The 144,179-nt window shown below is 36.9% G+C and overlaps 6 protein-coding genes across 25 annotated transcripts; 2 read left to right on the top strand and 4 right to left on the bottom strand.

Annotated features, from left to right (window-relative positions):
* Nucleotides 1-32,875: 32,875 nt before the first annotated feature.
* LOC139963900 (DNA replication licensing factor mcm4-A-like) lies at nucleotides 32,876-52,777 on the bottom strand. The gene is made up of 17 exons (XM_071965113.1): nucleotides 52,629-52,777; nucleotides 51,306-51,584; nucleotides 50,850-50,999; nucleotides 50,100-50,184; nucleotides 48,976-49,057; nucleotides 48,291-48,500; nucleotides 47,107-47,341; nucleotides 46,508-46,750; nucleotides 45,374-45,605; nucleotides 44,631-44,725; nucleotides 44,079-44,358; nucleotides 42,586-42,679; nucleotides 41,327-41,481; nucleotides 40,288-40,405; nucleotides 39,554-39,795; nucleotides 36,526-36,736; nucleotides 32,876-35,678 (listed from the first exon to the last, which is right to left on the bottom strand). Exons 2-17 carry the CDS (start codon nucleotides 51,571-51,573, stop codon nucleotides 35,583-35,585), a joined length of 2,796 nt encoding a protein of 931 aa, XP_071821214.1. The 5' UTR covers nucleotides 51,574-51,584; nucleotides 52,629-52,777; the 3' UTR covers nucleotides 32,876-35,582.
* Nucleotides 52,778-52,882: 105 nt separating this feature from the next.
* On the top strand, nucleotides 52,883-66,574 carry LOC139963950 (N(6)-adenosine-methyltransferase subunit METTL3-like). Its single transcript, XM_071965212.1, has 16 exons — nucleotides 52,883-53,132; nucleotides 54,317-54,408; nucleotides 54,975-55,055; nucleotides 55,417-55,490; nucleotides 56,553-56,616; nucleotides 58,076-58,143; nucleotides 58,600-58,726; nucleotides 59,931-60,021; nucleotides 60,828-60,898; nucleotides 61,134-61,170; nucleotides 61,505-61,560; nucleotides 62,164-62,274; nucleotides 62,886-63,073; nucleotides 63,819-63,966; nucleotides 64,207-64,385; nucleotides 65,383-66,574. The coding sequence occupies exons 1-16, from the start codon at nucleotides 53,033-53,035 to the stop codon at nucleotides 65,504-65,506; spliced, it is 1,611 nt and encodes a 536-aa protein (XP_071821313.1). The 5' UTR covers nucleotides 52,883-53,032; the 3' UTR covers nucleotides 65,507-66,574.
* Nucleotides 66,575-66,744: 170 nt separating this feature from the next.
* On the bottom strand, nucleotides 66,745-73,695 carry LOC139963957 (NADH dehydrogenase [ubiquinone] flavoprotein 2, mitochondrial-like). The gene is made up of 7 exons (XM_071965220.1): nucleotides 73,554-73,695; nucleotides 71,444-71,503; nucleotides 70,651-70,713; nucleotides 69,854-70,041; nucleotides 68,605-68,702; nucleotides 67,910-68,096; nucleotides 66,745-67,437 (listed from the first exon to the last, which is right to left on the bottom strand). Exons 1-7 carry the CDS (start codon nucleotides 73,590-73,592, stop codon nucleotides 67,344-67,346), a joined length of 729 nt encoding a protein of 242 aa, XP_071821321.1. The 5' UTR covers nucleotides 73,593-73,695; the 3' UTR covers nucleotides 66,745-67,343.
* Nucleotides 73,696-73,773: 78 nt separating this feature from the next.
* On the top strand, nucleotides 73,774-91,998 carry LOC139963905 (VPS9 domain-containing protein 1-like). Of its 10 annotated transcripts, XM_071965201.1 has the most exons (16): nucleotides 73,808-73,945; nucleotides 74,787-74,957; nucleotides 75,480-75,552; nucleotides 76,005-76,115; nucleotides 77,449-77,686; nucleotides 79,319-79,430; nucleotides 80,161-80,223; nucleotides 80,376-80,516; nucleotides 81,382-81,607; nucleotides 82,399-83,118; nucleotides 83,464-83,593; nucleotides 84,924-85,138; nucleotides 88,382-88,457; nucleotides 88,768-88,872; nucleotides 89,609-89,705; nucleotides 90,906-91,998. In XM_071965201.1, the coding sequence occupies exons 2-15, from the start codon at nucleotides 74,868-74,870 to the stop codon at nucleotides 89,688-89,690; spliced, it is 2,382 nt and encodes a 793-aa protein (XP_071821302.1). In that variant the 5' UTR covers nucleotides 73,808-73,945; nucleotides 74,787-74,867; the 3' UTR covers nucleotides 89,691-89,705; nucleotides 90,906-91,998. The 10 variants fall into 10 exon arrangements, with proteins under 10 accessions (XP_071821283.1, XP_071821251.1, XP_071821302.1 ...); XM_071965182.1 differs by having other exon boundaries at nucleotides 73,774-73,908; nucleotides 74,801-74,957; nucleotides 89,609-91,998; XM_071965150.1 differs by having other exon boundaries at nucleotides 73,774-73,908; nucleotides 89,609-91,998.
* A 3,988-nt stretch (nucleotides 91,999-95,986) lies between these two features.
* Nucleotides 95,987-103,736, bottom strand: LOC139963965 (ER membrane protein complex subunit 4-like). 3 transcript variants are annotated; one of them, XM_071965239.1, is made up of 6 exons: nucleotides 103,553-103,736; nucleotides 102,566-102,642; nucleotides 101,943-102,057; nucleotides 101,518-101,671; nucleotides 100,808-100,968; nucleotides 95,987-100,161 (listed from the first exon to the last, which is right to left on the bottom strand). In XM_071965239.1, exons 2-6 carry the CDS (start codon nucleotides 102,625-102,627, stop codon nucleotides 100,126-100,128), a joined length of 528 nt encoding a protein of 175 aa, XP_071821340.1. In that variant the 5' UTR covers nucleotides 102,628-102,642; nucleotides 103,553-103,736; the 3' UTR covers nucleotides 95,987-100,125. The 3 variants fall into 3 exon arrangements, with proteins under 3 accessions (XP_071821340.1, XP_071821332.1, XP_071821348.1); XM_071965231.1 differs by having other exon boundaries at nucleotides 102,566-102,647; nucleotides 103,553-103,735; XM_071965247.1 differs by having other exon boundaries at nucleotides 103,575-103,731.
* Nucleotides 103,737-108,852: 5,116 nt separating this feature from the next.
* LOC139963845 (uncharacterized) lies at nucleotides 108,853-133,772 on the bottom strand. 9 transcript variants are annotated; one of them, XM_071965045.1, is made up of 11 exons: nucleotides 133,495-133,772; nucleotides 132,052-132,129; nucleotides 131,141-131,215; nucleotides 130,402-130,473; nucleotides 125,765-125,863; nucleotides 124,931-125,011; nucleotides 120,443-120,580; nucleotides 116,345-116,491; nucleotides 114,841-115,233; nucleotides 113,744-113,983; nucleotides 108,853-112,408 (listed from the first exon to the last, which is right to left on the bottom strand). In XM_071965045.1, exons 1-11 carry the CDS (start codon nucleotides 133,565-133,567, stop codon nucleotides 111,894-111,896), a joined length of 1,911 nt encoding a protein of 636 aa, XP_071821146.1. In that variant the 5' UTR covers nucleotides 133,568-133,772; the 3' UTR covers nucleotides 108,853-111,893. The 9 variants fall into 9 exon arrangements, with proteins under 9 accessions (XP_071821146.1, XP_071821155.1, XP_071821165.1 ...); XM_071965054.1 differs by lacking the exon at nucleotides 130,402-130,473; XM_071965064.1 differs by lacking the exon at nucleotides 131,141-131,215.
* Nucleotides 133,773-144,179: the final 10,407 nt, after the last annotated feature.

Below are 144,179 nucleotides of genomic sequence, written 5' to 3'. Positions count from 1 at the left end.
CAATGATGACGATAGTTTTTTTTTGTTCGGCGCAAGATTCAAAATAGGCAACATTGCTGCACTACATGCATTATACAGGACCAGTTCACATCATGTATTAAATTTTTAGTAAGAAGAAAATGAGAAGACAAAATAAAGGGAAAGCTAGCATATCCTTTTTCGATGAGCAAGATTGACCGTGGATGACCTCAGAACAAGAAAAGTTACACAACACTAATATTGGTTTATTTTCTAACAGCCTTTACAGTGCATTAATTAGTAGAGAGAGAGAGAGATAGATAAAAATAACTTTAAATGAACATTATTCATATAAATCTAGAGATTTACATTTCACTCCTACTCATGTTTAATACTTTTCCTCTGTATCTTATATTTTCATAAGATATGTAAATCATGAATTCAACTTGATCACTGAAAATGATAGATACTAAATGATCATCATAAAATTCTGTAAACTGCTCATTTTCAAATAATTTTTCTTCTGCATTTAATGTTTTCATAAGAAATGTAAATCAGGGGGGGAGGTTGATCATCTTGATCACTGGATGATATTGATGTAAATTCTGTAAATCATGGTTATGGGCATGGATTAAAATAGAGAAACCGGCGCTGCCAGGCTACAGTATCGATATGTCACATGACGTCAATGGGGCTGTAAGATCAGTGAGCTGTGGTTGATATAAAGCGGTATGTAATAGATTGAAGGGGTATGTAGGACTGATAACTGTCTTAATAAATTGTAATAATTGGCAGACAGTTCAGTGCTTTTCTTTTATCTTTTCTTTTTTGCGTGTCTATTGAACAAATTTAGCAATGCGTCGTTAAAGATGCTGTTTTGTTTTTCTCCTGTTGGCCGGGAGAGGGAGCTAGTAAAGGAACGAGGATATACTGCTATATAGAGTCAATTAGGTGGACAACACCCTTTTGTCTCTATCTCCATTACCAAGGTGTCAACAGAGTTGTAAAGATCGGGGCAAGGGGACAGGGTAATCAGCAGTATAAACAAGACAATTGGATGGACAAGTATGAAAATAATTGTTTTGTTGCATATTGGCAGAAAGTGCAAAGTTATATAACAACAAGTTTAACAATACATCATTTTAGTTGGAAGACTGGGATCAAACATGAGGGTATTTAGGAGGCACTGGAACCACCCCTACCCCCCTCCCCTCCTCCTTCCTCTCCTCCTCCTCCTCCTCCTGCTCCTCCTCTATATTTCGTACTCCATAGTCAACTTGTCCACTACGGCAGGGAAGATCATGAACAAGTTTTCCTCTTTATAACTAACACTAGTCTGCAGTAAAATCAAGATATTGAATGGAGGCCTGCAGTAAGAAAACTTGTTTTTGCATATTGTCAGAAATTAGCTAGTGTGCAGACTCTTGATGTGTATCAACAAGTTTACCGATTTATCATTCAAAGTGCAATTTATTTTTATGTTGAAAGACAGGGACAAGGAATGTGGGAATTCTTGGGGTTAGTAGAGGAGATCAGTGGCACAACATTAGCTACCCATCTGCACCATGATAATTTGAACTTAGTAGCAGCTATGAAGATTTATGACACTTGCAGGGTTAATGTGGTTTTTTATATAACATAGATCACATCAAAAACTACCATTGCAGAAATTGTGACTACAAGCTCATGGAACTGGAACTGTTATGAATGTTTGGAATTCATGAGTTCAAATGATTTTAAGGCTACCTATGCAATACCTACAATCGCCGACAAAAATAGATGGGACACCCCACTCCCGTATCAATGTTGCAGTTTCTGAGCGCTTTTGGCTACAACATTGAACTGGGGGAAGGGGGTGCGCTTAAACCAATATCGCTCGTTGCCGCTCATACTGTCCCATCATTTTTGTCGAGGATTGTCTGAATGGCTGTACAACTGTTCATTGGGGTATATATCAAGGTCTAAGCTGCCCCAAGCGTTGCGCGATAGCAATAGTTGTTAATATTTCCTCTTAAAATTATTATAAGTCGCAATTGCTGATTCATTCGAGGAATTAGGTCGAACCTAATATTCAATAGGCACGCATCTTTCAGCGAATAATTTCACCAGAAAAACATAATATTTTCGATCCGTTTCTTTCATTTATTTCGTATGTATCTTATACTGGTTTCTTACTGATGTATCACATTATATGTCCTAATACAGGGTTGTCTAACCTACGGCCCGCGGGCCACAGTCCGGCCTGCCGCAGGGTTGCGTCCGGCCCGCCAGAGATGCTCTACGGTGCGAAATTTTAGTGAGCAGATTTATTGATAACAATCTGAAGCTATATAATCAATCATTCGAACATTCTGGGTCCAAAAAACTGCATACAGGTCAGTTTGTGTGACACTCTCTCAGCGGAGGAGGGGGGGGGGGGCGGCTGAACTTTATTCATCTGTTTTATCAGGAAGGAAAATAAATCAGTGCGCTCCGCGCGCAGTGCTCACATTTTGTTGCCTTGGGCTTCGGGCCAAAAAATCGAAAAATCGAGCGTAGGGTTCATGCGGCCCCCTCCTTCATCAAAATCATTCCATGTGGCCCTCCTCTGCAAAAGGTTGGACAACCCTGTCCTAATATATATACATTTTACACTTAATTCTGTGTGAGAGGAAAATAGTAAATAAATGATAGCATGATTTTAACAGAAATTCTTGAGTTTTTCTTTATAAACTCTCAGGATAAGAAAGAAGATTAATGTTAATTAGTGTCCGGTGTAAATTTTATTGTGGGGAGTGGGCTGGGTGGGTTGGGGGGCGCTTCAGGCAAGAAGGGGTTCACAATTTCAATGTGCTGCAATACAATAGCCCCAGAAAATTATGTCAGAAAGTTTAGTTGTATATATAGGTTTCCAGGGCAACCCTGGGCAGCAAGCAACTTGTGAATGTACAATGACGGATTTCTAAATTGAGCTGTCAATACTATTGTGATACTATTATGATCTGCCACATGAGGGCGGTAATCTCCCGAACTGCTGGTGAACATTGTACGATTTACCAACGATGGACCCCATATTTTCCCCAAATTTCAGCTCCAGAATACCAATATTCCGATGTTGGAGCACACTCAGTTACAGTTCAAGTTTCTTTAAATCATCACGTTCGTGAAAATTGGACAAACATATACATAATCGCCGATATACGAACGGTTAACCATTTATTGACGATAAAAGGCTTTGGTGAACTTGATGCTTTTATACTATTTCAACGGTTGACCATCCATCCACATTGAAATACTGTGTAGGTCAATGGTATACCGTGCTCTGGTCAAGTGTGTATCGTGGCGGTCTTTCACAAGGATGTCAGTCGACGACGTAGTTTGAATAATAGTGTAACCAAATATGGAGGGTTGGATTAAGTTAGAATAAACTTGGCAAAACATGGTCCACATGTGGGGACATCAACCTGTTCGTTGGCTTGGATTTGTGAGCGGAAGGTAAAATATCGCCATCGAACCGTCATCATCTCCGTTTCTCTTTCTTCAATTTGGCCCCCCTTTATGTATATCAGTGGATTCTTGCCAGTTGCGAACACTGGTGTTGAACCACTAAGGACAAAATCTTCGTAGAAGTGTGTTTTTGGAGCGGGTAGATGTACCATTTGACCTTCTAATAGAAGCAGGAGATCATGCCACGGCATGATCTGCGGACTCCATCTGAAGTCATTTAGGAAAATGACTTCAGCTTTCTCAGCTTCCCCCTCCCCCTCCCCCTCCCCTCCCCCTCCCCTTCCTATCCCCACCCCTTTCCCTCTCCCCACCCCTCCCTCAACTCATTCCCCTCCCACACCTCCCACTCCCTGTCACTACCACACCCCTCCCATCGCTACTCTACCACGATCCTAACCCACAACTTTATCACGCACGACCCCCCACCACCAGACCATGGCATGGTGAATGATTTATACCGTATATTCAAAATGTTAGGACAATGTATTTATGAATTATTGGAAAATGGATTGGCGTACCTCGATCGCTTCCGCGACACACTTTTGTCCCCGATTCACCACAAATTCAGCCAAGTCGGTTTTCCCCTTTCGTTTCTGCATTTCAGCCAAAGCCAGCAGTTCTGTCCGGGTCTTTATGTTCCGCTTAACTACCATCTGGGACACATCGAACGCGCTAAGCCGTTTGCGCTTTTTTAGTGGCGCACATGCTGATTGTTCCCCCGATGCCTGGAGGACCCTAGAGGTACTGGCCGAGGTTGTGGCTGGTGGGGTGGCCTCCAGGTCCGGGTGACCTGGGCTTTGCAGGACGCCAGCGTCCTCTTTGACGACATACTGCCATGCCGTGTAATAATTAGCATGAGTTGAGGAGAAATGCACCACAATTCCATGATCTAAATTACCAAGTAACCATGAAGGAATCATATTTCATTTATATGCTATATTGAGAACAATGTGTATTATTCTTACACTGTTATATATATATATATATATATATATATATATATATATATATATAATATATATAATATATATATATATATATGTATGTATGTATGTATGTATATATATATATATAATATACACTGAACATAGGCGAAAATATATTATGTTGGGCCTTTTCCGACACTATATAACAATGTAAATGTCCATTTCATTTCTATGATATATTTAAAACCATGTGTACTATTCCTACAATGTCTAATGCCCAGTAGTAAATCCTTATGGTCCTATACTTATACACAGGCTTTCAGACAATCGTCGACAAAAATAGATGGGACACCCCACTCCCCATATCAATGTTGCAGTTTCTGAGTGCTTTTGGCTACAACATTGAACGGGGGGATAGGGGGTGCGCTTAAACCAATATCGCTCGTTGCTGCTCATACTGTCCCATCATTTTTGTCGAGGATTGTAGGTAGCCTACTGAATAGGTATTGTGCATCATAATATACAAAAATTAATATGAGTCATAGCATATTTGGCAGGAGAGAGAAAGATTCGATATAAACAATTTGGCAACCAAAAGAAAAAAACTTGTGTTTACGGATCGTTTAAAATACAACTAACCCCTTTCGACATTGTTTGCCAGCAATATTACAATTTAAATATTAAAGCACAAAGAGATATCCTCTTTTCAGTTGAACCCTGCAATATGTAACTTAAGCCGTGATACATTACAATGCACAATTTATACTGTGGGTGAAAGACAGCCCATATATAGTATAAATATATGGCTGTAAATAAATATATCGTGAGATTATAATTATGCATACCAAGATCTTGGATCTAATGCATACAGTGACCTAACATTTCCATTTTTTAGTACATCAGTACACTAACTTCATGACAGGAAAGCGGCCATTTTGACAAGCAAATGAATTGAGCACTGAACAGATGGTGTTGTAGGTACTTTTGTTGATCAAACCCATAAATACTATTAGATTTTATTATGTAAATGACTTTCGTTTTAGTTATTATGCAAATTACTACAAATGTGTGAAATATAGGCAAAAATACAAGAGGGGAATCATCATCTGTACATATAGGGCTAGCCCTGAGACCCCTGGTCAAAATGGGGTCGCAGGAAAATATGGGTTAAAGAATGATGTACTCGAATGTCAGAAGGGGAGGGGGGGGAGGACCTGCATGGTAAAGATAACTGTCGCAGAGGTCTGACCTGACTCTTGATGCCACTCAGGATATACAGATATTATTTTGAAGTAAAAAAGCAACATTGAAGAAGTTATAATTTACACACAAAAATAGCAGAAAAAAATAAACAAGAATATGAACATCTGTTTGGTTTATATAAACAATACATTTTGAGTGTTTGAAGTAATTTCTACCCCCAATTCCTTCTTCCTCATCTTCCTAAATTTCTCCTCAGATTATGGCAAGAGACTACCATGCATTTGAGGCCGCTGTTCAAGGGTGTGAAGACTCGTGCAAAAACAAACGTCTAATGCCGGTAACTTGACCTAGTTTCAAATGAGGTGTAACAGAAGTGTTAAACACCACCATCGATCCCAGAAAATACACACACAGCTTGCTACCGTCTGTAATTATAGACACTAGTGTACAGTCAGTACATACAGCTGCGGTCAATACCCACAGCACAGTATACAAACAATACAGCGATGGACATCTCAGGTCCAGCTAAAGATAACAATTAAGGCATCACGTTTCATTACTGTCTGCATTTTGTAGCGACACGAATAAAACGTCACTTGCAAGCAACAGAAAGTTAACTATTTCAGATGGCGGCACGCAGTTTGGGGCGAGTCTTCAATGCCTTTAATGTTCACCATTAGGGTTAGGTGTACCTCTATCAGTATCAGTAGTACTTCACAGAATTCGGAGGAAAGAATTCAAACTTCCTTCTTTTATATTTTACATGTCAATTTCAGGGAAAAAGCTTATTAACCGATCTCGATAATCGAAACTACTGGATCTTATCAAGGCTGCTGAAATGTCCTTGTTTCTTATTAATTAATTAATATGATATTCTGAGCTTTAAAGAGCAAAGAGGTTTAATTCTTTTATCAAAAATCAGTTGCAACTGAAACCCTCTCATTTTAGTGGACAATGGAAAATGATGTTGGGGAGCCATGAAAAACAAAACTTTTTCTTCTCATTTATATTTAAAAGTAAAACACATTTTTGAAACATACATAAGGAATTCTATGCCATGGTCTTGTGAAAAACACAAAAAAGGTCAACTTTACGAGCACCTTGATGAAAATATCCTGACGGAATTTTACTTTTTTTATATCTTACTTTTACCCAAACCGACTTGCTATGAAACGGAATGAGAGTGAATATCAAAACCTCTGAGCAAGTACATAAATTGTAGCCTGCAGCAATTTACAAGAAACATTGCTTCCATATAAACTCAAGCAGCTGATTTTTTCAAAATAAAAAAAATGACCTCTTAGAAAGAAGTGCTAGTTTTCCTAAGGTGACGCATTCCAACAATATGAATCTTGGCTAATCGTTTCATAACATGCAACTTCCAAAAATGTCTGTCTTTCCCTAAATACTATTAAAGATTTGTAATATAGACAAAGTCAAATGGGAGAGTTGGAGGGCAAAAAGGGGGGGGGGGGAGGAGATGGATCGAGGGTTAGTAGAAGTTGCACGGTAAATGCTTGACCCGGGTGACACCACCGTAATGGGATTAATGATTAAAACAAAACTTCTAAAACCCAGATTTTCTGACCTTCTGATTCCCTATATCAAGTTAAAAGACAACTTTACACAACTCATAATTAAACGACACAGGCCTAGAATTAAGATGACGTGTAGATACTGTATATGCTGTCCTCACATAAGCACAGGTCACTAAAGGTGAATGGACTTTTCAAATGATGTCATCAATAAAAGATCAATGATATTGTTTTCATTTTGCAACCGCCTGGTTTCAGAGATGTGAGTTCGACCATGTAGCATCCTGTGCCATACATGATGTTTTTTTGAAAAAATCTGACCACGCATAATTATCTAGAACGATTGTGGATTTTGTGACGTTGGTCAGAAACTGTTAACTCCATTTGCAGTATTGCACTTCTGCCGGTATAGATGACCGGAAAGGCTGGACAGTAGACAGGAACATGACATGTACACATTTACAGTACATTTTAAAATCTCTACAGTGTCAAAACTTCTTGGTCAGCAGTATGCATGCTTAAAATGAACCAGCATGCACTATGAGAGTTTAAGCGCTTTGAAACGCTGTATTAAGCGCTATATAAATGTAATTTATTGTAATTACTATTATTAGAGTTCAGACAAGAATATGAAACACATTTATTATTTTTAGACTCGCTTTAACTGTGTAATTGACTGTGTTTTAACTTGTATTAGCATAGATACTACGTTTGGAACTATTTACTTAATTCTTAACATTTTTTTTTTATTTATTTTTTAAAATTTTTTTTACTACGTTTAGGGTTCTATTTATTATTGTTTAGTATTGGGTGTTTATTACTATCTGTTTTAGGCTTAATTGTCTTACTGTACTATAGTTTCTCATACTTATTTATATATTGACCATGATTTAATCTATTTTACTATTTACATACTTCTGAATTTGTTTTGGACTATATGCGTTTTGGGCTTTTTTTTTCTTTTTTCTTTTTTTTTGTATTATTGTTATTACGGGTGTTTTTTATATTGTTGCTTTAGACTTTTACATTTTATGCCTTATTGGTTCTATACATTTATTTAGGTTTTTGTTACTATTTGTTTTTAGGTTTTACATTTGTAAAGCGCTTTGAGCAGCTTTGCTGATTATGCACTTAATAAATATTACTTATTATTATTATTTACAGCTTTTACAGCAGTTTTTTTTGGTCTTTGAGTTTGTCCAATTTCTATACTTTTTGGAAACTCTAAAATTCCTGACCACTTGTGCAGGTTAATGGCTGAACTATAGTGACTAGGTAAAAATCTTTTGCCATAATTCAAGGAAAAAGCACAAAACGTTTTTAGAGAAATTGCTGAATTGCTTCATGCATGAACAACAAGCAAAGTAGGAAAGCTAAAAAAAAAAGCATAAACACTGCACAGTTGAAAAGTTCAGTCAGAGATTGGGATGCTACTATTTTGTGTGCGAGGAATTAACTCCAACAATAGATAGGGATTTTGTATTTTCTTTCTTGATTGTGCATGTGTTTACCAATGAAATGTAAAGTGCATGTTGACAATTAAACCATAAATGTCAGTAGAATGATATTTAAACATCTTTATAAATAATAGCAATCATAGCAGTTATGCAAACTAAAGTTTCCTATGATGGAAAGCATTTTAAAGGCATTGAAGACTCGCCCCAACCCGCATGCGGCCATCTCAAAAAGTTAACTTTCCGTTGCTTGCAAGTAACGTTTTGTTTGTGTCGCTACAAAATGCAGACAGTACAGTAATGAAACGTAATACCTTGTTATCTTTAGCTGGACCTGAGATGTCCATCGCTGTGCTGTTTGTACACTTGTGTTGTGGGTATTGACCGCAGCTGTATGTACTGACTGTACACTAGTGTCTAATTACCGATGGTAGCAAGCTGTGTGTGTGTATTTTCTGGGATCGATGGTGGTGCCTAACACTTCTGTTACACCTCATTCGAAACTAAGTCAGATAATACCGGCATTAGACGTTTCTTTTTGCGCGAGTCTTCACACCCTTTAAATGAAGATGAAAAGCATTAACAAATATCAAATAGATATGATGTCACTTTGAAACTTGCTCTAACTTGATTTGGGTCCCGGGATTGGTTGTAGACCTCTGGCCCACTCCCATTTTATTAACAGGCCTGTTCATGATCCCCACATCTTGTTGCACAATGACACATGGATGACTATAAGAAGTTTTGATTTACTTAAGAACTTCAAAGAAGTCATGTAGGGGAAGCCTTTAATTACTGCTTTTCAAAGCTGTGTATGCATGGTGGCCACTTAAATTATAAGGAGGACCACACACCTTGAGTAGATGAGACAATGAACAACAACATGACATGGTCTGCTTGAGTCATGAAAAATGTGTCATTAATGCTTGTGCGAAACACTGGTTTCATGTTTCATGATGTTAATACTCATAAATTTACACAATACACAAGTGTATTCGGTTATGCCCTATCAAGGAGAGTACAGTGCAATTTGCCAGTCCATCCAGCCTAATTGTCACATATGTACTAAACAGCATGCATAGGATTTCAATGTTGGGAGACTACAATTCTAACTCCTGACTGGTTAAGGTTGGACGATGGAATTTTATGGAAGGGCAACAATGGCCCAGAGAATTAATTTGTCTGATGGTTCCCAGACTGTGCATACTGTTTGCAAAAATTGTCCATGATTTTTTTTATGGGGGGGGGGGGAGGAGGCAATCATCTCCCCAATTTTACCCTCTCCTATTTGCATACACCCCAAGCTCGGCTGCGTGTACTTGTTTACTATGATTGTTGATGTACTATATTTGCTTATATATACCATCAAATCTTGATGTATAGAAAGTGTTCCATTGTCCAAATGATTTCTGTCCGTGGACAAATTTATCATAAATTACATCAACATCACACTCAAATCACAAAGACATAAGAAAACTAACTCAATTAGTTCTGTCCACCAACTTTGGGTGACATTTTCTTTTAAAGGTTTGTCAAAGACTTGACATAAATGCTTAAGTTATGTTGTCATCATCATCATCATCATCATCATCATGTCCTAGACACAAACAACCCTTTCTCTGTACTAAGGATGTTTTTTTTTTCTTTTTTTTTTTTCTTTCTTGGTCTTTAGACAGGTTTGATGTATTATACACTTACAATATTGATCAACATTATCTAAGCTTCTGCTCCCAATTTCATTAAAAATTGCATAAAATTCTCGACACATCCGTTGGAACTCCACCAGTTGTTTGCTCAGCAAAGGGCAAAACCACTTTAGTGAGGTTCAAAGCTTGAAAATTGGCGAGTCTATGCGAAAAACATATTTTTTCTTAAAAGGGCGTGATTTATCATCAGGAGAGACATGTCGCCAGTTGCGTTATTGATCTCTGACAAATTTTTGTTTTACATCCATTTAATTTTGACTATAGATGGGGGGGGGGGAAACGAAAACAGAAGAAAGAAAAAGAAAGGGGGGAACAAAAAAACACACACATACATACGTACGTACACACGCACATCGTACACACAAGAGGGGAGTAATGGGCTTGTTAAATTTAAACTAACTTAATACAAAACTTGGTTCAGGCATATAGCACTTTCATGGCGAGGAATTTTAATTGATTGCATGAACGACAGCCATTCATTATGGATATAGTTGACGGAGAGAGAGAAATGGTGTGATTCATAGCCCGGCTGATATTACGGCATGTATCCTAGACAAATAAATAAGGCCATTTGACTGCAATTAAACTCTCATTACAAGACATTATAACAGCAAAGGGGTTTATATCTATCACTCAGTTTCCCACTCGTCCATATATCATTTTAAATGCCATAATTAGGCGATACTCTCGCCCCCCCCCCCACCATCCCATCCCATCCCGTCTCATACTAATGAGTTACTAGAAACCTGAATATACAAGAATGCTTTTATAAACATTCAATAAATGAATGAATCTAGAGAAGTGTTTCTTTACTGTCCTGTTTTCTTCCCTAAAAACATATATATGGTTAAAACCAAACTCTTCAATTTAGATATGAAATGAAAAATTAATCTCTTCAAAATACTGTTAATTATATGGTTAAGTATAAAGAGCCAGTTAGCTAGCTAGGTGCCTAAATCTTACATTCCACTGTTGTGGTTTGTAAAAATGTGCATCCTGAAATATTCAAACTAATTCACTGTAAACAGGGGCGTATCCAGGATTTTCCAATAGGGGGGGCGTCAGGCATGAATGATCGCCGTCTTGGGGGATGGGTCTAAGGGGAGGGGTGGACAATTTTTGCTTTCGAAGAAGGGCTGAAATGCAAAATGGTGCCATATGCATGGGCGGCGATCAATACTTCCGAGTGGGGGGGGATATGACCTTGTTGACTACCTAAGCGTAGCGCCACCATGAGTTGGCGCAAAGCGTACAAGAAAATTTTGGGATTAACAAACCCTCTAGATGGCCGGAAACGGCACTTCCCGAGGTTTCCAAGCAGCATATACCCAACTTTAAAATAGGGATGTCATGTCCGAAATATCTCATAATCGGGATCCAAAATACTTTTTTTTTTAAATTTCGGGTGTTATTTTGGGAAAATTGCCCCTGTCAATCTTGTTTCAGGCGCAACGTTAGAATGTTCGAGAGCTCTTTTATATTATTCGATGAAGAAAATGGCCTCATGCAGGCTATTATAGGCCTATACACATGCAATACACAATTACACATAGTTACATTCCTAGGTACCGATTGCTAGGGCATCCAGGTGAAACGTGTATTAAGCATTACCCTGGTAAAATGAGATTCTCAGCTGTTCGAGGGAACCTGTACGTGTGTAGGCCTACTATAGGGCCTATATGAATACTATGAGGGTGGGTATACGTACTATATCAATACCGTGGGCGCAATAATACATTTTGTTGTTATAGGGCCAATGAAGCCTACAGTCAACTATTCTTGTTTTATAAAGACGCTTTATTTGAAAAGATCGCACTGCGTTTATGGTAGGCGAGAAATGAAGCTAAAAAAGAGCCGTACATTAACGATGATGCATAAATGTAGGCATGAAAATATTCTTATCCCTGGCATTTGGTGGGGGGATATTTTGTATTACATCCCCTCCACCCATTTTCATGGGGGGATATATCCCCCCTTCCCCCCAGGATCGCCGCCCATGGCCATATGTGATCCATTTTTTGACCTTAATAATAAGCAACATTTCCAGTAAATATGGACACAAAATGCACAATTTAGTATGGCTGGCATGTCACTTAGTGTTTATAGTGATAATACAAACACAATTACCATCTATGTTTCTAAAACTATTATGCCGCCGAACTTAGCCAGTGTTTGGCAAACAAAAAATAAAGCATACGGGAGGGGGGGGGGGGGGTTGAGCGATCACCGACATCTCACATAAAAGTCGTCATCAATTTTTTTTTTTTTTTTGGCTAATCTTTTTTTTTTTTTGGTGACGGCCAATAGGGGGGCGAGCGCCTGTTGCGCCCCCCCTGGATACGCCCCTGGTAAAATATATGTTAATCAAAATAAATGAAGTGATGTAACCATTGGTGGGATAATTAATAATATGTGAGGCAAGAAATATACAAGAACCCTTTCATAGTTGCCACTTTTTTGGTAAGTAATTTTGGAAGGAATAAACAGTTTAACTCGCATGAGAAGACTGCGATCGGTCGAATGATCAAACATATATATATAGCCCATCCAGATTTCTTAACCAAATGAACGTTATAACTAACGAGTTCATGTATAACGAGCGGTTGTATTCCGATATAACAATACTGTAGCCTACCATACAGACATATGAGCTACTTTTCCTTTCCTTTTTCACTTTAGTAGTAAACATCTATATGCAACAAGTAAATTTGGAAAGCTTTAATAGTTTCCTCTTTATTTTGAAATTCATTTTGAATAGTCAAAATAAATAACGAATTGACAGTATCTTGTTGTCAGCTTCTGAAATCAGATATTATAACTAGTAATCACAAATAGGTGCTTTAACTAATGATCACTTACATAATTTTCATATGACATTAACGCAATTTACCTGTTTGGTATATTAAAAAAAAATGGAAAACATTTTTCTTTGAAAGTCCATTTATATATTTCCTTCTTTTATAGTTCATGTTCTCTCTCGGGGATTTCTTTCTTGACTTCACTGACAATAAATAAATATATAATAGCCTCTACGAAGATAATTAATGAAGAAAGCATAGAAATTAAACTAGAGTGTTATAACATTCTCTGTATTGTTTCACTTACAAGAATTACCTTGAGGATTTTGGAGAAAATTTGATGACATTCAGCAATTCATATGAAACAGGGGTTACAAGTGCCCCACATATTAAAATAGATTTGTATAGAATTTATATTTCTTTAAAAATCACACAAATAATAAAACACCCCCTGGAACCAACACTGGGTGCCTCATTTTGATATAAATATAAATATTCTGTTATTCATATTTCGGGCTGATCTATTTCATCACATAAACTCCAAGAACAGAAATCTGGCAACTTAACATCTCGATCTTTCTTTACTGATCTGTCAAACCGTTTAAGCCTCTCACTGACGGCCCAAATACACAAAATTTCACAAAGCATGAGAACCTAACACCGTCCACTCATTCCATAAAGTTATTAAAACTGAAAAACGTATGCATATATCAACCAAAGGAAAAAGTTAATAACGGATGGGTAAGAGCGGAAAATGATTCAAGTATCTCGCCTTTGATTGACGTGTTTTTGAAAGCCCTTGCTCAGGTAAGCTTTCTCGGATGAGCATCTCACGAATTATTGCGACATCTATCTGAATATTTCCATTTTTTATCCAAAAACCTTATACCTAGTCGGATACAACAAATACAACCCAAAGAGGCGTCTGGGGAGTCGAAAAAACTCGGTTGATTGACAGCCTAAACTCTCTCAGGCGCAGAGGCTCCGTAGCAAAGTTGGACAATTTAAAAAAAAATGAACTTCATCAGGTTTTTAGCATCAATTCTCAAATTTCCAGGTGTAACACACCTTGAATGATTGACGCTTCGGGTCAAAATCGAAAAACATCTGCATAGAGCTATTTTGAAGAGGGGTGTTCTGTTTCCTTGGGGCCACATTTCATTTTCATTTTGGTTGTCCCACATTCAGGGCTTATGCACACACAGACGCATTATGTATACATTAGGCTTTTGATGAAAATTTCCTTTCATGAGCTTTTAAAAAGGAAGAGAGGAAGAGAGAGAGAGAGAGATATGCCGAACCTTTCTACGTTAAAAAGAAAAAATTAAAATTGATACAGAAGCCTCTTTTCTCTTAAGGCAACTTGGCTTGCCTCTCTGATAAACCAGGGCAATTAAACTCTGCACAGGAACTAATTTCCTGTCCTTATGGATTTCCAAATTCTGAAGCAGTAAATGAATTTCTTTTCAGTTTTCTACAATTTTTTTTTTTCCTTTTCTTCTCTTTCTTCTTCTTCTCTTTTTCTCTTTTTTTCTTTCATCTTCTTTATAATCTTTTTTTCCTTCTTCTTTTCCAGAAAGTGATATATCAAAGGCCTCTTTTTATTTTCAGGTGTGCTCAATTATATATTCATATTTTTACCCAATCGAGCCAAAACAATTGTGTGTATGCGGGAAATGCGACATGAGGCCCCCAAGGGGCTCTGATTGAGTTATCTATCCAGGCTAATCAAGTTTTGATTGCATTGTGGCAAGAAATTTTGCATGCAGGTGAGTAGAAGATTATGTTTGTGTGCTGAAGTGGAAAGATATACTACGTCTGTTTGCATATTTTGCTGCTATATTGTGCCATCTTTTGGCTCTGGGATGGAAATCAGGTAGAAGGGTTTTAGCAGGTGGAGCAACAGGGGTGAAGAAAATAGTTACCTGATTGCTACAAAAGATACACAGGGCGGATTGCAGCACAGCTATTAAGGTGTGAAAATCAATGCACGTAAACACTGCGACGAAAACCAAGACAAGACAACCTGTCAGAAAGTCAGGTGCAGATTTACAGCAAATATATACTCCTTTTTACATCATCGGTACTACTTTTAATCTCCCCCACTTCTTTTGTATTTCTGTTTTGTGTTTATTTGGCAAAAGTGCAAGTTTAGGAAATTCATCGACGCTAAAGCTATGGACAGAACTTCAACTTTTATGATTAAAGGGAGGCACACATTACCAAACCAACATCTTTTTAGTTTCTATTCTAAAAGATCTTTCTATAAGAGAAAACTGGAGGAGGTAAACGATTGCAGTTTCACTTTTTCTGATATAATGGGGTGGGTGGGGTGGGGTGGGAGAGAGAGAGATAAATTGAAAAAAACATCTCACTATCAGGTTCCCAAAAACTGATGTAAAACAAGCAAAAACTACTGATAATCCACTGCCTCCCATTCCTCATATTCTCTTGATACTGAATTCCTGGTTAGTATATGATTGCCAATGAGCCCCATCAACGTTTGCTTTGACTCAATTAAGTTTTCAGTTAACCTACATGGAATGCCATTATCGTCCAATTATGTACCTCCCATCACATAATATGCTGTTGTTAGCTACCTAGTGGCCACAGAAGAATCTAGTTTCTCATACAATGCATGTGTGTGTATATGTATATATATATGCTTTGATAAATTAACATGTAAAAACAGATACATGTGTCCTATTCTATTCATTATGTGATCCACAGCCTGGTCTCTAGTTCAATCTTTATTGCAATATAAAGTTTTAATTCAGTTACTAAATAAAACTCTTGTCTTTCATGTGCTTTTACCCATCGATGATAAGAAGCGTCAAAAATGTTTTGGTTGTTTTAAGTATTAGAATATATAGGAGAAGAAGGGGCACAAAAATTAATCATTTGCCAATGACAACATTGAGAAGAGATCAAGAGAGGCAGGATCTTGGAGAAAAAGATTTGTGAAATGATGTAAAGAAAATGGCATCAGTTGGGAGCATGTGATGTACCATACATGTAATGATGGTCATAAACTTGATCACATCCACGCCTCAGTTGTTTCATAAACAGACAGATAGACGAACAGTTGGATTGGTCTACAAATATGCAGACATTTGTAGAATAGGCCTTTATACTTAAATGAGCAAAATAGGCCAAAGGTCAATCTTTCATAACAATGCCAGGAATAAATTACAAGTGTATTAATACAATTAAACACGCTTCCTCAAACAAGATGCTATGCAAAGTGGTCGATTTGCGTACAGTATTTGACCACAGAAACCAATTTATGTGTTCAGTATAAAGAGCATAAAGTAATAAGCCTTTAGCAATAATGAAAACACAAAATTAGTGTTTCCACCCGTTACTTGTAGCTTTCCAAAAGAATGAGATCTCAAGTTAAATAAAATCGATTTGTTAAAATGTTTCAGCAAATACTGTACATAGAGAGAGCATTAGTGTTACATGATCTATCTTCAATTATTCTTCAAAGCCTCAGACGAAAAATATTGCAAAGCACTTCCAATTAATTTGAGTCCTATCTTGTACCCTGCGTGATATTGAAGATCAAATCCCCACAACCTGTTGCTTTCATCTTTTTACCATCAATCAAGATGTTTAAAATGCAGTTTATAAAGGATGCCTCAATGTTACACTGTTTACCTCAATGAATCAAATACCTAACATCTGAATGGATTGTCCTTCCTCGCAGGTCATTGTAACGGCCTACATACCTCTGTCTGGCGAACTACTTTGTACAAACTTGTACTCTGGTGTGATGTATCACGAAGCACCATCCCTGCAGGCAAATATATTGCTTAAACCAAACAATTTTGGTTTTTTAAAGTCTATCCAGTTATAATTCTGATCCTCCTCGCTCTCTGTTAATAGCTCATGAAACGTAAGTGGTAAAGAGCTTGAAAATGACATATCAGTGATGGTTCAATCACAATGACTAACATGGATATCCTTACAGGCCGAAAAATGAAAAAAAAAGTACACGGCAAAAATGTGCTCTACATTTTCAACGAGACAAAATCTAAAGAAACGTTCGACAAATTATAAGTTAGGTGGTTTTGATATTAATGAAACAGAAGAAGGGAAAACATACAAAATTTGAAAAAAAAAAAAAAATTGATCTTTATTTTAACATGTCGGTGTACAGTATCACATTAATCAAACTTGAATTTGATTTTGTTTAGGACTGTTATTGGTGATATTATCAGTGTTACTATTTACAGTATATATATATTACTATTTTTGGTTAAAGCTAATTTGATGATGATGATGTCAGTGTCTCTGTGAGGGACTAGATTTCATGTTCAACAACATTTGTCCTTGACAAATTTGTACTGTAATACAAAGTCAACATGTTATTTTAAGACCATAATCAATGTTGTATGTTTATTTTTATTGAGGTTTCTGTTTCATATGAGGAACTGACCTAATGAACTGAGCTAGAGCTAACTGATGATCGACATTCAGAAGTTTCAAAGTTAAATTTTTCAAAAATTTTAAATTGTTATAGAAATTGAAACTGGAATTTCATAGCAATGTCTTTCAAGAGTCTACAACATCAGAAATTTTTGTTTTTGGCCTTATTTAGTAATCTTTTAGCAAATGAGTGAGTATTGCAAAAGTGGAGAAGTCTGATTCAACCAGGTTATGAGCATTCAATTCGTCATGATTGAGTTGTAATGGCATCACACATAGTGTACAGCAATGCCATAAAAAAAAAAATGCAAGCAAAAAAAAACCACAGCAATGGATGCACATTCAAAAGACTTCCAAGAGGGTCAAATAACTATCCCAAGATGAAAAGGGCTAAATCTATAAAGCTTATAAAACTCTTTTCAGTGGTTACATAATCTTTAAGACACAGCAAACAATTACGCAAGTCATAACTGGGAAACCAATTTACAAAAGTTTTTTTTTTTTATATTTTTATCAGGACTGTCCAAAGGGAAGACAAACAACATGCAGATGATAAAAAAATAAGAAAAAACCACCCATGGCTGTGCCCCAGAGATAAGCTCTTCGAACAACGACCATTCACGGACTATTTGCTTTGGTTTATTGTGTACAGTCTCTTGTTAGCTAAGTCACTGTAGTTTTTTTTTTTATGATCCTTTATGTACACGACAGATTTACCAACCTCTTAGATGCATTGATAATGTTGCTGGATTGTTCAAAGATGAAGGAAGCCATAAATTCTAACAGACGTGACAAGTCCTCCATTTCTTTTCATAGAGTCATTAGTTTTCATCTCTTTTCCGATTCCCTCTGCCCCTCGAGTTTTTCCAGCCTCGTTATTCGACAATCCTCAGTCCGAAGTGCAGAAGAGGAGATCTAGTTAGTCTCTGTGATATATACATATACATATAAACATATATATATATATATATATATATATATATATATATATATGTAACCTAAAAACAAAAATAAATCTACTTTATGTGAAATTCTATTTCTTCGAGATGTAACAAATGAGCTTGCATATTTACAGAGTCACTTGTGAATGTAGGGCATTTTGCCACATGACTTGAAAATGCATCATATTTGTCTCACTTAATATACTTGAGAGATAACTCAGTCGGACGAAACAGATAAGAAACTTGAATTTTCCACAAAGTATCAGAAAATTTGTAAATGCCTCTTATGATGTCATGCTGATGTCATGGGGATTGATGGGCAAAACCATACATTGGTTTATGGTGCAGCAAACATTTTAAAAGTATTTATACATCTTTGAGCAAATCCAGATCCTCTCAGACAAGCCTGGAAATTAAAATTGATGGCCTTGCATGAAAATGAAGCAGAGTTTGCATTAGGGGCTATATTTTAAGTGTTCTGTAAACTTACTGCAGGTAACAGGATATGTATCAATTTACCAGCTACTTTAGTCATATTTTAAAATAAAAGGTTAAACTTAAAAGAAAGAGCTCACTTATGAGAGCAAAAAACCTGTCATGTCAGGGCTTTCTTCTTCCTTGAAGGTCGGAAACTTGCCCAAATTTTGAGGTAAACGTATGAAAGTATATATTTATGGCCACAGACGAGAGATTTTAATGTAGTACGAGATATCGACATGGCAATTTTCTTTTTAATTACTGTTTATTATTTTTAACGCAGTCGGTTAATGCACTGTATGACTTTATGTATATATATGTTGTTTAAGTTCCTCTGGATTTATAAAGTATGAGTTGTGTTCAATTAGGTTTTGGAATATGTTACAAGGTTTGGTTTATGGGTGGTCAATGTCTTTCATAATAACATTTGACAAAAAATACATCACAATTTGCATTTTCTTTGCATTTTTTTTTTGGCTTGCAAGAATATCCGATTACTGTTTATCCCGGCGTGGTGCAAGGGGGCAAGTAGGGGTAATTAAATGACAGTTCTGAGTAATAGAAAGAGCAAACTACACAACTGGTTTTTAATTACCCCGTGCAAGATTTGAATTAACCGTGTTCGTTAAAGGTTAATGAAGATAATACAGTATACATGGATTTATAAATATTTTCCTCTATGTGAGTGTGTCTTTGTGGGACAAAAATATTCATAGGCAGAGAGTTCTTTATAACCAATTGTGTTACTTGGGAGTCTTTCAATTTACTGTGGTAAAGGTGTGAGGGTGGGTGGGTGGGTGAGAGGGTGGGATGGCATAGGAAATCTGTACTGATGACCGAGTCCTTCCCCCACTATCATTGGTTTAAACATGTCACTGTATGCAGACCTGATTAAACAAAATTTGAGATTCCCAATTACTTTGACAATTTACAAAATAACTTGAGACAGAAAACTAATTCCATCAAAGTAGAATTCGAACCATTGATACAGCACACATTGGACGAACTTCATACCGACCTCTCGGGTCGATATTAAAGACAAGAATAATTTAACCTCGAGCAAATATAACAATTGATGGCTTCAAACTTATAACATATATATGTTTTCAACCCACCAAAAAATGAGAGAGGAATCTGACCATACAATCTAGAATATCATAAAGCAAGGATGCAATAAGCACCATCTGACCAAAAGGTGACTGTCAGCTCCAACTTTATGAAATGGATACTACTATTTAGTTCCTGGGTTACAAAGGCAGACATTGAGTCTGCTTGGACTGAAGCTTAAACGCTCATTTCATGTCTCTTGAAGTGCCGCCCTCTAGTTATAATTCATCTTTTTCTGCATTTTGAAGTGGGAAGTATGATTGTCGCTTAACTGTGGTATGTATACTGTACACAGTCATGATGGACTCAATTTATATAAAGTTTTTGAAATTATCAATTTTCGTTATTACCAAATTGATGGAGATTTATCTGCGAAACTGGGTGTGCAAATTGACGATGAGTCAACCCCACATGTATACATGTATTTGATCCACACATTGTGTGAGTGGACCGGACAAATCATCTAACCCATGTGGGTCACCTGTTGGTCACCAATGGGGTCACCTGAAGGTCAGGGGTTAATCTTGACAGTCCACTGTCAACTGTGATACAGGTAGGTAGTGAAAAGAAGACATATATCCCTTAGCAGCATGATTTTCGGTTCATCAAGTTCTACATACTTATTTGTAGAAGAGTGGAGGGGAAGACAGGAGAGAATGGGAGAGGAGAGAAGGGAAAAGGGAGGGGAGGAAGGGAGGTAAGTAGAAGGGACCGAGGAGATGGGAGAGAGAGAGAGAAGAACAGAGGGAAAGGGGGAGAGAAGATTAGGGAAGGGAAAAGATAGGAAGGGGAACAAGAACCAGGAAAGGTGGGAATGAGAGAATGAGCGGGAGGGAAGTGGAAGGGAGAGGTGGGGAAAAAGCCTGAAGAGGGGTGGGTGGGAAGGGAAGGGAGGAGAAAGAGAAAGTAGAAGGGAGGGAAGGGAGGGAAGGGAGGGAAGGAAGGGAGCCGGGAAGGGAAGGTAGGCAAGTAGTAGAGGGGAGTGAGGAGATGGGAGAGAGAGAGAGAAAGAAGAGGAGAGAGAAGGAGATTTGGTAAGGGAAGGTAGGGAAGGGGAAGGGGAAAGCAAGGTAGGGAAAGGGATCGAGGAAAGATGGGGAAGAGAGAAGGGGAGGGAGAGAAGTGGAAGGATGGAAGGAGTGGGGAGAAAGAGAAGAGGGGTGGAGATAAAGTAGGATGTGGAGTAGGAAAGTACATATGTAACATTACCCTTTACTTGAAGAGAAAAACAAATTCAGACTTATTAAATACTAGCAAACCTTCAAATGAAGTATTCTCCTAAAAAAACTAATACTTTTTATGTTTGCATAATTGTCAAAATGTAGTGCAGAATGCTCCTTTAATGAAGTCGAGAAAAAGAAGAAAGAAAAAAGAAGATTCTGACAATTGAGCAACTCTATTTATATTTAAATAGTAATATAGCTTTTTGTTGAGATATATGGTCTCTAACCTTGCTAATTGCTATCAATATCTACCTGTAACCTAAAACCTGTTACAAAACATTTCATTCTTGTCAGAAAACTGAGGAGAGCTGTCTACGATCTGGGAGAGGACTGAGAATTGAGTTTTCTCCAAAAAACTAAACCAAACAATTGGCAACCAAAACTCTTGGTGCTAATTATACACCCCCAGACAGAAAGGAAAGGCTGATGACCCAGGTCGTTTAACGACCTTCCAAGATTCAACAGCTCTCCTAGCACACCTCATATTTCCAAACAATTTTGCAAGGCATCTATCTCCATTTTCATGAGAAGAATGAAAGCGACTCCTCGGATTCAGGAATATGATAGCAGGGAGCTGAAATGTCGTCACAGCAACCAAAAAAAAAAGGGAGGCAAGAGAGCAAAAAAAGAGAAAGGAATAAAGAAAAAAAATGGCTGCATATAATAAACTAATCCCAACAAAATAGAGACATACCTATATGTATTTCTACAGACGGGCATCTGTATTTGCTCGCTGAGGCGTGTAACAGTTTGGAGGAGAGCATATTTGACTGTTGGATCATATTTCTGGAATGAAGATGGAAAATAATCAAACCGAGAGATTGGAAAAAAGAAAAAAAAAGATAGCAATGAAAAGAAAGGAAAAGCAGGATTTCATGTGGGTTCAAAAGAGGTGGCAAAATGATTGGCTACAATCCAAGAGAAATATGTCTCCAGAAGTGTTTGCTAGGGGTAAATACCCGAGTCATAATATTCTGAAAAGGGTTTCAAGATTTTTAATGGGGGCACTGAGGCGTACAGACCTAGATATTAAATTGATTTTGACAGCATAATGCCTCAGTGATTTTCATTTTCTACCATATGCCTAACAAAAAAAAAACAAAAAAAGAGAGAGAGAAAAAAGAGAAACACTTTTCAATTGTGGAAAAGCTGATATAAAAATTAAGTCAATATGTACTAACAAGGGAGGTATTAGCCATAATTAATGGAGCAAACACTGGCCCTTTGTAAATTTGTAGGCCAAGTTTACTCACAATTTTTTTCTCTCCCCCAAAAAAGGTCTACAGACAATCAGTTTCTGGTGGAAAAAATATTTCTTAACAAATTGTTTTGAATGTCATGGCAGAAGGGGGAATCGACCATGTTTTGATTTTTCGCAAATTCACCAACAGACCAGCAAACTGTCGTTTATATCCTATGTACGGTATATAAGTGGCTGACATAAGTAGAACAGTATATGCCACGTAGATGCTGTTAAACTCGTTTCAGATACATGGGGTTTGCTAACTTTTTGTTGGATCAGATTCGTATCAGTTGTCAGGTATTTTTCTGGCAAAAGCATAAAAATCCTATAAATTCAACTAATATTCAAGCATGTTCAATTTCAAATGTCATATATTACAGTACAAAACAACCCTCAAACATATGTAACCAAATTGAGATATATAGTATATGCCATTAAAGTTAGTGTTCCTCAATATTTGGCGTGTCAGAGCCCTTCAGGAAAGTAGGCATATATACTCTTGAAGTGTTATGCAATGTTGGTACATAAGGAAGTTTGAGGCTGTTGTATGCTTGATTATATACAATACAAACTGTGTTTTTTTATATTTATATTTTTTATTTTTTATATATCTTATTTTAACGATGGTGAATGTGTACATAATACTCCCAGAACAACCTGCTTGTTGACTGTGAAATTCTCATGAAAGTGTATATGATCTATGTACAACAGTCAATTGCAATTTGGAAGAGCTCTGCATGGTTGTACTTGTGAACACTTTTCCGGCGGCAGAAGTGGACTGCTGAAGGAACTCATGATTGCTGAAACAATTCTGCATCACCAGATTAAGTTCATACATTCTCATAGCATTTGGATCGGCAAAGCTATGATTTCTTTTTCTTAAAATTTGGTGATATTTCTTTAATTTGAATGGGGCAACAGCATTGAAGTAAATGATGTCGTCACAGCAATTAAGCTGAGAAATGTCTGGGTTTTTTTCTTTCTTTTAACATATCATTTCTTCAGAAAGGAAACTAACTATATATATACTGCAACTTTGCATTTTGGTGAAATTCTATGTCATACATGAGAATCATAGAAAACAAACATTCTTAATGTATATATCACATTTTCACAGAAAGTCAGGCAATTTAATTGGAACACTGAAAACAGGTTTTTGCAGTTATTTTTTATTCTTTGAAGCTTAAAGGGATACTCTGGTGACAAAAAAACATGTCTGTGTGAGAGATAAAAATGATTCTACACTGTGTATTGGAGACCTCATCTCGGTTGCTAAATTGTCTGTAACTGGGAATAGAGTGGATTGAATGTAACCTATTTTGACGACTGGCTGCATCCTTGATTCGCCCCCTGTAGGTGGTCTGTGATGTCATGTACCCAGCAAATGTTATTAAAAACAAAACAGCAATATATACTTCCTATTATAAACTTCTTGTTTATTTATCCTAGAAAACTGATACATTAGTATTGTATGCTTAGCTGTCAAGGTTCTCTGTATGTAGGGTTTCATCAAAAATGCAACTTTTTTGTAAAAATATTATTTTGCCACTCCGAACAATTGAGTTAAAGATTACTCAAAGGAAAATAAAAACCATTTTTTCAGCTTAAATTGCTGTGAAGACATCATATACTCTGTTGTTGCTAGGTGCATGTATACACAAAATATGATAGCAATTGATAAAATTAGATGACCTATCTAATGTTTCTTTCTTTCTTTCTATCAATAGTTCTTTTTACTTATACCCAATGCTAAGCACCCATAACTAAACCAAATTGGAAAACTTAAAACTTTGTACCTTAAGTCAAGGTATTGGACAACGTTGTTATTTACGTGATTTTGTATCGAGATATCTTTGAAAATTACATTGATACTTCAGAAATACATTTGTTTGTGAAAGTGAACAGTCTGTGCAAAGTACCTATAAAACATGTACCAATTTATATAATGCACACGTTCATGCAAGCAATGGAAACTTAACCAGACGTTTACATTTAATATACGATATAAAAATGATCCATGAATTTGAAGAGATATATATCACATGTTCTCATTTTTTTTTTTTTTTACATTTTGTACCTTTGCTGACCTCAAAAGACCTAAACTTTACCAAAACTTTTTCTTGCATTTAATATGGGCTATCTTACATGTAGTTAGCTGTACCAAATACAATAATAATAATAAGAGTCCCACTGTTTAAGTGGTATTTCAGATACAGCGAATTCAGCGACACAATTATTATCCACATGTACCACCCACGTGCCTTGTTGTGTTTGGTACCTAGCCAAAAATCATATTAATACTATTACTTAAATATATATAGTCTCAGTGTCTTTTTACCAACAAAAACTGATGATTATTCTCACATTACAATATGAAAATTCTATACATGCTTACAACTTGATTAGAATCTCAAATGAATAAAAGGACAACAACAAATTTGCCTGAGGGCCACTGAGTTATAATGATAACAACAACAAAAACAATAAAAACACTGAACAGTTTGGTGAACTAGATCCAATCTGTAAATCACAAATATTTTGCCATTTTTTAGTTGAAATTTTGTGTACATGTATCCAGATTTTATCATTCATTTCAGTTTAACATGTTAATTCAGTTCCCACATCTCTTGCACAATTGATTCCAAATTTGGGTTTCTCCTCACATTTACAGTACACAGGGGGTGTTGGTAACAGTGTGACTCTTTTTAGGGTCAATATAATTTGAAACAGAGGGCACTATATCAGAACCCCATTCAAAACTAAATCCCAAAACGTTACGAGTCCACTGCCTTTATGAGTCACCTTTTCAGAGATTCCATTCATGAGAACTGAGCCCATGATATTTACATGTAAGTAGGTTAATGAGATGACCATCAATGTAAACTGATACATCCACCAAGACAATCCTCGAAGCTAAATGCTTAATTTTAAATTTCCAAGTTCTAACGTGACAGATCAACAAAACAGCAGGTTTCATCAAAACTGGAGAATTAAGCTGCCTTCAACTTTCGGAAAATGGTGCACAGATTTTGGCAATTTTTGGATGCGGTTCTAACTACCGTAACCGTTCGAGTCTCAGACCGGAATTTTTATCGAAGATCTTTACGGAAAGAAAGTAGGAGGTCAACATCACCAGGAGAGAGAACAGATTAGTTTAAAGTATATTATAGAGTTAGTCAGCGAATTTCCACAGATATTTTATTTGTTGTTTTTTTTCTTTTTTCTTTAAATAAATTGAACATAATAAACTAAGATGGCCTTTCATTTCAAATAGCTGGTCTTACTCCTGAGGAAATCAGAGGAAATAAATTAAACTTTTTGATTTCATGCTAGCCCTACTGAAAAAAGGCTAAGCATGACAAATTATAGTTTCAATGTTTTGCCTATGGAGTATTATTTAAAGTGTAATTTTGGTGTTCACTAATTGATGATTGATGGGACGTTACACTGTATTGTATTTGCTAGAGGGATTATGGTATTCAACAAACTACAGTTTCTATCCTTATTCTGAAAGAGTCAATTGGAGAATGGTCTGGGTAGTGGTGGCATCCAGCCAAGGTAGTCTCAGGAGGGGGCCAACTAGGGGGAAATTAAGGCATATATATATTTTTTTTGGGGGGGGGGGCTAAATATATAACACTGACATAGGGGAGGGATCTAAGGGGAGGGGTTTCCTCTCCCTCTGAAAATGGGGAAATCTGGGGGAAATTGATCTCTCATGCCCCCACCCCTGTAGTGCTACCCATGGGTCTGGGGGTTGGAGGATATCCAACCACGAAAATTGTCAAAATTGAAATTTGCTTAAAAACAGATATATTGGTATATATACTGTACCTGTACAAATATATTGCCAAACAGCACCCAACTGACAGTTTATCTCACAGGTCCCCATTTATACACCTGGGTGAAGAGAGGCAATGAAGATAAAGTGCCTTGCCCAAGGACACAACATCATGATCTGGCCAGGACTAGAACCTGCAAGCCCTTAGATCACAAGTCCACTGCCTTAACCACTTGACCACAATGCCCTCATTACATGCATGAATAGAAATAAAAAACCTCATATTTTGAAATAAAAGAATGAAAGGTGTGGTCAAAATTGTTAGAAGTACATCACCCTGTCAGCAACCCATGCTTGACTATGGCACCATATATACTAATTGAACACTGACCACACATTAGTAATTCATTGTTATGCTGCTAAAATAGCCTGTCTGATTATTCCCCCCTATTGGTATACATAGTTGTACATTACAAGCCTTCTGTTGATTCAACACTTTGATAAATTCGTTCTCTACTGTTGTTGGGTTTCATGTTGAACACAGGTTCTTTTGAGAGCTTTGTATTTCAATCACATAAACAGGGTCTTCAAATAACAGTTTAAACCTATATCTTACACAATTGGGTAATCAGGCCTGCACAAAATATCCAGTAGTCCAATACATATATACTATACCAAATTTGTACAGTATACATGTGAAAAACACAAACTATGAGCGTTGATTTCGGACAAGAATCAAAGGAACCAACATTCTGCCACCCCAACCGCCCTTCCCCCAAATTTCATGTCACCTCAGAAGTAAACATGGTTGCACAAATCAAAGAGTGTTTGTCCTGGAGTACAAGTATTCAATGTAATATGTGTGGGCAGTGACTGTGGGTGCATGCATTGAGATTATTTGTAGAAACTTCCTCTTTAACTTGTCATTTATCTTGAAATTGATATTAAAAAATACAGATGTTAATGCAGATTAGACGTCTGAGTTGCTACGCAGGTAAATTTCCATTGTTAAATTTATTTGTAAATTTGTACTATAGTCATGGTAATAAAACAAAGCTACAATGTAAACAACGAATTCTTTTAAAACTATATAAACTTATTCAACAGTTGTAGCAAAACATTTTGGGCTGTTACCTAGATGGTGGCAGCATACAAGAATGCATAACATAACCTGGCACCGTATTATCAATGAAACAGTCTGATATACTATAGTCTGGAAAGTTTTTGAATGATGGCAAAGATATGCCAATGGTATTGTTATGTAGTTTTACAAATGAAAAATGAGAACTAGTTTATAATCACATAGCATGCATATTAAAAGGAAATTTATTCTACTGTAGCAAATGATGGTATAACCAGAGAATGTGTTGTTTCTTTGTGTGTGTATATCTATATCTATATATATATATATATATCCATACTAATTATGTAAGTCTAGTGTATCCTTTTAGTGCTGCAGGCTTACTTCTAATATTGCAATGTAACTACCACTGTTTCAGAAAGAGAAAAACTTGCAAACGTTTCTTATTATTTAGTTTTTCATTTAATTACAGAATTATGAGGAAACTGAAGCTGAAACTGCAAGGACCTCTATTAAGGGGGTAAAGGCCATTGCCATACCACAAAATTTCAACATAAAAATGTTTTCATCAGACTTTCTTTTCATAGAGCTTCTCTCTCTCAATTGTTTTCCTTTCCAACAAGATATTATGGTGTTAATTCACATTAACCAATAAAATCTCGGTAGTTGATGCAAAGTGCTTTAAGGGAGCCAGTAAACTCTTCTAGACTTCAAAATTTGGAGCAAGACTAAGAACATTCTCTATCACACTTGTGTGTGTTGGAGTCAACTGGTGAGTGGGGATGCATGGAGGGGGGGGGGATGGGGATTGGCAGTACCGATGATCACCTTTACAAACGGAATTTCAAGACCTAAGATTTCAAGTTCAATACTTTTAAGAGTGAACAGCAAAGTCAGGCATGGAGTACTTTGAGGACATCAATGAGCCATAGGAAAGGGACTATTACGAAACAAAACAAAGTCCTTGAAGTGTAGTTTGGGCACATACCATATATGTTTGCTCACTGTAGGCCCTATGGATGTAAAAGGGAAAACACTGGTTGCCTCGAGATTGATAAGTTAATCAGGCTCCAGGCCGGTGTGAGTTGGTGCAACCAAAAACATATAGATGCATTCATATAGAAAAGAGAGCATCTTGGATGGGATAGCTAGACCAGCTTGGGTGAAATAGTTGTGAACTAAAGGTATAATATCCCTTGTCATACCTTCTTAATTACGTATATAAAGATGGATAAGTAAGTATTGAACTGTCCCTCTGAATTTCCAAGAATGCCTTCCATCGATCGGTAATTCTGTTGTCTTAAACATAGGCTACAGTAATTAAGAACAATGCATGACATGCGAGGGCACCATCAGAAATGGTTTTTGGGGTGATGCAAATTTCACCTAATATGTGTGCATAACCTGCACCACATCATCATAGCTTAAGGCCAGATGACCCTTGGTATAAAATAATATACACTGCATGAACAAGCAATTCAGCAAAAAAATGTTACAATCAGTGTTGTAATACTTGCAAATATGAAGTTTACAACTACCTATTTACAACCTTGGTAAATTACAAGAACTGCTCAACATTAACAGATTGGTCACAGGTCACAAACACATGGTCAATGCTCATGGATATTGGTTCACAGCATAATGTAAACATGCACTAAGGGCTATTGATTATGCCTCCTTTTTAAAATGTTTAAATTATGTAGTACTACTTGCAAGGTCCCCGGCATTGCAGTCTTCGCAATCCTCTAAGCACCCCCCCCCCCACCCCCTCCCACTCCTCCCTTTTCCCCAACCATCATAGATGCTCCCAGCATTATATTATCTAATATGTTATTGATCCCAAAAATTTTGGGGTACCACAAATTAAGTTGTGCACATGATGATCATCATTGATGTTTGGTGGCCAGGTTCACGAAAGCATTGCCAATTACATTTTCTGGACCAACCGGCCGTATAGAATATGTTATGAACATTCACAAAATCTCATTGTCAGACTTTCTTGATAAATCACGTACATCATTAGATCTGAGGACATCGATTTGCAAGCTTTCTGAAATTGGTACTTCATGCGGGTTTACTATTCTCTTTACGGAACGAAAATGGTGGTAGGCACTACTGTAAATTAGGCTAGGTAAACAATCACACGATAGGACTAAATTTTGGACTACTTAGTATAGCCGCTAACGTTGAGCCTAGCCTGAAGGGAAATCTATGGAGCTGCATATTTGTCCAGAAACAAAGATTGACGCATGTTAAAAACTATTATGAGATAATAACAACTTCTACTGTACTCACAGTATGTGAGAACGCTGTTTCCGTGCCCAGATTTATGGAAAATTCGCTCCGTTTCCTGTGAAGCATTCCTTGGACTTACTTAAAAGTTTGTGATGTCGTCTGCTACAGTATGCGTCGCGGGATCGGGTTACCATAATATAATGAAACCTTTCGGCGAGAGGTTTTACGTTATCTGTCACCACCACCAAAACACTTATTGCCACTCCGGGCCCTGATATTTAAAGTTTGGCTTCGAAAATGTATTTGTAATGTCCCTTCTGCACCACCGGAAGTCCTAATAGGGCCCTTCCGGCAGTGCAGTCCTATTGGCAGTAAACGTTTCGAGGAAAGAATGATTCAATTTAAAATATATTCTGGTCCACAGATGCCTATACTGTGTCGCTGGGTTATTTCTATCTGCGAAGACTTCCGTTTCCCTTTTAGGCCACGTTTACATTACGGATCAACCCTGCTCTCACAAAAATTGTAAAAGAAAATATAAGCCCAACGCACGGCGATTAGACCGAATTATAGACCTAATTCATAGTCTCAATATGCCTCAGAATGTACCATCAGTTTGAGGTCCTCCAGTCGGGGAATTCACCCAGATCCCCATGGCAATCGGATTCCTCGATCCCACCGCCAAGCAGAGGAGTACAGCCTACACGGTGTCATGAAAAGTCATATAAAAGTGTTCATTTAACTTAATAGCTCTGAATATTCAAACGGGAACAAACCCCCCCCCCCCCACCACCACTAATACAAAGGCTGGCTACATGTCAGGGTGTGGTGGTGGGTCTTTGGAGCGGACTCCAATGCAGGGGTATGGGGGGTCTTTCCCTGAATATAAAATAGACGTACATTATGAGGCATTTTTATGCTATAAATTTCATCTGTAAGTCTACACGGAATGTTGTTTTATTTTTTTTATTATTGCCAGTCTTTAATGAGGGGACTCCTGCTCAGTGCAGATCAGCACTGCTTTCCAGTAATACTTTTATTTAACGTGGAGTGTAGGCCCACACCTCTCCTCCTCCCCGCCCTCCCGATCCACGACCTTTTTTCTTCATATTTCCATGGTGAAACGGTAAACGATGTTCTCACTGAAAACAATGCCATCACGGTATTGTTCACAACACGAACATTTTCGCCTTACCCAGAAAGCGATGGAATAGTCAAACTCTCAGATATGTAACGTTGTTTTATCGCGCTGGTGGAATCTAACCCCTTTCATCTGAACTGTGGATGTCGGGATCACGGTGACGTGTGGTTCCAATCACGATACTCTACAAGAGAATGCATGCACATACCACGTCATTGTCTTAACCACATCAATTGATATTTCGTTAATGGAAAAAATTCTTATATTGAAATCTTGGAGAATGTAATTATTTGCCAAAATAGTCTATACCGAAGCGGCTGAAAATGATGATCGAGTTTGCTCTCTTAATTTTCAGCTGTATTTTACATTGAATTGTAACTATAGCTTTATCATTGTAACCAAGGGGAGAACCACTCATTCTTCTGAAGGGGGAGGAGTTTACCCCCTCCCACTGGCAGACAATATTTAAATAATAATTCCTAATGTACAGTACATACATATTTTACTTGAATATATGCTGATACAACCCAAACAATCGAAAATTCTTCAAATTGTTTCAAAAGTTGCAAACTATAGCACGATTTGGCATATAATCACTCTCAATGATACTAAAATGTCTCAAAGGATAGGGGAAGGGGGGGGGGGAGGCACAACCCGGAAGTATACCGTGTAAAAGTTGTTATTGCGATCATTAGAAACTGAACTGGTATTCAAACTGAAGTCGCTGATTTCAGGCAACGCAAAAAGATCATTCTGAGTAGGCCAATATCTAAAAGGAACTTTGTAAAATCCTTCGTCCGCCCTTAGCCCTATCATACAGGAAATTCACGAGATAGGAAACCCACCTTTAAAGTCCTGTTCATATCTGTGGGATAACTGTATAGGCATACCGAATTAGCATTGGTATGTTATTTGCTACAGTATCAAATAAGAACACGCAGATAGCTCAGGTAGCATATAGGGGTTCCTTTTTGCGAAATAGTTTGACCCTTTATGAGTTTTACTTTTTGAGAAATTACCCAATAAATATCAGATTTAAAATAAATTTGGTTGTTTGTAAACTGTTAAGAATTAATGATATCATGCTATTTCTCTTAACCGATTTGATGTTTATAGAAATAACCCTTTAGAATTATCAGCCGCATTAATTGAAATGGATGGATGACTTAGTCTAGCACACAGTTGCAAGACAAAACTATGTGAGTAAACATATTTTTGGAGCATCAAATAACACGTTTACAATACATTTAAACCTTCGCAAGAATTTATCCACGGATGCTCTAAAAGACCATTGCTCATTATTTGATTTTCCACAGATAATAAGTATGTATATGTGGAGGGAAGCCTTCTAAAGAGCCAATACAGGCTTAACAAGGTAAAGGACTCCCAAGAAAGAAAAAAAAAGAGATTATGAAGTTAAAAGCACATTTGGTAGATTTGTTAGAATTTATAAAAAGAAGTATGAACCTAAACTTTCAGGACTGCATTGTAGGATCGATATCAATTTTAACCTTAATTTAAAGAGGCATTCCATCTTGTAACTAAATTCTATCTCAAGTCATCCTTAAGCTTGCATACGCCTATTAAATGCCCCATGGACTGACACACTAAATCATCATTAGCTAAACAGTACCCATCACTGGATTGCTGACAAGTTTGCCAATCATGGCACCATCAATTTTCCGTATCGTGAGCCTGAAGATTTCTTTGCTATGAGAGCCTGAAGTTGTTGTCACTTGTAAACAAATCTCTTTACACAGTAGTAAACAACTTTCGTACACTGCTTCTGGGATGCCCAAAGTCTAAAATTGCTACCATTACCCTAATTTTTGCACCACATGTACTTCCATTCATTCTCTTCAACATGCAAACCACAAGAAACCAGATTTTGCTTGATTACATATAAAATAAAATAAAAATGTTCTCCTACTGCTTTCGGCACTTTTATTGATATAGGAGAATACTTGGGAGGATTAATATAGCCTCTAATAGGAGTACGCCACCTTAATGTAATCACTAGAACTAAATACTCCCTATAACTTGCTTCTGTATTATGGTACTCTTCTTTGGAGAGGTAGGCTGGGGTGTAGTTGGGGATCGATTCACTGTAACGATAAGACTTACTGATAAAGAAAAGACAAGACATAAATTATCACTACTTTAGTGCAATTTATTTCATCCTTGGAGGATTACATAATCTCAATTATCTCAAAAATTATATTTGCAAGTGTGTTTGACGGCCAAAAAGATGAATGGGGAAAACAAAAAACAGATATAAATTTTTCATTCATTTGAGAGATGAAGCAACCATATGTAAGAATCATCTTTGTGCCCTTTTAATATAAGCATCTGAACACAAAACTACAGAATATTATATATCTGATTAAGAATAGTTCAATGTTTCTCCAACTGTGAAGACTTCTGTGACAGAAGAGGTGATAAGAAATTTCCATACACATTTCACAGTCTTATCCTCTTTGAACCTTTCAAATACTATAAATCCTCAAAAGAGCCCCATTTTCTCTTAAAGGTAAACATGGAAATATTTACAGTAAACATTATTTACACATTGTTTCTTTATGATGAAACTGGCAGGGACTGACGTAGTTCCAGTACAAATTGTCTGGATATCGTCAGAAAAGTTAGGAGAGAGAAGAAATGGACGTAGAAAACGAGAAGAACTAACAAACACATACCACTCAACGTACCACATATCACTGCACCTTAAAGTGGCATGGTAATGATTTTTAAAGGGAAAAAAAGACATAATAAAATGACAGAGATAATTGTGATTTTTCTGACTAATATACAAGACAAAGCTCAAGCAGAATTTTGCCCCAAAGAGTGAACTCTTGACTTTATAGAGAATCTGTTGTTGCCTGGACTATATATGGATATACAAAGTGTCTTTATCAAAAAAAGCAAAAAAAAAGCAAAAAAAGTAATGATTTATAAACTGCATGTTTGCATTGTGTTGTATACATTCAATATTCACACATAAAAGGGTACACCAATCAATTTAACTATGAGACCTATGAACATGTATCCATTGGAGTTCTCCCGAGTAGAGAATTGTTTATTCCTACTCTGATCACCCATGGTATTTACATAATGTACTAAAGTAACATATGTGTATTTTACCTCTTAAGCTACATAAAAAGGAATAATTTATCCATTATCCTCTTATTTATTATTATTATTATTTTATTGTTTTACACAGGAATGGAAGTACTTTACCAATAGTACTGAATTAACTCAGTCTACAACACAGAACATCTCACACCATTGTCATTTTCAAGATATACTTAAAGGCATTGAAGACTCTCCCCAAACCGTGTGCCGCCCTCTGAAAAAGTTAACTTTCCGTTGCTTGCAAGTGAAGTTTTTTTTCTTGTCGTACAAACTGCAGACAGTAATGAAACGTGATACCTTGTTATCTTTTATCTGGACCTGAGATGTCCATCGCTGCTATGTACACTGTGTTGTGGGTATTGACTGCAGCTGTATGCATTGACTGTATACTAGTGTCTATTTACCGACGGTAGCAAGCTGTGTGTGTATTTTCTGGGATTGATGGTGGTTCTGTTACACCTCATTTGAAACTAGGTCAGATTACCAGCATCAGACGTTTGTTTGTGCGAGTCTTCACTCCCTTAAAATCTCAGGGCTTTGTTGATGTTTCTCTCTTTGTATTGTTTGTGTTCTCTTTTGTGTACAGTGACTTGCAAATCTTGTTGGTTGATAAGTGCTTATTATAATTCCTTATTATTATTAATATTATTTACAAGAGACAAATTCAGAGCCTTCTAAACTGACACACAAACTTTAAAGACTAAATGATTCCCTAACACGATCTTGGTTCATCGGTCGAATGAGGTAACCACAGGATTGTGGCAAATTCACACCACGACACGGCTGTTAAGGGAGAATGTGTCATTCTTAATCAAATCTTGTCAGTAGAAATTAAAATCGATTTAATTCATCCTCATTGAAACTTACCATCTTGAAATATCTTGCAACATTAATGGCTATCCATGAATCCTCTTCCAAGTTCTGAATAATGGCTCTTCAAACTTTCAAAATTTGGTTCTTCAAAATTTACCAAAAATTGTTTGCAGTCATCATAACCTTATATATGATATTTAAGCTCGAGCTAGAAAGTCTGTTTTAGATGATATTTTCTAGCTAGAATGGAAATTTGTGTCAGCTTTACTACTCAGACTATAGAAAAATTACATCATATCGTGGACGCTATTACAAATTATTTCCATACGTAAGCTCTCGAAAATAACACATCAAAATGTACCAAAGTCTTAAGAATGGTAATATACACAATAGAACATTTAACTACAATTTATAATATTCACAAAGCTATGGATGTGAGAAACATGGCTGTTCTTTGATTTTCATAAAGAACAGATTTTTACTTCATAGAGAAGAAACCAGCTTTTAAATGGTACGCATGATCAAGTCCCAGGTTTAAGGGAGAAAACTGCTCTTCCAAGTCTCAAAGAATAAAATAAATGGGACCCCAGACTGACACAAATATAACTGATGGTATCGTGCTTCCTCCAATGAAATGCCAGGCTGAAACCAAGATGGCTGCAATTCCAATCGTCCCTGAGATTGGCGAGGAACCATTTGCTGTTTCCATTTTTAATTTGAACCATATCTCACGTTTAAACAACAGGTGTAGCGCTTGTTTAATGATCCACGGATAAATGTCAAGACTTCTAAGAGAGGTGAACTCCTTTTTCACTGCTCCGTGTAGTAAAGACTAAATCGAAGACTAGAACGCACCAAGGAAAGTGAAGTCTCATTACTCTGATCTCATCGATTATTTCAAATCAGTTCCCTTATTGAAGTAGACGGATGGTCTTGTCGCTTCTGTAAATGAAATCGGAATCTTGGAGTTCTCTTAGGGCTCCATCGTAAATGTCACGAGTCAGATGCTGAAAAGAGAGAGAGAGGGAGGGAGAGAGGTCAATCTCTATCAAGTACTGCTTTAGATATGAAAAATGTGCTACAAAAATGGTCACCTCCTGAATGCCAAACTAAACCCATAATAGCTATTTCTTTCTTTTTTTGTTGTTCCTGTAATCAGAATAGGGGATTTCAGTCTAAATGACAGGTAATTTTTCCTACATTACTGTTCAGATCTAATGTATCAAGAAACACTGCTGTCTTCACTTTACTTTTGCAGTCTTTTTATCCTGGACTTATTAAGATTAAAATTAAAATTAAGAGAGTTCAATTTTCAATCCCTCACCCTCTCTTCCCCTCCAATTATAAGCATTACAACAACATATGTGCAATGCCTGGAATTAACTTTCTTCTATTTTTCTCTTATTAGCATATTTTTCTCCTATTTGCATAACCTTTGTCACCTGAATATAAAACATGTGTCTATTTGACACTGAGGTCTTCATGAATCTAAACAGCATGTTTCATCATGTTTAACCGTATTATACTTGTTTAATTTGCTGCATCTGGGCCAAAATACAACCCTTTGCATCACCAGTGGATGAGCTAGCTAAGATAACTCAGTCAATTTATTTTAAACCAAATTTCACTGTTCAAATCAGGTAACTACATAAACGTCTGTCACTACCAAAACTCTGTCACTATGGAAACTATCAATCGATCACTCCTGCAATGTTCCGTACAAACAAACCTATGATCCACGTTACGATTTTGTCGGTTTTATAATTCATCATTGAAACAAGAATGTTCGGCAAAACAAAACTTGTTGAGTAGCAGTGTTGTGATAAAGAAAACCTCAAAAAGGGTGTCACCTACCAGATCTGAACTCTGTTTCATCTCTTCAAAGAGCTGATGATACTTGATGGTGGTGATCTTGCCCTTTGCCTCCAAGTGTTTCTTGATTACTGCGGCGAGTTCCTTCTGTTGTCTACGAGCACTACTGCTGACACCTGTTGCTAGGATATCCACATTGATTGTTCCGTCTCGAGGGTCAAATGCAGACTGCTTCAAAGCCTCATAGTGCAATCTGTAGAGTAAAAATTATAGAGTAAAAAGTATGGAGTAAAATCCACACCTTACCCACATGAGTAATTAGAAACTCCTCACTAGACCCACTCATGTTAGGGCTTTAACCAAATTTTTCCAAAATGTCTCAGAAGTTTCTAGATGTCACACATAGATCACATCAACTGTTCATGTGCAGAAATGAACCTCTACACCGGTGCTGTGGCCGAGTGGATAAAGGCGGTGGCATTTAAAGCAATGAGACTTAGCACTCGGGAGGTTCCTGGTTCGAGACCCAGCCTGGTCATAGTAAGGGAAGGCTCGCAAATTTAACCGGCGATGATCGAAGGCCCAACCGTTGCTATCCAGTGTAATGAGCACAGCAACCAGCTGGTAATGAGTCATGCTTGAACGCACACATTTCCTGCCTTCCAAGAGTCGGTGGACAGTTGTATGCACTTGACTATGAGACCACAAATTAAGCCTCTTATGCACAAAAAAAGACCAGACAATGAACTGGTCACTTTGGTCCAGGATGTACACAAAAGGGTTATAGAATTTTCTCTGCAGGTTGGAGAATTGTTTATCAATAAAGCTACTACATTTAGGCTACTGTAACTGCATTGAGTTACTTCACAGTTGTGTGTACTTTGCTGACGGTTTGTGCTCGTAACATGAATTTTACGTGGCGCTTTCATCGCTATTTTTTATTTCGTGTTTTGCAATTGAACTAACGGAGACACTCTGTTTGGTCTTGAATCCCTTAATACACAAAAACCTACATCATCAATGCTCTAGACAATCTCTCAAACCTGTGGGGACCTTTCTTTCGTTCGTACTGTAAACAGTTTATTGAAATGACAGTAAATATATAGCCTAACCATTCAAACTCTCGTACATATCTATATGCAGAATCACCTCCACGTGAGTGATGCAGTCAGACAGTAGGCTAAGACATGTGCGTGATCTTACTTTCACGTTGCGCAGCTGCTTTCGGGTTGTAAAAAACCTGAACAGTTCGCGACTTGTGCAAGAAAAGTTGTTATTGCATGGCGCTTTACGAAATGGAATGGCTAATAAAGAAACCGAATAATTCTTATTCATAGTAGACTTAATTGGCTTTAGTTGTAACGAAGTCACGAATGATATAATTTTAATTTAGTTTGAGAAATTACGTTTGATCAGATCGTTTAGCATAAAGCATAAATTCGGTTTAGACTACAACGGTATGACTAGTTGTAATTGTACTATACACTGAACCAATGTTTGAAAACTTGCGCTTGAAGCCTTCATGAATGGGTAATATGACTTTTTGTATCACATTGCGTGACATTTATTTCTTGGCAACTTGCCAACGTTACTTGAGATAGTAGTATTTCATCAGAGCCAGACAAAACTGTCTAACACCTGTTTGATAACATTTTTGGCACGTTTCCAAAAAACTTTACATGGAGTAAACTATTTTGACGCCACCCTAGAATTAATTAGGTCAGTCAGTAAAGGATCGGTAAAGTTATATGCGAAATATTATCTTAGACGTTCAAGAAAATTTACATCCCCGTAACAAAGTAAAACCATGGATGTATATAAAACACACCTCAAGCTAACCGACTCATCCGCATGAACAAAACAATCTGTTCCCAATGATACACGAGGCACAGTCTATACCATACATACATAGCACGATATCAAGGCCCCAATAGCTACAGTATGGCCATCTTTATCAAAGTAAACCTTGCAATCCCATGTTTTAGTCCACTTGGCATGATTAACTAAATGCTCAATATCTTTTTCCATGTCCTTGTAGAAAACGTCAACTTCGCAAAATACAATAAGTTGTGTTTTTGTTGTTACGTGAGATCCGTAACCGACGAAGTGGTTAGGCTATATACTATACTCTTAACTATGGTAGGATAATTATTTTTCCTTTTTTGTGTGGAAATTCTAGAAAGTACTTTCTTTTTCCCCCGCTTAACAGCAGATGTGGTCGTATGGTTTATTCATAAATGGGTGTACTAGAGCCTTGTTTACATGACATTTGTTGCATTTAGCACGTTAAGCCAGTTTCGCGTGAATTTTTCGAAAGTATTTTGCTCGATCTTTCGTAAAATTTGAAAGGTGTACCAACTTACTGTTCAAGAGAAAAGAGAGATGGATCAGTGTTAGTGAATGAAAATACTTTGTACAGGAAAAGAAGTCTGAAAGTATTTTGAAACATTTGATACGAAAATAGTTCATGAAGATTTCAACTCGTTCTTGAAATAAATCTCCTTCTAATGTGGTCACAGTGCCATTGTTACGTAAAAACCACAGACCAGGAAAAGGCAAGTACCGCTTTTGTTTACAAACAATAGCAGCGCTTCTGTGTTGGGAGCTCAATGCTCATTACTTTCACAGAGTTACCGTGGGTGTGTGCACTCAAGCGTGAGCGATATGCAGGCTGCATAATGAGCAGTGGTGTGCTGCTGGCTGGGCCTTCGATCATCGCCGGTTAAATTTGCGAGCCTTCCCTAAGGTGGGTTTTTCATCCAAGACCAATCTACGGTTTTCCCATCTGAAATTGGAAGCCACCTGATGTGTAAGTTGTAATCCATAAGCCCTTGCGGGTTCCTCCCACATTTGTGGTCGCTTAAGCGTTGTAAAAATAATTGCTCATTATTATTGATTATTATAGACAAGATAAAAGAGTCAATTTGAGTAATACTGCCATTGAAAAGACACCCTAGATAAATATAGCTGTTTGGGATAACACCTATCACACTGACAGTTAATCATATTGCACTTGACGGGTATAAATATTCAGTTTGTTCGTGGCACCGGATGACCAATCACAACTTACCTCCTGGCTTCGTCCACGTCAACTGTTTCCACAGTTTTGGAAAAGCGCATCCTAGCGTGAGCTTCAGCAAGACGTATCAGGGACTCCAGTTGCCTTGGATACGCTGAAACCATACCCTTTGCACTCCCAATCTTTCTCATCTCTACGTACGACTGGATCAACAACTGACATGCTTCTTCGTTCAGAGTCGGATTTACGTAAGTCCTAGCGTAAGCAATGTAGTCCTGCAGCAGATCAATATCCTGCAAAGAGAGTCCATAAAATGTCACTTTGAAACGCAAAATGTCGCAATTTCCCCATGGTAAAATAGATTACAAAAGATTGCAAAAACATATGCTAGTGGCTAAAGTTGATTGCGTAAATGTTGAACTTCGTGAAGTACAGTAAACACAAGACAAACGATACCAGTACGTGATGTTAAAACTTTAAGAAAACATTTCACTAACACATTTCTTTTCGACATTTTTTACTTCAGTGAAGTTAACGTGGGTAATAAAAAGAGAGTCATGAAGACAGTAACATTTCTTGAATTTATTCTCCTTATTTTTTACCCTTTACTGCGAACGAACTAGACTTGGACCGCTGTTGGTAAAGCTTAAAAAATACGCAGCTTAGAGATCGCGACACCTCCGTCAGAGATTTGGATGTTTTCAATGAAATTTGGGAGGGAAAAAAAAAACGGTTTTGGGTTTTCACGAAACCGTGCAAGCTTACGTTCTCTTCATGTGTCTTACCATGTTCTCTTCCTCGACCTCATCCTTACTCTGGTGGTACAGGGAGACCAAATGGTTGGCTAGTCGACGGTCAAATATCTCATCTTGAGGATCCAACATGAGGAAAATCAAATCAAACCTACGAGAAGAAGAAGAATACAAAGAAAAATTGAAAACCCAGTTAAATCCTTATATGGCCTGATCGTTTGGAGCTGTCAAATGTACAACGCCAAAAATGCTGTAAAGACAACGACAAACTTCAGTACTTAACATAACCAACATGATTATTGACAAATCAGGATTATGGATCATGGAATGATGTCGTGTCTTTTGTCATGCAAATACAAAAGCACAAAACAATCAGAGGCTTTAGGGTCAATACCAATGGGTTCAATTCTTCTTGCAGTTTTAGTTAAAAATATTTACAAGCCTACACCAAGGGGACACACCTGGACCAATCTCAACTCCTTTACAAGATTGCTTTTACAAGATTGCTTGGACTGATCTCAAATATCACAGTCAGCTGGAATATGGTATACATTTTCTTGATCAGAACTAAGACATCACAGCTATTGTACAGAACTAAGACCTATTATTTGTTGGCAAGTTTACCATATTCTATACAAGCCATTTAATGTCCATACAATTTGATATGATTAACTAAGATGAAAATAACAGGGTCATTATTAGTTCAACCTAACATAGAAACTTCTGCATCCCACAAATTTAGTGCAACATTTGTTCATTTTCATCATTTGTTTTTTTTTGGAGGGTGGGAATGGGGAGGGGGGGGGGGAGGGTTATAATAACACACTTACAATCAGATTCCTTATCCTGCTTTAATAATTGAGGGTTGCTTCACCAGAAAAGGAGCAAAATTCACAGCAATATGTAGCTTTAATAAATGAATATGATATCACAACATGCAGTCTAGATTATAACCATGATGACCTTTGACATGTACACCAAAGAAAGAAGCACATTGTAGTTTGACTTAACCTCTCTCCCCGTGAGTCTCATAACAAAACTAACACACAGTTCGAATGCATTCAAAACTTACCTGGACAGAAGTGTATGAGGCAACTGAATATTGTCGATAATTGTCTTCCTGGGGTTCCATTTGGAGTCCACAGGATTTGCCGCAGCCAAAACAGAAGTGCGGGCGTTCAGGGAACAGATGATCCCAGCCTTAGCGATGGAGAGTGTTTGCTGTTCCTGAAATCACAGTTAAAGATATCGTTTTTTTTATGATATTAACGGCCAACTCAAAGTAGTCATTCTTTCTACTTGAAAGACTTAGCATTCACTGCCCATCCTCTTCCATTCAAAAACAAGCAAAACACTTTCCATGTGTCCCTAATATATATTCCGGAGCGATGTTATGAAAGGGAATTTTGCAATTGTCACGTACCCTTTGTGCACATTTACCCATCCCCATTCTGAATTTATCAGCTGACTCCAGTAGTAGACATACTCATAGGCGTAGGAGGCAGGGTGGGGGGCTTGGGGGCTGCAGACCCCCAACCAAATAATTTTGTGAAAATTCGGGCAATATACTGAGAATTTTTAGGCACCTACTGAAAGAAAAAACAACTGTTTGAGGGGATGTCGGTGAATGAAATGCCTGGTGATTTGAATTGCACCAGCACCTACATATTTAGTAATTCACCAGTGTGTTTTGCAATGGTCAAACTTATATTATTATCATTATTATCATTATTATTGTAACAACTTCCCCAAAATTATTACCAATATGGAAGGGTAATAACGCCGCAAATGATTGTATGTAATTGGCATGCGATGTAATAACCGACACATGCCTATATGGTATGTACATTAACATGTTGAGCGTGCGAAAAAGTTTGGTTATAGTTTTTGGGCAAGTCGTTTCAGCCCCCCCCCCCCCAAATCAAATTGGGCACCTACGCCTATGGATATACTTAGTACAGTATAGTGGATGGAGGAGATATGTAAGGAAGGACCTTGTAAATATACATTCTTGTACATATGTCTCCAATAGATAGTTATGTTCACTTAGTCTGAAGGACAACTACAGAACTTTGCAAAAAGTTACCAAAACTATGATAATAAGAATTTGACCATGTAGTCTTATAAAATCTTCCAGATGAACAACAATAACATTTTCTTGCAACACATTGCATCATATTCCTGGTAACATATTTGATCACAAACAACTGTTTTCATTTGCTAGTAAAAAATTAGATAACTGTATGCAGCTTTTTCTATTTTGTAACACAGGAAATTACTTCCATCACTGCAAACCCTCTAGTTTTAATCATCGACGGTTCAAAAACTTACCATGACTTCGTGCAGAACCGATCTGGTGCTGTCGTTCATTTTGTCGAATTCGTCGATGCAGCATATGCCGTTGTCACTGAGCACTAATGCACCCCTGAAATTTAGACAAATGAACAAGAAATTGATTATATAATTAATTTCCAAGCCAATTATTGGGTGCATAATCATAAAAGTGTATAAAACAATGGCCACAAATATAATCCTGTCAGTTATCAATAAAACATGTGGAGATTTAGCCATAAAATGAGCTGTGCATCCAACCTTGTCTATCTGCCATGGTAATTCTCAAGACACTGGTTATCTCCTATTTGAATTTAACTGAGTTTGCTCAAAGTGACATGCTTCGTGCAACCTGCATTCCTGCTGTGTTCTTTACAACATTAATATCTTTAATTATTTCTTTACCCACCAGTACTTCCCTCCTAGGACCCCATTTCAAGAATCCAAGATCCGCCACTGTAATGCACAGGAGTGATTTGGTCGCCCTAAAAATGCCCCCTATAACCCCCTTTTAAAGGAGGTTAGGTGGGAGCATGCCTTTACAAAAAAGCAAATGCATTTTTAACAACATATCTGAAATGGAACAAAATTCTATCAAAAATTTTCTAATATTTTTGAGCGGTTTTATTTTGGCTGACTGTGTGTCACTTTGCAAGCGCGACAAAACTACTTTTTAAGGGTGTTGCCAGTCTGTAATCTGTGCAAATTGCCGATATCTACGCAGTATGACAACTCTATAGCAGGTCACATGTTAACTATGTCATACTGGCTTTCCAGATATACGATACCAATGCCAGCCAACCATTGTAATTTATACCACTCCTGAATAATTAAGTTTAATTTCGTCACAGTTATCACCGGTTTCATATGAAACTGGAACGGAAAAAAATTGGTCGTCGTTATGGAGCCATGCCATCGAATCGATGCTATTATCGCAAGTTGTGAATGTTCTTGGATTTAAATCAATAATGTTAAAGAGGAAAGAATAAAAATCTAGTTCAAGAATGGCTGGTAGCTTCTTGCAAAATTGGAACTAATTAACCTCAATGGAGCAAACTTGGCAGGTTACCTAACAAAGAAGAGTTCATACAGACCAAAACTAGATCCTAAAATGCCAATAGGGACAACACACAGTCAGTTGCAACATAGTACGGCTCCAACAAAACAAGCAAAAATTATGACTGTATTCAAAGAACGTAATTGCCTACCGATAAAATAAAATAATTAAAAGCTGAAAGTCACAGAGGGTCAATTTGGAACATTCTTAAATGTAGGTCACATTTCAAAGTTTGGTAGAAGACTAAACTGTATTTTGCGGTTAAGTTAAACAGACATTTCATGATATGTCTTAAGAAAAAGGGGAAAAAAAAACAAAATTCAACTGCTTGCTTCAGTCTGAACTTTCTGATATAGGAGGATTACTGTCATTAACCTAAGATACCTTGGAAGAGAACTTGGCACAATATGAATCAACGGAGGAACGTCGTACTTACGTTTGTAAAACCAGTTGTCGGGTTTCAGGATCTTTGGTGACGTACGCAGTAAGACCGACGGCACTCGAACCTTTCCCCGACGTGTACTGCCCCCGTGGGACCAGATTGTGAACGTATTGCAAGAGTTGCGACTTACTGGTACCTGGGTCACCGCATAGCAAGATGTTGATTTCTGACCTGAAGTTACTCCTTCCGGCCTCGCTGAAGTCCTTACGAGTGGATCCGAATAACTGGCACAGAATTCCTTTCTTAATGTCTTCATTTTCATAAATACTTGGAGCTAGTAATACAGAAGACAAAAAATAATAACGTTACTCAATATAGTCGTTTTATGTAGTCCAAAAGCCACAGTCACAACAAATTGCTTTTCCCTTCAATTGTAAAAATCGAGTCAATGAATGACTTTGAAAAAAAAAAAAATCCTGTGATTTGAGAAAGCTACTTATAATTGAAAGAACTTCAAGAGGGTCACATTTTCTGAAAAAAGTTTGGATCACCGTGGCATACAGTACGATCAATCCATGGCTTAAATCTCATGTTGCGTGAACTCACCCAAAGCTGCCGCAAGCTTCTCGTAAATCTTTTCATCTTTGGACAGCGCGATGAGTTCGTCTTTGCGATCTTCTGTGAAAGTCCTCCTTTCTTCTCTGAGAAGGGAAGCAGGTTCATTACACTGTTAAGTGTTGAAATTAAAAATTTCAAACAAGGTTTACCTGTGGTATTTACAAATGCAGCAATGGGGCACTAAGGAATTCTTTCCTATACCACGGCAATCCAAATCATCCAAGATTGAGTTTGAGATTTCAGTATTATCCCCCAAAGTCTGCTAATTCCAATTTCAATTCCAATTTGTTCTTCATAAGTTCAGATTAACACAGGTGTTGTTTGATCGCTAAGTTGTAAAAGATGTTGCTGCTTAATCTTGAGAGAGTACCTTTCACCGACCTTAATAGCCAAAGTAAGAAAATAACCGATGGTGTTGATGCTAAAATGAGCCGAAACTGTCGATACCGACATATTACAGCAACAATACAGGCCTTGTACATGTTTCGGATACAAAATTGGTAAAATAGCAACACTCGCATATATAACAGTCTTATTGATGGAATAGCCACATGACGATGTAGTCCAACTTGCCATGTACGTCAAACAAACTATAATCGCCTTCACGTGTTAATATCCCATAATGAAACAGCAAACTAGTCATACTACCAGAGAATTCATACAGTCCTGATGCTCAAGGACATGGATTAATAATCTCTTTCTTTAAGCCAAATAAATGGCATAAAACTTACCCGTCTTCTCCAATTTCGTGCATGTGGTTGGAATCGGCCTTGCAGAACTGAATGACATCAATGTACGTCTTATAAACGGCCTTGACATTCCTCTGGCGAGGATTCACCCTCAACGGTGTGGCACGGTATATCCCTGTCACGTTTAATCTGTCACCAGGCTGTACAAAGTCTACAAGATCATTGTGGGCGTACAGGACCACTGTATGCGGAGTTTGACCGGCGGGCATATCCTCTGGCAAAGGAAGGAGTGGAAGGAAAGCAAAATGAACAGAGCAGATGAGTAGATCTGATTTGGCAGGGACAGTATGTTAGCGACATTTTTCCCGTCCATGCAGGTGTTATTCACACATCTTATCAATTGATCTTGACCTTGACTAACAACTAGTTTAACTCACCCAATATATTATATTTAGTGAAATAAATAACTAATAATCAGTTTTCCTCACTCTATATATAATATTTAGTGAAATAAATAAATAACTAGTGTTCCTCAACCTATATATAATAGTGAAATAAATAGATAACTAATAATCAGTGTTCCTCACCCTATATATAATAATAAGTGAAATAAATATATACAATGACATGCAAACTTTGAGAGTTTATACAAGCTGTTCAAAACTAATTGCCTATCAACTAAAATCAAAGGAAGGTAAAAAGGAAGTTATATAAAGTGACTCAATGGGGTAAACAAAAGAGTTTCATGGCTCCAAATGACATGTTTATAATGCTTTACAAGTCGCTCACGAACTGTGTTTCGATTTAGCCTTAAATGGAGCATGCCACAGACTTTTGCATTTACACATTAAATTTGAAAACATTTGAACATGTTGTTATACCTCTTACATGATGGATTGATCACCAGTTATATAGCACACCTCAACTTGTCCAAAACTGTTCAGACACTCACCAACCAACTTGTTATTTTCTTGAACATTGCTCAACATATTTATCAAGGAAATGCAAAATTATTTGAAGGATTGGGATAGTCTCCATTCAATTATTGTCTGATATGGTGGAAGAGGCTTGTAAATATTACCTTTGTTTAATCTATTCTCATATCACCTGCATCCTTTCCCCTAGCAACCACCCTAATCCCCATAGGACAAACACTTTACTAAAAGTATTCCTTACCTGGTGATTCTTGGAGCTTAATCATTTGCTTGTCATTAAACTGGCATCTGTTGTGAACCAGTCCCATGCTGTATTTCGTCTGGCAGTTTTGGCAGATGCTGGGTTCGGGTATACGGCCGCGATCGATCTCCACCGCAGTGTCATAGGAACATACATAGCAACGGAAGAAAGCTTCCCTCATTTCTGGCATCAATTGTGAGGTTCTGATGACCATTCCACTGATAGTTATCAATTTATCAATATCTGGAGAGACAAAATGATCATTGCACTGCAGGTTTAATTCAGGGTTAAAGAGCTACCACAGATCAAAATATCTCAAGGGAAAATGATTGTTGAACAGCGGATAATGCAGAGTTCGGGCTTCAGAAAGTAACCGTGGATCGAAACACCATTGTGCTTTCAAATTCAATGGTGAGTTAAAATCACTTTAACCACAACAAAACTAAGCAAGTTCATACTTATATAAGACTATTTATCAACCAAAATCACCATGACTATGAACTAACCTTCATAATCTTCAGTCAATAATATATTCACTAATTTTTCAATGACATATCAAGCAAGACAAAAATCTCGAAAAAATGCGATGAAGTTTTCACCTTCCGGGTTCAAAGATCTCATATTCTGCGTTTTTTCTGTATTGTACGTCCTGACTTGAATCTGGTGCTCCAATGAGGCTTCTTGGAACTTCTCAAAAAACATCTCATTAACTGCCATGTCAAAGGTCGGAATGACCTCCTGAGGGTAGTCCACAAGTTGACGATAGAGGCCACTGTCAAACGTCTTCAGATGATTACAGTTAACATTTAGGAAGGGGAGCTCCAGTGCTAGGATCTAAACGTAATCAGAAATGGAAGGTGAAAAACAGTAAAATCTTTTATTTTCAAATGTTATGATTTTCCTTTTGTGTCGCTGTTTGCTTCTAGTTGTCATCATTTTGATAGTTTCTGTCAACTCTACAGAGCAGTCTTCAAAGATAAGATTGCAATCGATCAAACTAGGACACTGACAGATTCTTTTTTTTTTGTCAAAAGAACTTCTTTCGGCAACTAATGAATCCATTCTGATGCCAACATGTAAACATGCAGATCCTCTCCGAAATTTCTAAAATATATCGATGTTGAATGAAGTTGTTACAGGATTATTAAGTATTGAATGGAATTAGAAACCAAAAATAATTGCAAAAAGATGTTCCCTGAGAGCAGCATCAGCTTCCAACATGAAATAGGAACCAGCATGTTAGACAGGTACTCCACAAGAAAGTACTTTGTAAAGACTAACTTTGATTCTTAATTCACATCAATAATGCCAAGACAGGACAGTTCTTGTATCAACTGTACACATAAACAACTTTGTAAAGACTACAGTCACTTCGTTTCTAAATTTGCATCAATAATTCCAAAAGAGCCCAGTTTATTGTCATCAACTGTACACATAAACAAAGTTCCAGTCATGTGATGTAAACAAAATGATGTATCACATTTTGAATATATATGACCCATTCAGGAAAAATTGAATAGAGATCGATTCTGGTTTCATAATCAGTAAACGCAAGCAACTTCTCAAATTCTTACTTCAATACTTTAATTATTAAAGATGCGAGTCGACCATGCCACACTTAACTTAAAGAGAGAGTCATTCTTAGCGATTGTAATTTCGCTTTGGCCGATCGGTCTGGTCGAAATCATAGAACAAACTTTTCTACTTTACGTATACCCAGACGAAACATCACAGAAACGTTTCGCATTAAACACACAGACTGGTATTAATTACTGTTACCTACCTCTTCAAGTTTTTGCATGTACAAGGGTCTGTTTGGGTCTATGCCCTCAGCTTCGTCTGCGTCTGGGTCGATGAAACCAAGCACAAACTTCTGGAATTTATCTTTGGCTTCGTCCACGACGACGTCCGTGCCCCAAATGACGAACTTGCGACTATCGCCGGCCTGTTCGCTGGCCACGGCCCCGGTAGGTTCCGAGGGATCCACGCCCCCCTGCAATCAGAAACCGCATGTTAATTGATGATGTCCAGCAGTATATGGGAACTCCAGAAACATATTGTCAACATTACTTCTGTTATAAACTTTGCTCTGACTTAAGTTGAAATCAGACAGCAGAAGCAGAAGTCAATAGCACATTCAGGTTCCAATAGAGTAAATAAAAATTCCTGAGAAGACATTACCCCCTACTTCACTACTTTGTTCATTTAGGTAACGATGGTAACGATGGCAAAATACAAAATACAAGTTTAATTTCTGAAACATGATGAAAAAGTAAAAACTGGATATTTACTAACTCGGACTTCTATAATATACAGAATACTGCGCGGCTAATCAGACTGAACTGAGCAAATTCTTCTAAGTATAACTTTTAACTGCCCTTGACTGAAAAACAAAAAGATTAATTTCTGATATCAGTAAACAAAATCAACATATATTTTGCACAAAGTTTGACTAAGCGTTGACTTACCGATGGCGGATCAGAGGACATGTTGACCTGTCTCATCTTACGATCAGTCTTCAAATCTGTACGCTGCCTGATTGGAGTACCGCTGTTGTTAAATGTATGTTAAGGACTCAAAACTCCTAAATAGAACATTAATGGCTGCTGCCACAAAAAGCTTTGATTAGCCACCAACAATTAAAGGGGATGAGAGACAGCTCTGTCTTAACCTCACCCACTTAATAAACGCACAACTGATGATGTCTTTAATAGCACAACCTAGTAAACACGTTACCAATTGTAAACACATTGCCAATAGTAAACACATTACCAATAGTAAACACATGATAGTAAACACATGACAATGACCGATAACCTCGCCACCTAGTTAACACTTGACTGATGCGCCATTTTCACACCTCACCACCTACTAAACATAAGACTTACGCTCTGTCTTTTAACCTCACCCTGTAACATGACCGATAGTCTGTCTTAACCTCACCACCTACAGTAGTTAACACTTGGACTGATCCACCATCTTAACTTCACCATGCACCTAGTAAACACATGACTGATGCTCTGTCTTTAATCTCACCAACCAGGATACACATGGCAGACAGAGTTAAAGTAATGTTCTTTATCCTATTTATAAATTTTCTGTAAATTTATACTGGAATAAAGAATGTATGAATGAATGTTTTCAATTTTGTTGTTATGATAACTTCAGTGAGATATTCATCCCTAAAGCACTGAATGAGAATTAAGGAAAAGAGAACACCACCAAGGATTTGATGGTGTTCTTAAGAATCATTTTGAAGTATAGCCCTTTGCATTCTTATGACATTATTCCAAAATCTATCAGTTGATTCAAATATATGTCCAGAAATCATCTAATCATCTCAATTACTTACCGAGGATATCACTGTTTGAAGTTAGGAAATAGGACAGATTATGACTACACAATCTGAGCCAAAATGTTCTTTTCTCTGATAAGAGTTTTGCACAACCAAGACAAGAACAAGTATCAATCCTCTACCAAAAAGGACCTCAGCATTCCTTCTGCAAAACATTTTAGATCATGCCTCTAACATCTGTCAGCAAGCTCAAAAAAAAATAACAAAGCAAAATATGATTTGCACTTTCAAGGATACCCAACACGTCCAGGAGTACCTCCTGCTCGAGAACTGCTTGGCGTTCCGTAGTTTAATGGTGAGCTCAGGTCAATCTCACTTGTACCTGTGATGAAATCAGAAAGAGGAAGACAAATTAACATAACAAAGGACAAACAGCTGTAACCATTCACTGGGGTATCATATTCTCTATGGCCTAAATGAGCAACGGTCATCAACAGAAACGGTTCTTTAGAGTGTACGGTGCAGTTGTACGACTCGGGCTCTAAACAACTATGGAAAACTAGGACATGACTGTGGAGTTGCTATTTTTAGTTAGGCAGTGGGCGGCTGGCTTTCTAAAAAACAAAAAAAACAAAGAGGGATAGACCCAAAAAAAACTGCAATTTATGAAAGCTTAGATATCTACTGGATTTCTCAAGCAATTAATTAGCATATGTAGTAATTTATTCCAGTAGTATTTATTAATATCTTTAGTTACTGAATACATTTGATTTCAGAATTCAGCAAAAACACTGTAAATGTCATATATCAGTACTTGTCCTATACAATATAAGCCAAATAGCAATTTTTAAATACTTTCCAAGGACAATTCAAAAGTCAAACTTGTCAAATGATCTGTGGCAGCCATGATCTACGGGTCAAACTGGGTCAGCCAAAATTCATCAAAACTATGGAAATTGCCCCTATCATGGGATCTGAAATATCAAATTTATATGAAAATTAACCACCAAATTCAAGGAAAATCATTGCTTTCAGGGCCGTCCCTACCTTTAGGTAAGCCAGGGCTTGAAAATAGTGATGCATCATGAGCTGGTTGGGACCCACCAGACGGTGGTGAGGATGGCATCGGTGGTAACGGTCCACTGGGAGATGAATCCATTGGTCGATCCTCTTGGCTTGATTTCCTACCTCTTGGAGCTTATTGAAAAAATTGAAAATGATAGGTTAAAAATTGCAGCAAAACTGAAAAATGTTTACCTATTCCATGACTTTAAGAGTAAGGTTTGACAATACAATCTATCCAAATAGAAACAAGGAGTAGAACACCAACTTCCTGTTCTTATTACCTGGAATTTTGAAAATAAACTTGCATGATACCTCGTCTTTAATCCCACATCTAGATCCCCCACCCCCTCTCTCTTCACCCTTCCCTCCCCTTAATGAAAACCAAATAATTTCACTTCATAATAAACAAATTAATAAAAGTTTAATCAAGTTGCTCACATTTTCCAGTCGGTGTAGAGGCCTTTCCTTTAGCTGGTGTTCCCTTCTTTGATGGGGTACTAGCATTACTCTCCCTGCCTCTTTTGCTAGGGGTTCCATTCTGGGTGGGCTGGCCTCGCCGTGATGGTGTTCCAACAGTGCTACCGTTCAATTCGGAGGTCCCATTTTGTTCGGTGCGGCCTCTTTTACTTGGGGTACCTTCAACACTTGGTGGATCATCTCCTCTGTTCCGTTTACTTCGCCTTGGTGTTCCCGCAGGAGAAGACATCTTAGATTAGACTATATATAAAATGTACAAACCAAAATATTTATATTTTTTGAAGTTTTGAGTCAGCAATACCAGCCAAGCTTACTTACTTAGGCTACTTATGTAACAATAGCACGTTGACTAGCTTATCCATACTCCTATAGTCTTGAGTTTGTTTCTAGCCAAAAAGCAATTTTACTTCCCTGTAACTGAGAATTTTAGTTTACATGTGATATTGAAAATTTGTGAATAATTTTAGACTCTATAGGTATCTGATCATCCATCAGAAGCTTTTAGCCTTTAGATTCTCTAAAAATCTAATTGATTCATAATTTACTGAGTCAAATTGTGATCAAAATTCAGCAGCTGTTGCCAGTGTTGGCTTCTTCCATTTTTTCTCAAGCATTTGTACATATGTCTTCTAAATATTCAGAATTTTTTAATTGCTAGAGTCCTATCAACTATGCAAAAATATAAATAAATAAAATGATAAATCAATACAAAATAAATAGGCTTAAATAAAAATATAAAAAGTGCTGGATAGGCCCAGTGACGCTTTGGAACTAATGATACTGTACATTCAGTTTGCAAACTTGCATCTTCCTTGGGCTTCACTTTGTGAAAACGCATGAAGCAACTTTCTACTTCAAGTTCTAGGTTAGCACAATTGCAGCTGGCTTACGAAACAACATTTACTGTAGTGCACTGTTACTGTTAGTTACTGGAAGTCCTTACTAAGCCTCTGATAAACTCATGGCTTTCGATCACTACTTTATAATTACATGCTTAGCCTTAGAGCCTGTTTAAAGATTTCTGTCGCTTGTCTCAACCTAGTTGTAGTAAAGTATCGTAAGTAACATCAATCATATTAATTAAGACTTAAGTTTGGCATAGGCTTGGTGTAACTAAGTAACTTAGGCCTAGCCTAATTTGCATCAATAAGACATTTAAAATTTAAAGGGCTCCAGGGCGGGCTTAGGTTTGACTCATTTATTGAGCACAATATCATCACTTTCATTATTATACAGATTTAATGTAAAATAAACTTGTATTTCGATTTAGCTTAGTTGACTTACCAGAAAAATAGTTTTTCAAGACGAAATAGATTAGGTCCTGTGACAGAGACGTCTCGGCTATTCACACTGTATACACGGTTCCAATTCGCAAAGTAGTTTATTGTGCTATTGTGTGGGCAAATCCCGCGAACTTGTGTTTACCGGGAAAATAGCACGTGTTGAAATACCCCGGGAAAAATTGGGCTTGCTCAAAGTCGTTTTAAATGTATGTGATAGTCTCCGTTAATGTAGCACAATTTTAGAGTATTTTCTGGTTACGGAATTCGGCTATACACCAAATCCTTGTTTTAAGCGTTGGACCCATTCCACGACATTGTATTGTAGTTGCTTGAGTAAAAGAAAATATTGTAGTTGTGACTTGTGCCTACGTTTCTACAAATTTTAGTCCTACCAAGTTCACGGAGATGTCGAGCACAGGTGACATCGAAGCGATAAAGCAAAGGAGAGAGAATTTGAGAGATAAAATAAAGAGGCGAAAACAAGAATTACAAACTTTAGGTGTTGGTAAGGAAAGATTTGGTAACTAACTTACCCCATCCAGTACCTTAGTCCTCAGGCTGTTAGCCATGAACAATGTTTCAAAGCTTGTGGGAAGTCCCACAGTTTACATTTCAAGCTGTAATATGGCTTTTGGCTACAGTAAATGTAAACAGGAATAGGAAGTAAAATATTCAATAATTCAATATGTACATTTAATGTGAAGCTGGCATAGAATTATGTACTTCTGTGCACAGTAGTGAATACATTGACCGATGCAAACATGACGTAGGAACTAGGATATGTTCATAATTTCGTCTACGGAAGCCAATACGGTGCAGTTGCTTTCAAACGTGTATCACTGTAGGATTTTGTAAACACTGCATGTTAATGGATTAGTTCTGCTTCAAATCCTTTCCTTAAAAATGCCGGACATACAGAACATGCTTCCGGCAAGAGGTCATGCCAGATCGAAGACAGTGTAGTGAACTGCCGGACTGTACGGTCTAACTCCGGACATCTGACTACCCTATGATTTCCACAATAGTTACAGTAGTCACTAGCCATAAGCCTAGGTATAGACAAACAGGCCACAGGAATCAACAGTCATGCTTGTTGCCCTATTAATTGTATTGTGATAGTGGTGAAAGCAATTTGCTAGTTGGTCTACATACTATTTACTTGGTTGGACCACAATGCATTGTTCTAGGCCTAACTCAAATTGGCAGCAAAAATAGAACCGAAGCTCATTGGACATCTGGTCAACAAGAGTTTGTTGTTTTTAATTTAGTGAAAGAAAGCTAAACAAATTGTATTAATGGATGTATCAAGGTAGTTGGTTGAACATACCTACCTGGTCTGTACAATACATTAAGAAACTATACTTGACTAAAGTTTTTGCTTATACAATATGTTCACATCGACTCCATCTTAAACAATGTTGTTGCAGGTTATCTGTCGCTGGTAAGACATAGAGAAGAGTAAATTGTGAAGGTTAATGAAAGAGATTTTACTCTGTATGCAACTTAGAATCAGTTTTACTAGTTGTTGGCGCGATCAAACTTTACCGATTCAGATTCTTAAACCAACAACACAAAGAATACTGACTGACTCTGACTCTTAACAATTCTATCGAAACACTAGTAAAGTATATGTGCAGTGTTCTGCTGGTCTGTATACAGCGTAAAATTTGATCGTTCTTTTTTCGCCAGAATCATCTCCTAACCCTGCATCTGCTAATACAAGTTCCTCAGCAGTCTCAAAGACAGACAAGAATCAGTCAGACAGTCCACTTTCAAAAGAAGTAAGTTTTTTTTTGCATAGATTTAAAGTCACAATATGTAATGTTCAATCATATTCTATGCTCACTTCAAATCTGTTTGAAACTGTGTAAAACATTTATGTGAAGAAATGTCTTCAGTTCTTTGATTGGACTTTTGTTAATTAAAGCCAAGTAGTTCAGCCAACTAATAAACTACGATGTTTTATGGGATTCCTAATTAGCATGACAAACAAAAGAAAAGCTGCTTTAAATCATTGCATGACTTTGTTGATTTGTACGGCATGTAGTGTAAGACTTATACTACATGCTTATTGGTGTTATTGTTATGTTCACTTACCCTTTATTGTTATGTTAATGTTTGTGTGGGGTATACCTTGCAGCTGGTGTACTGCACTGCTGTATGCAGTTCAGTGTTGGAGGAAATACAGTTCAGTTCTGCACTCACTACCAAGCTGTCAACATCTCTTCTATTGTGCCTTGTCCATCCATAGCTTTAAGTTGTAGTGTAACTTTGGTTCATATCTGTTAATAAATATTTATTAATATATTAATATATATTTTTGTAATACCTTTTTTTGTTTTTCCAGACTGAAAACAAAATTTTTCAACAAATTGCAACTCTTGAACTTCCAGCACAAATTTCATCATTGCATAGTGCAATAAATGAGGTAATAATTTATAATACTTTATTATAAAATTATTGAAGCTTGAGATTAAAGTAAACAGGTGAGAGAAGAAAACTTTAAAGTGTGCAACTTTCATTTTTATGGAACAAGTGTTCTTATTCCTTGCTACTTCTAGGGAGTCGCATTTCAGTATATAACCATATCAGATATGCATGTTTAATTTCCAGTCAAGGGGTTGCAACTGATTGAAGTCAATGCATCAAATTGCTAGACATCTGGCCATCCTAGGCCTCCCTGCCTGAAAGAAAGCCATAACCCAACACAAAATACAGCCTTATGCTCTCACTGACTATATATACTTGCTTTAAGTCAACATTATTGTTTCTTGCCTTGCCTTCTGAAGGTCACAGATGAAGAAATTTCTTTGGAGAGGGCAGAAAAGATAGTTCTTAAATTTGAGGAGGATGGATATTTCAGGTAAGGGAATGTTATAATTTATTTTTAAATATCAAATTGCTGTAATAAAATTTGCTGTCTGTCTGGAATGATCACTTGAAATCAGTTGAAATTCCCCATCTTGGGATCAGCTAGGATGCTGTACGTGTTTAATGTTACTGTACACTGTTGAGAATTAATTTCTTATTTTACCCTTCATCCATTGAGAGAGTCATACTGGCAGTCACATTAACTCACAGGGTTGTAAAGGCTTTGAAGACTCGTCCCAAACCGCGTGCCGTACTCTGAAAAAGTTAACTTTCCGTTGCTTGCAACTGAAGTTTTTTTGTTGTCGTAACAAAATGCAGAGAGTAATGAAACGTGATACCTTGTTATCTTTTATCTAGCCCTGAGATTTCCATCGCTGCTTTGTACACTGTGCTGTGGGTATTGACCGTAGCTATATGTATTGACTGTACACTAGTGTCTAATTACTGACGGTAGCAAGCTGTGTGTGTATTTTCTGGGATCGATGGTGGTGTCTAACACTTCTGTTACACCTCATTCGAAACTAGGTCAGTTTACCGGCATGAGATGTTTCTTTGTGCGCGAGTCTTCACACCCTTTAAAGGATATTTTGGTCCCAGGCAGTGTGACACTTTGACATGTAGCTGAAGTAGCAGCTTCCAAAGGAGACAAGTTATTGCCCATTGCAAGGTGAAAACCCCATCTGAATATCTGCTGCCTCCTAACTGTAGATATGGATAGAAGCAGTTGGCATATGTACTTTATAAACTTTCTTACTTCATTGTACGTGATTTTTGGATGCCTTTTTTTGCACATGTTTTTCAATAGGCTGCACAAAATAATTGCTGTTTACTCATGCTGGAAATGTGATACAGTTGTCCTTGAAATGCCCATGATATTGGAGGAGAATTTCAAGCTGGAATCATTGGGATCCCCAAAGGCCCAAGTTGCACCAGCTCTGGAGTTTCAAATGATGTGAAAATTGTTACCATATTTTAATATTTTGTTAATATGTTTCTATTTCAGTTGAATTTTAGATGCAATGCATCAATCTCTTTGATTTCTTTTGTCCTACAGGACTGATAAATTTGGAAAAGATGCAACATCTAACCTGACTCTAATCTCTGTCGATAAACAGAAGGTAAAAGTAATACTTGGATATGAAATAGGTGGCCTACAGTAATCGGTTACAACATTGGAAGGTTTGATTTAATGAAATGGGTTAAATTAGTTATAGACCATGTAGCCATCTAAAAGTCTTGGATAATCTTTCAGTACTTAAAGGCATTGAAGACTAGCCCCAAAACCGCGTGCCGCCTCTGAAAAAAGTTAACTTTCCGTTGCTTGCAAGTGAAGTTTTTTTCTTGTCGCTACAAAATGCAGACAGTAATGAAACGTGATACCTTGTTATCTTTTATCTGGACCTGAGATGTCCATCGCTGCTATGTACACTGTGGTGTGTATTGACCGTAGCTGCATTTATTGACTGAACACTAGTGTCTAATTACCTACGGTAGCAAGCTGTGTGTGTATTTTCTGGGATCGATGGTGGTGTCTAACACTTCTGTTACACCTAATTCGAAACTAGCTCAGGATTACCGGCATCAGACGTTACTTTGTGGTCGAGTACCTTCACTCCCTTTAAGTTGTGGCAAAATTGCTATTTTTGAATAAGCCTTGCGAGAAGATCACTTATTTTTTTGCAAGTATGTACTATGAACCTTTCCATATCCCGAATAATTTTAAAGATGATTCGTTAAATTCAGGATTTGTTTCCAGATGCCCTTCAACTTCAGGATGAAATTTTTAACGCCTCTGTCATAATTAGCCAAAAAATTAATAAATTTGGGGTCCAGATACAGCTGCCATTATGAAGATATTATGAGCAGTTCACCAGAGACCCCTACATCAACAATGCATCATGTTTCCTTCCAGGGGAGTGAGTCATATCTCTCTGGACTCATTTATGATGTACAAGTTCTTGTAAATTATGAAATGTATGTGATTGTTAAAGGAGTTTTTCAGTGATGGATGATCATGTGACACGTACAGGGGAAACAACATCATCCTCAAAGTTCACATTCAGACTAAACATTTTCACAATCTTGAGGTTGTGTTCACATCGACTCTTAATGGTTCAGAATTGATGTTTAATGGTCTGAACCCCAGGTATTGTTCTTTTGGAGCTAACTTACTCTTGAGGGATAAATCGTTTATATCTCCAATACAAACAGATGAGAGTAGGTAGCCTGTGATGTCATCATGGCCTATGTTCTTCAAATTCTTTCACTTTTCTGTATAATTTTATTGTTTAATTTTTCTTGAAATCTGAGACAGAATGATTTTTCTTAGCTGTAAGTGCACCCTGAATTCAAAGGGGTTTCATCAAAATGTGAATTTCCAATTTAAGGATATGATTTTCTTCGGTAGATAAGTCATATCTATAAAATGAAAGAGAGTTTCTTACTACAAGGGTTGAGTCATCTAGTCCACTGCCTTATCTATAGATGTAAAATCTTTCTTATGATGAATTTTATTTATTATTTGACAATGACTGACACAGAGTTGCATTTGCTTTTGTCTTTTCTGGAATACTTCAGATATCTGGACTGACAGGTCCGTCAAAGACCGGACAGAGTTCTCATTCTCTCAAGAGAAAGCGGGAGGAGTAAGTTTTTGTAAATAACATTCATTGATTGGTTTGTTGGTTGGTTTGTTGGTTTGTTTGCTTATTTATTTATAATATTTATTTATTTATATGGATGATTGCTATGCCGAATGATTGAGACGCACTAATAGACCTGTTATCTCAGGATAGTACTAGAAACATCAGTCTATATTGAAATCAAAAGTGTGCCAAACATGGGTATCGGAACTGAAGCGTAAGCAATACTTTCCCACATCCATCAAATGTCCAAATCCATGTAATGTCCATATCCATGTAAATGTCTTTTTTTTTCATAGTTTTGCAAGAAAATGGAAGGTTTTCAAGACTTTGTCATTACCGGTGATGATAATGGAAGAGTCATTTTGACATAGTTATTATTGATATTAAGTAGTTTTTACTTTAAGGATGTCCTACTTACTGTCATCTATTCCAACTAACTTCTCTTCTTGTTCTTAGCTCCCCTGGCAGAGATGAGAATGTCCCTCTGGCTAAGGCACAGATGACCTCATCTAAGGTGAAGCCCAAGGCAGAAGAGGACAGTGTTGAGAGCCTGCTTCTATCAACAACATTTAAAGAACAAGAGGTAACTATGAACAAAATGCATTCTTTGAAGGATAGGAGCATCCACAGGACATATTTCCCTTTCTTGGGTCCGTGAATGTGTCTCCAATCAACAATGAATCAATTTATTGCTGCCATTGAAAAATATTGTAATGTTCAAGAGCTCTTTAGTCTTAACTTAATGTTATGTAAAGAGACCATGATATAAAATTAACATATCAATTTAAATATAAAATTTAGTTTAAAAACATCAATATTTTTATGCAAGGAATTTGGTAAGTGAATACCATGGTCTTGTAGACATAACTGCATATTATCATTTTATTAATAATGAATTTTATGGATACCTTATTTTAATGACACAGCAGATGTAAAGGTACAGTTCCATCAACATAATTGTATGACATGCTACCACTCCAGCCTGACAAGAGGGTGGTAAGGGTGGGCACAGTACCAGGGCCTGGGGTCAATTAGGGTGCCTGGGATATATGGGATCAAGTATAACGTATTCTCATTTCACTGTATCATAAATTTATGAGGCTTAATAAAGGTGGCTTAGTGACATAATTGTCCTTGAAGCCAGACCTGGCTGTGATATTTACCAAATACAATAATGTAACAAATACATTCCATGCTCAAGACAGGTCTTTTTGTGTCTGTCATTACACTCCTTGTAAAATGAAATATATCCATTATTTGAATTGTGAAGAAAACAAAAGTAAACCCCCCCCAAACCCCCATCCCTCTCCCCCCCCAATAAAAACTATATATATTCATATTTCAAAATGATCAAGTCATTGGTTAGTGCGAAGTATGTGTGCGTGATTTTGGAGATTTGAATTGTGAAGAAAACAAAAGTAAACCCCCCCAAACCCCCATCCCTCTCCCCCCCAAAAAACTATATATTCATATTTCAAAATGATCAAGTCATTGGTTAGTGCGAAGTTTGTGTGTGTGATTTTGGTTCGCATAGTACAGTTAGTACAGCATGCAATGTTAACATCATACCAAAAAAAAAGTTTAATTTATCATTTTTAATAATTTTACAAACTTTGTGCTAAAGACAATTACAGACCAATCCTGTCTGACCAGTGGAAGAATCTCACACTTTCAAAGAATATTTCATTATTTCTGGAAATTGTTAATCATAACAGCAATCATATGCAATGTTGCTGTTTGTTCATGTGTACAAAATAATCTATTTCTATCTCTCTCTCCTCTTCCAGAGTAAAGAAATGGGCAAGGAGCTGTTTGACCTGCTGAGCGTACCAACGGTCAAGGAACAGTCGTTGGCCGAGAAATTTAAGTCAAAGGAAGGTGAGAAATTATATGTCACCTATGAAGTGGATTAATAGCAGCTTTATGAATTAATAAGGGGTTAATCAACGGTCTAGCGTGCGTTACTCACAGGATTAATGCACGATCGGGGGATAATGCAAGCGATGCATGAGGGCGGAGCCCGAGTGCATCCAGCGATAGCATTAACACCCGGAGTGCATTAATCATGTGAGTAACGCACGCTAGACCGTTGATTAACCCCGTTCATTCATACACTACCATTTTTGTGGGGGAAAAATCATAAAACAAAACATTTTTGGTTACATATAACCAAAGATTTATTAAAGTGATGCCCCGTAATTTTACCGTTCGTTACTCACAGGATTAACCACGGTCAGCTGACCTGAATGGACCAATAGGATTTATGAATCTTTACTAAGTATGAATGAAATGCTGATTAATTTTTTATTTTATGCTAACACATGATATTGAAAGTCTGTTAACAATGCATTGATACTCAATTTTCATTCAAAGAATGACTGAAGCAAAAGTTGATGTATTTTTCAATTTGTAATTTGCATGTGATGTGTAATGATACTAGTCTGAAAAATGACTGCATGGGCAATAAAAAAATAAAAAATATCGAAGTGGAATCAAAAGTCAAATAGTCACTCAGTTGGTGGGAGAAATCTAGGGGGGGGGTGTCTTAGTTTGATTTTTATAAACGTATTAACCATAATACAGTTTCTTTTCATGTGGAACAGTGGGTTATGAGACCCATTTTATATCTGCTTTCAAATTGTTAAACTTTTCAATTTTGTTTCCGTTCTTTTATTATTTTGAAGGATCTGTGAGGGAATTTTGTTCCAGAGGAACAAGAGAAGAATGTAGTAAAGTTAAGCCCTCCTGTGATAAGGTAAGGAAAAGTTGCTACTTTAATTTAGCCCTTTTATAATGTCCCCCCCCCCCATCCCTCCTCACCCTGTCTCTTCCCTGCAAGTCATACTTTACAGTTGAAGTGAAAAGTATCAATTGTTTGAAATTTTTTTTTAAAAAAAGGAAACTTTTGTCATTGCTGAGTAAGAATCAAAAGTGAAGGGTGTAGTGATAAGTTGATCAGTTTTGTTTCTTTGTTTTTTTTTTTGTTTCAGCTCCATTTTAAGAGAATTATCAAAGATCACACAGATGGTAAGTGCATACAAACTAACTACAATAATATTTAAGTGGATTTTGTTTTTAACTTGCACTGGCATGTGTCCATCTATGATGACATGATCTTTAAACAATAAACAAGGAGATTTTTTTTTTGGAGAATTTTAATTTCTGGAATGTTTCTAATAAACCAACATTTAATTAAATTGAAATTAAAATCTATCATCTAGAGGTAGTTGGTCTGACCACCATTTGTAGTCATTTTGTTGGGAAGATTAGATGACATACAATAATCTCTTATGTCACATATAGGTTAATTGTAGAAGATCTTTTCAAATTGATTGCTTTATTTATCCTTTCTTCATTTCAGAATCATTGGGTGACTGCTCCTTCCTGAACACTTGCTTTCATATGGACACCTGTAAGGTAATGATTACTACATTATGTAAAAGCATTATCAGACGTTGCAGCTGTCCACCATTAGAATTCTTCCAAATAGTGAAAGAATTCATATGACCAATGAACTCTTCTTGGGTTGGTTCTGAGTAACAAAGCATTTATCTGCTTCATTTGTTTAATAAGTTATTGAACTGTCATTGCCAAACCTCAGAGATAAAAAACAACCTCCCAGCTTGAATACTCTGGTTTCATATGTCCTTACACATGTGTCCTGACCTCAGTCTAGAAATACTTAGGTTGGGAGAAGCGTTTTGCTTCAGTAGCACTTTGGATCTCACATAGACACAATTTCATGCTTGAACAGACCAATATAATTTTTAGAACTGTTGAAGGCTAGGGATGTAGAACAATCCATTCTGAGACTTTTTTTTATTTATTTATTTATAATAGATCATAAGCTGCACATAAATATTGGGAGTAAGTAAACAATATTTCAGATCATGGGGTGCTCTACTTGATGGTACGCAACGTCTGCAAGATACTGTGGACACTAGCCACACACAAGAGAAGAAATCACTTTTAATGATAGCTACAGTAAATCATCGCCTTTCCCTTGTTTTTCTCTTTCAGTATGTCCATTATGAAGTTGAGAACTCTACCACTCCAGTGGAGAAGATAGTTGCATCTCCAGCTAAAACGACCGAAAGGAGAGATAGCAAGTTAACCATGCTACCAGCACAGGTAACTGAATGGTTACCAATCCCTACACCCATTTGTCAAATTCAGTAATAAAATACTTTTAACCAGGAAATGATAGATATTGACATGATAAAGTAAAGCTTAGTCAGCATTTGACACTATTTCACACTGAAATCCACAAAAAAAAAGAACATTTCTTGAGACTGACTAGTCAAGTTTTAGTTCAGAATAAAGAAGGAAGTGTCTGGGCGAGAAAATGTTTAATATCCATCAGACTCATTAGTTACTCTCTTCAAGTAACAATTATTCGGTGAATATATCTATGAGGGGTATCATTATATTGGGCTAATGGTAATCTTCAATAATTTATCTTAATGTAATTCTCGACAAAGTTAGCTCAATTACTGAAAATGATCATACCACACTAAAGAAGCTCCTTTCTAAGGACGCTATGTCCACAGAGATCTTTACATAACATTTCAAGTTCAACATTACCATATAGGCCAGTAAGTGTTCCAGCCCCCCCCCCCCCCCCCAAAAAAAAAAGAGTAAAGTAAAGTAGTTTGGTTATACTGAAATTAACTAACTCCCTCAAATTTACTAAAAATATCTGTCTGAAGTTTTATTTCTTTTCATATTCATTAAACTTTTAGTGGATCCAGTGTGATATCAGGTACCTGGATAAATCAGTGCTAGGTAAATATGCTGTGATCATGGCAGATCCACCCTGGGATATTCACATGGAGTTACCCTACGGTACCATGCAGGACGACGAGATGAGGAAACTAGGCATACCGAGCATACAAGACGATGGCTTTCTCTTTCTCTGGGTCACTGGCAGGTAAAACATTATATTTTAGACAATTATATAGCTGTTCTAGTAGCCTTGAATCATATATTATGGAGTCACAATGTAGAGGGCAAGGAAAATGAGCAATTTGAATGTCAATGGTATTGGAATTTCATCCTCTACCCATCCTCTACTCATCCTCTGCCCTCTTATTTTGCGTTCCTGGAGGAGTCTCTGGAACAACCCTTCCTGAAGGATTCTCTGGAACAATCATTCCAATTCTACCAAACTGTTTTTGAGAGTAGCTTGAAGTAGGAAGTGGTTATTGCATCATTAAATTAAATTTAAACCTAGTTTGCCGTTAGTGTTCAAATATTAGACAGAAAACAGACACACTTAGTCCGTGGCAGACTACCACACATCATATGGTAATGGAACTCTTGTACCATGCTGTACCTCATTACCCCCGAAGCAGTGGTCCTCAATTGATGTTCCTACGTAGACCAGAGAAAAAGATCGAATGGGGTAAATTGCGGGACAGAATAAAAAATCTCACTATAGCTAGATTGGGCAATATAAAGTGTACGCTGGTAGGATGTCCAAGCCTAAGGCCCCCAGGAGTCCGCATACCCAAGTAGTCCAAGGTTGTGGGACAATATATAGTATAGTGAGGTGCATCGAAGTGTTTCATGGGCTGGATTCTGCATGTGGGTCGCCTTTTCAGAATCCCTCCTCTAATGGATCTGGTATGCAAGTATTTTGTTAAATACTTGTCCTTCCATTTGTTTTTTTCCAGAGCCATGGAACTTGGGAGAGAGTGTTTGAGGTTGTGGGGATACAAACAAGTAGAGGAACTCATCTGGGTCAAGACAAACCAACTTCAAAGATTGATCCGAACCGGAAGGACAGGACATTGGCTGAACCACGGCAAGGAGCACTGCCTGGTAATGATTAATATCATCTTGCTTGAAGCGATCAATATCTGGATTTATCCAAATTATTTCTCACATAAACTTAAACAAACAATGGGATATTGCCATGCTGGTTTTGCCTGATTTTATTTCACACTTTGTTCCCATCTTATTTTTTAAACGGTGCCTCTCCCCCCTCCCTCCTCTCCCAACAAGAAACCACAAAACATTCTTTGGAAAATAATCAGCAGTCATTTTGTCTTCTTGCCTTAGGTTGGCATAAAGGGTAACCCAGAGGGGTACAACAAAGGCTTGGACTGTGATGTCATTGTTGCCGAAGTCAGACAAACCAGTCATAAACCTGACGAAATCTATGGATTGATCGAGAGGCTGTCACCGGGAACGAGAAAGATAGAATTCTTTGGCAGAATGCACAATGTTCAACCAAATTGGTAAGAAAGAAAGATATGTTTTGCCCATTTTGTTTGTTTGAAAGAGTTTCATATACTCAAGGGTATAGCATTATAGCTGGATATTTCCTTATAACAATCGTAGCTATTACATGAAAGTATGAAGAACCAAGAAGAATTGCTTGATGATACCAAAATGCAGGGGAAGACTGCCTTGGCCAGTTAATGTCACCATGAATGCTTTTGAACACTGAGATAGCAACTTTAACTGATATTCCAAATATATATGTATATATTCCCAGAATAAAATCATTGTGGGAGGGGAGGGAGGGGGAGGGAGTGGGTTAAGTGTACCCCCAACTGACAGACAGAATATTACAAAAGTCTTTTTTGTACAGTACATAAATATATAACATGTGTATGCAATGCGACCTAAACAATTAAAAACTCTGTCATTGTTTCCAAAGTTGCAAGATATAGCACCATTTTTGCATCTAAGCATACTCCACTTTACTTAAATTACTCAAAGGGGAGGGTGCCTTCCACACCCTCTACAACATAACAACTTAACCCCCCCCCCCCTCCGCCCACAGTACAAAAATGATGGCCGTACCCCTGGTGCTGGTACATCATGTAATTTAAACAGCCGAAGGATTTTGGTTGCTTTATAGGTATCGTAGACACAGGAAACTTGATCAAATGGAACAAGACCCTATGAGTGAATTATGTTTAAATGGTGGTGCTACTAATGAAATTATTAAAATCATTTGTTGACATCCACACAGACAAGCAATTTATGTGCTATGTAATATGACAACAATTGGCTTTGAAAAATCTTGTATGGAAGTTTCTTTGGAGGTGAGATAACCTTATGGTGCTTCTGCTGATAATGTCAAGTGGACAGTTTTTGGTGGAAAGAACTCTTCTGGTAATTGCACAGTTTATTGGATCAGACTATTGAAATGTTATTCTGTCACGGATGATATTAGTGACGTTCATTCATTCATCCATTTGGAATTTTTTGTTCCATTCTCCCCAGGGTCACTTTGGGAAACCAGCTAGATGGCGTCCATCTGGTGGAACCGGAATTGATCAAAAAGTTTCAAGAAAAGTACCCGGATATGAACGCAATGAAACCACCGACAAGTTTAGGACCGAGTTAGAAATGAGAGAATTACTGTATCAGAAGGAGAGGAAGTGATCTGCAAGGACCTTATTTAGAAATCAAATGGACTGTTGCATGGTTACCTGGAAGTAATGTGCACCTACTTGGGATTAGGCAGTGTAGTGAGGATCATGAATAATGCATACAACTTTCACCGTCATTTATTGGTGCTTTGGTCCTGTATTGTTTACATGCTCATCCTTTGCCGGTGACTCCTGATGTTTTGTTAAAGCCACTCATGATTCCTAAGAACTCACAAAAAGAAAATAGAGTATGATACCCAGGGTTTATTTTTGTAATGTCTTTAGCTTTTTCTGATATATAGTAATGTCTTTGTATGAGATGGAGTGTTGTCTTTGTGTGAGATATTTGTGATGAGGTGTTCTCATGTAAATCAAAAGTGAGACAAGGGATGGTCCAAAGCTCAACCCAAAATGATGGAAGCCATTTTGAAAGAGACACTGGTTTCCAAGGAAACCAAAATGACTTTTCAAACCCTAATCCATTTTTGTTGATGATTATTAATACTATTACCACTGTGATTAACAAAATGACCGGCTTTGATCTACATTTATCATAGTTTTGTAATTATGTGTTTCTTAAAACCATGTCTTGTCACAGATAACTAGTTACCTCTGAGTCTCATTATTTCTGTGTGGTTATGAGAGTTTGACTACTCTACCAGCGAGTTCTTTTATCCTATCCAATATCTTTGAATTCCACAATAAAATGAAGTTGTCTGATGCAATGTTCCTAATGTTGGTCAACTTAATTTAATAGAATGCAATTCAAGGTACATTATCATAAATTCTTTAGGCTGTATGCAATCATAATTGCTCAAATTTCTGCCAAAGTGATATTTTCCAGATTCCATTTCTGGGAGTTGATTGCAACAGTGGTAAAGACATGTAATCATCCCGAGCTCATGTCATGTTATGTAATATTCATGCACATTAATGTTGCTGTCTTCATTTGACTTGTTATATGTAAAGACATCTCAATTGGAAAAGTTGTCTCTATGTCACCTATGGTGCCGTTTTGATAAAATAAAATGATTTTTTTAGTACCTAATTTTCGTTTTGGCTTTATTCAGTGTCAGAAGTATCTGGGCCCTGTACAGAGATAGCTCGTGCAAGGAGTATAGTGTACTATGTCACACAATATTAGAATATTCACTTTGGTCAGAACAATTTTAGATGAGGAGTCAACTCTATAAAACATACAACACAAAATTGTTAAAGAATTGGTACTTTTATTTCAAGTCAGAGAATTTCTTGCAACGTGCAACCATAGGACCAGGGTTTCTTTCAAACTGGGGGAGAGATGATACCATCATTCAACATAAACATTTTAGAACATGTCACTTGTATAAGTCCCACAGCCAACATGTATAGAGGTATATGTGACACACAAAACACATCACACCTGTGTGCACAGATATTCCAATCTATATCATTATTTCTCTGTGTTTAAGACATGCACTTGTCTGTTATTTTGCAATTCTTCCTCTACGAGATTGATTACTGGAAATGAGAGCAGCTTCAATATACAACCCTTTGACATTATCTTTCCTGCCATATATGTGAAACTTGGGTGGTCTTCATCAATGCAAAGAAAACCCATTAAACTGCAAAACACCTCTGGAAATAAAATAAATGTCCACAAAGATAACCAACTCTCAATTAGGATCCTTATTAAATCAATTCCAATCCAGATATCTTTCAAAAACAAAGTCTCTGCTACCATGAAAATGGTATAAATAACATCTGCACTTCTGAAAGGTTTTGTCACAAGTAACCTCTCCTAATACAGCTCTACTGATACTATACGGTTCATCACAAGTCATCTCGGACACCAAACTCTGGAGGTTTCGGTGCCTCTGTTAATGACGTCAGTCCACCTAGCGGTTCGGAAGCGAAACGCCCACTCCTAAGAAAGAAAACGAGATGCACTTTAATTATGACCTCGTTTATCAATATGGAATAAAATTTATAATACTGCAACATGAACTATATATGAGAGTATCAAGGAAAAAAGCCCAATATCACAAAAGAAGGTAACAAAGGAAGAAACCTGTTGGGAACACATTCAAAGAAAAAAATTGTAATACTTAACTGAGTGGTCTGAAGGAAAAGCAATAAGACTACCTTATTCTTGCAACTATCACCAAAAAATTTCAATTACATATTGAACATAAATTCATTTCATGCAATAGTAATCTAACCCATCAACTGAAGTATTGAAATCTATTGCATATCCCTCTTGATATAGTACACACTAACCACTCCTAAAACTTCAGTTAACTTCAATTGTGGTTTAACGTTACCTTAGGCCTGTTTCTTTTTTTTTTATCATACCAGCGTTTTAAGCCATGAACTATCTAACTGTCATTCTAAGTTACCTTGGGCCTGGTTTTGGTTTTTTGCCAGCTTTTAAGTCATCTAAAATCTCTTCCATGTCCTTGACCTCCAGGTCCTCATAGTAGAAGTCGTTGATCTGTACCATGGGAGCATTGACGCAGGCTCCTAAACACTCCACCTCCGATAATGTAAACAATTTATCTTTGGTGGTCTCACCTACTTTGATTCCTGAAATATGAAAAGATCAGAAATGTCAGATTGTTTCCACAGAAAACATAAAAAATAAAACAAGATATATTTTCTTAATATTCTGTGTAATAGGCAGAGGCTGCATCTCAATTATTCATGATATCTCCATTCATGCTTTTTAAATGTAAAATGCAATAGGCATTTTTTTATCAGATCACATGATCAGTCTAAAGTACAATTTTATTCAAAAATTATTTGGGCTAATCTTGGAATTATTGAATGTGGCCCTACCAGGTTGTAATAAATCTGCCAAATATTCACAAAATAGATAGTCTACTATGTGAAACTCCCTTCCTCTACTCCCTATTTGTGGACCTAGGTCTACAGTATGAAGTTCAATCATGGAGCTTGTAAGTTATCATTTTTACAAGCCAAATCACATCACACTCAGAAATACAAACACAAACATTGTTTTCCTTTTGATTCCATTTGTAATGTAAAATGCATCAAAAAATGCAAACAATAATTACTATGCAAATTAACCAACCTAATTTCCTGATGAGTGTGTCCTTAATGCTGTCTGACCCTCGCAGCATGCAGGGGGTAGTTGTACATATCTGAACGTGATATTTACCGACCGGTTCCCTGGAAAGGTATATGGATCAGAGCAAGAAAATAAATTAACACATAACACTTTCTGGACATTCCTAAACCTTTATTAATTTTAACCATTTAAATCTCATGTTCACCAGAACAGCAAAATATCATCTCTTTTTGTTCCATCCTCTCCCCAGGTACAATAATCCCACAGTCACTCCTCACCTCCTTCCATTTTCATCACACAACAATTAAGAAGCCAGTTCCTCTCCCTCATGGCTTATTAGTAAACTCAACCTTCCATAACTTCTCCAAAAATATGTTGTGTTTTTTTGTGCTAATTCCACCTGAGAAGTAAAATATCCACTAATAAATGTCAACATTCTGCATTGGATATTAATTTTTCTGACAAATAGAGGAAATAAAGTGTCCATCACAGATTGTGATTGGTTTATACAAAATTAAAATTCATCAACTATCTGGGGTGTAAATTGAATTGTTCACACAAATATCCACTTATAAATGTCAACATGACTGCTACTCTTGAGTTTGATAAATGAAGGAAATAAGAATCCATCACAGATTGGGATTGATTGATACAAACTGAATATTCATCTGGGGTGTAAACTAAATTATGCACACAAAGCAGGACACTGAGTCATGCAGTAGACCAAATGTTAGCATCCAATGGCTATGTGTTCTGGGATCTACACACATTCATATTTGAAACCCCAAAACTAACCTAGATGAGATCAATGACCAGCCCTTTTGGTACAGTATCTCTCAAAGAGAACTAACACTGCAGAAGTTAGATTGAAGGGTCATGACTAGCCAACCTAGCACTAACCCTCACAAAAAAACAGATCTGACAAACTATTTGGTAGATTTGGGAATTTTGCTTGATGTCCCAACAGAAGATTGGCTTTTCTCATTAGCTATGTAAAACAGTTGATTGTTCAGCAAAACTTATGCATAACAAATGGTCACTCTGGTTGACTAATTTTTTAGCTTTTGATGCAAAACTAGTTCATCCCACTGGTTATGCTAAGTGAGTTCAACTTGATAATATTTGTCAGATATTTCACCCCCTTCTCCTCCCCCGACTCCAGACCAACAAATTCTCAAAAAGCAGCCCTGCAACACCAACCCATAAGCTTCAATGTATATTCAAACGAGCAACATTTAGTCAACCATCGTACCTGTTAAACATTGTGTAAAAAGTTGCCACTTCGTAGACCCTCATCTTTGGCATCTGAAGGATCTCTGCCACTTTGTTCATGGCAGTGAGAGAGACCCAGCCTTCTTGTCTCTGAGCCAGATCAAGAACGGGGATCACCGCCGCAGCTTCGTGACCGATCGGATAAATAGCGATGATATCCTTCACCCTCTGAATGAAGAGAAGATGAAGAATGAAACAGAGTCTTTCAGAAACAAGTAGAAAATTGCACGCAACAATTTCACTTTTAAATAAGGAGCCGACTGCAATTTGTAACATTACTCCATTTCTCACCAAGTTCACCAGTGTTTAATACTAATGAAACGCTTGTGGTGAACTTAACTTTTCCTTTTCCAAGTGGTGTCATTACCTTTGAAAAAGACGATTCAAATTAAATAAGATTGTTTCAGCCTAAATTCTTATGCGAAAGTATGCTGGGCTAAGTAGCTCTGTACAAAAGTACCATAGGATTAGTAAAGTCTTGATTTTTGTTTCAAAATGTATCTGAATTTCTCAAGAGATTAGTACACATCTGGTCCAACTAAAGGTCAGTTTCTGTTTATTACAAGTGTTTGATGGTTGGACTTACACATCAGACACAACCATCTACTTTAGAGTTGGTCTCATGGCATACCACAAGTACTGTACTGGAAGGGTGAGACCCTATGTACACCAAGAATGATGTATGCATGTCAATGACAATAATATTAATAATCAAAAGTTGTGAATTTAGCATTCAGTAAGATTCTATTTGAATTAATGCAAAAATGCTTTCTTTACCTTCATGTTCTCTGGTGAAAATTCAAAAGGTGTGTTGGGATTGTTCTCTGGTGTGTCTTTATGCTGAAAACAAAAAAGAAAACAGAGAATTAATGACATAAAATGGCCAAATTGTCAATATATTGCAAGGGATGTGTAATTTATCTTCCATAGGATCATTATTCATGTGCACAATGCTTGAAAACTACAACAGCCTCAAAGTTTTCATTGCTGATGTAAAACTGAACAATTCTAGGCAATCAAATTTGACCAACTGATACCTTAGAAGAGGAATACCTCGTCTTCAATTATAACTAAACGTGAAACTTATGCAATTAGTCAACATACTGTACTATACCTTGGGAGGCTTGGGTACTATACAGACCTTAAAGAAATAACTATTAACCATACACATCATTGCCTATACTCATAACAGCACAACAGCAAATAGTAACAAATCTCATCTGCATAAGGCATACTGCTCTGCTCTTTATTTTTCCACCCCTACTCCCCCCTCCCCCTCTTTTGCTGCTTCTGTATACACTGCTAAGTAGAGTGAGTGAGCGCATACTTTCATTTACCACATCATGCTATAATATGGACTGACATTCAAATATATCTATTTCAAGTCCCCTGCGTGTTGTGCTTTCTCCAGTCCATATCTGCTTTATCCCTGCAATCATTCACAAAACAAACAATTAAATTATTCTCCATAACTATGGTGATAAATGGTTTCATTAAAGTAATTGAATTAGTCATTTTTCGTGCTCCAGGATAATTGTCACAAATCAAAATAAAGTCTGCAAGTGCTTACCACAACAAGCTGTTCAGATGCAACAGCTGGTGAGCCATGGAAGTTCCTTAACTGCCTAGCCTGTAAAATGAAGAAGAATGAATACAAATTAAAGGGATGACTACCAATGATGGGATGGGTTGGATGGGATGGGATGGGGGAGGTAGACTTAAAAGGGAGGACTTTACTGACCAATTTGATTTAAAATCTTGAATATCATGTAAATGTTTGATCAGCTTTGTTCAAATAATGAAATAAGACATACAACCTGAACCTGCACCGCTATTCTATCACTGGAAGATCATGATTTACTGTGACCAATTTGTTTTCAAAATAATTAGTTTTGAGCAAATGTGCTAGATACCCACAAGTCAGAGAAATTAACCACATATACATATAGCTTGACCTACAAACCTAAATAGATAATAGATATTAAATAACATTGAAACTATCAAGATGAAATATTCTTAACTAATCTTAGCAACCAAACATTCCTCAAGCCCTTTTTATTTTTATTCCAGGGTATTTTGTGATCATCCATAGCTTACTCGTTCCATACCATCAAAAGTTCAGTCCGGACATAAATGATTTTTCCTAACTGCACATTTCCAGTCAACCACTGATCAACTGCTAGAGGGCAGTGAGTAACAGCAAATTTTGCTGATGTTTTTTCTTCTTTCACTATATGTCCATCCTCTAGTTGAGCCTATTGTAACTTGATTGAGGCCTAACTTATGGCCTTACTTGTGCTATGTTGGTAGCAAACTCAAAATACCACACAACTCCAAAAATGATCCCTGCAAAATACCTAGGGTTTGAAGTCAGCATATTGTTATAAACATGTAGCCTATTGGAGTTTCAGTGAAAAATTAAGTCCAATTCAGCCAGGTATCTAGCCAAGGCCTAGGCTAGCCTTCTTCCAAGTGGCTTCAACTTCCAAGTAATTATTCCACAATGATTAAGAATTGTTAAATGAAAAAAAAAAAGTAGAGAGCACTGTAGTACTTGAGTCAGCCTTGGACTCAAATTTGTCTCATTGGGTTGCCCTGGACTTGGACTTGAGACTGAGTCCAGGCTAGTCCATCAATTTTTTTTCCATTGGAAGATATATTGTTTAGTTCACTCTTTGATCATTATTTTAAGTTTTTTGTGAATACATCTTCCACTTTAGGGATTAAAGGGTTTGAAGAAAAGTCTAATGCCGGTAATCTGACCTAGTTTCGTATGAGGTGTAACAGAAGTATTAGACACCACCATCGATCCCAGAAAATACGCACACAGCTTGTTACCTTTGGTAATTAGACACTAGTGTACATTCAGTACATACAGCTGCGGTCAATACCCACAGCACAGTGTATAAATGATACAGCGATGGACATCTCAGGTCCAGCTAAAAACAATGTATCTCGTTTCATTACTACTGTATCTGCAGTTTGTAGCGACAAGCAGAAAATGTCATTTGCAAGCAACGGAAAGTTAACTTTTGCAGAGCGCCGCACACAGTTTGGGGCCGGTCTTCAATGCCTTTAATCTCAGTGAAGCCAATTTTTTAATTGATTTCTGCTACAAGATTCTTTGGTATATAAACTAAAGTACAGAATCTTCATGTATACATGTATATTATTGGACAAATTGATATACAGTATGAACTACTGATGGAAACAATACAAGCTACACAGGAATTTGAGGTAGTGTGTATAGTTCACAGCCTGGACACAGGCTCAGACTTAGACTCAATGTGCACTGGGCTCAGATTAACCTAAGATTCAGCTTTCGTTAGACTTGGACTGGCTGGAATCGGACCTGCAGTGCTGGACTCCACTGCAGGCATGGAAAAGTCTACAAGTGCAAGCTTTACCTGTCAGATAACATCTACCACAGCACTTATATGTTAACTGACTGACTTGCGAACAGTGTATGGCAAACAATAATCAATATCGTACGTACTGTTCACATAAGCAACCTTCTCGAAATCTGACAAGCAATGAAAATATGTGTAGTGCAGGCCTAGGCATACGCCTACAGTATGTGTATATGTATCCTATCATATATATATACTGCATTGCAGGCTGGGCCTAGCCAAAACCCTTAATTAAGAACATTAGAAAGTTACATGAGTAGGCTTGCTTACCAATTGAGAGCACACTCGTCTTCCAGCCAACGACATCATGATGATGACAATGTTCGTGTCCTGGTAGTATTCCAATGGCTTTTCTGTAGTAGGTCTGCGGTTGCTTTTCTTCGACGTACTGTAGGCCTAGGCCATAAACATTCACACAGTATCTGTTATCCAGGACCACAGTTACATAATAATACCGATATCATACCACGAGTGATCGAGTAAAGCCAAACTTACCGCTGTGCACCCAAATTCTCCTTCGTAGAAAAAACATCAAATTCGCTCAATTCCTCGATCAAGTTGATGTATTTATGCGCTAAATGGATGTTTCTATTGTGTTTATATGAAGATATTCCGGTGACTTATAGTAAGACCCATGAAAGTGAAGTCACAAGTTTCCAAAGGTAGCCTGTGTTAGATTACGCTGTGCTACATTACGAGGTGCAATCAAAGTTTGACTCGTAGTAGTTCCACGAACTTGTGAAATTAAATATGATGTAGTGTTGGCCTACTGTAGCACCAGCAAGTAGATGGGTAGTATTTACGTTTCTCGTCCAAAACGTCGCAGCAATACAGCGATAGCGCTCGGCTCTTAAATTCAAATAGTTGCAGTCGATCTGTATATACTGGAATATTACAGCAATTTATGATGCATGTACAAATTTCACTTGCAACCTAATTACAATATAGTGTATATAGGCCTAGCCTAGGCACTATAATTTTATAAAGGCTAGTAATGAATTCCAACTGTTGCTGTAAGTTCAAATCTAAATTACTGTAGGCCTAATGTATTTCTGGCATAATCTGATCAAAACACAATTGAATTGCATAGCTGATGCATAAAACTAAAAGCAAAATCAAACGGATCTCCAAGCTTTTACCACAAACTATTTAAAAGAACATTTATAATTTGTGCTTTTGTTTTTAGTATGGCAACAGTAGCATAGGCCTACCATCATAATTGCTGACTGTATGAAAATTTAATACATAGCCACTTTACTGATATAGTAATCAATTCTTATTGGTGCTTTTGTATAAAGTCAAATTTACAATCTTTTGGCATTAACAGTACTGTAGGCCTATTTCTAACTGTGTGTTATGGATTAATTAAATCAGGTTATGGATCACTAAATAAAAAGAACATTGCTCCCAACTTGGCCAACACCTAAACATAGCAACATCAAAAGCACACCACTTTACAAGTCAGACCTAGCCTTATCCTAAAGTATATATTGATTTTTACAGGTCATTTATTACAGGTACCATATCATCCTCAAGTAGTATTGCTACCACAGAAACCCTGGTATTGATGTGGGTTTTCTCACAATGGCATCTGCAGCTCAAACACTGAATCTTAAAGGGGCCATGAAATGTTTTGTCAAGGCTATGAAGCTTGATGAAAAGGGCCAAAACCAGGTAATGATTGTGTAACTATCATTGTAAGATCAAAGAACTGTAGGATATTCTAGCAAAATGATAGCACGATGTGACAGTACTAGGTAAAGGTTATCAGTAACATTTCCCATATTTGATGTCAAAATATGATCACTAACATCTGTTTTCTAACCAGCCTTAAGGCATTTCCCCTCATCTAGACATTTTAGGGAACAATTGAGCCATTTAAAAATATTTATTTGGAAGGTCAACATCTGAGAAAGTACTTTTGATCAATTCTAAGAATTTTTACCACACAATTTCTTTTCTTGGAAGGGGTGGATATACTGATAACCTTTAACATACTGGGTAGAATCTTCAGGTCAGGTAGAGTCTCCAAATAGCTCTATATGATACCTTACAGTAATAGTACTGTACCATAAATATGAAGTTGATTTTTATATTAAGAAAAACTTGTGCAAATTGCCTTTTCACATATATTAAAGATTTTTCCATGGAAATACAATCTACTCATTGTAAACATTGATATTTTATTTATTCTAGGAAGCGTATATTGAATATCTCAGCTGTCTTCAGTTTATATCAGGATCATTATGTGAGGAAGCCAAGATGAAAAGTAAGTTATAATGGGCAAGAATTATTAAAATTGTGAAATTAAGTAGATTACTTTAATTTTTCTTTTCTTTTCTTAAATCACTGAAGTCAATAGAGAAACAGAACTAACTTTGCATAACCATTTATTTCACATGGAATTGTTCAAGCAAGTACATTAATTGGCAGTAATTATCATTATTAATAAAAAGATCACCAAATTGATTAAATAATTAAGAAATCTTATTTTATAAGTTTAGTTTTTAAATAAAAAATCACCATCCCAGGTTTCTGTTTATTATATCAATACCACAGAAAAATTTTCATTTAACATACTCATGTATTCATGGCAAACATAGATCAGGTATTGTTGCATTGAGATGTTTTGAATTTTGAACAAGAATGTCAAGCTGTTTTGTGACACCAATAAGTTTTTTTCCCCCTTGAAAATGAAAATATTCTATCATTCTTTTAAAGCAATATCTGCTGGAGACCAGGCCAGTAATCTCATATCTGGAGAATCTCAGAAAATGATGAATTTGGTTCAGAAATGTACTGAACGTTTAGTGGAGCTGCAATGTTCACTAGGTAAGAGCAACTTCCGGTATAAAATATAAGACTTAAAACATAAATACAGGTCTGATGCTTCAGAACTGTTACCTTACACATTAGCTGGCTTCTCACATTTATGCAAGTTCAGTAAATTATGTTTGGTCTTGAGAGTTTTTTATGTCGTACATTATTTATTAAAACTAGTGACAATATCTGAAAGTGAAGCATCATTTAAAAGCTGCTAGTGACCTGCTAAGAATGAAGGAATTACATCACAACCGTATCTCTTATGGTTAGTTACTACTGGGTATCAAGTTAGCTTCTGAAAAGAAAAACTATTGTCCTCACGCTTGGTGTCCCTATTGTCACTAAACTGCATTCAGAAACACCACAGAAAAAATGTATGGCTCAGGATTAATACAAGCGATTCCAAAGTAACAAGTTATATCCATATAAATACTCTCCCTTCTCTGGAATGACATGAAGATATTAGGAGTGTGATGACAATTAGCAAATCTTCAAGTGTCACTATTTTAATATTTTAATTTTTTTTGTTCTATAATAGAGAGTTCAAGTTTCTTATGTCCATCTGGAATATCTTTTATCTTATTTCAAGAAATTGTCATCTTTGGAATTACAGGCAACAAATCTACCAGACATGTTGCAAATGGTTTCCGATAACTAACTTTCATTTCATTGTTTTAGCCAACTTTAATGAAATGAACTGGCTGGGAAGTATATCATCTTCAGAGCCTTCTGCTTTATATAATCGTTTTAGCATATCCTCTTGGTTCATGACATTTGCTTCAGTCAGAGTACAGTTCCAAAATGAGGAAGGAAAAGTTGCCATCAAATAAATGTTTTTTTGGGAGAACAGAGATATGTTTGCTGTTTTGTGAGTAAAGCCCTATACTGTTTTAATTTTGGGCTTGGCAATATCACTTGTTTATAAAAAAATTCTTTCAAAAAGTAAGAAAAATTGTCAATTTTCAATTTGGGAAAAGTATGTCATAGTGATATCAGGTAAACCTATATTGAAAGGGAATGTTGAGATAGTGGGTAATTAGGTGATGAAATGCAAAAACAACAGACTTTATAAAGCATTGATGACATCATAATGTTTGGAAACATTTTCCCTCTGATAAAAGTAACTGAGTTAGAGGACAGTGTTGTGCTGAGTCTTGCCTCCAGGTTGTTCACATTTTTCCCACTAGAGAGATATATACTGTATACAGTGAATGAAATCCTTGGTTTGGCTAGAGTCAGGAAAGTTAATAGCTATGAACGTCAAATGACACAACTCGTTGAAACAGTGTCATATTATACTGCTGATCGTTTTTGACTTTGATCAATTTGTATCACTTTTCAGCCACTCGCTATGTCCATCAGCATCAGCCAACCGCCAACACTGTAACCTCCCCTCAGCCTTCACCTGCCACCACTCACCTGCCAGATACCCCTAGTCCTCCTCAACCCTCTCAAAGAAGAGACAGTGCGCATTCGGCCACTATTAGCCCTGGGAAAAGATCTAACCAGCATCAACCAGCTCCTAGAGTGGGCTTATCACCATCTCCGACACATTCTACTGTTGTGTCAAGGAAAAGAAGGTATGATGATAGTACTGTCTTTTTTTTAAGGTGAAATTAAGATGAGTTTTTTAGGCATGAGGTTATATTTTACGAAAGTATAAAATCAGCAATTCGGTCCCCAATTTCGATTGAAGCAACGTTTGTCTGCACCCTTTGTGAGACTCCATTCCAGTTTAATAGGGAGGATAATTATTTGCATGCTCCATCACAGGCAGACACACTCCACCAAGCACACAATTTAAGGTACCTTTAAAGGGTGTGAAGACTCGTGCAAAAAGAAACGTCTAATGCCGGTAATCTGACCTAGTTTCTAATGAAGTGTAACAGAAGTGTTAGACACCACCATCGATCCCAGAATATATATATACACAGCTAGCTACCGTGGGTAAATAGACATTAGTGTACAGTCAGTATATACAGCTGCGGTCAATACCCAATAGCACAGTGTACAAAAGATACAGCGATGGACATCTCAGGTCCAGCTAAAGATAACAAGGTATCATATTTCATTACTGTCTGCATTTTGTAGCGACAAGAGAAAAACTTCACTTGCAAGCAACGGAAAGTTAACTTTTTAACACTGTTTGGGGCGAGTCTTCAATGCCTTTAAAAGGAGACACAAACATGACCATAATCTTTAGCTTCTGTGACTGAGATATTTGTGAAGGAACCACTCCCTCCAACTAGCAAAGAGAAATCTTGCTCTGTTTGGGAGATAACCTTCAGTAATTTAAAAATTGTGCGGGGAAGGGGAGTCACGTTGTAAATATGTGATGGAAAAGTTTTTACTTTCTCTTTGTTTATCTTTTCCCATGTTCAAGTTAGATTGTTGACATTGCTGACAGTGAAGACCAATGCTACATACAGGTCATAACTAGTTTAGATTTAGCCTTTGCAATAGCCAACCCCATTACAGAAAAATAATTTAATGTAATAAATGAAAAAAACATAACAACTTGAAGCACATGTGGCTCGATAATGTCACAATTAGGCTTTTGACTCGTGTGTGAAGGAACATTAAATCTGTTTGTGTTTCCTTGATATAGAAATGCAATGATAATTGCATCCATATGAACAGTGATTGTGCGTTCTCAAAGGCAGTCAGGAAAAATAAGAACTGAGGAATGTACCATGAGTTATTACAGATATTCTTAGGAATAGAAATGTTTAAATGATTATCACTGGTGCAAGAACGGGAGACCCAACAACTACTGCAAAAAATAATATAAGGAGTGTTTATAAATCACTAGTTTCTCTCAAATGTATTTATTACCTAATCAGTGTCAACTTTAGCAATAGTAGCTTTAAAGGAACTGGTAGTTCACACTCTTCCTCAACAGAGATATTTATTTTCATTTCAACATTCATTACTCTTGGAAACATATGCCCCCAAAAAATTATGTACAAACTCCTTTTGCTGGTTTATTTCACTAATTAGCAAGTTTGTTAAATTATGAAATATGATTACTCACAGATTACAAAATATTTTTATTACTTTATCATGTCTCTTATTTCTTTGTATCCTTGGAATTTTCAATGGTGTAGGGATTTCTAATGCTGTCTACATATTGTGCCCTGCAGCTCTCAAGCAGTTTGTGTCTTACATTTGTAATCTTTATAACAATTTCTGTATCGCTCTTGATTTTCTAGCTATGACCAGTTAAGCCCGATGGAAAAAGCCTACAGAGAAAACAGAGTCTTGATGGTAGCATATTCTGCTAGGTTGAAGAGGATAGCAGGATCTAAGAATCAATCTGCAGTTGTAAGTACATAAAAATTAGATTGTCAGATTCAATCCGATTGTAAATATGTTTAGACGATAAAGGAAACTAAATTATTCTAAAACTCAAACAAAATGTCAGATCCAGCTGCATTGACTTCTTTAGAATTCAGTCAGATAGTACTCTCCTGCTCTTTGAACTATTATAAATAATATTATTAATGTTAAAATAAAAATAACATAAAACTGTTAGCAAACTGCTTATCCACTAGAGAGCCTGTGTAAGAGAATGTGTAAAAGTAAGTTGGCCTTACGTTTCGATCCTAGCAGGATCTTCTTCAAAGGCTAAATGACAAGTAACAGTAACAGAAAGGACAAACACACTCACAGAATACAGACAGGTTAATGAGCATGGTGAACACTAAGAGATAGATGTAAGGGGATTAGTAGACAAGGGATGGAGAGAAGAAAGAATGAAACCAGCAGGGGAAGAGGAGAGGTAGGAGGTAAACAGTGGAGGGACAAAGAGAGGATTAAGGGAAGGGGGTAGGGAATAAACTGGAGAAGGACAAAGACAGAAAGGTGTGGAGAAAAATGGGTGGAAGAGAGCTATGAGAAGAGGAGTGATGGGGGGGGGGGAAACATTATTAATGTTATGACATTAATGCAACTAAAAGTTACTCTATATTTACTGTAACACTCAAGATATTAGCAGAGTGAGAGGTGTTACAAATGAGGCTTGTCTTCAGTTACATTTTATTTTTGTCCTCAGAATTTGACCTTTCAAAGGAGGCTCATGGAGAACATGGCTATAGCCAGGGAGAGAGAAAAACAGGTGAGTAGTCTCTTGGCTATCTGTCTCCTGAAGACTCTCAAATTAAAAATAATTTATAATTTTATATAAAACTATTACTTATACTATAATCCCAGAAATGATTGTGCTGGTTCACTTCTAATTTTGTTCTTTACGCGAAATTATTTGCTCAGTTGGCAAGAAAAATCAGGGAAAGACATGAACAGCTGGAGAGACTTGCAGCAGAGAAGTTTTCAAAGAGCGGCGGTCTGTCTAGAGACGACGTGGAACTGCACAAAGCCTATGTTCAAATACTTGAATACGAGAACCACAATGTAAGTTTCAAGATTTAAAGATCTATGGCAAATATTCATTTGCCTTTGTCGTTTACCTCCATTTCATGAACAAAAGCCTGTTTAAAGTATCCCTTTCGAGATCCGGCTTTAGGAATCACAAATTACTTCGAGTTGGTTAGAATCGTGTTTGATCTCTAGAGTAAGGCAAGTATGTCACCAAACACAGAACTAGTATTGTTTGATACAGGTGACAAAAGCTTACAGTGGAATTGCGACCATCCTTACCGGTTTTGAACCTCTGGACATACAATCAGCGTCCATAGCCTAGTTTGTTAGGGTGTCCGCGTATAAAGCGGGAGGCCCGGGTTCGAATCCCGGTGGAGGCTGTTCTAAATTTTAAAAAAAGAAGAAGAATATTTTTGCTGTAAATTTTTAAAGTCATAATTGTGTGCAAGTTTCATATCATAGTCATTAGGCTCCTAGTAACATTATTTTATGACGGTATAATGTAAACACGATTTGAGGAATTGACATTTTTTCCAAAACAATTTCCTCCGTTATAAATCAGTCTTGCTTAAGGACGATGATCACCAAGGCCTTTCTTTTAATAAAGTTTGATTGATTCGAACTGCATCTTGAGGTAATACCATCTCTTTATGTGTATTTTGCAATAGCATTGATTTGTTCTATTTAAACCCACAAAGCTATGGATTGTGTGCAAGTTTCATATCATAGTCATTAGGCTCCTAGTAACATTATTTTATTACAGTATAATGTAAACACAACCTTTCGTTTCATAAAGTTTGATTCTTTGATTGATTTAATTTTCGATCTGCATCATGAGTTAACACCATCTCTTTATGTGTATTTTGCAATATCATTGATTATTCTATCACACACAAAGCTATGGATTCAGGAGCAACACGAGAGGTTGCGGGCATCGCCTAAAGACACCAACGCCATCCAGGATCTGATTAAAGACATCGTCAAGGATCAAACTCATCCGTTCTCTCAGCTGCTCCAGCATTACCAGGGAGTCATCTGTGGAAAACTCGAACCGCTTACAATGGACTACAGCAACGATGATGTGAGAGTTCCATTACAGGATGTTACCATCTTAGAACTTTCTGGTAGGCTGCTAAATATGCCAAAAAAATTAGATTGGACTGCTATTTGTAATGTTTTGTAGGTCTAGAGGCAAAGTGTTTCTCTTTGTTTTGAAAGTGGGATTCTGGCTGTTCTCAAGTTTTCTGACAATTGTATTTTAGATCCTCCTGCAAGCAGGAACTCGCGATGAAGCTATCATTAGCTTATCAAAGCCGCAGGCTGACCAAAGTCAGTCTCTAAGATTCATATTTAACATCCATGACTATGAATTGTCAATTGTCAACAACTCTGTAACTGGACGACATTCATTAATGATTGAAAGGCACCGGCGTTAACCACTGAGCTAACACTCTCAGCTAACACTCCCAATTCCTTGTATCAATGCGACATATCAACAATCGTTCTTGGTGTTCAAGTGTGTTTGTATGTAACTGCACTTATTTCAATCGGTTCATCTGTTGGAAAGTGGAATCTCCTTCTTAAATTATAGTAAAGATATGGAACTTTAATTACGTTAGTTACTTTAATTTACTTTAATTTAATACTTTAATTACTTTAATTCAGTGCTTTTGTTTGTGGTGTGTGATGAGTAAAAAGGTTTGTCTGGGACAATTATTTTAATAAGTTTATGCTAATTAACACTCGTTGAAGGTGACAAAATGTTAGAACTGATCTAAGATCGACAACTTGAGACTAAGTTCTGAAGTGATAAAGGTTGTAAAGCTGGAAATGCAATTTATTGTCTGAAAATTTATATTTTTAATTTTAAAATATTTAAGTGAATAAAAACAAATGAAACTTTTCTTCAACACAGGGAGGAAGGTTATCAATGCAGATAGCTTTGAGGAAACTAAACCGAAAGGACCTATATTTAGCGATGATTTCATGGCAAGACTCCTGACATTTAGAAGCTCCGAGAGATACGAGGAAATGCTACGAGATGTCGGCCAAGACATTGTTTCATGGGAGGGGGACGAAATGTTTGAGGAATTAATTGAAGAGTTGATTGACGAAAGTTCCGATGACATGGGACTGGCTTATCATATGCAAGGTGAAAAGAGGGAGGTCAAAGTTCAAAGAGAAGAAGGAATGTCGATGGAAGAAGAAGAGGAGGAGGAGACCCCAGCAAGTGTCGTCGAGAAGTTTAAGGGTGTTGTCGAGGAAGTTAGGAGTGATTTAAAGACTGCTGCTGATATGACTCTGGATCCAGCCAATCAGAATCTAGATGAATCTTCATGTCATGATGAATATTCATCAGATGGAGAGGGAGAAGAAAACGATTTAGAAGCTAACGCAACAACTAGTCTAGGAGAGATTTCAGGTACTGAAATAGCAACATTAAGAGTGAGCACCGACAGCAGTAATGATGTCGATGGAACAGACGATAATGTGACGCTGCCAGAGGAAGTGGGTGGAAGTGCGAACGAGAAATCTGAACGAGAAGAGTCCGAAGAAGAGAAGGTCAAGAGGTTACAAGCGGAAGCCATGGAGAGACATATGGAGAATATTTCCAAAGAGATCAAACAGATGGTCGGTGGGTTCACGTTTTCATAAACATTCATATAAAGCAACATTCTCTTGATTGAAATATTTACAGACATTGTTCTCGGTAAGCTATGGAAACAACACAGGATTAAAATGATGCCCCAGGTAGATGCTATTGAAAATATTCAATGACGTCATTTGAAGAATATTAGTAAATAAAAAGAAATAATGTGTAAAGATTTTTGTCAGATTTCCTTTTGCGTGTGCAGATACAGTGAGCTAGGTACCAACTAAGCTGCGACTTTGAAGTCAGGTCTTGGAATGCTGTTCCAGCCAATATTTAACTCTGCCCTCTTTTTTTCAGAATTTTTCCGTTCTTTTTTTTCGTTGACAGAGAAGCTTGTGAGTCTATTGGTGACAGTATATGAAGAGCTGGCTAGTGCGGTTGCTAAGGAACAATGTCTGACTATCATTGAGTGTCATTTCTTTCCTGGTGTTTGGCCATCACTGTTTAGTTTCTTCAGGTATTTGAAACTGCATTCTTTAACAATATAAAGTTCTCTCTTTCAAGGAAGCTTGTCAAAGTTGTTGTTTCAAATGTTTCATAAAATTTAACACTACAAGCCTATCACAGTAAATCTATATTTGTTTCACGTATCCAGGTTCATTTCAAAGAAACAAACCCCCCCCCCAAAAAAAAAAATAGGGCTGGGAAAATATTTATATAAATTTTATCACTTAATTTACAAAAATGCAGTTATTAAAAGTTTGGAAAAGTGTATAATTAATGGGACACGGTTTGTCAAATCAAATTCATGATATTACTCATTCATTTTCTATTTTATTTGTGAAAAAAAAATATCCTGAGTAATTGTCCTAGTTGAACTATTTTACATTCACTTTTTTTTAGTCATAGTCATTTTGGTTGGTAAAATTGTTAACAAGCGGCTGACCAAAGACAGAAGCTGTGTTAAAGCTGCAGTTTGTGTTGAATTTGCAATAATCTTGTGGTTTTAAACTGGTCTTGTAAAGGTAAAAGGTACCTCTAACTGTTCACTTTAGTGTGTTCACTTTAGTGTGTTCACTTTAGTGTGTTCACTTTAGTGTGTTCACTTTAGTGTGTGTTCACACTAAAATGTGTTCACTTTAGTCCACACATTGTTATGAAATGAAGCATTCACCTAGCAGATGATAAGTTGTCACAAAGTATTGCAAAAAAAAAGCAAATTTGTACAAATTTTCTAGAGTGAGGAATACAGTCAAATTTTTGGTCTTTGATCATGCAGCAGGTGGGTAAAGTTGAAAGGAACCCAATAGCCAGTTTAAAATTTAACCGGCACAAGTTATTTGAAATAGATATTTTGATTCTACTTACAAGGTTTTTCTATTTACATATCAATCTGTTGGTGTTCAAAACCTTAATCATAGAACCTCAGTCAATGGTAACATAAGGTGCGACTTCTGTCAAAAGCTACAAATATTTGCCTTTGTAAAAACCACTTGTTTATAGTTTTAGTATTAACGTTATAGATTAGCTGATGTAGCAAGTTAATTTGTAATAACCACTAGTTCAAACCACCATAGTCTGACCACCATTTGTGCAAAACATCATAGTTTGTCCGACCACCATTTAATGAAATTTGTCTCCCTTACACCAGCAATAGATCAGTATGCAGTTATATAACATTTTATTGTTGTTGCGTCATTTCGAGTGATTTCGTGGGAACCGCTTAAAACAGTTTTTTCCTGCATTTGTAAATATTAACATTATTTCATTAAATAACTATTACATAAAACTGTCCAATGAAGAGCCAAGAATTGATTTTGTTTATTTATTCTGTGTTTTCTCCTCAGGAGGATAAATAATGACAAGGAAGTCCAAGTAGCGACTGCCATGACGAGATACCTCCATGCCCTGCCAGAACATATCGGCATCAGTGAGAAATTTTGTCTCAAGTCGGAAGGTAGCTCGACACCGTCGACTGAGCCCTACCCGTACTACCCCATCGTGGAGGAAGTACTGGAACTGGCAAAGTTGGACTGCCCTGCCGATAAATTGGAATGCTTGGGTAACTATACGTTTACTCTTCATTTGGAACGATCAAAGTCTTTGGCATTCATTTTAACAGATTGAGTTTGATATATGAAGCGAGTTTCAAATGATATTTTAGAAAGGACATATGAGGCAATGATGTTTGGGTACTGCGGTAGAAGGTACACCATTTAAAGAAGTCATATTAATAGTGTACATATGTGGCTGGACAAAGCAAACAATATCTTGACAGTTCATATTGGTGGTGATGCCTACTAGAGAGGTGTATCCCAGCCATACTGTAGGGGGAAGGAAGGGGAGGAGGGGGGCATTGGTGGCAGAGGAGGGGGCTGGGGAAAGGATGACAAAATCAAATCTGGTAGTCTCTGACTTGTCAATGTGGTTGGTGCACACAGCACTGTGAATATATAAGAGGGTCATTTCAGTTCGACATTAATTATATTAATCTACTCTTTGGTGGATCTTACTATTCGATATTAGGTAAATGATGTGGTCATGATCCATCCTTGTGATGTTTTCTCTTTGGGATCAAGCTACCACGTTTGATATAAAACCGACTGATTGTGTTTCTACAAACCCTATTCGTTCATTTTCGTTCATTAAATTCGAGCCCACTATTTTTATATATACAATTTCAGTTTCGAATAAGGACACACTGGCTCAATATATGAACTGCATCAGACAAAGACTTTAGAATGGATTTTTTTCTCTGATAAGTAATGTTTTTTTCCTTGTTTTTGTTTTAAGTATACAACATCTGAGACTATTTATCTCCTCACGTAACTGAATATGAGTGAGACATGTGACTCAGTCATTGACACATCTTGGTTTTGATATATATAAAGTACATCTAATTAAAAATGTAGATTTTTTGGGAAAAAATGACCAATACAAGGTCACATCTTTACTGGGATATGAATCATCAAAACATCAAAGGCAAATTTCAATAAAACTATTTTGGTTTTATATATGTTATTGACTGGATTCCTGCTATAGCTACCGTAAGACCCTTTAGAATATTCAATAACTTGCAATAAAACAACAAAGGAACAAAGGGACATTCCATGTGATTGGTGTTTTTCCCCCTAATTCATTTACATCCCCTATCAAGCCTATCGTTTCTTTTCAATAATCAGCGTTTTTTTGCTCTTTTGTTCAAGTTTAACAAAACCCGTCGTCCTTTGTCTAATATTCTTTGGTTTCCTTTGTTGTTTCTTCCAAAAATAGTTCATTTGAAAAACCACAGCGTGAAAAATCATTCTTTCTGAATAGCTGAATAATTTGACTTTTGATTGCATTTTGTCCTATTTTGGCAGGTTTCCAAGGAGAAAACAATCATTCTTTCTGAATATCTTTTCCCATGGCCTCATGTTTTTGATGTTGTGTTTTTTACTCGAGCTGATACTATACTTGAGCTATAGCTAATAATATACTTGAGTTATAGCTAATAATATACTTGAGCTATATCTAATTACTAAACTTGAGCTATAGCTAATAATATACTTGAGCTATAGCTAATAATATACTTGAGTTATAGCTAATAATATACTTGTGCTATATCTAATACTAAGCTTGAACTATAGCTATACTAAACTTGAGCATAAGTTAATACTAAACTTGAGCTATAGCTAATAATATACTGAGTTAAAGCTAATAATATACTGAGTTATTGCTAATACTATACTTGAGTTATAGCTAATACTATACTTGAGCTATAGCTAATAATATACTTGAGTTAAAGCTAATAATATACTGAGTTATTGCTAATACTATACTTGAGTTATAGCTAATAATATACTTGAGTTATAGCTAATAATATACTTGAGCTATAGCTAATATTAAACCTGAGCTATATCTTATACTGTACTTGAGCTATAGCTAATATACTTGAGCTATAGCTAATATTAAACCTGAGCTATATCTTATACTGTACTTGAGCTATAGCTAATACTATACTTGAGCTATAGCTAATATTAAACCTGAGCTATATCTTATACTATACTTGAGCAATAGCTAATACTATACTTGAGCTATAGCTAATACTATACTTGAGCTATAGCTAATATTAAATCTGAGCTATAGCGAATAACATACTTGTGCTATAGCTAATAATATACTGAGTTATAGCTAATAATATACTTGAGCTATAGCTAATAATATACTGAGTTATAGCTAATAATAAACTTGAGCTATAGCTAATAATATACTTGAGCTATAGTTAATACTATACTTGAGCTATAGCTAATATTATACTTGAATTATAACTAATGATATACTTGAGCTATAGCTAATAAATACTTGAGCTATAGCTAATAATATACTTGAGTTATAGCTAATACTATACTTGAGCTATAGCTAATAATATACTTGAGCTATAGCTAATAATATACTTGAGCTATAGCTAATAATATACTTGAGCTATAGCTAATAATATACTTGAGTTATAGCTAATAATATACTTGAGCTATATCTAATACTAAACTTGAACTATAGTTAATACTAAACTTGAGCTATAGCTATACTAAACTTGAGCATAAGTTAATACAAAACTTGAGCTATAATATACTAAACTTGAGCATAAGTTAATACTAAACTTGAACTATAATTAATACTAAACTTGAGCTATAGCTATAACTATACTTGAGCTATAGCTAATACTAAACTTGAGCTATAGGTAATAATATACTTGAGCTATAGCTATAGCTAATAATATACTTGAGTTATAGCTAATAATATACTTGTGCTATATCTAATACTAAGCTTGAACTATAGTTAATACTAAACTTGAGCTATAGCTATACTAAACTTGAGCATAAGTTAATACTAAACTTGAGCTATAATATACTAAACTTGAGCATAAGTTAATACTAAACTTGAGCTATAATATACTAAACTTGAGCTATAGCTCTAACTATACTTGAGCTATAGCTAATACTAAACTTGAGCTATAGGTAATAATATACTTGAGCTATAGCTAATAATACAATTCTGAAAATGCAGATGAAAGTGTCAGCAAACTCCTGGTCTACTGCAAAAGCCTGTGTAGGTAAATATATCAGAGCCTCTATGAAGATGCTGCTAGGGTTGAAAGGTCAGGCCTTCTAACTCTGAGATAATAATATTTATAGTGTTGTACACTCTTGCTTATTGGATATTATTTCTTGTTTATCATGCTTCCCAGGCACTGCCAAAAGAATGTGTAATATTCCCCCTAAGGTAGCTAGAATACTTATCCATACTGTGCACTTTATTTTCTCAGTGCGTGTTTCCAGTGGGGTAATCCAGTGCGTTAACCAACACTATGAGACAGATGGCCAAAGTAAACATGTGACCGTGTAAGTAAAATGCCATGTGTTTTGGCCATTAAGTTATTACAAACTGCCAACAGAGGACGGGGACCAGGGTAGGAGTAGATGAAGGGAAGGGAGGTTTTAGGTGATGGGGAGGGGGAAGGGGTTTAGGGGATGGGGGAGGAGGGGGGTTAGGGGAATAGAGGAGCATTTCTGAGAGAGCCATTTTGTTGACACAACAGAAGGAAATATTTTCCAAAATGAAAGGTGCCCTTTCTTGTTTAGAATCTTGATATTTTCCCTCAGTCGATCTCTGATGCTTTTATGTACAGTACTGTATCTTTTTCTTCGCCAGTGGTTGCGACGACCTACTACCGATTCTGAGTTTCGTTCTTCTCAAGTCTGGTCTGCCCACAATAGTTTCTGAAGTGAATGCCATGGAGATGTTTATACAAGAAGGGTAAGAAATTTTTGTGTCATTTTCACGCTATCCATACGGTAAGGCTGCAGGAGAATTATTTCATATTTAGTTAAACATTCTCAAATTGGAATGAATATGCTCACTGTAGAAGACTTTTTTTTTTGTCTGAGAAAGTTGCTTTTCCAAAAGCATTGAAGAATATTTGGAACATGAGGCATAATTCAGATTAGCTGTGGACCGTCATTTGTCTTATGTATTAAAACTAATCATGAAGCAGCTTATAGATGAAATAATAAAATTTATAAAAAACTACAATAGCACTGTAAAAATTCACTCTAGCCATCTGTTGAGGAACCACAAAAATGGCATTTAGCACACAGAAAAAGTTGTATCATTATGTCATTAATACTCCACTGAAGTGAACATAGTTTGAGATACTGAGGTATGGAAATATTGGTCAATGTTAAAATTAGAACTTGTTACTTTTTTTCAAATTTTACTTGACCTATTCTATAGACCAATTGGTGATGAGAAGCTATTTCAATGGCTCAAATTGTTGGTAACACTTCAAAACGAAATATCCATTGAAATGTGCAAGAAATGCTTTAGGTTTTTTGGTTTGTCTAAACTTCCAGCTGTTATATCGCCCTCCCCCTTACCCCTCCCTGATCCACTAACAAAGCCTGTGTTATGAAGTACACATTACTGCAGATATTACTTGCAGGAAACCTTTCAACAGCATCCATTTTGTTTTAATCTTTGATTCCTTTCACAGATACCTGTTTGGGAAAGAAGGCTACTGTCTGACAACCATACAAACTGCACTGAGCTATGTATTCAAACTGTCAGAAGAATAAGATTACACCTCCTCAGTGAGTTAATGGAATACTGCACTGAGCTATGTATTCAAACTGTCAGAAGAATAAGATTACACCTTCTCAGTGAGTAAATGGAAGGATTTAATAGCAAACATAGAAAACCTTGGGCTATACTTTCATTTGTAAAAGTTAAAATAAAATCATACTGTAAGCAAACTGCTTTATCCACTAGAGAGCCTGTGTAAGAGAATGTGTAAAAGTAAGTTAAGTTGCCTGACGTTTCGATCCTAGCAGGATCTTCTTCAGAGGCCAAATGACAAGTAACAGTAACAGAAGGGACAAAAACATGCACAGAATACAGACAGGTTTTTCTTCACACCTTTCTGCCGTTGTCCTTCTCCAGTTATTCCCTACCCCCTTCCCTTAATCCTCTTATTGTTCCTCCACTGTTTATCTCCTACCTCTCCTCTTCCCCTGTTGGTTTCTTTCTTTCTTCTCTCCATTCCTTGTCTACTCTTCCCCTTACATATATCTCTTTGTGTTCACCATGCTCATTAACCTGTCTGTATTCTCTGCATGTTTTTGTCCCTTCTGTTAGTGTTACTTGTCATTTAACCTCTGAAGAAGATCCTGCTATGATCAAAATATCAGGTCAATTTACTTTTACACATTTATAACAGTATTATCAACTTTTTTGTGTTTTTCCTTTTCAATACCTTATTTTGTCTTTCATGTGCCTAAATTTCAGACGGCCTTGAATCTACACACCTTTCTTATATTTCGCCTGTCTCCGTCGTGTTTCGTGCTCTTACTACAGTGGTGCAGTCGGTGGATATGTAGAAATATAGCTCCACCATCCACCCCCCTCCACCCCTTCCTAATTGCTTGGAGGATACCTTTTCAAAGATGCCTTCATGAAGTTGCGGGCTATGTCCATAAATAATGTAAACTTCACGCATTCAAATCCTGCATCAAGCATTGTCAAAGCTGAATCAAACTTATCAGCAGCAGAGGTTGAAGGAAGTCTTCGTATTTAGGGGGAGGGGCCAACAATTCCTTGGTGCTCTGATACCAGTAACATATGTAGCAGGTTTAGCTAAGAAAGAGTTGATGACTAACAAAAAAATGGGGAAGGCAAAACACCATCAGGCCCAACGTTACTTCATTTGGAACAGTGACAAATAGTTTGTTGCAATGAACAAATGGTATCATGACTTTCTACCATGTTGTAAACAACATTTCTTTAATCTCAAGACGGACAGGAAACCTAGAAAGAGCCTACTCATCGTTCAAAGGTTTAAGAACAGCCCTTAGACACTAGTCAAGAGCCAATAGATGCATCTGAAATCAAAGAAAGAAAAGTTTGGTGGCAACCAATAGTTGAGACGAAACTTCTTACAAGTAAAAAGGAGAGAGTTAAATTGTCAGATGACACGATTTGAAGCTTCCATTGCTGAATAGCAAAAAAAGATCAAAAAGGTTATAAGGTTAAATAATGATGTTACAAATATTGAGCAAAATTATGTGCAATAAAATTATAAAAAAATTCAAAATTTTTGTAAATTAAAAGAAATATATTTTGTCCACTTTGAAAAATGTTGAGGGATCGGTGTAGAAATGGGTCAGTGGTATATTATTGACAACTCATTTAACTGGGATCCAGTTTGCTTCTTCTTAATGTTGAATCTTGTAAAGTCAGCTGTTTGGCATTACTTTCTGTAAATGATGTATACTTCATGGAATCCCATAACAATTTAGTCAAAATTTATTTGACTAAATCTAACTATTCATTTCAAATCCCAAAGACAAAGTTTACAAAAATTATCAGATGTTTGAAATGCTATTTTCATAAAATGAGTAATACAGATATTAAACCAAACAAAGATTTTTCTAAACTAGAATATTTAGTGTTAGTATATATATATATATATATATATATATATATTAACTTGCTATTAAGCAATGTTAATTTGAATAATAAAGGGTGTTTATTTGATCAACTGCTATCTTTTGTCTGAGTAACGCTCAGTGTAGATTTGGTGAAATTTGGTGATAAAATGCAAAGATACCTCTCTAAAGCTCAATATAGGATGGTCTGAAGGTTTAATATATTCAACATAAAAGCCCTCTGTTATTCCGTCTGTTTCGTCAGCATAGTTTTGTACCGATGACTCATCAGGACAATTGTTCAACAAGAATGCTTTTTTTGGCAAGTTTTATAAATGTCTTTTGTTTGTTCATTCCTTTTTCGGGAATTTGAAATCTTTCCTTTTTGTTATTTCATTTATTTAAATTACAATCGTTTTATGAAATATGAAATACAACAAAACCGTGAATACTGCTCTGAGCAACTTTTCTTGCCTTCTTTTTTGAGGAGGGAAAAAAAACCCTCTTTTCTGAAAATCTTTTCAAGCATGGTTAGGGACTATTCATGGTATCTAACAATGCTTAATGCAATACTTGTGCTTTACAGTGCTCTAATAGGCACGATAATTTTAACACAACTCCAAAACAGCTCATGCAACGTATCGCTTGAAAACGATTATTTCCATGTTCCATTTTCTGCACAGGAAAATCGAAGTTGACTGTACAACAATGTACTAGTCGAATGTGATCAAGAATCTCATGCTATGCAAATTTAATCCCAGTGTTCCAAAATGTGTGTATGCAAACCTGAAACATGGCAGCCATTGCATGTTAACGTTTATAAAGCCAAACAGATTCACTTCAAGACTTTTGGACTGTCACAAAATACCAATTTTATTGGCATATAAGTTGCTGCACAGACCAGACGAAAACAAGGAATGTGTTGCTGTGTCAACTTTTTTTCGGGGGGGGGGGGGGGGGGGGGAGGGGGGACTGGATTTGAACAGCTTACAAGGACAATATTGGTCCTGATACCATGATCCCTTATTCAACTATTGCCAGAGATATTCATTTATCGAAAGCAAACTTTAAGACACCTCAACTTGTCAATACTTAATGCTATCGCAACACTGGTTTATATCTCAAGTTGCATTATCTCATCGGTGAGATGGGGAAAGTGCCTAGAGGCTCCCAACGTCAAGTGCCCTTCAATGCCAAGGGGTCTCTGTGAGCACTTCCAGGCAAGAAAAAACGAACCTTTTCTTTTCAGGTTTTTTCCTGCAAATTAAAGTGTAGGGTGAAGCAGATGGTTCAATCGGGTACTAGTCGGGGTTAAACCGGCATTGTTTTTATCTGCACAAATAATTAGGTTTTTGTGGTCATATGAACAGTGCCCCAACATGTAGTGACGTTAAAAAATGTTCGAAAGTGATACCTGGCTTTTCCCATACGAGCCTAACAATATTTTCCCAAGGATTGAAAAACAAAATGGAAATTCTATCAGCTTGCATTAAAGAAAGGGAATAAAATTTTCAGTTATTCTGGCTTTCAAATTTACTGAAGTGTAAAACTTTTTTCCTCAATTTTCTTTAAAATAAGGAGGTGGGGGTGGGGTGGGGGAGTGTATTTCTATCATAAGGAAAGCAATTCACTACAGGAAGTCAGTTGATATAAAACCCCCTTCAATTTAATAAATTTAGCTATGTGGAGGGGGGTTGGCGGTGGGCAACCACCCTTTTGAAAATCCCTGTTGCCATTCGGTGACCTACACCCCACCCCTCCCCTCCCTCCCCTTTCCATTCATGTTTTAGCTACGTCACTGTGTAGTGGTGATGGTACATATTTCCAATTTGATAATATTACTGACTTTTTGTCAAGGTTGTCTTTTTTGTTGTTTTATCAACACTATTTAACTAGTTCTGACTTAATTGGGTAAAATGAGTATAGTTGGTTTTTCATTTTTATTACCAATTTCAATATTTCTCAATTAATCTTCAACAGATAATTTTCAATCTCAGCCTGTGATAGTTTATTTCATCGTTTGTCAACACAAATGTTACCGGGAGCTGTTATCATGGAACAACTCCCTGGTTGTTATATCTAGCCTGAAATATAGCATATTTTATATTTACACATATCAAACAGGAGCAGAAATCTTGGAGAAGTTATCTTGAACCTTTCGAATCGAAATATTATTGATGAGTCCTTTCCCGAATCATAAATAAAATTTACGTTCTCCATGGAAACAGGGTAGGAGAGAGAGAGTGAACAAATAACATTGGTAATCTAGAAGGGTGGGCATTCCAGAATATAAACTTTTCATAGCAAGTAAGACCCACCTTATGGTTTGTTTTGATGAACTTTCACACAATATTTTATTAATATTATATGATTTTCTTTTCGTTCTTTTGAGCCAGCACATATTGTTCAGGTACCTACCTTTGGGTTGCAACCCATAGTTTCTTTTGTTTTTCATCTTATGTGGTGCTTACCTTATGTAATGTCCAGTACGTACGTAATCTTTGCTGGTAACATTTATATTTACTCCTTTTTTGTTGTTGAAAATATGCAAATTTTATATTAAAGAGGATCTAAGGTAACCTACCTTACAGACCAACTGTAATATTTCTCATTTAATAAATATACCTTAACACTGTATAAAAGTTTCTCAGTAAGTTTTCTATACTTGTTTATCATAAACTTTGTCATAAAGCAGATGCTGAATTTGGTCACCAACTAACCATAATTCATTCCCCTTTCACAAAATGTCACGAGCCTTTTTAGAACAGCCCTTGTGTTTAGAGCTAATTACAGACATAGTGTATAGTCTAAATATGCCTTGGAATACACCTTTTGACATTTAATATTTTGTTTTTGACCCCCCCAGCATGGGAATCTTCAACGACCCCAGGGCCAATCCCCTTCTTGGCCCTTCCATATAGGTTCAGCCACAGAGCTTTTAGAATACCCCCTCCCCCCACCCCCTCCACACACATTTCAAAGCCTGTGCACACTACTGTTCCTCAATAACTATATATTTTCATTTATGAAACAAAGAGTCATGAGTGCCAGCCAATCTGGAACTGTTGAATGAAAAGTCTTACTAAATATGTTTAATAAAAGACTGCTAAACTTGCCTGCTTTAATCACCTGCTGTACATAAGCAAAAATCCACTTAGGATGGTCCCCAAGTCCCACCAGGTTTTATGCCCCCCCCCCATTCCCCGTATCACCACTTTCTCAAAAGCTTCTTTGTCATGTGCTACAAAATGATAAACCAAGCAGTATGAACTTTGCTTCCTGCAGTATAACTGCGACAGCAGTTTAGGTTGAGAAGGTCAGCAAAATATCAAGTTTTATATAATTTAAGTATATGGTAGAACTAACTGAAAACTATAACCACTTAATGATTTCAAAAAGCAAAATAGAAAAAAAAGACAAACATCTCAACTTAAAGGAATTGAATTTGCACTTTTCAAGTGTATTTTCTTCCCTTCATTGACAACATATGCAATGATACCACAAAGAAAGTGTACAATCAATAGAACCCAGACCATTTCATGCAGTATATCATTTTTATTGCACACAATGTGTAAGATAACAAAAAGAAAAACAAGGGGGGGGAGGGGTAAAAAAAGCACTCTAAATTATCTCCAATATTCCAAGTGAACAAAGTCGGTTAATATATATTCTATATGCAGTCAACATTCACAGTACAGAGCCAGTGTGTATCGTACAGCATGTAACTTCAACAAGTTCATGAAGTTCAACAACTTCAACAACAAGTTCATCTGTGCCATGACTCGAAATAACATTCAAGATCTACTATATGGCAAATTGCCATAGTAACTGCTGTCAAAACTGAGTCCAACCCTTCCACCGCCCCCCCCCCCAGACCCCACACCCCTTCTTTAACTTAGATGACGAGACAAAGGAAAAAGACAACGTGAGTTGGTTGAATTTTTACTGAATCTTAAATTTGCTCAACAAAACAGATGGACATATAGGACTATTCCAAGTTTTTTTATTTTTTATTGTAGGTAGTGTAATTATTTCATATTTCCATTTTGTCATCCCTCAATTTAAAATCATGCGGCCAGCGGATTGGATCAAAAAAGTTCACTGTGATCCGCAAGATCAGTTTCGACCCCTGCTCTATGTAATAATACACATTTTGTCTGTACACATTGAGAGTCGTGCAATACGGGTTGAGGTTGGCATCTGTAAGGCATTCGCTTGTGGACGATACATACCCATGTATGTAAAACTATAACAGCTTGCAAATGTAATACAGACTGGATTAATGGTCGATTCATCAATAGGGGGGGGGGGGGGGCTGGGAGGGTAGATTGAAGATTGAAGGTACAAAGGACTTCCAATGACTTATAAACTAGTATATTATATCCACTCCCCCCCCCCCTCCCCCCAACATTCTACTCCTGCACAAAAACAACCGAGATTCCACTGAACCTACTGTAACAATGTAATTGAAAACGAGCTTCTTGCATGTATAAATATTAACATCCATCATCAATGTAAAGAGAAAAATAAAATAAAAACATCACCTTATGATTACAACACCAATGCAGGCTTTGAAACATCACCTTATGAGTACAACACCAATGCAGGCTTTGAAACATCACCTTATGAGTACAACACCAATGCAGGCTTTGAAACATCACCTTAGGATTACAACACTAATGCAGGCTTTGAAACATCACCTTAAGATTACAACACTAATGCAGGCTTTCAAACATCACAACACCAGCACATATTGTTCAGGTACCTACCTTTGGGTTGCAACCCATAGTTTCTTTTGTTTTTCATCTTATATGGTGCTTACCTTATGTAATGTCCAGTACGTACATAATCTTTCCTGGTAACATTATTTACTCCTTTTTTGTTGTTGAAAATATGCAAATTTTATATTAAAGAGGATCTAAGGTAACCTACCTTACAGACCAACTGTAATATTTCTCATTTAATAAATATACCTTAACACTGTATAAAAGTTTCTCAGTAAGTTTTCTATACATGTTTATCATAAACTTTGTCATAAAGCAGATGCTGAATTTTGTCACCAACTAACCATAATTCTTTCCCCTATCACAAAATGTCAAGAGCCTTTTTAGAACAGCCCTTGTGTTTAGAGCTAATTACAGACATAGTGTATAGTCTAAATATGCCTTGGAATACACCTTTTGACATTTAATATTTTGTTTTTGACCCCCCCCCCCCAGCATGGGAATCTTCAACGACTCCAGGGCCAATCCCCTTCTTGGCCCTTCCATATAGGTTCAGCCACAGAGCTTTTAGAATACCCCCTCCCCCCCCCCCTCCACACACATTTCAAAGCCTGTGCACACTATTGTTCCTCAATAACTATACATTTTTATTTATGAAACAAAGAGTCATGAGTGCCAGGCAATCTGGAACTGTTGAATGAAAAGTCTTACTAAATATGTTTAATAAAAGACTGCTAAACTTGCCTGCTTTAATCACCTGCTATACATAAGCAAAAATCCACTTAGGATGGTCCCCAAGTCCCACCAGGTTTTATGCCCCCCCCCCCATCCCCCGTATCACCACTTTCTCAAAAGCTTCTTTGTCATGTGCTACAAAATGATAAACCAAGCAGTATGAACTTTGCTTCCTGCAGTATAACTGCGACAGCAGTTTAGGTTGAGAAGGTCAGCAAAATATCAAGTTTTATATAATTTAAGTATATGGTAGGACTAACTGAAAACTATAACCACTTAATGATTTCAAAAAGAAAAATAGAAAAAAAGACAAACATCTCAAAAAGGAATTGAATTTGCACTTTCAAGTGTATTTTCTTCCCTTCATTGACAACATATGCAATGATACCACAAAGAAAGTGTACAATCAATAGAACCCAGACCATTTCATGCAGTATATCATTTTTATTGCACACAATGTGTAAGATAACAGAAAGAAAAACAAGGGGGGGAGGGGTAAAAAAAAGCACTCTAAGTTATCTCCAATATTCCAAGTGAACAAAGTCGGTTAATATATATTCTATATGCAGTCAACATTCACAGTACAGAGCCAGTGTGTATAGTACAACATGCAACTTCAACAACAAGTTCATGAAGTTCACAAGTTCATGACATTCATGAAGTTCACAAGTTCAACAACTTCAACAACAAGTTCATCTGTGCCATGACCCGAAATAACATTCAAGATCTACTATATGGCAAATTGCCATAGTAACTGCTGTCAAAACTGAGTCCAACCCTTCCACCGCCCCCCCCCCCCCCGACCCCACACCCCTTCTTTAACTTAGATGACGAGACAAAGGAAAAAGACAACGTGAGTTGGATGAATTTTTACTGAATCTTAAATTTGCTCAACAAAACAGATGGACATATAGGACTATTCCAAGTTTTTTTATTTTTTATTGTAGGTAGTGTAATTATTTCATATTTCCATTTTGTCATCCCTCAATTTAAGATGCGGTCAGCAGATTGGATCAAAAAAGTTTACTGTGAACCGCAAGATCAGTTTCGACCCCTGCTCTATGTAATAATACACATTTTGTCTGTACACATTGAGAGTCATGCAATACGGGTTGAGGTTGGCATCTGTAAGGCATTCGCTTGTGGACAATACATACCCATGTATGTAAAACTATAACAGCTTGCAAATGTAATACAGACTGGATTAATGGTCGATTCATCAATAGGGGGGGCCCTGGGGGGGTAGACTGAAGATTAAAGGTACAAAGGACTTCCAATGAGATATAAACTAGTATATTATATCCACTCCCCCCCTCCCCCAACATTCTACTCCTGCACACAAACAACCGAGATTCCACTGAACCTACTGTAACAATGTAATTGAAAACGAGCTTCTTGCATGTATAAATATTAACATCCATCATCAATGTAAAAAGAAATATAAAATAAAAACATCACCTTATGATTACAACACCAATGCAGGCTTTGAAACATCACCTTATGAGTACAACACTAATGCAGGCTTTGAAACATCACCTTATGAGTACAACACCAATGCAGGCTTTGAAACATCACCTTAAGATTACAACACTAATGCAGGCTTTCAAACATCACAACACCAATGCAGGCTTTGAAACATCACCTTATGATTACAACACTAATGCAGGCTTTGAAACATCACCTTATGATTACAACACTAACGCAGGCTTTGAAACATCACCTTAGGATTACAACACTAATGCAGGCTTTGAAACATCACCTTAAGATTACAGCACTAATGTAGGCTTTCAAACATCACAACACTAAAGCAGGCTTTCAAACATCACCTAATTGTTACCACACCAATGCAGGCTTTGAAATTGGTTTTATTCAGTGTTAGCTATAGGTTATAGGTCTGCCAGACTTTAAGCTACTTGTATTCTGGTTTTTCTGCATGAATAGATGGCATTGTTAAATGTTGGAAAGCAACAAGTCACGTAGGCTAGAATGGAGTCCAAGGTCGTTGAGGAACTCTATGCATGTCTCTGCCCTGCATAGCTTATTTATACTTATAAATATGTGGACAAGTTGCTGTACTTTTTGCTGTTTTTTGTTCTTGAACAGTCCAAGGATCCAGTAGTAGTAGTGGTACATTTCATATCACACGTAGCCTTTGTTAAGGTGTATCTGCAAATTATTCTTTGCCAAATGCGCTGGGTCGATCCTTACTATAGTTCATCACTCTATGAGTGATTCGTTCCTGTGATTGGCGTCTGTGTGTGATTCGTTCCTCCTGTGATCGTGCAGGCCTCCGTAGAAAGGGGAGGAAATATAACAGCCGTAGCAACAAGTTCCTACTTTTATGTAGGGAGACTCATTCGCGTCGGTGAGCAGTCTCGGCAGAGTCTATATCACACCAAGCTTTATCCTGCGGTAGTTTTACTGACTACTTGTTAACAGTCCAGCATGGATGGTGTGACAATTATACTAAAAAAGCACTGTACAGTCACACTCCAACAGAACAAAGACTTTGCAAGTAACATATATACTCCCCACAATGAGGGTCATACCACATCACTGTGCGGCAAAACCACTGAACTTTCCATAAAGCCTGCACCGAGTTCACAGTACCAGCAACAAAATTAGATATTTCTTTCCCATTATGAATAGTAAATGTACAGCTCCTGTAACATGTGTTAAAGCTCAAAGGTTTGATGATTTAGTTGGATGAGTTTCATTCTTGATGTCACCGTCAAATTTCATCCTTCCCTTGAGCTGAATGCCCTGTACCCTCTCCATCGTTAGGCCAGCCTGCTTTTATTCCACTACCAAGCAATTCATGATTTTCAGGCATATAGTGAAAAAACAGTGAGAATATGTATTGATACCAAATTTATACGACAAATAGTACTAGAATGCTCCATCTCTAGCCCCTAGCTTGGATAAATTCTGATGAATGAGAGTTCTTCTCAAACAATTTGTCTTTAAAGTACGCCATGTTCTCAAGTCACTTTTCGCTAAAGTTTGTACAAAGACGTCAGACACTTCTCTCATATTCACTGTGTAATAGTAACTTGCATGGATGGAGAGTGGGTACCTTCGGTCATGTATCTAAACCAAAGGTCGGAAGTGGTGAGCCACCTTTCATCTTAGAAACTAAGGCCACCTCCAGAATATTCCATTCTCTGGTGAATAATGAAGAAACAAAAATAAATGCAAATTTTGAGATCAGCAATGGCTGGTTTAATATGGTCATCAGCTCTCTGCAGATTAATGAAACATGATGATCTGAATAATCACAATGGAAAGAGGTTATCTTGAGGTCAACCTGCCATGAAAATTTAAATCATCATTTATTGCAACATTTGTTACAATATTTATTATTTATTTCTTATTTGTTTCATCACATAGTATAACAAGGTGAACAAGACAATATAACTGCAAATAAATAAAAAATGTGAAAATAAGTAAACTAAGAAACCCTTTTGGGTTTAATCGAATAGAGTACTCCCATTAACATACATACATCAAAGAAAATAGATAACCTTAACACCTATAAAAAAAACTACCCCTCCCCCCCAAAAAAAGTAGAAAACCTTAACATATATGACTTATATTGTGTACAGTATATACAATTACATGTCCACATGCACCTTTTCACTTGTAAATAAAACCTAATAATTGTTTCGGAAGCAAACAGCAAATATATCTTCTCAATCACTGTGGAGGAAAGGTGAGGCACAGTTACCTCGTGGATTGATTAACCCCAACAACTTCTGACCGTATATCTGTTTACTGAACGATAGCACAGTTCTGGTAAAAGAAACTCACCTCTTGAGGCTCAAGAAAGGATAACCAATCCGAAGAATATATCGGTAGGAGACCCATCGATGAACATTTATAGAGCGCAAGGGCAATACCGAGGAGATTTGAAACAAAAAACACGAACATCTGGATGTAGGCTTGTGGACTTCCCTCTAATAACTTGAAAGCTGGTGAGAAGAAGAAGGAGGACAAAGTCAATTGAAAAAGACGGTTTCTGAGAACGTTAATGAAAATGATTGATACCAAAGACAGAGAAAACCTTGGACATCATAGACGTGATAACTTTCCCAATTGCCATTGACAGCATCTGCCCAGAGGTCTTATTGCTGGAATATAAAGTAACCTTTCTTGAAGATTGAAATTTCAGAAATTTATTTCAGTTTTGTAGTTGGTTAAAATCCCATCCTGATATCAAACATGTTGACAAAGTTGACAATGTCTTCACTACAGTGACATCACTTACAGCTGTTGTATAATCCTGGGTTGCATCGTTACTGATACACCCCATTCCTCGCATCCTTCACAAATTTGCAGGATGAACACAACAAGGCGTTGTCTTTCGTATTCTTCAAAATATTAATAATGTGAAGAAAAAATATGAAAAAAAGAAGAAAATTTCTGAGGAAAAAAGTTCAATCTGAAAGCATACAATCCCTCATTCAGCGACTGTAGGCTGGCACAATCATGCAACACTAGCCTCTTTGTTTAGTACTTACTTGTCTTTAAGGACATCAGCGCCTGGATTGGTCGCCACACCATCATACCAACCATCATGATGGGAAAGATAGATATGGTGCTACCAGCCATGTACATCAAAAATAGATTCATTGGGAGTTGTTTAAGTGGTCCAAGAGCAATATCCCAACATTTCTGGAAATGAGGAGGTAAATTTCAAATGATCTGAATGCATCCAACGATTGACAAACACACGGAACAACCTACAACATTACACCGATACTTAATCATTCCATTTCATAATGAAAGGAAAATTGTAGAAGCACCTTTCTCCCCTCCATCATGAATTTTCCTTCTCAACCCCCCCCCCCCCCCCACTCCAATTTGACATACTGCCTATCATTCTTTTCCATGCTGAACATTCTCTTCTATGTATGCTCTCACAAATAAAAAAATTGATAGTTACCTTGGCAACAAGATTAGAATCTGTTTCCCGGGAGACAGCTTCCGATGCCATTCTGTCACATGAGTACCCGATGGGAGCTGTCAGGTCAGATCTCTCCCCTCTGTCCTGCTTAGATCTGAAACACCATACACACAGAAAACTATGAAAACTACTTCTTCTCTGGTTAGAGAGACAGCCGATAATATCTACTGTAAACCTTCAGCTTTACAAAATTAAGATATTGATCCATCTGTGATTGTGTTCAGATACTCAAATGCCATAACAATGCATGCCATTAACTGGAATAGACAACTTTTATGAAAAAGAAAAAAAAAAGTTGACAAAATTCCACATTAATTTTACAACTTGATAAAGCGTCTGGGCCACTAAATTTTGAGAACTCTACGTAGACCTTGAAGACTTATTCCTTAAACTTGACTTGGTGGAAAAATGGTAGTCTTATCAACTGCAATTTTATTGCAAGTAATATTCTGTGACTTTTGTGTAAGATTGCCGATCAATGCCACCAGCTTGCTTCAATTTGAATGGTCTCCCATACTACATATTTGAAACATAACCTTAAAATGCCGCACTATGGAAATATTTACATATACATATATATGTAACAAAACGACATACCATACCTTGTGAGATCTATAGCCCACTTATGGCGTTTATTCTTCATAACGTTTACAGTATTGGCCATGGTTACTGTCTATGGCTATTCTGTCAGAAACAAACAATATGATGAAGGTGAGAAAGAATCACATAGTGCACTAGGTCTTATATCATTTATATATCTATGTATAATTCTATTATTATAAAAACAATGTTATTATTCCCCGTAGGGCCTCTCACGAGGTCAATCAGGGATTTAAACTCCTTTTGTTGTTGCAGATATTGCTAGGCCTACCTTACATGTTTACAATTGTCTAGGCTTCATTATTTTACATACCCATTTCGTAACAGCAAAAACGAAAATCTCACCAGGAAAATCTGAAAACATGTTAACTTTCTATATACCTACAATAAAAGTATGGCCTAACTTTAGAATCCGTACCATATGGATGGGAAAGCTTACTTCGAATCGGCAGAATCCCTGTAAACAACTGTAAAGGGTAGGATGTAGGGAATAGGGTTAGGAATTAAGGTTAGGGTTTAGGGTTAGGAAGTAGGGAATAGGGTTAGGGATCGGGTAGTCAAATGGTACAGATTCTAAATTAGTACCCAAAGTACGAATGGGATTGATTCAGTTTCCGGGATGTCAATTTTTGTTCGCAAGACCTATCCATCTACAGTAGCCTAGCTTAGTAATAGTATCTGTATTGTTGCAAAGCATGTATGGATGGGCAGTGCATACATGTCCCTTCAAATTCTGGAAATTTGCAGGAAAAGGTATGTGGTAGTTCACATGACATGAATCTGTTCTGTGGAATTGGTACAGCTTGGTTGGCCTAGGCAATAGCCTAGCCTAGGTCTAGGGTACTGAAACTATAAATAATGTTAGGCATGTAAACGCGCCTAGGCCTTATATACAGTAGCCTATCAAGTATCATACTAATATTAATAGGATAACCTAGGCATTGTCGACACGAACTATTTTTAGCCTAACCCACTAAACGGATAAATACCTATAATTCCCGTCTGATTGACCTTATAATTTCGATCCTGTATGACAGTGAAATGATTTCAATCCGCAACTTGAAACTGCTTAAGTTCTTCTTAAGAAATCGTGTCTTTAGAAGCCATGCACAACTCCGTAATATACGATTTTTGCACAGGGGAGCGATAGCTCCCACTTGTCTATGGAACGCGAATATGGAACGCGAAAAGGGCAACCATATTTCGCTGTCTAAACTAAGGTTGTTGCTGCTGTTTTATCATGTTGTTGCTCAAACTTACATTGTTGTCTAAGCTTACGTTGTTGTCTAAACCTACGTTGTTGTCTAAACTTGTCTAAACTAACGTTATTGCCCAATCACGTGTTATAAAAAATATGGGCATTTCGTTCGAAATTCGACTTGCGCTGTATATACATACGCGTCGTTAATTTACTGACCAATTACGAAATAGTCAGTAAGATTGACACATATCCCGACCCAATTACAAGCCGGTCAACGCTCTCCACCATGCTACATACACAAGGGCGGCGGAACCGGGGGGCACAGGGGGCACGTACCCCCACTTTTCCTCAGGTTAAAAATTTGCCCTTTTTCTACATAAAAATTGAGGTGTCTCAAGTTAGCAATTAGAGGCCAGGAAACCAGAATGAACACTCGGGAAGGGCCGTTTCCGGCCATCTAAGGGGTTTGTAAAACCCAAAAATTTCTTTTACGCTCCGCGCCAACCGATGGTGGCTCTCCGCTCAGATAGTCGTGCATACAACTTTGCAAATCCTGGCTACGCCCCTGACTTTTAGTTGGTCAAACTCAAAGCTATTTCGAATGGAAAAAAAAATGTTAAGATATTATCAAGAATTAAACTCTAATTCAGATGATTCCTACATTAGCAACTATATAGCATGTTTTCACCTCATTTTGTCTCAAAAGAAAACTTGTTCCTTGTTTCCCAATTTGCACATTGGATATTGCAGTGCTATATGCATATTTTCCTTGAGGGGGGGGGTGGGGGGGGGGGGGCGTTGATGGAGTGATGTGTATATGCAAATAAGATAATGCAATAAGAGTTATAAAGGGTACTAAATATAATGCTGCATCAGTCCAATGGAATTTCTGCAAAGTGCCCTTTGATGTTGGTGCCCCCCCCCCCCCAGATTGAAAGTGCTTCCGCCGCCCTTGTACATACATGAGCTGACCCCGCCCACTTTGCTCCTCTAGTAACTTCCCGTATATGCGAAGAACAAAGGCGGCCTTGTCCACAGGACTGTTTTCCTAAACCCAGGCAGCAAGAACGTACGAAGATGGCCAGGTCGATAACGCGGAAACGCGGAAACCGCGGAAACCGCGGAAATCGAGAAACCGGGTTCGATATCAACGGTTTCCGCGGTTTCCGCGTTATCGACCTTGCTATATAGTAAGGTCGAAAACGCGGAAACCGCGGAAACGAGAGGAATTTGTCAAGGGAGGGTGACGAAGTCTTTTGGGCGCATTTCAGCCTATATTCGCCAAAAAGGGGTGCGGGTTTAAAGCTAGTAAATGTAGGTCGAAAACGCGGAAATCGTACTTTACAATGGATGAGTTAGATTATTTTGTCAAGGGAGGGTAGTGTAGGTCGAAAACGCGGAAATGTTTTTTTTGTTTACAATGGCGAAACTAGATGATTTTGTCAAGAGAGGGTGAAAAAAACTTTGAGAGCATTTCAGCCAGTATGCGCCAGGAGGGGTGGGGATAGAAGATTTTGTTTCACTAAATGCCGGTCGAAAACGCGGAAATGTTTTTTTTTACACAATGAATGGCGAAACTAGAGAATTTGTCAAGGCGGAAGGTTAAGAGTTTTCGGCGCATTTCAGTCAATATGCGCCAGGAAGGTGAGGGGTTGTAGGCTGTTTTTTTTTACTAAATGGAGGTCGAAAACGCGAAAATGTTTTTAGCAAAGGCGGAACTAGAGGAGTTAGCTAAGGGAGGGAAAAGAAGGGTTTTGGCCGGCGCATTTCAGCCAAAATGCCAGGAAGGGGGTGAGGAAGGATGTTGAGGCTTTTTCACTTAATGCAGGTCGAAAACGCGGAAAAAGTGTTTGCCAATATGCGCAAGGATGGAGTGGGGGTATGAGATTTTTTTTCAGTTAGTGTAGGTCGAAAACGCGAAATGTTTTTTTTTACAATGGCGAAACTAGATGATTTTGTCAAGAGAGGGTAAAAAAGTGTTTTGGGCGCATTTCAGCCAATATGCGCCAGGAAGGGGTGCGGGAGGGGGGAATTTTTTTTATACAAAATGCAGGTCGAAAACGCGGAAATGTTTTCAAGAAAAGCCGGAACTAGAGGAGTTTGCTAAGGGAGGGAAAAGAAATGTTTTTGATCTGCGCATTTCAGCCAAAATGCGACAGGAAGGGGTGAGGGGAGGGGGTTGAGGCTTTTATCACTAAATGCAGGTCGAAAACGCGGAAAAGTTGTTTGCCGATATGTGCAAGGATGGAGTGGGGGTATGAGACTTTTTTCAGTTAGTGTAGGTCGAAAACGCGGATTTTTTTTTTTTTCACAACATTTTTCACAACTAGATGATTTTGTTAAGACAGGGTGAAAAGGTGTTTTGGGCGCATTTTAGCAAATAGGCGCCAGAAAGGGGTGAGGTTGAGGTCTTTTCACTAAAGGCATGTCGAAAACGCGAATTTTTTTTAACAATGACGGAAATACTCTAAATGCATGCAGGAAATGTAAAGAAATGTTTTGGGCGCATTTCAGCCAACATGCGCCAAGAAGGGTTTGGGTTTGAAGCTTTTTTTCACTAAATACAGGCAGAAAACTCAGTAATGTTTGTTAACGTCCATTTGGTATGCAGGGATGGTTCCAGGATTTCTCCGACACGGGAGCTAAGGTCCCCGGAAACAATTGTGTGCACGTTGTAATATTAATAAAAAATAAAAAAATCATATATATATATATATATATATATATATATATATATATATATATATATATATATATATATATATATATATATGAAAATCTTCAGTATAGAACGTAAAATTATCACGTACCGTACGCACGTGATAAATATTACGTACGTACATAATATTTATTACGTACGTACGTTATAAATATTACGTACGTACGTTATAAATATTACGTACGTACGTAATAATTTTTTTTTACCATGTCCTCTCTAGATCTTCGTAAGAGCCAACCCCCTGCGTTTAATAATCATATGAAGCCCACGTGGTAAAGCAATTGTTGAACAGCGCCGATGGCAACAACGTAAGTTTAGACAACGAATTCAGTTTGCCCTTTTCGCGCGTCCACGTTGTCTAATCTAAGTTTGTTGTTGCCTAAACTAAAGTTGTTGCTGCTGTTTTACCATGCTGTTGCTCAAACTCACGTTGATGTCTAAAATTCCGTTAAACTTAGCAACGAAATAAGCTTGCCCTATTCGCGTTCCATAGACTAGTAGGAGCTATCGCTCCCCTGTGCATAACTTATAAGATACAGGTCGTAAGAAAGGCCACATTGAAGGTAGCAGCCACTAAGAGCAGACTCTAAAAAGCAGCTACTAAGAGAAAAAGGACAGTTAGACATGACACACAGTACTACAACTGCGGTCGTGTGTGTGTGTATTATGCTTAACTGCGGTCGTGTGTGTGTTGTTCAATTAGTGCATAAATAAGAAAGGTATTGTTTTTTTTTCTTTCTTCTTACTCGATTAATTTGAGTTATCGACCTAGATGAGAGGTTCGGTTAGCACCACATTAAAGAAAAAAGGTTCCTCTTTTATGTGGTCTATATCTGACATCAGTAACAATTTCACCCAAACCGCATGAACCGCATGACATCATAAGTCAAGGAGGCACTACACCTCATAACCCAAACTTTGAAATCTTGCTGTTTGGATGGAGTCGCTTCACATCTTTGGCCATTTTGAACCATTGACCTCCGTTAACCTGAGTCTGACATCCTAACTTTGAGAGTTTCCGCCAGTTTTTCACTTTAGCATGTGCGTATTGTTGCCAAAATGTGTGTGCGGTAAGTTTATTTGACCTTTAACTTCTGCACAGTGACGTAATAAATCACGGCGGGACTACACCCTCGGCTATAGGTGCATACCCACCGTGGGCGTGGCCGCAGGCAAACTAACTGGAGGGCAAGCACACTTCGGATTTTCAAATACCGTTTACTATTAACTGTATAAATAGATAAACCCGGTTTACGATAACAAAAATTAGTCGGCTTAGCGTCAAAATTGATCTGGTTTTGCTGGATGACTGGGGCTGGAATGGCATATAGCGACAAGGTGCAGCAATGTAAATTTGCCCCAAAAGGAGAGTCATATTTTCCACCCAATAGGCCCAGGCACTAGCCGGTGTTCTCTGTTGAGGACAGGATTTCTTTGAATTCCAATTCCGTTGGGTATCGGGAGGTTTTTTATGGTGGGTCGACTTCAGTGGGTGATTTGTACTTGTAACGCTGTCTGGGGGCCTTTCTCCAGATTGAAGATTCAAGACCGTACCATATTTTGTCATTTTGACAGAGTGTTCCCCCGTAGCGAGTTTAAAACACGAGAACACATGTCAGAGATTATGTTTCTCCGGAATGTATTCTAAACCCTGGTGGGACGATCCTGGGGACTCGAGCTATGCATTTTTTACCTTTCAGATGTTAAGTACAAAAAAAAAATATAGGTGAGAGAAACATTCAATGTCATTGGAATGTATTTAAAAGCCCCAGCGGGGTTCCAGTTGAGAAGCCCCTAAGGTTATATCATTTTGAGATATTCCTTGCTGCTCTTTTCTAGGAGACGTAAGTGTCAATCACAGCCCCCCACCCGCCGACGCCTACATTACCCACCAAGTTAGAAGTCAAACGTTTTGGGAGAAGTTCGCGGCAAATCTTGAGTGAGATCTTAGAACCCATCTGTTCAAGTCTCTAGTCTAAATTCAAATCAAGTACATATACAGTATCCACGCGCAGACATGGCCTTCTTGCTTCTCGGCCATTTGGCTAAGGTCGTGTGTAGCATTATGTTCCCTCTTTCTATAGGGGAATCGTTATTCACACCTGACGATGATCACACAGTCAGTCTCGATGCAAGGGGACTGGGGTTGAGAGCGGATCAGTCGTTCGGTTTTTCGTGCCCAGGTTCTTTCCTGGGTGACTTTCATTAAAAAGGATACCCACATGCACACATGTTTTAAGGATGCTTGAGTTTGAATTCCTGACAAGAGCGAACTGGAAGGACCAAGCCACTCGATCAGCGAAATTGGATTAATATTTTTCTCATGTGCATTTCACGGAAGCTTGAAGTAATGGCCAAAGAAACCCAAATTTTCAATAGATGATATAAATTTATTGAGGAAAGCCCTTGGATATTAATAATATTTACAAACTAAAATATGTACACTGTTTTTTAATAACTTCGTTTACTTTATACGGTAATCAGGAGTTGAGTTTCTTAGAAAGACATTTTTTACGAACCCGCGTAATAATATACGATTAACCGCTGTAATAAATAGTAAAAAATACTGTGATTTAAGTTACATATACACTGAGTATATAACCTCTTGAATCAAAATAACAACCTCACTATGTGGTAACAACAGCGGTGAAATAATACACAAAAGATCTAATGCCGCTACACGAAACCGTGTGATACATTAAATCATGTTAGTGTTGAGCAGAATCTGTGTCGTATACAGCCGAAAGTAAGAAAGACAAATAGGCAATACGATATCATATCATTAGATGTCAAGTGTATATCAAATGATCTAAAGGGTAAATAAAGGATATATATATATATATATATATATATATATATATATATATATATATATATTAACTGGTAATAATGTTGTAACGAAAAAGCCTGTACAGTCGTCTTTACTAAGTAATGTATATAAAACAAAATATCGTTCTGAATGTGACAACTTTTTAACTGCACAAGGACTTTGTTATCAAACCAGCCGGAGTGAAATACGGCCATAGTTCCACATGATTGGTCACCGTTGTCTTTTTTCAATAACATATTCCACCATGCAGATAGTTTCATATTGTTGGATCCCCCAGCCAGTTGGGACATTTTCTCTAATGCTAATACCTCTCTAAACTGTCCTCCAATATCCTGCTTCAAAGCACTGGTATTGACGGTACAAATAGTGGTATTGGTATTGAAGTGGTATTGAATACTACGGCACAGGTGGACAGTTTTGGGCATTTGGATTCACACGTGATGTACATTTCCTCACGTATGTAACAGGGGTTATATGAACACGAGTGAAGGCGATGTTGCAAGCGATATCTAGCGGGCCTATATCGCAAATCAAAATTTGTTAAATACATTTTGCATGAATTCACTTTTACCTGGTCTATATAGTGATTGTATTTATTCCACATAAACAAAAGAGTGCCTTAAAACATAACAGTGACAATTAACATACATAACCATGAATTATGCTGATCTTGTGAGATTTCAACCTCAACATGTAGTTATACTTATATAGTTCCCGGTTATAACCTGAAACGACAACGTACCAACTTTTCGTTCGATATGAATAGAAATGCCCTTAATTCCCGCCATCATCGTTATTTTGTAACTCATACATTCCGACTTTCTTTCCGTGTGTTTATTGCTCTTCTTCTAGAGGTGCTCCGGTTTTGTGTCCCTGAAGAACCATTATCATTCCTGCGCATTCAAGCATATCCATGTAACGTCTAAAGTTCAGGGTTCGTGCCTCATATTAAAAATGGAAACATTCGACAGTTTGCACGACACATGTATCCCCCCCTTTCCCCACTACCCACGTACCGGTATATCATAGGTAATATAAAGGGCAATGTATATATGGCTCAATGACGTTCAAATCGATGGCTAGATGTTGCAAACTGAACGTCATTTTACGTTGTAAGTAAAGATTAATTTGTTGTATTCAGTATTTAGATATGTGAAGACAAAAATGTTAAACATTACACCTACCAATTTTGTATTAAACTACAATAGCTTACAAAAGACTTATAATTGTTCGGAAATAGTTCAGAATCTAGTTGTTAGTTTGTGAAAATGGTAAAATTATTACTGTCCACCCCCCCTCCCCGTTTTGTTTTGTTTAGGTTTTTCGTCTCTTCGATAATTTATTTCTAGGTTAATATTTTAAATGTTGAAAAAGACGTTTGGGATATTACGTAAGAAGTTTAATAAATTATTCGCTGTGACATAACTGAAATTAATTAATTTAAAATTAATTAATTTAAAATTAATTAATTAATTATTTATTATATATATTGTTTTTGTTTTGTGTGTATGCGTGTTAATCCTGTAACGCTATGCTGACGTCATGAGACAGCGGTTATAGAAAATTTTTTACATAAGAATAATAAGAAATGAAAAATATCAAAACAGTTTATGTCATCATACCTAAAAATCAAGTCATATGAATATTAATTGTTTATTTAACGTTTAATTACAGTTAAATACCGATATGCAAACGAATTTCATATTTATCCGTTTTTTTCGTTTGTTGATAGATGTGAAAAAAAATGTATCTGCATAGCTGTTTCTGATGGTTATATCGAATCCCTAATTAGCCAGTAATTTCTTTGTTTTATTAAAAAATCATTTTTTAGTCATATCTTGTTCACTTTTGTTTTCATTTATATATATATATATATATATATATATATATATATACACAGTCCCTATAAAAATCATACATTTTTAACCGTTAGATTTAATCAGTTATTTAACGAAGAAACGTTCATACCAGTTTTTATGAAAGATTTATGGTGTGTAATATTTTCGTCACAGCATAGTCCCCGAGCTATGTCATCGTGACGTCATAGCCAGCGGATTTTTTTTTTTTCATTTGATGATTTTTTTTTTTTTTTAATGCTCGGTCGATCAAACAATGCGGTTTACCTATGTAGAGTTTACAGTATAAAATATAATGCAGTTTAAGGACCCGTTTCGTGCATGAGTTCCGACGAAATGATGTGATTTTTGGAAGACAAGTTGCAATATATCACTTTCGCAGACTATAACACTCCCCCCCCCCCCCCCCTCTCATCAAATTTATCAGATTGGAAATCGTTGCATCATGATAAGCAATCTCCCTTGGATTAAAAATTCTACAAATTGTTTTGCGATTTGTTGTAATATCGATCTACTTCAAATGAAACTGGTGATCAATATAAACAATAGTGCTATCATTTTCTTTTAATTTTGGTCTTTGAATATTCACAGAAGCATATTTGTTCTGCATGTAGACAATTTACGTCATAAAAGCAGTATCAAGTATTTTCAATCTTTTGGAGTTTTTTTTTACTAAATCCAATCGTCACGTGATACAACCTTTTTTCTGTCTATAGCTTGCAGTCTAAACGGATCCGCCATTAAAGTCATACATTGTGATTTCATCCTTTCCTTTACCGTTCGTTAGTATCTCTTCTTCTAGCGGTGCTCCGGGCTTGTGCCCTTGGTATTCTTCCGGATTGAAACTCAAATCAGCTTGATTGGCTGCCTTCATGGCGGCCAGTTTGGCGTGGGCAAAAAACGCTAGTATTAGTAACAGAATGGCAACTGCCGCAGCTGCGCCCGCTAATATTATCCAGAGTTCAATTCCAAGATCACCACCATTTTTGTCACTTGGGCAGATGATGTTGACCTCAAATCTACACTCCTGTCGATTTTGACTGGCGTCTTCGAACGTGTACACGATTATATTACGCCCTACATTGAGTTCGTCATCGCCTCGGTTAATAATCATCTCTTCGACCACTAACTTATTCGAGTTGTCGAATGCAATTGGCTCCATCCAAGTAAAGTTTCTGCCATCACAAGTCTCCAATTCGATGTCGTCGGGACAATCTTCAACGACAGGCCTGGTAACATCTGAAAAATCGAGAATAGAGATGGACGGATTCAACGTTGGGGAGGACCGAACAAAATATCAGATGTATTAGCTGTTGTATTTTCTTTTCTTTCTTACTTTCATGGAGATCATATATGCGCAAAGGATTAATATCTAACGGAACATCTTGAAAAATGACGAGTTGTAACAAGCTGCCGTCATGTTCATCAGTTTGCGATCAAATAAAAAAGTTTGGAAAGTCAACTTAGTCAATTATTTAATACATTGGCAGAAAGTTGTTGAATTTCTACAATTTTCGTAAAATTATCATATTGTACGACGACGACGATAAAAAAACACAAATCAACAAGTTAACCTTTTTTTTTCTTCAGAAAATTGCTGAAATGATGCAAAGGATGTAATTTATTGTCATTTCAATTTTTTCTTTTTTTCTGCGATAAGTCGTAATTTTATCATTTGTTTCAGAAATCTGTTAAATTGTCGAGATAACACAACTAAAAAAATAATTTCATCATTTTTCTGAGGTAATTGTTACTCTCTGAAATGTTGCAGAAAAATGTCAACTTGATAGAGTAAATACATGTTCTTAACCTTGATGGCACTTTTAAGATGCAGTATTTGAAAAGGATATTTCTATGACATGCAGATCGATTGTTGTAAAGGTGACATGTGTAGAGGAGATAGAAAGCTTAAAATGATATTTATCTTTGTAATCAGTGGCGGAGCGTCCATACAGTCGGGGGCGGATGCCCCCCCCCCTGACGGACTCAGATGGACTGCTGGCGCCCTTTTCAGCTTTTTACCACTGTTTACTAATTCGCGATTATTGACTTTTTAATGTGCTCTCATCTACCTATTGACATTTGTCACATTTTGTTGGTGTAATTTGGTGATGACACATATTTATTCTTCGTTTATCTGCAAATTAGCCAGGCCCGGAAAGGATCATTTCCGGCGATGCAGGGAGAATCTTAACTCAAAAAATTTCTGTACGCTACGCGCCAACCTGTGGTGGCGCTCCGCTTAGATAGTATCGAAAGCGCCCCTACAGACCATTCTCGCCCCTCCTGACCAATACCCCTAGCTCCGCCACTGTTTGGAATGTATATATAGAATCACAAACGGGAAAGAGGGTTTCTGATGGGAATGATGTGAGCACCCACTCCCACCAGGACAAATGGGGAGGAAGGGGGGGGGGGGGTTATCAGACGTCTCATACAAACTTTTCTGTAACAAACTGTGACAATTAACAGTTTTCAGCCGTATAACGTTATTAACAATATACGATTTAACAAGAACCTTAAAAGTTACGTCTAAGTGTTGAGTTTATCCTTTGTTGCAGAGCATAGACCTACCTCTAACATTCAGTCGGAAGTTACACTCTGCTGTATTCCGGAAGGCATCCTTGTATCGGTATGTAACATCGTACGTGCCAATCTCAAAGGTGTCTTCGGGCTTGTAGTTCGAGTCTATGTCCAAATTGTCAATTCCTACTCCGGCTCCAATGATCGTAGGACTATTCCAACCATCCGTTATTCTATCTGAGTTGTCGGGGACATCTATTGTTATGCCATCTGGACAGTCAACATCAATTGCTGAGGAGAGCATATTCAGTTATATTATGTGATCGTTTTGAATGGAAAAGACAATGCAAATGGACATCGGTTTGAAGAAAAAAAAAATCTATCAAAATTGTTGTAACTTCGATTATCAAGTTATAAAGTCATTTAAATTAAGACCTATAGTCAAAATTTATTATAAGTTCATTTTTAAGTATGTCTTTCGGTAACGTTTTTTCGGATTAATATTGTATATAACAGAGATATAAATATATATTGACGCTTTTGGTTATCTTGTCTCATATCATAATTGCACATGTCTTTATGTATGGGAGTGTGTTCCTTATCTCCTGAGGCGTTCATGTGGTCTTCGTCTACCAGTGTTGAGGGATGGTGAGTGGGAGGGCGGTGGTGTGTGTGTGGAGGTGGTGGTGGTGGTGGGGGGGGGGGGGGGTGATGGTACTTTTCCTCTGTTAATGATCGCATGATTTTCAATGTAGGCACTGTGCGCGCGGTATGAATAGGAATGGAAATTTTAGTAACGGGTATTCAATCGTATTCTGAAGTTATAAACTTGAATAATGTAGGAATACTTCCAATTATAAAATCTTTATGAATTCTCTTTTTCATTCTCCCATTTATCCCACATCACCCCATCTCTAGACTCTACTCCACAGCCGTTCCATATATATATATATATATATATATATATATATATATAGCCTATATATATATATATAGCCTATATATATATATATATAGCCTATATATATAGCCTATATATATAGCCTATATATATAGCCTATATATATAGCCTATATATATAGCCTATATATATATATATATATATATATATATATATATATAAACTTAAATTTAAGCTGTAAACTTACCAGTTGATGTCCAAGTCAGTTTGAAACCGTCGAAGGTAATACTGGGATCTGTTGCAAACCATATCCACATCGTATCATTGATAATAGTAAAATCGTCTGGAATATCAAACCCATTAAAGTAATTAGCACCCGTAAGGGCTTCCTTCTCATCTGGTTGACCAGGTACCAAATCAAAGGGTGGACGAAGTCCTCCACCAACCAGCAAGTCATCTTTGAAATATTCGATACCAAACGCCGTCTTATCGAACGACAAATCAAACCGGTACGCTCCAGGGACATATACTAGGGTCATCATGCTATCCCTGTTTCTGTATGGCATGGGGTAGTTCATCGAGGAGACACTTCCAGTGGCACACTCTGGTCCATAACAAGTTCGAAGTGGGAGGCTAGCTCCTGGAATGAAAACGACGACAGAGAACATCAACATCAATCATGAAACAAGAAACAGATGAACAAACTAACGAGCTTTCCAAGTTGATATTCAAGGTATAAGATATCCAAGGTGAATGCTTTCTTGTATTCATATATATATATATATATATATATATATATTCATTACAATATAATATATAATCTAACTGATTTTAATTTGAGTTATCAAATGAAAGATTTCTTTGTTTCTCATTATAAAGAATTTTCTTTTCCTTCCTTTATTAAAGATACCTTTATAGAGACATCTACAGAAAAGTCAATAGAGATATCGTTTAAGTTACACCCATTTTAATATATTATTCCTTTAAATGTATCTCTCTTTTTATTACAGATTTATTAGAATCACTAAAAGACATCTCTCAATTCATTACAATATAATATATAATCTAACTGATTTCAATTTCTTGTCATTAAAGATATCTGGTTCAAGCATTACATATAGCATTACCTAATTAAAAATGATATTTGAAATATAATTCAACAAATAATTTGGGAACATAGACCGGAATTGTTTGCTAAACGGTCTTGCTTGCTCACATTGCTTGCTCACAAATGTAGAGAGCTTAAACAAGACCCTCTGACCCATTGAATGTCATCATAATAATGACAAAGGCGACTGAAGTGGATTAAAGAGGGGGTGGGGGGGGAGGTTAGGAGGGGATAAACTTCTAAAGGGCAGTGGGACGACATGTGACTTTGAGAAATCAATCCAGAAATTCACTTCAAACGTCCTGCCCCCCCCCCCCCCCAAAATAATAATAATAACAGAGCATTCTGTATCACATAATATAGGAACTTTAATGTTTTAAATTTGAGAAAAGGTCAAGATTTCATTACATAAATGTCGGGGGTAGCGGCGAGGCCCGTATATCCTCGAAATATCACGAAAATGATCTAATTTATATATTGCCGGTATATAGCAAATCATATCAGAGGTGGGATGTACTAAACAATATGAAGAACCCATTGGATCTATCTCCGTCAATTCATGAACTACAACACAATGTCATTGTGGGTAACGCACCATTGTGGTGTGATGAAGAACCCGCTATATAGACGGTTGCATACTTACTGAAGTCGAGATTGTACGTATATTGACAATCGAAGCCATATGTATTCCCCCTCTCCTCTTTACATTCACATACGTAATCAGGACCAGTGGGTGCTTGTCGCTTTAAGCAACGGTCGTCTTCTAGACAAGGACTTACGTCGTCACACTCTGTTGACAAGAATAGATATATCAACATTATTTACCGTCAATGCATGTGATTTTGTATAACCACATCAGTGTTCAAAATCTTTGATTACTGTATTGTAATTGTCTATCACCCTCATTAATTTAATTAGCAAGAATGGGATTTAACTCTTTGAGATTCTATCCAACATGTTACACCCTTTTCTTATTATAAGAGAATGACATTGTCGAAAACTGAATCTTTATGCTTGCAAAGGTAAGTTTTGACATCTCTTGTTCCGAGTTAAGTTGGAAACATTGTTTATAATGTTTAGACTATTGAGAGCGTCCACATGTATGCAATCATTCTTGGAGCACAAACCATTTACAATGGAACCTGTCTAACTGTGTAGCCTTCACGTATACACTCCTACCTATTTTATCAACATTGCAATCGTTCATAGCTCCAAAGCTTCGCTAAATCCTTCAGTCAATGATAAACTTTTCCTATACAGTGCCTCAACCATGCATCTTATATTTCCATTTCCAAGTAAAGAAAAATCAATTCACTCCCAAACGCTGTACATTGGTACTTGGCTGACAATATGTACTGACTCTCTTCATAACAAGATATGACCCATACTTATATAAGTTTTCTCTTTCGTCATATCTCTTCAAGACAGGGAAAAACAATAATAGCCACCATATCGGTTACTTACGACGTGCATGCGACACGTTTTATATATATATATATATATATATATATATATATATATATATATATATATATATATATATATATATATATATATATATATATATACACACACACACACCACATTTAGCCGGTGGAGGCTGAAAGTTTTTTCACTGTTCTTGATTTTCCAATTTTCCAACTCATTACGATTTTCATTTATATAATATAAATATATATATATATATATATATATATATATATATATATATATATATATATATATATCGCGTGTTCCTTGTGTTTTGGGTTGATATGATTCCATGGCAACCATTCACAAATTTGGCTTAAACCAACAATGACGGCCACGTTTTGTCTATGATAAATAATTGGCGCGAATGTCAACAGTGCATTTAATTCTTGACAGCGTTGTGTAGGTTGGGTTAAGTTAACGTAGCGCAAAGGTATGATGGATTATAATTACATTTTCAGAAGACAAAACCCTTCAAAAGATTTATATTAATCATCGTGTGCCAGGCGGGCGTCAATTCATGGGAAGACAGGGGGGACACGCCACCCACTTTCTGATGGGTGGGGGACACAATATCAAATTCCCTATCAGGCTCATACAAAATATTGTACGTCATAAAGTGAGCTCAATTATTGTGCTATGAGATTAGCAGTAATTAATGTATATATTTATTATATAGGCATATCAGTTTCATTGTTAGCCCCTATATCAGTGCCGCAATGTTTTAACTAAGAATATTGAGGAACAGTTCCCTACACGGCCCACCCACTCAGCTCACCCCCCCCCCCAAATAGGTCCATATTTGGCATGTAAACCAAAGCATGATCACATAACCCTAGCAATTTATTTACCCCTAAACTCCCCATATGGCTTCCCCTCAGCAGCATATATTAGGCTACGGCTACCATCAGAATGCTGTTATACCTTTACTTACCTATGTAAAACAATGACTTAGGCAGAGCTTATAAAGTAACGTAAAGTCATTGTTTTCCCCTACAAAGTGATTTGGGGTATAACATATTTGTTTGAGTTATAAAATTCTAAACAATGAGATTTCAATTTAACAATTTTTAGATGCAACTTCCAAGGCCTAAGAAGTGCCATTTTCTTAAATCTGTGGAGGAAATTTTGGCATTTTTTTCTTGCAACGTTACGAGCCAATCGATAGTGGCGCTCAGTTTAGGATAGCGCATGATGGTTCAGTTTGGGAATCGGCCCACCACTAAAAATGTCTGAAATAAGCCCTGGAATATACGCACATCAAAAGCACCACTATGTAACGTTAATCTTTGGACGATAATGTTTCCCGATGTTCCTTAACTGCCCCCTCCCCAAGATATTTTCTACCCAGAACATGTTTCCGATAAAGTGAATGTGCCCAAATACCCAATAGTGCTATTGAATGTACTCATAATACCATATGTGCGTGCATGTTGTAGACATCTGTATAACAAGATGCTTTTATTCTTGTGTGCAAGGTTTAAGAATGGTTCCGTCTTGGGCAATCTTGTTAATCACGATAAAGTCCCTAAGTTACAACCGGATGTGAAATACATAAAGTCTTCCGTAGGTTATGTCTAATCATGCACTCGTGACTTTTTTTGTTAAAGTGCTACACGTACACTCCTTCAGTTTTATTCGTGTTCAGTCATTTATGTCACCCCAACTTATGCCATTGTTGAGAAAATGAAACAAAAGATTCCAAAGATTTTCAAAAGTTTATCAAAGTGGTTCAAAATATTTGCATACGTAATCCTTTGGTATTTTATTAGGGTCCTGTTAGGATGAAGCAAATAATTCTTTTGTGACTGACGTGGTTTTTAATTGTTTGCATATTTGTTCTTATACACATACAGTAGCGTATAGTATTGTTTCGAATTACAGTTATGGCAATTTAAAATTGAAAACAAAAATGATGATGTCATGGTACATAAATAACGCAGCAGGTTCTTATTTGAAACTGACATCCGGTAAATGAAATCGCGGTGCGACTTAGCATTTCGGTAAGGGTGCAACTATGACATCACACCCATTCAAGTTTGTTTCATGCACGTTCACTCATGGTACAAATTATGAGAATTTCATCTATATGAATATTGCGCAAGCAAGAAGTTTGCGAGAATTGTTAGGAGTATTAGGAACATGTTCCTCTTTCAAATATCAAATGTCAACTTCCCTCTGGACTACTTTTTTGTGTGCAAAAAGAAAACAACAAAAATAAACATGACTTAACGCCTTAACGCCCGAATGACTTAACGCCTTCACACCTACCCATATATACGACGCATGTACTATACTGTATACACAATACTTATTTTGCCTACCCTGTTATTGCACCATATATATATATGGCGTCAGTACAAACTGTACCTAATAACGCAATGGAAAGTGTCACACATGCCGAGATAGCCTTTTACCAAGCTGCACATATACATTCATATACACCTTTACACCGAGTTCCAAATCTCGGTATTATTCAAAGCCCTAAAACCTGCTAGTCTTATCGTCATTTGTCGCTTGAGTGAGTTAAGAACCGTTCCGATTTCTTTACCATTTATAGTTCCCACAAGGGTATGGTAAACGAAGTGTTTAGAAGTACAGCAGTTGAACACTTCCAATAAAACCCTAGCTTATACAATAAGGTCATATTCAAGTAGGATGTCCCAGGTTTGTGCATAAGCTCGTATTACACGTATCGCTTCTATAGGCGTACACTGTGTCACAGCTGTTGCTATATATAGTGCACGCACCGTTGATTGATGCGCCCGCGTCTTCTATATTCTTCAATATTCTGAACAGGTTACAGTAGCTTTTTTCGCGTCCTTTTTTATAATTATCTCAATCTCACTGACTCCACGATGCCATAACGACATACATAACTAGCTTATCTATTCAAATATTACTTCAAATGGTGCAGTAAAAGTCGAAAAATAAAATGTACAACTTTGAACATTGTTTTTCTCGAACAAAGTTTCCAATAGGATCGCAATAAACCCTGCCCATTAATGTGAATATTTAGACTATACAATAATACATTGTACAATAATGTGGCCAATTGTTGTAGACTAGAGTGCGCATGTACTTGAGATGTAATACAGATGGTTCCTGTTTCACAGAGAGAGAGAGAGAGAGAGAGATGTTATGTGGTGTGTTCGGTGATTCAGAAGAAGTAAGTTATAATGAAAGTAAAGAAACCCCAAAACAATATGCTTTAAATGAACAGCCCCCCTGAACAGAATTTCTTTCGCAATTTTAAAATCTTAAAACTTACCTAAATTCAACGGAGCTTCAGTTGTGGGTACAATCGTCGTGGTGGGGTTCAGTGTACTCAGTGCTTCGGAAGAAGTTATAGTGGTACTACTTTTTTCTGTTGTTTGTGGTAACGATGTTGGAAGCACCGACGTCGCAGCTGTATAAAGGACAAGGACATTTCGATTTATTTCACTATTTTGAGAAACCGAAGTTATATCCTCTTCGACTAATTGTTACAGTAACATGAAAAACACTCCCTTCGATTAATCACATGTTGCTGTGTTTATTATTATTGTTATTGTTATTATTTATTGTTATGTTGTATTGTTATTACTATCATCATTTCTATTATGGCAATCATGTCGTTGGTCCCGAATACACGATATCCATGAACCGACAAGGAAAAAAACAACAACAATAAAACCACTCTTTCGTATTATAACAACGATGACCGGAATAACAATTCCTTCCAAATAGCAAATAAAAACCATCGTCTGTTAATGAGATATTGTGGTTTACAGGTATGCTGTATTGGCCACCAAATATACTCAAATATAGTCACCTTTTGGTCAACATTCTTAAACTGTTTTTATTACAACATTCGAGGAAATTTTCCTCATTGGGACATTCAGTCATCTTGTGTGTTCTGTAGAAATGTCTAAATCTCTTTCATATTATAAGCAAATGTATTGGGATTCCTTTATATGTGAACTATCACATCGGAAAGCACGATGATTGGGGGATGGGGGGGGGGGGTGGGGAGGATAATGATTTTAATTGGGTCGTGTATTTAAACGAAAACAGTTAATATCGAAACATCTATCGGATTGCCATTCCCGTGTTGAAACACGTTACACAACGTCTACTACACACGATATGTTATTTTACGCTATCAAAGTAACTGCGTAATAACTTAAAAACCAAATTTCTTGTTTTCATAAAAAAATTGTCGTCTGGTTCAGACTGGTTTGCATGTAATTCGGGTCATTGGTTTATCACAAAAAAAAAACACAAAAAACAAACACCCAACAGTATAACAAAGACATCAGCTTTACTTAAATGCATAGAGAATCAAACAGTCAACGTTAAATATTTGGATTTCCATATAAAGGTGACAGAAAATCTCATGTAGGGGCGGCGTGTATTGAGACGACTTTGTTATATTTGCTACCGTAATGGCATGACTGCGCGATTCATGGATAATGAATAACAGGCACATGGCCTGACTTTGATTCTCTTTTGTGGAGGTGAGGATCGAGGGGTGGGGAGAGAGGGGGGGGTTTCTTCCCCTTTGAGCAGTTTTCTTCGGCCAAGAAGTATTAAATGTAAATTGGTGAATATCATTTCCATCATTCTAACTCAATTTGTTGTACAAGCTTTCGTTTTCATCTCGGTGTGTTACTAAATGTCGTGGCTTCGGCCCTTGTGACTAATGTAACTTCTGTGTGTTTCTCCTGGTAGTCTCGCATTTTGCCTTGAAATTGCCACAATTTGTCGTTATCTTACACTGTTGCTAATAGAAAGGATAGGTGTATCCTTTGTTACGTATACTGTAGAGTGTAGACTGTTACTTTAAACGGCACAGAAATCTTACAAGATAGGGTGAAGTTTGGCCTAAAATCAAAAGGTTTGCCAATGATCTAGTAAAAGATTACATTAGTCTTGGGAATTTAACTTTATGTATCTTTTCCGCCATGTTTTTTTTATGGTGTGATCATGCATGGTTAGTAACTTCAGTATATATATGGCTCACCATAGATCCTTTAGTAACATTTGTGGGATTTATCCAGATAAACCACATGGCCTATTATAGTTACATTGTGGGACATATCATACTCTACCACATAGACTGCTAACGTTACAGTGTGGGATATATCCCAATAAACCACATCAACTACTATAGATATATTGTGGAATATATTCCAATAAACCACATAGACTACTAAAGATATATATTGTAGGATATATCCCAATAAACCACATAAACTACTGTGTGTGTATATATATATATATATATATATATATATATATATATATATATATATATATATATATATATATATATAAGGCCCGTGGTTCGAATCCCGGTGGAGGCTGAAAGTTTTTTCACTGTTGTTGATTTTCCAACTCCTTACGATTTTCATTTATATATATATATATGTATATATATATATATATATATATATATATTGTGGGATATATCCTACTTTACCACATAGACTACTAAAGTTACATTGTGGTGATATATCTCAATAAACCACATCCTATTATAGTTACATTGTGGGATACATCATACTCTACTACATAGACTGCTTAAATTACATCGTGGGATATATCCCAATAAACCAAATAGACTACTGTACTATAGATCTGTGGGATATATCCTACTTTACCACATAGACTAATATAGTTACATTGTGGTGATATATCCCAATAAACCACATAGCCTAGTATATTTATTGTGGGATATATCCTAATAAACCATATAGCCTATTATTGTGGGATATATCCTACTCAGTGGCGGCGCCAGGAATTTTTAGTTGGGGAGGCTAAGGGGGGGGGGCTGAGCCATTTTTTTGGGTGGCTTACAAGATTGAGTGATCGCCGTCCTGGGGGAGGGGTATAAGGGGAGGGGGTGGCCCCCTCCCCTTTTGAAATTTTTCCCAATCCTGGAAATGCCTACATGCAAAATGGTGGCATTTAGCGAGGCTTTTGTCACCTGAAAATTTCTCCAAAAATATGCATTTTTTTGTGAGTAACTTTAGTCAAATTAGAATGGAAGATACCAATTCACAGTTTTCGTATCACTAAAATATTACCTGCTGTGAAAGATCCAATTCCTTTGCTCAATTATTATATCGCGCTCTCTGACACAACTCCTGTTTTAGTCTGTATACACGCTGTTTGTGAAATTGACCATTGTAGCACTGCGTTATGGCTGACAAAATTTGGGTAGGCTATATTGTTTCAATGAGGTTTTTTTTTTTTGCCTATTTCAGTTGGGGGGGGGCTAATGGGGGGCTGACTACTTCAGTGGGGGGCTAAAGCCCCCCAAGCCCCCCCCCCCCCCCCTTGGCGCCGCCACTGATCCTACTCTACCACATAGACTACTAAAGTAACATTGTGGGATATATTCTATATTACCACTTAGGAAACATGATTGTGAGGTTCCCAATAAACCACATAGCATAATATAGTTTGCATTATGGGGTATATCATACTCTACCACATAGACTACTAAAGTAACATTGTGGGGTATATTCTACATGACCACATGGACTACTTAAGTTACATTGTTGTGATATATCCCAATAAGCCACATAGCCTACTAAAGTTTACATTGTGGGGTACAACTCAATAAGCCACATATACTGTTATACTTACATTGAGAGGTATATATAATGTGTAAATATTAGATGCATGACTCAAAGACACAAAGTTACAAACCAACGCTAAATGCATATTTTAGCGTATTTTTGTGTATAAGGCCTAATCTAAAACGTATAAACTCACGCCTACTCTTTAGACGATATTCTACAACTTATGGAGCTTATCATACATATACCGATATGATGTAAACTATACAATCTTGCTTTCCATGGAAAGTGCATTAATGATTCAGTCATACAGGCAAAATTTAAATACTAATATATTAATGTACAAAGTAGGCATTTACAGTATAATCCATTCAAGGTTGTCTAGGGTAACTGTATAAACAGTGGATATTAACGGTATATTTTTGTTTGAAATACGGACTCTGGCATTGAAATGATTTTGTTGTTGAAATATTAGTCTTGAAAAGTGTGACCCCTAAAATAAATGAACCATTATCATGCTCCTGCGGGGGACAAAACATATAATAAGGTCACATAAATTTCGTGCAAAATGCAGTAAAATTAACAAAGAGGGTAAAAAGAAAGCAAGCTTGCTTTAATCACCCATGAAGGATATAAACCTGTGGCGGTTCTGTGACTTAGGGTTGAATTTTAGTGGTGATATTAGTAATTTGTGTGATGTATTTAAACATTTGGCAAACGATCGTAGCCAAAGCAGACAACAAGCATGTCCGTCAAATCATCGATCAATATTATCCATAAAAGAATCTATACACATACTTATATATAGGTTAATATAAGAATTATTTTCTTTATTACTTGTAGATCTGGATTCCATGGCATCTCTTAAATCTTCTCTGTTCAACCCCCCCCCCCCCCCCCCGTGGTCGGCGGAATTGTTCCAAAAGGGGCTCATGCCATTACACTATTCCAAAGAAAGGTGCACTTTCGTAAGGGCAGTTTCACTACAAAAATGGATTCTATGGATTTTATTACCAGGAGGGCACTTCCTTTTTTTGAAAATGGATACTTTTCGGCTTTGTAGAAAGCTAGGTATGTGCCAACTCCACCGACGTTCTCACCTTCTTCACCCTCCTATCAGATACAAAACACCGACGTATAACCACCGGCACGCCCCCCCCCCCCCACATTTGAAGAATGACTATAATTACCTTCTGTGGTATCTTCATTAGTATTCGTTGATGTTTTTGTGATTGTATTGCTTATCGTTGAAGTGTTGGTTGCTTCTGTCACTGCGTAAGATAAGAAAAGAAAAAGAATGAATATTTATAAGGGCATTATATGTAAATGAAGACGTTATACATGCAGATAAGGATAATACTCGAATGAGCAATATTTGACTCTCTATCAGCAACTTGAAATGTTCACTGATGTTCTCTGAGAGTAATACAAAGGCAAAGAACATGCAGGATGATATCTTTGTATTTTCTTCTTTGTTTTGGCACTTTTAAGACCCCCTAAAACTTGTGACCAATACTAGTAACCTTTAAGCTCCATATGCGGAATAAACAATCCAGAAATCCGACTTTTTGCTATACCCATATATGGCGATCAGATAATAGAATACCCCGTACACCGGTGGGTGACGGTTTGTCGGTGAATACCGGTTTACGAGTGAACACCGGTGTCAACGGGCTACCGGTAAATAATCTCCATCAGTATTGTGGTGAATGAGTCATAAAAGTGAACTGCTATGTGATATATGCCATTACACACTGTAGCTTATACGGTTAGCAATGATAATAATCAGTAATGAAATGTTGTGACAAGACAGAGTGACCAAAGTGAACTAGGCCCATTTAACATTCTTGTTATCACAACGGATGGTAAAAGGACCAATGACCCCCCCCCCCTCCCCATTCTCCCACCAAAGAAGACTCCACCTTTAGTAGAAGCAACATTGCATTGCATTGAAATAATTGAAATAAATGCATTGAAATAAATAAAAGTTAGTGCTAAGACGGACATGCATTCACATCACAAACCTGTAAGGGTTTCGGTAGTGGTAGTAGGAGTCTGTGTTAGTAGTGTCGCTGTTATTGACGTAGGTGCATGTGTCGGAGGGGTAGAGGTATTTGTAACTTCTGCTTAGAACAGGAATGAAAACAGGAAATACTCAATATATAGGTACAGGCCTAACCAGACTGACAACATAAATCTGAGAATTGAGGTTAACTCGATCATATTATAATGACCGATTCTTAGGAAACTAACTGTTGTGATTATCTGAAAATATATTATTCGAAACTATAGTTAAAGGACGTTCAGAAACTATTAATGTAAGCAGATCTCATCGTGTTAGTTTTGGTCAATTTGGGGATGGCATTAATTTGATATGGTGAATCACAAAATATTTCATTAGAATGACTAATCAAGTTTAATTCCAGGCAGACGGAACTCAGTGTTATGCGACATTTTACATGGGGGAATAGTTTTATGCGACATTGTACTTTTGTTTTATTACACGAGGCATAGCTTTATGCCGCGACAATGAAATGCTGTTACGTGGTACTCCGTGTTTTATATTACGTTGCATTTATCATGACTTCTGTCACCTTGGGTACATATTGAGTACCCGTTTAAGTTTAGTTTAAAAAAGGATCAGGAGGGACACTTAAGTCCCCATCAAGGACCCTATAGAGAGAGAGAGAAAAAAACTGAAGACACAGACACTCAGACCCGATTACAATGCTTAAAGTGCTTGTCCAAAGCATTCTTAAACCCATTGACACTACTTGCAAGTACAACTTTCTCAGGCAAACCATTCCACTCATTCACAACCCTATTAGAAAAAAAGTTATGCCGAATATTAACCCTACTATGCGACTTTTGGAGTTTAAGACAATGACCTCTAGTAAAACTACTTTTAGCAAACAAGAAAAAGTCGGTAAAGGATAAATTGTCGAAACCATACACAATCTTGAAAACCTGGATCAAGTCCCCACGTAACCTCCTAAGCTCCAGTGCGGTGAGATTCAACAGTTGTAACCGCCTATAATAAGGAACCCCCTTTAAGGAACTAATCAACCTAGTAGCCCTCCTCTGGACCTTTTCAAGTACTTCCTTATCCTTAGCAAAGTAAGGGTTCCAAGCCTGCACAGCATACTCCAGATGAGGCCTAACCAACTGCTTATAAAGCCTAACTACGATGTCCTCTTTCAGAAAACTGAAGTTCCTCTTGATCATACCTAAAACCCTATTACCTCTTTTAGCAGCTTCAAGACAATGTTTAGAAGGTTGCAGAGATGATTCAATGTAGATACCTAGGTCTCTTTCAACAGAGACCTCCTGTAACTCCACACCATTAAGATTGTATGTAAACTTTTGGTTACTACTACCAATGTGCATTACCTTACATTTATCAATATTAAAAAGCATTTGCCACCCCTGAGACCAGGAAAAAATCTTATCCAAATCCGCTTGAAATTTCTCAGAATCGCTTTTGGAAGAGACCTCAGAATACAATTTGGTGTCATCAGCAAACTTCTTAGTTTTACACAAAATATCTCCGTCGATGTCATTTATATAGGCAACAAACAACAAGGGACCTAATACAGACCCTTGTAGAACCCCACTAGTAACGTTCTGCCAAGAAGAAGCACAGCCTTTAATTACCATCCTCTGTTCCCTATTACCAAGCCAATTCCCGATCCAAGACAGTAAATTCCCTATGACACCTATGCTCTTCAGCCTAAGTAAAAGACGTTGGTGGGGAACTTTATCAAAGGCCTTCTGGAAATCCAGGAACACAACATCTACAGACCTCTGCCTATTAAGTGAACTTGTTACATCTTCCATAAACTCAAGGATATTAGTGAGACAAGACCTTTTTTGACAAAAGCCATGTTGAGACTCTCTGATCAAAGACTGACTGCTGAAGTGACAGACCATAGACCTTTTAACAATAGACTCCGTGACCTTACAAACTACACTAGTGAGACTAACGGGCCTATAATTACATGGCTTAGACTTATCACCCTTCTTGAAAATTGGGGTAATATTAGCACATCTCCCTTCATCCATAAATTTACTAAAAACCAACGAGAGTGGAACGCAGAAAAGGTGTGCAAAAGTCTTCAACAAATACGGATGGATTGCATCCTGTCCAGAAGCTTTAGAAACATTTAGACGAAGCCGCTCTTTTAAGACAACCTCATCCGAAAATAAGACCGTATCCAGTTTAGGCCTATCACTGCCCCCCTGAAAATCTGGAATACTACTCGTGTCTTCCCTTGTGAAAACCGACACAAAAAAGTTGTTTAAATAAGATCTGCAAGATCCTGACTATCAGTAACTATATTATCAGCCTGTGGTGCCCTAAGAGAAACAATTGCATCTTTAACTTTCTGCTTTGACCTGACATAAGAAAAGAAGGCCTTTGGGTTATCCTTAATTTTTAGGGCAATGCTTTTTTCGAAATTCAATTTTGCATCAGAGACTAAGCATTCTACCTTCAGCTGATGAATTTTAAACTTGGCCAAAAGAGATTCAGATTTAGTCCTCCTAAACAACTTCCACATTCTACGTTTTTGCCTAATTGCACATCTAACTTTCTTATTCATCCAGTGAGGCATACTGCTTTTACGACGACGATTCTTCCACGGAACATGATTTTCCATAATGACCTTAAATTTATCAGCAAAACAAATCCAAGACCGAGAAGCACTCATATCTCTAAACAAATTAATCCAATCTGCACCCTTTAGTAAAGCTTCAATTGCCTCTGTATCTGATCTCGAAAAATCAGGGACTTTTTCGTTGCTAACAGAATTTACGACTTTGCAAACAACATCAAAAGCTAGTATATCATGATCACTAGTTCCTAGTTTTCCTAGACCCGTCAAATCAACAACATTGCTTGGATTAGAACTCAAAACAAGATCCAGGATGTTATCCCCCCTAGTAGGGAAAGTAACATGTTGATGTAAAAAGCAATCTTGCACAACATCTAGAAAATTACTACCCTTCCTACTACTAGAACCATCTATCCAATTAATGTCAGGAAAATTAAAGTCGCCCATTATAACAACATCACCTTTAGCAGCCTTTCTAATTGAATCAAACAGCATAACATCATTATTATCGCTGCTGTTAGGAGAGCGGTAAACAACAACCAGTGATAACGTCCCTGGACCTCTTGGAGTTGTTTGTGGACAACTCGCACCAGACAGAATTAACAAAAGCCCCTTGCAACTGAGATTTCTCAACACTTACAATGTCATCCCTAACATACAGTAAAACTCCCCCACCAACCCCATTATGAGTATCCCTTCTGTCCTGACGATACACAACATACCCCGGGTGAGAAACCTCAGCACTATCAATGTCCTCCCTTAACCAAGATTCGGTGATACCAAACACATCCGGTTTCAGATCCTCAAGAAGCACAGTAAATTCAACAAAATTTTTACGAATACTTCTAGCATTGGTAAAGACAATCTTCAGCTTATCCCTGAAACAATGTACCTTAGAATGCCTCCTAAAGTTAGAACTATGACTATCACTTTTCTTGCTTTCAAAACGCCTATAATCGCCACCACCAGGAACATAATCCTTATCCAAAATTATTCCTGACCTCATCGCCCCCCCCCCCCCAATTTAGTTTAAACATAGTTGTTCAACAGAGTAATTCACCATACTACCAAACAACGAGGCCCCAGTATTAGCTAGGTGCAAACCATCCCTGGCGAACAAATCCCTTCTCCCCTGGAAAGATGACCACATGTCAACAAATGTGAAGCCGAAGTCGGCACACAGACTATACAATAAACCATTCAGAGTTACAATCTTATCTGACAGAACCTTGTTGTCAAATCTTGGCAACAAACTACATATGACAACTTTAGCCCGAGTTGATGCTAGTCGACACATCAACTCGTGGTACCTAGACTGAATAATGTTTACCTAGACTGAATAATGTTTAATCTTTTACGTGATTCAATATTTAGAGCTAACATTAGGGATGCACCGGATCCAAATTTTGCCGGATAGTACATAAAATCCGGCCGGAACCGGATTTTTTTCATTACACAAAAGAAAATCATTAATAAGAAGTAGAAGTATGAAACAAGGAGCAAATCTTAGGTGAGGTATACGCAAACCATCAGACCATTGAGAAAATTAAATTAAACATGTTAAACCTAATTTTTCCTTACTTTGAATGTTTTTATTAATTTTTGGAAATAGTTTACATTGATTTAAGTTAATACCAACACCTTATTAAGGAATAATTCAGGCCAGATTTTGAAAAAGATCCGGCCAGATTTTGAAAAAGATCCGGCCGGATTTTGAAAAATATCCGGCCGGAACCGGAACCGGTAATTGCTCACTATCCGGCCGGATAGTCCGGCCGGACCGGATATCCGGTGCATCCCTAGCTAACATGACCGCAATATTTTGTGGATTACCGTTGGTATAGAATGACGCAACAGTTTGATCATTAATCGAAAAGATTAATTTATAATAATAATAAAAAGAAGAAGAATGGAAGCAATTCGTGATGCAGAACATATATGATTAATGTAAGGAATACATGCATTGGTATGGTCAGTATGAATAAATTGCACCCTGAAATTATCCAAAATAAGTATAGGACTCAGCTAGTAAAAATACAAATACGAACCTGTAGTAATTGTACCATCAGTTGAAGGAAGTGCAGTGGTTAATTGAGATGTCTGGGAGATGTTACTGCCCACTGTTATTGTATTGAAGAATGTACAGTATACGGGTAAGGAACGTTAAATGACATGCAAGTTATAACATAATATGATGATATTAATAGTGATGAAAATAAGTAGATAGATGAGGATGAATAATGAATAAAAGAGAATATATAAAGGTATACTGGTATATGTAAGCAGTGTATATGTATACTATAATAAAGGCATATGTATATAAAAAAAAAATACCAGTTTATATAAACCGTTGTGCTCAAGCCATGGAAAAGCGATGTATTTATGGTAGGCTGTATACTGCATTCGTTCCAAACGTCTATACTCCATCGGAGGTAAATGGTTGTACGTAATACTGCATTGTTTCATTCCAGTGCTTACCTTTGTATGTCCGTTTTGCTAATTTTGTTAAAACTTCTAATACATATTGACTCCTTTAATCCCATGACGGTACAATATACATTAACCTGATAAGTTTGGTGATAAAACTGTAGGGCGAATATTGTTTCTCCTAATTAATCAGTTATATTGATAATCCATAGGAGATTATAAAGATCTATTGCATATTACAAACATTGTGTACGTTTAGTTTTATTCGTAGGCCAATAAGGGAAATACGATATAGAGCATGACACTGCATAATGTTTAAGAAGCACAATTTTATACAGATGAAAAGGTCCATTAACCCACCTGTAGCTGTTGCAGCGTCAGTCTGATTCAATGTAACTACCACAGTAGTCCGGGAATTGTTAGCTAATGTGTTGACTGTTTATGGGATAAGAGTTAGAGACACCAAATGAAATATTTAGCGATGACAAATACATGACTGCTACACTGATAATCTGGAATTATTCACGTTTCATTGAAATATTAATGACTTTTTTTTAAAGTTCAACCAGTATTAACATTTTGACACGAGAAGGAGCTATCACTTAAATGCAGCACACTTTCTTGTACTGAACACAATACGAGAACAACAATAGGCCATCGTTCATGTCATAGATTTAAACTTAAAACTTTGTTTAAACCTGTTTTTTATAAAGGGGGGGGGGGGGTAGAATGTTTAATAACTTATTTTTTTTCAAAAAGGAGATTATTTGTGTAATTTTTATTGACATGTCTACCAATAAACGCGTCGTACCTACTGTCATATGCAGGAATGTACTAATGTACTAATATACTGTGTTATAAGTTTATACGAATAAGCATGCATTATATACGCATGCAGCACTGAGTATGACCTAAAACAATATAAGCTTAAAAGCATGTATGCAGAATATAATCAGGCAATGTATACATGAATAAGGAATACAATTTAAATGAAAACAGTGATATTATACCGTATATGTTTTGGATATTATTGCAATGTTTACTGCGAGTGTGAATTACGGAAACTCGGCAGAGAACTTTGGACCTAACCAGGATTCGTCTTTCTGTATCAAACAGTTTTATATTAATACGAAACGCTTTATATAATGTATAGTCACCTTGAATTGCATAACATCGATATACAACTTTTCGATTGTTAAGTTTCCCCGGATATATCAAATATTTCAGTATTAACATATCGACTCAACCAAAACTATATGAAATGTACAAACCTGCCGTGGTAAGTTCATCTGTCGGCCCTAAGGCTGTTACTATTGCTTCTGTTCCTATGGTGTTAGTGATATCTGTTACTGAATGGGATGAAAGAATCAGTGCCATATTAAGCGCATTAACCTCCACTCATAAATGTATAAATGATGGATACTATGTTACAATAAAATGTAGCATACACTGCTGCAAATACACTGCTGCTGCAACTGATAATGAATGGTATAGGGGAGTGGCTGGGATGGGCAGGGAGTGGTGGAGGGGAGGGGGGAGGGATCATTATAGGGTGATGTTACTGTAATTAGTTGACCTCGTATGGATCTCTTATGATACCTCCGTAATACGCAAGACGATAGGTGGTTTACTTCCACGTAAATGATGCTATATAATATAAAATCTGAGACCGATCTTTACAAACATAGCCCTGAATATATATATATAAATATATATAAATACATATATATATAAATATATATATATAAATATATATTATATTTATTTATATATATATATATATACATATACATATACATATATATATATATATATATATATATATATATATATATATATATAAATATATATGTATGGTCATTAAGTATCGCGTCTGAATGCCATTTTGCCTACAGAGCAGTAGCCTATATACCGTAACTACTATTTACAAAGTATTAGTGATTCATCTGATGTGCCACAGCTGAGCACATATATTCCGAATTATTTTTCATTGATTATACTCATTTGGACTGGTAAGAGTTGTATATATATTTTTGCCAATAATACAATAATACATATATATATATATATATATATAGCCTATATATATATAGCCTATATATATAGCCTATATATATAGCCTATATATATAGCCTATATATAGCCTATATATATAGCCTATATATATATATATATATATATATATAGATATATATATATATCTTTGCCGATAATGTAAGTATCCTTCACGCCGCCGATTAGTATGGGGGTGGGTGATGGGGGGGGGGAGGGGTGAATGGTGCGATGGTGAGTGGTCGAGGAAAGGAACAGGTCGTAACAGCGCATGAATGCAAAATTGCATATAAAATACCGACACATACACACACACACACATATATATAAATATATATATATATATATTTATTTATTTATTTATGTAGGCCAATGCATTAACATGTATAATGAATATCCAGCATGTGTAACCATTATATATGGGTAGATTCGTTTCATTCAATTCATTCAATTAATTGCAGTATACTCTTCATCTATTAGAAATATACTAGATACGATTTACATTCACATACGGTACACTATAACGCATAGCCTATCACTCAATCTTACAACTTGTTGCATGAAAAAAACTCAACTCTATGCCCCACTACGATTCACACGTTTAATAGTAGGCCTATCTGATCACGATATCATTTAAACAAAGATATCAAAATTTAACTTACCATTTGAAGATAAAATCACATTAACTGTGCATAATGTATAAATAAAACTGGATAAAATTCCTTTGGGATGCATATTGAATTCAAGAAAGCACTTGGGTATGTATATGGTATATTCCCCCTGGTATAGGCCGAGCTAGTATACTGTATATCAGCAATGGACTATACGTCCCTATAATATCATCAATATTACACGTTCAATTAAGTGCGCGACAAGACGGCGATGGTGATGAAACATGTATACGTTTATTACACGCAAGAAAACAAATGCTGCCGTACTTAATTGAAGCGGTAGCTTATATCGAACGAGAACGCTATAGGGAGCAGCGCTTTCATGCTTGAGAGATTTCGGTCTATACACAGTATTAGTCAGGCCGTGACGTCACATAGTTCTCTTGCAAAATAAAACCGGTGGGTTGGTTTTTGATTATAACAAAAGAAAGAATTTCGTATGTTTACTGCTGGCGTCTCTTGAAAAGTTTATTGTGCGGACCTGCTAGTGCGTACCACACCCAATTCAAACCCAAGGTCGCATTTGATAATCGTGCAGTGGTCTAGCCGTCAATTGGTGATTCTACCCAAACAAGGTTCAGGTATATATAAGGAATTTAACAAACAAAATAATAATCGGTGAAATATGCAAAGGTACCTATAAGGAAAATTGTACGAATTTGACGAGTTTGAATAGAATTTTGTGGAAATGGCTGGATGCAGTGTGTTTGTCGAAGGTCGTTCAGTTGATATTTGCATAGGCTGCTCACTGCATGGAGTATATTTATATACCTTACGGTTCGATCATTTTTAAGTTGGCGTAACGATTCAGTGAGTCAGAATGAGAGACTATACGATGTTTGTTGGGGTTACCCTTGACAACTAGGAAAAACTAAAAACAAATTATTGGAATCGACATGTTGGCATCGATCGGAAGTTGTATTTTTTTTTTACACATTCCATTCTGAATGTCATACTTCCTGTGAAATTATTTGGAATGTCATAATTTTTTTTTCAGGAAGGAGCAATATTATCATATGATATTGCGTAGGAAAGTTAATTTCGGTTTTGGTTTTAAATTATTTCATTATATTTTAAAATTAATTATAGGATAAACTGTTCAACAAAAACGTACAAAACACACAAATGAGAAAACTATGACTTATGATCCATTTAAGTTACAATGAATATAATATCCTATACTTTGAAAAAAAATATGTCGAAATTCAAGTTGATTTCCCGCTTTTCAGGGGACTACAGTATTTCTAAAACGAGTGGTCAAGTATTATTGCTAGGACTAATTTCTCGTCCACTATTCTAAAGAAACATCTTTCGTTTTTTTGAAAGGTACCGTACTATATATGTATATATATATATATATATATATATATATATATATATATATATATATATATATATATATATATATATATATATATATATATATATATATACGATTTCAATTATATATATATATTCATTTGCCTTTGTCGTTTACCTCCAATTCATTAACAAAAGTCTATTTAAGTATCTCTTTCGAGATCCGGCTTAAGAAATCACAAATGATCTCGAGTTGGTTAGCATTATGTTTAATCTCTAGAGCATGTCAAATACGTCACCAAAATATGACTAGGTATGTTGTTTTTTCACTGTTCTGGATTTTCTTACTCATTACGATTTCAATTATATATATATATATATATATATATATATATATATATATATATATATATATATATATATATATACATACATATATATATACATATATATAGTAATTGTATAATAATTGTAGTGAGTTGGAAAATCCAGAACAGTAATAAAACTCCGAGAATATATGTATATAGATAGATAGATAGCTAGATACATTTATAGATAGATAGCTAGCCAGCTAGATGGATGAATGGTTAGCATCATATTTGATATACGGAGGACGGCAAGCTATGTCACCAAAATAGAACTATAGCGACCTTACGACCTTCCTTACCGGTTCGTATACCTCCGGACATACAATCAGCGTCCATAGCCTAGTTAGTTAAGGAGTCATACACATGATGAAAAGTTGGCCCTTTCTTGAACAGGGAACTTGATTACGTATGAAAGAGTGGGGGATTTAAAAATTCCAAAACGAGAGTCCTTACACACCCAGCGCTTTATAAAATCAAATGTAACACCTTTACGTATACACGCATGATGTCATTTAAGTTATTATATATGAACTAGTAATTAAGTCAACAGAACTTAAACACGCGAGCCGGTTGAAACAGTTCCTGTTTTTAGCTTTTGTTTATTTATTGTTAGTAATGAGAGAATGATTTGCAATACATGTAATGCATAGCAATAAGCTGTCATTAACGTCAGATCTACTTAACTGCTTTCTGGTTGATTTACTGTTAGTGTAATCAGTTGACTAAAATACGCACTGGACGATGAAGTGAATCACCTAGTCGAATGGTTTCTTATTTGTTTTACATTAATTTGCCAGTTCCGCGAAATGTCAATTATTAGTGACCTATGCATTTTGTAAACGAATTTATATGATGTATGAACACTGTTTATACATTTTACATTGTCCTTGTTAAACGAGGACGTTTAAAGAAACTTAATATATCAATGAATTATGTCCGGCTGAAGAATGAGTAAGAACAAAATTATCTCTAATAGTATATTGGGGTCGTTTTTCTGACAACATCCGTTTCTCTGACAACATCGCCGATGTTTGCCTCACCATGTATGATCACTATACTAAATCTGAACCATTTGTCAACATTTAAGGAACTTTTGGAGTTCCAACAATAGTATTTCTTTTTTAAAACCCATTAATCATACTTTTCAGCCTTAGCAGTTTCTCTGCTTTGAATGTATACCGGCCCTCCCTCCACTCGTCGTTTTTAATCTTTGCTTTATGGAATCTATCTAGCCTATACGTGTTAATCACCTCAGTGATATGCTTCTAGTTCCTCAATATATTCTTTTCAATTTGACCCAGTTAAATACCAATTGTTGACCGTTGGCACCGTTACGACAAGAAATATATCTTATCATTACTATAGTGATCGTTATTCCCAGATTCATTGTTTGGTGACAAATAACTTACGCCTTTCAATTTTCGTCGTCAAAAGAGGAAACATAATGGAGCAACTAATATGAACTTGTAATAATGAGGTTACTGGGAGAACTGGTTAAAGCAGTATAGGCTTATCAAAGTTATCATACCCTAACACTGTATGCAGCTCATATAGCGATCGAACGAGTATATTACCCAACGCGTGAATATAAAGGTCTTAACGTGTTATAATTAATGATGTATTGTCAGTTCATTGTGGAGAGTTCGAAGATCAGGCTATACACCAGAGTACTTCCCACCCCTGAAAAAAAATGTACACAGGTCCAGGCGCGGCGGAACGGGAAAATTATTGGGGGGCTAATATGTGGAGACTATCTAAGCGGAGCGCCACCATCAGTTGGCGCGGAGCCCCCCAGACCCCCCAGATGGCCGGAAACGGCACTTCCCGAGTGTTTTATGCCTCGAATACCTAGCCCTAAAACATGGGTCTCAAGCCTGCAATTTCTCAGATTGCACGTAAAAATCTGTAAAAACATTGTAACTTGTATATTCGATGGTGTTTTAAGAGAGTAGCTATATTACTCGACGTGTACTCGCAAAGACGTTTTTGAGTGTAGTAAATTACTACTTGCAATTAAATGCAGCAATTACAAGGGCGTCGGAAGCTATTTTTGATTGGTACGGCGGTTCAGAGTGTGGCCAACTATCATAATTATCGCGGGGACGTTTGGTAGGTCAAACAACGCTACGCGCCACCATGGTTGGCGCGTAGCGTAATGGAGAAAATTTTGAAAATATGCCTCCCAGATTGCAGGAAATGGCACTTCCCGAGCTTGAAAACAAGACCCCTGCCATGCCAGAGTAGTCACATTTAGCCTACTTGCCGTCATCATTATTGAAAATTATTGAAACATATACCTCCGAGATTTTTTTTTTTCATTTTTTAGTCCTATTTTTTTTCATTTTTTTTTTTTGCGTCGTGAATATTGGTCCGTCGTTCGCCGGACCTGCCCGTACCGGCTCCGACGCCCCTGAATTAAATAAATGTCATAAGAAAAAAACAGAAAGCATTTCTTAATGTCAACAAATGGGTAAGTCCAAAACCATGTGCAGTTGCCAACAAATTTCTATGACCTAGCACTGTCATCATGTCATGAATGCATGTACCCTATACAGTACAGGTGAAATGCTAATATTGTGTTTTTGTTCGTTTAATAATTGATTGCGTTTAAACATAAAGCCATGTTCCACGCCTTGCGTGTACTCGTAGTGTAAACGCAAATGTTGATGAGTGTAGCGTTTAGCTTATTACCCTCTTATTTAAAACACTAATATTCGATGAGGCATGATACAGACAATCAATTATCATATTTCATTATTACACCTATATATGTATACGTGTGCATCGGACAGATCGACAAGTATGCATTAAAAAATGGGCACATGCACGTTTCGGAGCCTTGGTAAATATTGGGGGGGGGGGCTTATCATGCATTTGCCCCCTCATCTTTTTCATTGGGGGGGCTGAGCCCCCCTCAAGCCCACCGCCCTGGTTCCGCCGCCACTGCACAGGTCCTTTTCTGGCCAATACAGTTCCCTTATTCTCTTTGGGATCTCTCTTTCCTCCCATACCAAACAAAATTTGGTAATATTTTGGAAAATAAATATGATCAAGAATATTTACTGGCGTGATGTGTTATACTTACATTTTACAGCTACTCTCAGTAAATGTGGTAACCATGGTAGCGAAACCTCCCCGCCCAGTTTCGTCTTGAATATACCATCAAATGCATGTTCATTCTTTTAAATAGTTTAGTACCAAGTTTATCATTGTGACCGCTGCTATTCAACTAATATCGTATGCTTGCAAAGTAACACCAAAAGACTCCAGTGTGGAAATTATTAAGGTTAATACACATTTAAGAACAAAACTAATGTATATATAGTTTATGAATAAATATTAAAAAGGAGAGTTCAAGTGAAAACATGTTATTGACTGATGAAGAGAAACTCCAGACATTGCAAGCATGCTGATGATGTATTCATTCAATTCCTATTATACCCTTTTCGAGACAGCAACACGCACATGCAGTTGATAAAATTTGCATAACAACAGTGAACTTGAAGCGAAACAGGTGTGATGTAGAATGCAAACTGATAACATTTCTTTAATGTTTATCTTTTAAATCATTTCTTCACATTACTAAAAAATGTATCTTCATTTGAACATACTATACAGTCATTCATATATTATTAAGTATTAATATTAAACTCACATCCCCTAAGGTAAAGTTCGGACTATATCTAATCATTGGTAAAGAAATTGTGAAAATAGGGCAAAAGATGAAAGAAACATTTTTGTCATCAGTGTGCAACAATATGATATCACACCGCTTGCTTCCAGTTCCCTTGTGGTACAGACTGTTATTTTATGTTTAGACCATCTCGAGAACGCTCTGTATATATGCATTGCATGCAAATTTATTTTCTTCTTTGATCTATCAAATTAAATTTTCGCCTCGAATATTCCGGCTTATTAATGACGTTGTATCAATTTCATTGGCTTTCTTTGCGTAATATAAAAAAAACATATATTATATCTTCTATAAATTTAATGATACCTGGATGTACCAACAGAAGAGCGATGTCATATTAATCGACATAATCGCGATATAACTGAGGTCTTCAACTCTAACGGGAAGAGGGAAGGTGGGGCGGGGTAGGGGGGGGGGGTGGCGGGATGGATGGTGCTTGCGTTTGCTTCTCCTCATGGCTTATCTACCGTTAAACAGTCATACATGTTGTATTGTTATAGGCATTTAAATCGTGAACGAAAGAAATCTAAAAAACGGAAGGATCTTTCATATCTTTCGGTGAGCTTATATACACCCCTTTAAGGTTGAAAACTCTGATGAAACTCATAAAGGTTGATAAAACTCTCCATCTGATTGCAATATTTGCATACAGAACGATATTTAGGTCATATATCTTGAAATTGAAGGTTACATTTCGCTTGATCGGGGAACTAGCTTCAAACTGTTCGTAAAGTATACTGAATTTGTGTACATTGAAAGTTTGCATATCATATTAATTTTTCTATGAATGAAAGGAAGAATGTATATTGCATACAATGGCAAATGAAAGGAATACGTACTCCTTTGACTGAAGTTACTTCTTTGACAAAAATGATGAAAAGGTACAAAGCCCATTCTGATTTAGTATTAAAGATATACGATTTTTCCCCCCAATTTGTTGATCTGCAGTTAACAGCAGAGTTATTTATGTCATCGCGGTAGCAATTGAAACTTGCTATAAAATTGTTGTCATTAACTCACTTATACACACTTAGTCGATATAGAAACAGTGCAACACGATTGTTTCTGCTGTATATATGTTGTGAGACTGAAGTTCTAAGTCGAATATTGTGAGACCGTTGCCACGATTTACCTTTGGCTATCTATAAGGTGGAGGGAAATAAGGCGGAGACAAAGAAAGAGAGTGCCTATAAATGGCATACTCCTCTAGTAAACAGGTATTTAAGCATTGTTATATAGATGATAGTTCATGTGTGTCCTACTATAATTAGGGGCTTGGTATAAAAGGAACCAGCTTTTCTAGCATCTTAAAGTGGCCATGACACGAAAATTTTAACGTCCTGTCTTTTTGGGATCCATCTAAGCATGTTCTCTAGAACATATATCAACCATTCTGACAGTTAAAAACTTGATTTTTCCCTTCGAAAATTGAGAATTAATTTACCCTCTTCGGGCTTGAAAAGTTCGTTCGCCCGAAAAATTTGCCTAATCTCATGACGTCATGTGACGTCATCTTAGGAACACGATTTGGCTCTCGCTGATTCCTCCGAACATATATCATACTTACACTACGACAAGTGTACATAAATACACAAACAATCGATAACAAGTCGGCGCGAAATCAAATCTAAATTTCCCGTGGAACGTCAGATTTAGAATCAAATGCGGCAACCGAAGTTCGAAGTGATAGTGGTTCTTCACCAGGCAGTGAAATTGGGCTAGAGCCCTTTCTCATATTCGAAGCAGAGAGTGAAGGCGATGATCATGCCAATATTGAACCGAACGTTGAGGGTGGACTGTGAGGCATAGAACCGTTTCAGTTCGAGCCTGTTAAACGAGACGAAATTAAAGCTCCACAACATATCGAAGAATAAACCCGTTCGGAACTATTGCAAGAAGAAGAATTTATTAACGAAGCATTTAATAACAAATTCCAGTCCATTTTGAGCATTTGTTGTTGGAATTCGCGGAACTGCCTAAACCTTATTGTCATATTATCAGCAGATTTTGTTTCCTGTTTGAATTTTTTTCATGTTCTTTTACGTAATATATCAAAAAAACAAACATAGTGCTCTTTTACAATTTTTCCAGTGGGATGATTCTTGTTTATTATCCAATGTCTGGACTCTCTAGACTTTCATATTATGTAATATAGCCAGATATGCAGTGGTCTAAAAACAAGTATCGTTATCGCAGTGTATTAGCAGTGTAATAATTATTTATGGGAAGTTCGTATATCACGTACGATTGCTAGCTTAGCTCTATAACAAGCTGTTCGTGCAACAACTTAGGCCGAATCATAGAAAGGATGAGAACGAATGTTGTCGACGTTGTTGTGCATACGGTTCGTAACATTCCATAGAGTGCGGTTAGGTTGGCAATATGTATTTTATTACGCAGTGGCCAACTGTAGGCTTGTAATAGGCTAAAGGCTAAAGTCAGCTAATTTTAATCGAGTTAACGGAGCTGACGAGTCTTCAAGATCAAAAGAGCACTGACAAAATACCATGCTAAAACACAACAGTTTTTTAACATTTATTTTTTTCGACACTAAAAGGGGGAGGGTGGCACTCGCTCCCCCTGCTACCCATGGCTACGACCCTGGTCTAGACGTTGGATATATTTTGACGTCGTTCTTCGCTTTAATTTAGTTGTTCGAACGACTCCAATGACGGCCCGGGGTTGCAGATAAGAAAAGGACGACATTTGAAGACATAGTAAACATCACGTGATTACGGTTAGTGATATTTTACATTATCTGAAGTTGTCTGTCTGCATGTATGTATATCTGTCTGTGAAGTTAGCCTATGCATAGTCTGCAACGTATACCTAGTCTAGGCCTATCAGTATATGCCTTACTTTTGACTTCAGTTTTATGCACAACGAGAACAGTGTTACGTCATGGAAATGAACCTATTAGCAACCGAGGCATTTTGACGGCACTTAATGCTTTCTGGGATCAGTGTAGAAAAGTCTGTAGGAGAGTTAAAATATGTTCGGTCGGGATTGCGCCAGTAATATGTCGATTACTACTTGTAGGTGCCAGACGTGGCACGAGAAGTTGAGAGCGCCATCGATGGCCATCTTCTACCTGTCATCTATCCATTAGCGGCAGGGCTGTTATTCAATGAAAACGTCGAGAAAATGTACTGTGGAGAGGAGATGAAGAAATGTATGCACTGTATGCCTAAAAAGTCAATATAGGCCATTCGTTCTTTAATCTTTATGTTCTTTTGACTTTGCTACCATTTACTATAAATACTCGGCACGTACCTTCAGTAATTCCACGATGCTACCATAGCAACGGGGCGTTACATTCGAAACGGAGCTATTTTTAGATGAATATATACAAGTCCCATGGAATTTCAATCACGTCTGCTAAACCAAATTTTAGCTTTAAGCGGCTTTAAAATTGCATCCAAAGCTCGAAATGATATATATACTGGACTAGGAACTGGGATTCCTTTCATAATTAATTGGAGACGAGATCTCTTTAAACATATTTTCACAACCAGTACATAGATTGAGAACTTTACAGCTGTGCTAAACGAAATTTTTGCAGAACTTTAAGAAAGGATCGATCATACGCATTAGAAAGCAGAACCGTATCTACGGCTCTGTTTGGACCCAGAACCTAGACACATCCCTATTAGGAACGGTATGACAGCGCCCTCCGAAAAACCGTAAATATCCCTGTTTGCAGTAATTAATGCGTTAAAACAATCAATTTCTGCTAATGGGTTTCACAGCTAAATCAACAAAACTTGCAAAATTTGCCCAATTTAAGCAAACATTTTAATACAAATCACTCCGATCAACACGTCCTGTACATACTCCGTTTAATCGATTTCAAGGAATCGTGATACGGCAGCCAGTTGGGACAATTATCCAATATTTATACCAGGGTTGGAACCAAGTATACTTCAGAAAAAAATACTGGGTGAAGAGGTCAACCCCCCCCCCCACCCTACCCTACTCGCCCCATTGACAGACAGAATATTACAAGTAGTGTACAATATATAACATATGTATATGGTGCAACATGAACAGTCGAATATTCTTCAACATTGTTTCAAACATTGTAATTTAGTACCATTTTGCATCTAAGAACCCTCCATTTTACGAAACATTCTCATAGATAGGGAGGGGACAGGACTCCCATAACACCACTCCCTCGAACACTTAACATATTAGACCCCCCCCACAAGGTGTTTGCGCCCCGTGGCTGATACAATTGTCGACATGCATTACAGATAATTATTCATCATGCACTGACTATGTTATTTATAATGTATACATCTATTTAGCCTATTAAACCATAGTAACGAGACAAAATATTTGTTGCCAGTCTGAATTCAGTCAACCCGATCCGATTATTTATTGTTGTGAAGAACTTAAAACCAACAAACTTGTTCAACAGTTTATTTTGGTCTTTGAGACGCACCATGTATGCTATGCTGCTACTATTTATAGATGCATCGCATTTATACACCATCAGTAATTCGCTATACAGTTCAAGCAATGTGAGAACAAACCGGACATACACGCCTTGTATAGTTCGATTTAGATATGGTAATGCATTGCTGAACAGAAAAAAGTAACCTACTATCCATGTGTATACTGTTAGCTGTAACGTGCGAATTCACTGGACTTCCTGTATTTTGAAATAGCGCACCTTTCTTTATGCAGCAAAAGTAACGGTGTTTCTTATGCCCTACCTCTCTCCCTCCCTTAATGCTAGATACATGATATGTTGTTGCTAATTCAACTTCATTATATTGTTTCATATTTATTGTTCGAACTTATGGTACTTTGATAAACAGCAATAACATTGTAAATACAACAGTATGTGTTGAGATAACCATAGATCGTTGAACAGCAATTTGCATGTCATTGCATGTTCTTAGAGATCCAATGGTAGAACGGAGGTGAAATATTTAATTTGGTATGCAAATCCAAGCTTCTGGAGTTTGCAACACAAGAGCCATCGCCTCCTGATTGGAACACAACTAAGAGCTGACGCTCAGTGTCCACGCTAGCTGTTCATTAAAATATCCGACTGACAGATTCTACCGCCGCCAGACAAACCCAAGTACCACATTAAGCTTACTATATAATAGAGCTCTTTCGGATGACCATCTTCCCTAGGTAAGGAAACCTATGTTCCGTATAGGATAAATTCCAATTTAGAAGATGTTTCTGGGAGCTGTCATTCTGTAAATGTGTGTTGCCATAGTATCACAAGGATCTCCTTTTCTTATCATATGTTCATAGTAGAATGTTATCAGCGTTGGCACTAAAATCAATACCATCAT

The sequence above is a fragment of the Apostichopus japonicus genome, chromosome 3 (assembly GCF_037975245.1).
Source record: "Apostichopus japonicus isolate 1M-3 chromosome 3, ASM3797524v1, whole genome shotgun sequence".
NCBI lineage: Eukaryota > Metazoa > Echinodermata > Holothuroidea > Aspidochirotida > Stichopodidae > Apostichopus > Apostichopus japonicus.
This window is presented reverse-complemented; position numbering and strand designations above follow the sequence as displayed.

Excerpts from the sequence above, each read along its gene's own strand:
- LOC139963900 (XM_071965113.1), bottom strand. The coding sequence starts at position 51,573 with ATGTCTTCTCCTGCGGGAACACCAAGGCGAAGTAAACGGAACAGAGGA. Across the intron at positions 49,058-50,099 it reads GGTACTCCTGGACGTGTTGG|CGGTACTCCAATCAGGCAGC; the intron begins GTATCCTTGAAA and ends ATTTAACAACAG. Across the intron at positions 41,482-42,585 it reads CGGTTCTGCACGAAGTCATG|GAACAGCAAACACTCTCCAT; the intron begins GTAAGTTTTTGA and ends CTGTGATTTCAG.
- LOC139963950 (XM_071965212.1), top strand. The coding sequence starts at position 53,033 with ATGTCGAGCACAGGTGACATCGAAGCGATAAAGCAAAGGAGAGAGAAT. Across the intron at positions 58,727-59,930 it reads CAACATTTAAAGAACAAGAG|AGTAAAGAAATGGGCAAGGA; the intron begins GTAACTATGAAC and ends CTCCTCTTCCAG. Across the intron at positions 61,171-61,504 it reads TATCAAAGATCACACAGATG|AATCATTGGGTGACTGCTCC; the intron begins GTAAGTGCATAC and ends TCTTCATTTCAG.
- LOC139963957 (XM_071965220.1), bottom strand. The coding sequence starts at position 73,592 with ATGATGTCGTTGGCTGGAAGACGAGTGTGCTCTCAATTG. Across the intron at positions 70,714-71,443 it reads CATCTGAACAGCTTGTTGTG|CATAAAGACACACCAGAGAA; the intron begins GTAAGCACTTGC and ends TTTTGTTTTCAG. Across the intron at positions 67,438-67,909 it reads AAACCAAAACCAGGCCCAAG|GAGTGGGCGTTTCGCTTCCG; the intron begins GTAACTTAGAAT and ends TTTCTTTCTTAG.
- LOC139963905 (XM_071965182.1), top strand. The coding sequence starts at position 74,868 with ATGGCATCTGCAGCTCAAACACTGAATCTTAAAGGGGCCATGAAATGT. Across the intron at positions 75,553-76,004 it reads TGAGGAAGCCAAGATGAAAA|CAATATCTGCTGGAGACCAG; the intron begins GTAAGTTATAAT and ends ATTCTTTTAAAG. Across the intron at positions 83,119-83,463 it reads AGAGATCAAACAGATGGTCG|AGAAGCTTGTGAGTCTATTG; the intron begins GTGGGTTCACGT and ends TTTCGTTGACAG.
- LOC139963965 (XM_071965239.1), bottom strand. The coding sequence starts at position 102,627 with ATGGCCAATACTGTAAACGTTATGAAGAATAAACGCCATAAGTGGGCT. Across the intron at positions 102,058-102,565 it reads TGGGCTATAGATCTCACAAG|ATCTAAGCAGGACAGAGGGG; the intron begins GTATGGTATGTC and ends ATGGTGTTTCAG. Across the intron at positions 101,672-101,942 it reads ATTCTAATCTTGTTGCCAAG|AAATGTTGGGATATTGCTCT; the intron begins GTAACTATCAAT and ends CCTCATTTCCAG.
- LOC139963845 (XM_071965045.1), bottom strand. The coding sequence starts at position 133,567 with ATGCATCCCAAAGGAATTTTATCCAGTTTTATTTATACATTATGCACA. Across the intron at positions 130,474-131,140 it reads TGACGCTGCAACAGCTACAG|TGGGCAGTAACATCTCCCAG; the intron begins GTGGGTTAATGG and ends ATACAATAACAG. Across the intron at positions 125,012-125,764 it reads CACTACCGAAACCCTTACAG|TGACAGAAGCAACCAACACT; the intron begins GTTTGTGATGTG and ends TATCTTACGCAG.